Source organism: Balaenoptera acutorostrata, chromosome 18 (genome assembly GCF_949987535.1).
Source record: "Balaenoptera acutorostrata chromosome 18, mBalAcu1.1, whole genome shotgun sequence".
NCBI classification, from domain to species: Eukaryota; Metazoa; Chordata; class Mammalia; order Artiodactyla; family Balaenopteridae; genus Balaenoptera; species Balaenoptera acutorostrata.
This window is the reverse complement of record NC_080081.1, coordinates 73,689,424-73,833,602: the sequence shown is the minus strand read 5'-3', so window position 1 is coordinate 73,833,602 and position 144,179 is coordinate 73,689,424. Positions and strand designations below refer to the sequence as shown.

Below are 144,179 nucleotides of genomic sequence, written 5' to 3'. Positions count from 1 at the left end.
ACAAGAATTAACTCAAAATGAGTGATAAACCTAAATGCGAAACGTAAAACTAGAAAAGGCCTAGAGTTAATCAGAGGGAAAAAAATCTACTCAATATTGAAGGAGGCAAAAGTGTCTTACAAGGGACACAAAAACAAAATTTCATGCAAAAGAAAATTGATAAACTGAACTTTATCAAAATTTAAAATTTACTCTTAGAAAGATATTGTTAAGAAAATGAAAAGATAATGCATAGAATGGAAAATATTTACAATACATAAATCTGATAAAGGGCTGGTATCCAGAATATATAAAGAACTATTATGTCTCAGCAAGAAGACAACCAAGGCAATTTTTTAAATGGGCAAAGATTTGAACAGACATGTCACAAAAGAAATTACATGAATATCTGATAAGCACATGAAAAAGTGGTCAACATCATTAGGCATCAGGAAAGTGCAAATCAAAACCACAATGAGATACTACTACACACCAATTAGAAAGGCTAAGTTTAAAAAGTTGATAATACCAAGTGTTGAGGAAGATGTTGAACTGCTGATAAGAATGTAAAATGGTACAATCACTTTGGAAAACTAAGAGTTTCTTTTTTTTTTAAACCAGAAATTAAAAAAAAAATAAATGTATGTATGTATGTATGTATGTATTTATTTATGGCTGTGTTGGGTCTTCGTTGCTGCGCGCGGGCTTTCTCTACTTGTGGCGAGCGGGGGCTACTCTTCATTGTGGTGCACAGGCTTCTCACTGTGGTGGCTTCTCTTGTTGCAGAGCACGGGCTCTAGGCACGCGGGCTTCACTAGTTGTGGCACGCAGGCTTCAGTAGTTGTAGCTCACGGGCTCTAGAGCACAGGCTCAGTAGCTGTGGCGCACGGGCTTAGTTGCTCCGCGGCCTGTGGGATCTTCCTGGACCAGGGCTCGAACCTGTGTCCCATGCATTGGCAGGCAGATTCTTAACCACTGCGCCACCAAGGAAGTCCAAAACCAGAAATTTTTTTCAAATTTATTTTTATTTATTATTTGGCTGCGTTGGGTCTTCGCTGCTGCGCACGGGCTTTCTCTAGTTGCTGCGAGCGGGGGCTACTCTTCATTGCGGTGCGCGGGCTTCTCATTGTGGTGGTTTCTCTTCTTGCGGCGCACGGTCTTTAGGTGCGAGGGCTTCAGTAGCTGTGGCGCGTGGGCTCACTACTTGTGGCTTGCGGGCTCTAGAGCACAGGCTCACTAGTTGTGGCGCACAGACTTAGTTGCTCCGCGGCATGTGGGATCTTCCGGGACCAGGGATCGAACCCGTGATCCCTGCATTGGCAGGCAGATTCTTAACCACTGCACCACCAGGGAAGTCCTACTAAGAGTTTCTTAAAACGGTAAACATGCAACCCTGTCATTCAACTCCAAGGTATTCACCCAAGAGAAATGAAAACAGGTGTCTACACAAAGACTTCACTGGAATGTTCATAGTAGCTTTATTTGTAATAGCCAAAAACTAGAAACAAACCAAATGCCCAATAACTAATAAATGGATAAACAAGCTGTGAAATATCCATACAGTGGAGCATCAGTTAGTAATAAAAAGGAATAACTACTGATGCAGACAACAACATGGGTGGTTCTCAGAATCATTATGCTGTGTGAAATAAGTCAGATACAGAAAAACCACATACCATATAATTCCGTTTATATAAAACTCTAGAAAATGCAAACTAATCTATAAGTGGCAGAAAGCGTATCAGTCCTTGTCTGGGGGAGGGATGGGATGATGGAATGTCCAGCATCTTGGTTGTGATGGATTCATGGGTACATGTGGCTCTCAAAACTTTTTCAATTGTAGACTTTAAGCAGGTGCAATTTATTGTGTAAAATTCAATAAAGTTGTTATTTAAAAAATCTCCATCTGAATGTTCTTCAGGCCACTCAAACTTCATATTTCTAAAACTGAGCTCATAATCTTCCCCTCCCAAGCCTATTTCTCTCTTTGGTTAATGATCTCTTTCTTGGTTGATGGCCTCATCATCTACCTGGTCAGCTAAGCTAAATAGCTTGGTAACTACCTTCACTCCTCCTTCTTCACACCTTTAAACCTTCTCTAGTTTCTCTCTCTCTCTTTTTAAAAAAATCAGAAGTGTATTTTAAAAATTATGGTAAAACATACACAGCATGAAATTTACCATTTTAACCATTTTTATGTGTACAGTTCAATCGCATTAAGTACATTCACATTGCTGTGCAAGCATCACCACCATCCATCTCCAAAACTTTTTCATTTTCCAAAACTGAACCTCTGTCCCCGTTAAACACTAATTCCTCATTCCCCTCCTCCCCCAACCCCTGGTAACCAGCATTCTACTTTCTGTCTCTATGAATTTGACTACTCTAGGTACTTCATATAAGTGGAGTCAGGCAGTATTTGCCCTTTGGTGATTGCTTTATTTCACTAAGCATAAAGTCTTTAACGTTCTCCATGTTGTAGCATGTGTCAAAACTGCCTTCCTTCTTAAGGCTGCATAATATCTCACTGTATGCATAAACCACATTTTGTTGATCCATTCATCCGTCAATGGATGGCTGGGTCATCTTTGACTCGGAATGCCCACTGCTACTGAAATAATGCTCTGGAGTATTCCAGTGGTCTATTAACTGGCCATCCTTGCCTACTTCTTTCACGTACCTTCTAACCTGCTGCCAGCGTGGTTTTTCTGTCCCTCCACTGCTCAAAGACTTTGTGTACAATTTCACACTAAAATGGGATCATATGTCTAATGCTGTTCTGCAGATTTTTTCCCATTCCACTTTTGACCACCTCTCATTAGCTGAAATTTCTTTATTTTAATCCAGTATATATTTCCTGGTCACGTCCTCCCATTGCTCCTAGTTCTGCCCTTCAGAATAACACTGAATAATAACTACTTTGTTCTTCTACATGGCAGACAACCCTTCAAGTATCTGAAGATAGTCACTGGGTCTCCGTTTTCCAGGCCTTTAGTCATTTCTCGGAGAACAGGGTGGCCCCGGCTATTCTTCTCTGCCTGTGATCCAAGTTGGTCAGTGTCCCCCTAGAAATGGGACGCCTAGGACAGTATCTAGTCCTCTAGATGGAAGGTAGGATTGCCACCTCCTTTCTTCTGCTGCTCTATTACTGTAATGCAGCCTGACATGCCACTAACCTTTTTAGCTCCAAAGCTGATGTATATTAACTTGCAGTAAATTCAAATATTCAGAGGGTTTTTTTTTTTCCAAGTAAATTTTAATGACACCATCGGGCAACTGAAGAAGGGGTGGCCAAAAGAAGGAAGAGGGTGAGAGTTGAAGATAGGAGAGAATTTCTTCCTTGTCAATTCTGCCTATTTATTAAATGTTTACCACTCCTGATAGCAAATGCAGGCCACATCCACACCCACTCCTCCCTTCAGGCCTCCTATCAGTTAGTTACCTACCGAACTCCAGTCCCTAGTAAGTAATCGCCTCTTCGACAATCTGCCTACACGCACAATCTCACACACGGGTCTCCTCCTCGTACCATCAGTTCTATCCCTGATAGCTACTGGGCACTTGTGGCCAGTGATTAGAAGCAGGAAATGTTGGCAATTGCCATAGAACACACATATCCAGGAAATGCATTTATCTTAAAGTTCCTGGCAGTTCAGATGCTGAGCATCAAATAAAAGCCTTATCAAAAAATATGCAGGGAGGGCTTCCCTGGAGGCGCAGTGGTTAAGAATTCGCCTGCCAATGCAGGGGACACGGGTTCGATCCCTGGTCCAGGAAGATCCCACATGCCGCGGAGCAACTAAGCCCGTGAGCCACCACTACTGAAGCCTGCGCACCTAGAGCCCGTGCTCCGCAACAAGAGAAGCCACCGCAATGAGAAGCCCGCGCACCGCAATGAAGAGTAGCCCCCGCTCACCGCAACTAGAGAAAGCCCGCGCGCAGCAACGAAGACCCAACGCAGCCAAAAATAAATAAATAAATAAATAAATATGCAGGGAAATGGACCAAGAAACCAGTCTCTTATCTTGCCTTTTTCCAGGGAGATTCTTCATGAAAGAAATGTTGCATCTTTTTTGTTGGATTTTTAAAGTGAAGTACAATATATTCAATGGGAGAGGAGAAGGACTGCTTTTCCAGGCAATTTCCTTGAAACTTCAAGTCATTTAGGAGGAAAGACAGTTGAACAAATTTTGGTACTTTTTTCTTTTATAGTCAACTTCAGGCTGATGGTTACTTAATAATCCTCCATACCGACATTCCTTCCATCAGATCAAAGACGTCCACCCTCCTAACACACACACTACCAACACTGTCATCATTCTCAGAGCCTCTTAGAAATTCAGAGCTAATATTCCTCCACGTGGGAAAACTATCCCCTCCGTGGCGTTCAGCCTTCTCTCCCTTCCATCCTAGACAGGGACGTTAAGGACCTCGGTCATCCCTTCTTTTTCCAAAATTATCCCCTAGTTCTTTCCATTGGCTCTTTCCTCTCCTCCTTTCAATACAACCAGGACCCTCCAATGTGGAAAACATATTTGTTCAATACCACCGCACCAACCCATCTCTCTTTTTTTCACTCATAGCTGAACATCTCAAATGATTATTCAACATTTATTCCTTCCTTGGATTCACCACTTACTCCGTTTTCATTAACCTGCAAAATTATATCCTCCGAAGGTCAATAGGGACGTTGGGTTGGACAAATTCAATGGTCTTCATTTGGAACTGATCTTCGCATATGCTTTTCCTTATCTCTTTGGGATCCAGCAGGAGTGGGGGAGACTTGAGAGCGGTAATAGATGCTGGGGGTTTGTGGAGGTTGCTGGGATTGGTTTCCCCTGCCAGACTGTCATCACCCACGCTACGCCCTTAGGCACAGCCCTATGGAGAAAAGTTTCTTCGTGTAGGAAAGCAGCAAATTCTTTGCCCTGAAGATGGCGTCAGAAATGACCCCAACCCCTTCCTTTCCCTACTAATTGTAACTGGATGGTAGGTGTGCTTAGGTCTGAGATGGGCCCCGTTGCATCTCTGATCTCCACATTGGGTGGCTCTTCACCTGAAAATCTCTCAGTCGTCCTTTTTCAAGAATTGCAGCTCTCAGCCATCCTTAATTCTTAATTCAGTATCTTCTCCATTTCTTTGTCCTTGTTTCAAACTGTGTTTCTCTGTATCGTTGTCTTTCACTCAGCCTCGTGGTCTGTCCCAACAATGATCTTTCCATTATCACGAGCATCCCCCAAACCACACTCAAAAATCACAATTCCCTCCTCTTGTTCTCACAGAAGCACTAAGTTGAGAAATAAGTCTTAATTAATTGTAGACTCCCTCTTCTTTAAAAACCATAGTTGCTAGTCTTGAACTTCTTACTATCATAAGACCAAAACGGAATCTTGAGAAGTCAATCCTTTAGTTACATCACCTTTACACAATTATGTAATGACTTTATCTGAAGAACTCAGAACTCTGCCCCAAGCCACTGGGGTTTTGGTTAATGTGAACCTGCAGTTCATCTGCCAATCATCCTAGAGTCACCTGAGTACCTTATACCTGGAGAAGCAAGAATGATATTCTAATAAGGGAATTTGATAGCTTAAAGAGCCACAGTTTAAATGTGAAAGTCTCCATCAATACAAAGCTAGGAGCCTTGGTCAAATTCCATGTGTTCAAGTTAAATATACAGATGTGAAGATATCTATGAATATCTCCATTCATTTTAATGATTGAGAAAGAGTTATTAACTTGAGGTTTGAAACCAATTTCAAATGGGTACAGTTTTCTAGTGCAAAGGTTCATCACTTTCATCAGATCCTTAAGGGGTTTGTGGCCTCCAAAAGGTTTAAGAACCTCTGTGTTAGGGGAAAGATTAAAATAAAAGATTAAAATCAAGATATTATTATTTTATGCATTACTAAATGCAGTAAATAAAAACAGCAAATAACTTCCATTTCAGCAAACAGCAAGAAAAAATGTTGAATACTGTAACTAGTCATAACATGATTAGTAACTGTTTGAATGCTAATATAGACAATATTATTCTAGCATTTTAGACACATATCGACAAGTATTTACCTTAATATACACAAAACAAGTTCACCAGGGAGGGGCAAGTTCAAATACAGATTTTAACCTAGATTGAAAACTACCAATAGACTTATTTCCACTATTGTCTAAGAAAAACTTCAATCAGGCAATTTAAAGGCAATACGAATACAAACAAAATCACAATTTAACATAGTTCCTCAGTTACAGCACCTATTTTCTTATACTGGATAAGAAAAATAAATTATTGTACATGCTTTATAACAGACTGATTAATAAAAGATATACTGTGGAAACTCCTTTCATAGGCAATTTCTGCAGCCAAAAATCAAATTCAGAGCCCACATTTTTAAAGCCAGGTCCCATTCAGAGTATTCTAAGAATAGTTCTCAAACTGCTGAAAAGCATCACTTCCATAAATCTATCTTAGAAATGGGTTTTTAAAATTAGCAAGTTTGTGAGAGCCATACACAAACCCATCAAGTTTTCATGCACACTGTTTTTTTACATTTAAAATGTAATTTATTTATTTATCCATTCACTCGACAAATATGTATTGAACCTCTGCTATATGCAGGTACTGATCTAGGTGACACTTACAGCAGTGAACAACACAGACCAAAAATATATAATAACACATAAATATAGCTTCATTATAAAACATTCAGATACAGAAGCATATAGAATAAAAAAATCAAAGTTGTCCTCCTGGAGGCCTGCTCCATCTCAGTTCTTCTTTTGTAATAATTACTATTAGCAGTATTTTCCTCCAGACTTTTTGTTTATTTACCTTAGGAAGGATTTTTAATTAATTAATTAATTAATTTAACATCTTTATTGGAGTATAACTGCTTCACAATGGTGTGTTAGTTTCTGTTGTATAACAAAGTGAATCAGCTATATATATACATATGTCCCCATATCTCTTCCCTCTTGCATCTCCCTCCCTCCCACCCTCCCTTTCACACCCCTCTAGGTGGTCACAAAGCACCGAGCTGATCTCCCTGTGCTATGCGGCTGCTTCCCACTAGCTATCTATTTTACGTTTGGTAGTGTATATATGTCCATGCCACTGTCTCACTTTGTCCCAGCTTACCTAGGAAGGATTTTTAAAACAGCCGTGGGCCAGGGGTCAATCCCTGGTCAGGGAACTAAGGTCCCACATGCCTAGCGGCACGGCCAAAAAAGTAAAAATAAAAATTCACTTGCGTAAAGTGTACAATTCAATGAATTTTAGTATATTTGCAGGTTTGTGCAACCATCATCATAATCTAGGTAAGTGGATTTTAAAATTATAAATATATGTATTATATCTATAATTTATTTTAAAATTCACTTATCTAGATTATGGTGATATACAGATATATGTATATATAACTTTCATTTTTCAGTTAGGACTAAACCTTGAAGACGGTCTCTCAATGTCAGCATAGACAGATTTGCAATTACTTTCTACAAAGAGAGGAATGTGTCGTAGCTCCGTCTCCCTTGTCAGATTCCTTAGAAAAAGGATGCTGAAAGACAGCAATTAGACAGGACTGAATATAGTAACCCTGTTATTTCAACAGACGAAGAGAAGTTAGTTGATTTACAAAATGTCTTGAGTCCAAAAGTGAACTGGGAAAAAAAAAAAGGTATAGAAAATATTTTAAAACACATAAAAAGCTGGCAATTTTGAGTATCTTGAAATAATAACATTAAGAGCTAACAGTTATTTAACCTTTACTACGCGCAAGACACTGTTCTAAAAGCTGAACACACAGTAACTCCTAAGTCCTCACCATTCCATGAAGTATTTTTACTGTTATCATACCCATTTTACAGACGTGGAGACTAAGGCACAAGAGATCAGGTAATCTGTCTACGAAACCAATAAGCTGAAAAGAGGCAGAGTTGGGCTTCACATCCAGGCAGACTGGCTTCGGAGTCCACACTCTTAACTGATTTGATGGAATGCTGGGGAAGCGGGTGAAGGACAGGGAGTGGTTTAGGATAAAAGTCAGACAAAGCAGGTAAAGGGTTTAGCATAGTGGCTGGCTCCTAGTGAGCACACAATAAAAACAAACAAACAAATACAATAAAATAATTATTATATTCTGCGCTTATCTTTTAGGGAGAATGCTCCTCCACTATTAGAACAGTAACATTTCTGTCGCCAGTCTACGGGTTTGTTTAATTAGCTGTCCTCATCTTGAGCTGCTCCCATTCTGCAGGGTGACTGATGCCACTAGGCTTTCTGGGGGAGCCTCCCGGGTGTGAAGCATAGTGCTGCAAAGGTAAAGGAGACTACAGCTGAGCCCAAGGAGCTTGTAGGAGGGAAAACAACAGTCAAGGTGCTGAGGAGCTGGATCCTGCGGCAGCCACCAGTGGAGAAATCAGAATGATTTAGGCACTAAGGAAGGTTCCCAGGAAGGAAACCTTGAGACAAGAGTTGAGAGGTGGGTTGAGTCAGATGTCAAGTAACCTTAAATGCCCCTGAAGAAAATGCAGAGTCGCTAAGAAGGTGGAAAGGAGTGGGGAGGCCTGGAGGGAATACTTAGGAGGCTGAATGTGAATGACTCCGCCCCAGCCGGGGACACACGCTCCACCCAAAACATCTGCTGTTGTTGCCAGTTGGTTCCTTATCTTTTGAGTCATAAACTTACTTGTCTTTGAGTTTCTCAATCACAATGTAGTCTCAACTGAAAATAATCTCAGACTGGTTTTGCATGCTTATTACTGAAGCATCTTTTCAGCGCTGGAGAAGTTTTAGTCCCTTTTTAAAACATCAGAGACCTATGAAAAAGCTGGACAAGAAAGGATTTTAGAGACGCCCAAGGGGGTAATTTAAAAACAAGTATGACAACCAGCAAATCCCTGTCACTTCAAAGTCACAGCCGGAGTGGAAGGAAGAGCTTAGTCTAGGGCAAGGTTTGGGTTAGGTCTACATGCAACTTCCTTACAATCAGGGTTAGCCTTTCAAATTCACAACAGAGATAGCGGAAGGTGCCCTTTCGCAAGTATGCTCAGACAGAAGGAATGGATTCTGATTAAAACCAAGGAGGGAAAATGCCAGCTTAGCACTGTCAACAGGCAGAGCTGGAGGTGAGAGAGGAAGGAGAAATCCAAACCAGCAGTGTTCTCTTAAGACAGTTCCTGCATTTTTTTTTTTTACACTGGTAAATAATATATGTTTATTCACATGAACTGGCAAAAATGAAGTATTATTGTAAATTCACAGTATTTTCAAATACCAACTATTTTATTATATTTATTATATTTCAACTTTTTATTATGGAAAATTGCAAACATGCAAAAGTAGACAGAAGAGTGTGATAAAACCTCATGTACCTACTGTCCAGCTTTAACCATTACCAACACACTGGCTGATCCTGTTTTCATCTGTACTTCATCTTACTGGATTATTTTGAAGCCTTCATTTCATCTGTAATTCCCTCAGCGAGCACAGTCATTTTATAGTCTGTGTGTGTGTTTTGGCTGCGCCGCGTGCCCTTCGGGATCTTATTTCCCCGGGATCCAACCCGCGCCCCCTGCAGTGGTCCTAACCACTGGACCTCCGGGGAAGACCCAATCATTCTCCGGTCCAGCCTGCTTTTCCGATCCTGCCTTTCTCTTCACTCTCTTCCATCCACTCTGGGCAGTAATCTGAAGACAACAAGGAGACCGATTTCAGGAGAGAAGAAAAGTCTCCATAGAAATACCAAACTGGCCCACAGGGAGAGAGTGAAAGCCCCGAATCAGGAAGAGATCAGGAGGCGGACCCAGGCCCTTTCCCACCCCCTTCCCACGTGGGGACGTCGGGGGCCTCTGGGAGCTGGAGTGGGGCCTTTGAATGGCAGAAGCCTTTAAGATCTGCTGACTTTCATTCTGGCTGCTTGACATAGCTTTAGAGGCAGAGGAAGCAGGCACTGCCCGAGGACAGGTAAGATGCATTCCCAGAACCACCCAAGTGTGCTGCTGAGGACACGGTACTGTGACCCGACTGACTGAACCAACCTCTGGTGAAACCCTGTCTGTCCCCAAGCCCTTCTTTACACCAACTTGTGGCCTCATCTACCCTGACACCTTTCCCTCCAACCTTAGGAGGATGTGTCCTTTTTTTTCCTAATAAATTTATTTATTTATTTTGGGCTGCATTGGGTCTTTGTTGCTACGTGCGGGCTTTTCTCTAGTTGTGGCGAGCAGGGCTACTTTTTGATGCAGTGCGCGGGCTTCTCCTTGCAGTGGTTTCTCTTGTTGTGGAGCACAGGCTCTAGGCGCGTGGGCTTCAGCAGTTGTGGCACACGGGCTCAGTAGTTGTGGTTCGCGGGCTCTAGAGCACAGGCTCAGTAGTTGTGGCTCATGGGCTTAGTTGCTCCGCGGCATGTGGGATCTTCTCGGACCAGGGCTCGAACCCGTGTCTCCTTCATTGGCAGGCAGATTCTTAACCATTGCGCCACCAGGAAGCCCAGGATGTGTCCTTTTTGCTCCTGGTCAACGTGTCTCCTTCCACCCTGCGCCCTCCTGCTCCCTCCTCTGCTTTGCCCAGTGGCCATTCTGCCTCTCAACGGGCAAGTCCTCTGCAACACACCCAAATGCCATATATCCGTCCACACGCACTCCGACCGCCCACCTCCGGCCCTCCTCTTGCGGCTGCTCCCCCAGCTCTCCCTTCTTTGAAGCCTCACCATCTTCAGGAAACATTTCTGAACTTGCCACTTTCCCTGCCAAGTCACAGCTCCTGCCGTGCCTGTGCTGACTCACCGGCAGTGTGCGTTTGCACCCTCTCCGTGTGCTCAGTGTACCGCCCGCTGGTGCAGTGTGGGGTGCATCCCTCTCTTCCAGCGGGGCTGAAGCCCCGAGGCCAGAGGCCGAGTCTTTCTACTGCATCCCTGGCTCTCAGGCTGCTCACTCAGAAGGTGCTCAGAAGTGTTTGTGGGAAAACAACGGGGACCCAAAGATGAACAAAACCATCCGTGCTCTCAGAGCAGCTCAGTCTATACAGTGGCCGCCCTCCAAAAGCGAGGGGTCAGAGTGCTTGCCTACTTCCTGTTCTTCAGGAGGCTTCCCCTCACTTTCACGGGAAAACTCCAGATCCTTTGGCACGACCTGCAGGGCCCCTCTGAGCCTCACGACCTCTCAGTCCAAGCTTCTGCTGCTCACTGAGAAGAACGCCACCTCCCACTACAACAGGAACTTCTCCCAGCGCCCTACTGAGTTCTCTCTTGTGGTTCTCTCCCTTGCCGGGGATCTCAACCCTCAATCCAACTGGCCACTTCCTGCTGAGCCTTTCAGACTCAGTTTCAGTGTCAGCACCTGTGGGAAGCGAGCCCTGGCCCTAACCCTGGTGTCTTCTCCACCGGACTGGAAGATTCCTGGGGGCAAGGACTTTTTCTTCAACCATGCATGTGTCCCTAGCCATGAGCACGATGTCTGGCACATATAAACGCCTCAATAAACATTTGATGAATGACTGAATGAGGGGAAAAAGGAGCCGATTCCTTTAATTTCTGCCACTGTAGAAACACAAACTGATTCTTCACGCCAAAGGAAGGCTAGCATCGCAGTTTGAATTTTTAGGCCTTACGAATTAAACTTTCAGGAAACAAGCCCACTGTGCTTTGCTGAGAGTAGATTAAGCAAATTTCTAGCACAAGGTGACCCATCTTTCTCCCCAGTTTAACTTCTGAGACACAGTGACTACTTGCACAGTGGACATACCTACACAGCAATTAACACAAGCCAGAAAACTCAATGACTCACTGAATGTGGCATTGAGCCACTGCTCCCATACCATACTGTATAAACAATTTAAAATTGAGCGTAAATGTGTCCCTTTCTATTCCCAGTCATGTCCTAACCCATGGAGTTAGTTATACTAACATCATCCATAAAAATAAAGATTAACCTATGAAATTTGCTTTTAAACCATAGTTTCACAGAGCTGAAAATGACCAAAACAGTAAACCTTTAAAAAAAAAAAAAAACCTCTTTGTCACCTATTAACATCTTTGTACCCAATCAAAACAGTGCTGCTACACTTAATCTCCTCCAATTTTGCTCTGAAGGTATCCTGGTACCTTTTCTAAAGGTATCTTGGCTTTCCCCCTGTCTTTCATTTTGACAATCAGGGGCTTTCCTGATCAGAACTTGAATTCTTCCTCTCAAATTTCTCTAAATTCCCCCTCCTCCTCACTTTTCAATGGTCAGAATATCTGAAAATATTCTTTGCCCGTTAATCATTCATTAGTTGTGCTTTTAGAAATCACGCTCAACAGCAGCACGGCCATTCTGCTTTCCATTATCTTCCCGCCTCTCGGTTCCGATTAGATGGGTCTTTCATATCTAAAATAGACTTCGGAATCTCATATTCTTAATTTCTATTCAAAGCCCAGATATCAAGACCTATTCCTATTTGGCTCTTGACCTCTGCCTGGGGGAGTGATGATAATGAGAGAGGAATATTAGTGCAAAATTTTGGTCTTCTCTGAGGAATTTGCTAAGCTGTTTGGTTAGAGAAGATGCTGATACTATAGTGATGAAAAATCAGTAATAATATTTTCTTTTCTTTTCGCTGCATCGTGCAGCATGTAAGATCTTTGTTTCTCGACCAGGGATGAACCTCGCCCCCTGCATTGGAAGCACAGAGTCTTAACCACTGGACGGCCAGGGAATTCCCAATAATATTTTCAATTTACGTAATGCTTTGCTGTTTTCCAGGCCCACTCATGCTCATTTGACCTAAGATAATGCTGTGATGTAGATGCTATCTTCTTCATTTCCCACAGAAAGAAACTGAAGCTCTGCATTGTTAAGTGTCTTAACCAAGATCTCTCGGGTCATCTAATCCGCTCTCGGTTTTAACTTTCACCTATAGGCTAATAATTTCCACATCTGTTTCATATCCCAGACCGCTTCCCTGAAAAAGCCAAACTTTTCTGTAAAATTACCTACTTGGCAGCTGCACCCGGGTGTCCACAGGCAGCCTGAGCTCACAGGGTGGAAATCTGGGCAATCAGCATCAGATACTCCACCGTCTCCTGGGCAGGCAATGACACCATCGTCTATGTGGTAGCCCCAGCCAGGAATCTGGAAACCTAGCACCGGTGCCTAGACGGGGCATGTCCTCGACCCTCAGGAAGGATTTCTTGTAGGAGTACTTTGGTGAGTGAATGAGTGAGTGGGGGCAGGGCATCCTATCTCTTCCCTCACCCTCAACCAGAAGATTAATTGCTCATCAAATCCTGCTGTTTCTACATCATAAATCTCTCTCAAATCCTTTCCCTCTTTAGAATCCCCACCTTGCCTCCCTTGCTGGATTGTGTCAGAGCTAAAATGAGATTAATACACATAAAAGTGTTTTGCACAGAATAAACCTCTGGGAGAAAAAAAAAAAAAAAAAAAAGAAAGGATAAATCCCTCTGGAAGCTGTTACTAAACTTACTTGGCCCCAGTTTGCCTATCCCTTTCAAGCTATGATTTTTCTGCCCTCCTGACCTTGCTGTTTTCTCTGCTGTGGCTTCCAGAGGCCCATCGCCCAGTTTGTACCTAAATACCGCTGATCTCCACGCACCAGCTTAGCAGCTCAGCTATGTACCCTTTTATGTTACTTGCTTCTTGATGACAGATAGGCTATGGCAGATAGAAAAGAGGAAAACGTGATCTACTAATTTTCTTCAGTTATATGATTATTGGCAGTGTTTCAGGTATTTTAATTAACGTTGTACTTTGTTGCAGGTGTATGTTTACAAGCACTACACATGTAAAACATTCTGGTTTTCCACGGACACGGGAGAATGTGAGCCTTCAGGCTCTGACGCAAGCGAACACTGGAATCACCCAACCATTCCCTTCGCCCCCTCACGAGCCCAGAGCAAATTCCGGCCAGTTGGGTTTCCCACGGAAGGGGTCCTGGTCAGCCCGGCAGGAGTACAGCCCCTCCTGCAGATGGAAGCACTGCCTTCGGGTGTGTGTGCACGTGTATGAGCGATCAGTCGCGGTGAGCTTGGTTAGCGTGAGGCCACTGCTGAGAAACGGAGCCGCTTCCGCTCCAACCATAATAATGGTCATTCACAAAATAACTCAGATTTCTGAGCCGGACAAAGAGTGTCACGACCACAGCAAAGTGGCCGAGGTAAAGGTGCTCTGGGAAGGCCTTGTGGTAGATAGTCTGCTCACCTTGTGGGCACGGTGCCCATGTCACTCTGTGCTGAGTGCATCATTGGAAAACCACGTTGCTAAATATAACACTATCTCTATCCGGATTCCATTTTCTCTCCAGCTACCCCCATTTTTGGCTCTCTAGGCATTTTTCACTTGTTCTACAGAAGATCCGTTTCACTATTACCTCCTGGTTTTACTCCTGTCTCCCTAGAATCACTGTCTTAGGGAGTCACCCCACACGTAGGTCGTGCACGTGCCCATCACAACACTGCAATGTCCGCACGTGTGTTCGGATGTCTCTACACACTTGGATGTAATACAGATAATTCAACCTTAATTTGGCCAATACTGGGTTTTCCCTCCTTACGGCAGTCAGTGGTACCATCATCCAAACAAGCTAAATCAGACCCAAGAGTCATTCTAAATCTGTCCCTATTCATGTCCTACATCTCATCAGTCAGCAAGTCTCATCTATTCACTGTCCCTTCACATTGTCTGCTTTGCCTCTTACCTCAGGCCCCTGACATCACTCATCTGGGTTGTGATGTGGTCTTCTAACTGGTATCCCTGCTCTCCTCCTGTTCTTCTCAAATATATCCTCCACTTGAATGCTAAAATTATCTTTTTTGGGTATAACTCTGTCCATGTTATTTTCCTGCTTAAAACAACTCAATGGATTCCCTACTTATGGGATAAATCCAAACTGGCCACTACGTCCTGCAAGTCCCTTTATGACGGCACCCCTGGCTTCTCTTCCAGCCCCACCTCTTATCTTTCCCAGTCACCCAGGATCCAGTCGTGCAGAACCACCAGGATACACTAGCAATTTCGGAAGTAGGTCACATGGTTTCATTCTTCCTTGCCTTTGCCCACATCTGGAATTTCTCCTTGTGCGTCCCAACCCTCCACACTCTCCTGGAGAACTATTCATTCTTCAGATCTAGCCCAGGTGTCAGTTCTTCTGAGAAGCCCTTGGTAACCCACTGAAGCAGAGCTGATCGCTCCTTGTTCTGTGAAGCCATTGTACTGTTATTGCATGTTACATACTCTAGGGCAATGATTTATTTTCTCAACCCTCCCTCTTTTTGTGAAGTCCTAAGGGTGGGAATTGTATCTTACTTTTTTTTTAGCAGCAACTAGCAAAGTGCCTGGCACAGCGAACAAAGGTTTGTTACACTGAATAGTGAGGAGGAGTTCACTGGCTTGACACTGCTCCTGGCTCTGCCACTGGCCAGCGCTTTCACCTCTCTAAACTTCTGTTTCCTCAACTGTAAAATGGGAATAACTACAGGATTTTTGTAAAGATTGAATGAGATAATACTGGTAAATAGCACAGCACCTGGGCTTATAAGCCATTGCTTTTTTTTTTTTTTTTTTTTAACAGTTTTTTCTTTTGGCCGCACGTTGAGGCTTGAGGGATCGTAGTTCCCCGACCAGGGATTGAACCCGTGCCCCCTGCAGTGGAAGCTCGGAGTCTTACCCACTGGACCACTAGGGAAGTCCTGTGTCATGATCATTTTATATTTGTTAAATTGCTTAAAACACATTATATTCCAGAAGCAGTGTTTTTTATAAAACATGAAAAGAAGTACTTAAGCAGAGATGCACCTAGAGACACACTGCATATACCTAGGGACTACACTTTAGTTTGAGGACCCCAATCCTACCAATCCAGTTGGTAGGATTATTTTACAAATGAAGGTAATCATCAGAAGAATTTACAGGCAAAATTTCTTTGCATAAATTACCATTACAAAGGAGAATTCTATATAACAAATATTTCCATGTCAATGCAGAAGGTCCTTGGAAACAATGCTTTATTGATTTGTGCCCCCCAAATTATTATTAGAAAAATCTGGCGCATGCTGTGTAGTACATACCCCCTGGAGATTCACAGTACATATTACCATACTAACAACTCAAAGACGTCATGAAGGGAATCTACCTATTTAATTTCTTTCTTTCTTTTTTTTTTCTTGCCACGTGACTTGCAGGATCTTAGTTCCCTGACCAGGAATCAAAGCCCTACAGTGAAAGCGCGGAGTTCTAACCACTGGACCACCAGGGAATTCCCCCGATATTTAATTTTTTTAAATACAGCATTCCCCAGATGTATGTACCACAGAACCTTTGCTTTGAGAAACAACTTGACATCTTGCAGGAACCCCATTTGGGAAATGCTGATCTAAACAAATTTTTCACTTCTCCAGACCAAGTATCAAATCAAAATATTAGTAGAGAAAGAAATATTTCAGAAACCAGAAAAGTATCTTCCCTCTTTCCCTATTGGCTATAGCTAGTTTTCACTATTTTTTTTTCTAGAGTCAATAAATTGGAAAAGTGATTTTTAACAACTATATTAACAAAATACCTATTCAGCAAAATAAATGTGCCAAGGAATTTTCTAGAATAGTTTTAGTGACATCCTATATCTATTTGTGCATTACTGAAGTGGATATATTTCAAAATTAATTGGAACAAGGTGGTTTCTGTCATCAAATACCTTACAATTTAATGCAGACAACCCTTCAGACTGACAAATACCTTAACAAAAGGTATTTTTAGTCAATGTTCATTGCTAAGGAGGAGAGTAGAATAGGTTCAGATTTTTAGGCTAGGATACTTGTGCTTTTAAATACTATACACGCTGAAAGAGATTTAAAGTATAAAATATGAAAATAAATAATTTGAAATAAGAGTTGTGGTGGATTTCCAAAAAGGAGGAATAACCTTAGGATTCTACCCAAATTTTTGCTCCAGTTCAGGGGTTCTCACACTTTAGCAGGCTTCAAAAACTACTGCAAGGCTTCGTCAAGCACAGATTGCTGGACCCCATCCCCAGAGTCCCTGGTCCAGAGGTCTGGGGCGGGGCCCAAGAATCTTCATGTCTAACAAGTTCCCAGTGATACAGATGCTGCAGTCCGGGAAGCCTATTCTGAGAACCACTGAGAATCTAGTTCTTGTACTGACTCCCTTGAAATTCTCACTCAACAAGTCTGGAAAAAGCTTCATAGGTGGTTTCAATGTGTGCCCATCTCAGAGCTCCTTTTTAGCTCTGAAGTCCCATGTTTGGGGATTTGGGTATAGGATATCCTTGTTCTGGCTCTGTACCTAAAATCCTTTGCAGTTCTCTCCACGGGTATTTCAGCACACAAAAGCAAAACCAGAATGCTTGGAGAATAAAGGTGGAAGACAGAAATGTAATTAGTTTTATAGCTGATCAGCAGAATTTACTGGAGGAGATAGTTGGAACACGTAACTACAGATTCTCAGTTGTCTTTGCTCCGACCTCCTTCCAGTAACCTGGAAAACGCAGTTGACCGAGCTGACCAGCAGTGTAATTAGAGGTTGCCCAGAAGTCTGCAACTACCATATACTTCTACATCCATCTTCCTTTTCCTATTTCCCTTCACATTTGTTTAATTGTCTGTGATTTTAAGACTCAATTTAGAATCAGCCATAAAGGTATTCCGGTACAGTGGTCAACAGTCAGATGGATTCAAGTCCTGGCTCTGTCATTTAGTTGCTGAAGGACTCTGGGAGAGTTATTTAATATTTCCTAACCTCAGTTTCTTTTACTATAAAATAGGAAATACTTCGTATCATTGTTGTTAGAAGACAATGAGAAAATGCATGAAAAGCACTTAGCCAGTGCCTGGCACAGAGTAAGGGGGCGATAGATAACCCACAACTCATATTACTAACAAAAACTCTATGAAAGTCCTAGAACAAGTGTCAATTTCAATCTTGAGAATCAAGAATCATATTAAATATTTTCCTTCCCTCCTTCCTTTTCTTTTTTCTTTTTCTTTTCTTTGATGGATGACCAGGTAGGCAGGTCTGGGGCCTGGCCCGACGGGCCTGGACTCACTATAGTATTTTTCACTGAAACAGCCAGAGATGTCACTTTCAACGTAGAAGTTCCTGCCACCCTCATGACCACCTTTATTATTGTTATTTTTTTGGCTGGGCCATGCAGCTTGTGGGATCTTAGTTCCCCTACCAGGGACTGAACCCGGGCCCTTGGCAGTGAGAGTGCAGAGTCCTAACCACCGACCACTGGACCGCCAGTGAATTCCCATGAACTACCTTTAGTAAGTACCAAATATGATCAAGTATAAGGCTTCTGATTCTAAGATGCAGCATTATATTATGTAGCACTTAGGAAGAAAAAAGGCTACCAACTTAACTATGAGACAATGCTTTCTTTTTTTTAAATAAATTTATTTATTATTTATTTTTATTTTTGGCTGTGTTGGGTCTTCGTTGCTGTGCGCGGGCTTTCTCTAGTTGCGACGAGCAGGGGCCCCTCTTCGTTGCGGTGCTTGGGCTTCTCATTGCGGTGGCTTCTCTTGTTGCAGAGCACTGGCTCTAGGCGCACCGGCTTCAGTAGTTTTGTCACTCAGGCTCAGGAGTCGTGGCGCACGGGCTTAGCTGCTCCGTGGCATGTGGGATCTTCCTGGACCAGGGCTCGAACCCATGTCCCCTGCATTGGCAGGCAGATTCTCAACCACTGCACCACCAGGGAAGTCCCAATGCTTTCTTATTTACAATTTTTATTTTATACTTTATGAAGCTGTCTTTTAGACTTAGCTTTTAAAAAATATCTATCATTCTTTTGCATACACAAGAAGGAAAATACAGGCAAAACAAATTGCTTTAAAATATTCCTAAGTTGTCTCCACATTCAGAGCCCCAGTCTTCGGAATCCCTGCTTGACTCAGAGTCCTGTCACTGCCTATTCACTCAATGTCATCCTTTGTACCATCAAGGGCACTGGCCATGCAGCATTTCTTAAGAGAATCCGAAAGTACTGAGAGCTCTTGGGGCTAGATTCTTTGCTTGCCTATTTTTGATTCCTGTTTTAAGAATATTGCCAAGCACATGATGATTTATCATTTCCCCCACTCCCTTTCCCATAAACATTTGGTTCCCAGGGATTAAAAGAGTGCTTCACTCTTCCTTCTGGGATTTTATTGCAAGCAACTGACACCCGTTTTCCAAGTCCGGACACTGGTGTTTTTGATGTTCACGGATATGTAGGCAATGACAACTGTAGCCTGGCCAACAGATTGTGAGAATCCTCATTTACAAGAAGTGTCTTGATTTCATAGATGTTGGTAATAAGTAAGTCAATCAAGCCCTGAATTGATCCTTGCTAGAGTTCAGCTCTGTTTGGTCATTTGCAGAAAACACAGTATTATTATTATTATTATTAAATAAATTTATTTATTTATTTTTGGCTGCATTGGGTCTTTGTTGCTGTGTGCAGGCTTTCTCTAGTTGCGGCTAGCGGGGGCTACTCTTCTTTGCGGTGCGCAGGCTTCTCATTGCGGTGGCTTCTCTTGTTGCGGAGCGTGGGCTCTAGGCATGTGGCTTCAGTAGTTGTGGCATGAGGGCTCAGTAGTTGTGGCATGCGGGCTCTAGACCTCAGGCTCAGTAGTTGTGGCCCATGGGCTTAGTTGCTCTGCGGCATGTGGGATCTTCCCAGACCAGGGCTCGAACCCCTGTCCCCTGCATTGGCAGGCGGATTCTTTACCACTGTGCCACCAGGGAAGCCCAGTAGTATTATTATTAATAGTCTTTGCATTGCACCTATTTTTTCCCCCATAACAGCTTGAGATAAAATTCACATACCATATAATTTATTCATTTAAAGTGCAAAATTCTATGATTTCTAGTGTATTCACAGAGTATAACAATAAATCAATTTTAGAACAACTGCATCACCCCCAAAAGAAGCCCTGGTCTCATTAGCAGCCAGTAACCATTCCTCCCCTCAACTCCCAGCCCTCCTAACAATTAATCTACTTTTCAACTCTACAGATTTGCCTAATCTGGATATTTCAAACAAATGGAATCACAATATACGGTCTTTTGTGATTGGCTTCTTTCACTTAGCGTATGTTTTCAAGGCTCACCATGTTGTAGCGTGAATCAATACTTCATTCCTTTTTATTGTTGAATAATATTCAATTGTATGGAGAGACCATATTTTGTTTATCCACTCATCAGGTGATGGACACTTGGGTTGTTTCCACTTTTTTGGCTCTCATGAATAAAACTGCTATGAACTTTCATGTACAGGTTTTTGTGTAGACGTCATCGGTCTTCATTTCTCTTGGGTATATACCTAGGAATGAAACTTCTGGGTCACATGGTAACTCTAGGTTAAACCATTTGAAGAACTGCCAGACTGTTTTCCAAGGCAGCTGCACCATTTCACAATCCTACCAGCAATATACAAGGTTCCCAATTCCTCCACATCCTTGACATCATTTGTTATTATCTGTCTTTGATTATAGCCATCAATATAGACATAGTGGGTGTGGAATGATATCTTCATTGTCTGGACCGCACTTATTATTTTTTTATATTTTTATTGGAGTATAATTGCTTTACAATGTTGTGTTAGTTTTTGCTGTACAACAAAGTGAATCAGCTATATGTATACATATATCCCCAGATCCCCTCCCTCTTGAGCCTCCCTCCCACCCTCCCTATCCCACCCCTCTGGTCGTCAACAAAGCACCGAGCTGATCTCCCTGTGCTATGCAGCAGCTTCCCACTAGCTTTTACATTTGGTAGTGTATATATGTCAGTGCTACTCTCTCACTTCGTCTCAGCTTCCCCTTCCCCCACTGTGTCCTCAAGTCCGGTCTCTACGTTTGTGTCTATATTCCTGCTCTGCCACTCGGTTCATCAGTACAGTTTTTTTTAGATTCCATATATGTGTGTTAGCATACGGTATTTGTTTTTCCCTTTCTGACTTACCTCACTCTGTATGACAGACTCTAGGTCCATCCACCTCATTACAGGTAACTCAATTTTGTTCCTCTTTTATGGTTGAGTAATATTCCATTGTATATATGTCTCACGTCTTCTTTATCCATTCATCTGTCGATGGACATTTAGGTTGCTTCCATGTCCTGGCTATTGTAAATAGTGCTGCAATGAACATTGTGGTACATGTGTCTTTTTGAATTATGGTTTTACTCAGGGTATATGCCCAGGAGTCGGATTGCTGAGTCATATGGTAGTTCTATTTTCAGTTTTTTAAGGAACCTCCATACTGTTCTCCATAGTGGCTGTATCAATTTACATTCCCACCAACAGTGCAAGAGGGTTCCATTTTCTCCACACCCTCTCCCGCATTTATTGTTTGTAGATTTTTTGATGATGGCCATTCTGACCAGTGTGAGGTGATACCTCATTGTGGTTTTGATTTGCATTTCTCTAATGATTAGTGATGTTGAGCATCCTTTCATGTGTTTGTTGGCCATCTGTATGTCTTCTTTAGAGAAATGTCTATTTAAGTCTTCCACCCATTTTTGGATTGGGTTGTTTGTTTTTCTGATATTGAGCTGCATGAGCTGCTTGTATATTTTGGAGATTAATCCTTTGTCAGTTGCTCATTTGCAAATATTTTCTCCCATTCTGAGGGTTGTCTTTTCATCTTGTTTATGGTTTCCTTTGCTGCGTTGCACTTATTTTTAAAGTACTTTCACTTGCACTTTCTCATTTGATCCTCACAACATGTGTCAACATTCTTTATCCACAATTAAGGAAGCAAACACTGACTGAATCACTGACTTTCTCAAGATAGTTCAGTTTGTGACAGCATATGAACTAACATGCTTGTAGATTCTGAAACCATGGCTCTTCTACCACACCAGGCTAGTCTAACCTCAGCATAGCTATCTGCTACAGAGTAAGGTCAAGAATGATGGCGGATTATAGGTAAGATGCGGAGGGTGGGAGGAGGTTGGTACAGGACGTAGTACTGACACAGCATTTTTGGTGATGTGACGTTGTTACTGGTTTTCACAAGGCAGTAATAGCTAGCGGACCATAAGGACCTGCAACAGCTCGGTAAGATGAGTCTGATTTTGGGAAAAGGCCCAGTTGCAGCTTGGGAAGTATAGAGGCAAAAGAAGTCTACAACTTTCAACAAAGTCTACAGCATTGCCTTCACAGCCTACAGTAAAAGACTGTGCAATCCACATTAGTCTCTTTTTGCCACATCTGTTTTTGAAATTATAACACTAAGGAAGAATAATATTCTAGGTCTGCCTGTTTCACAGTAGGTATAGTAGACAGCAGCCTTGGTTGGTAAGCTAGATTCATTATTTTTGGTGTTCATAAACCGAGAGACCACAAGAATTTTCGCTTATGCGTACATTTTCTATTCATGAACTATCTCCTTTATGTAAAAAAAAAATCAGTCTTTTATGAAATAATCTCCTTGGAGGTTAAGTGCTTCAGCACCGCTCTTTTCTAGTTAAAGAAAATCTGCATGATACTAAAGGCAGAAGGCGTTTAAAAGGAAGCTTTCCTACCTCACTAGTAAAGTCTACTTCCAATCTTTGGACCATGAAACATTACTGGAGTTAAGGAGTGCAGCAGGTTGATTAGCATGTGGTAGTATGTCTACTGAAGCCAAAAATTTTTTTTCAGAATTTTTCAGATGTGTTACATTCTTAGTATAACAACAACAAAATGATGTTATTGATAGGGCCCACTCTCCGAATATGCTGGTGTGTTGAAAAGGATTGGTGTCCTTTGCACATCTGAGACATGCTGGGGTTACCCTGATCATGCTGACAGCAGCTGCTACTTGTAGCACCTGGCACTGCTTTGTTTTTATTTTTTTTTCAATTGGAAGGCAATATATAACAACATTAAATAACTTATATCTAACAACTTTTAATTATTATATTTTGCTTTGAAACCCTTGCCTACACTGTAATTTATAGTTGTCATCAACATGCATATACTATTTTGTATATTCTTTATTAATCTAACATAATATTATAAAACTTTCTACTTTATATTGTATTCATAAATATTTTAGTGGCTGTATAATATTCTGTCATCAAGTGCTAAGCCTTTTCCTATTGTTGGACACGAAGCTGTCTTCTAGGCTGTATCCTTGCACCTAAGGCCTTTTGCTCCTTTTTTTTATTATTTCATTAGGAGTAATTCTCATGGAGGAAAATTTACAGTTACTGAACACCTCTTGTACACCACAGACTTGATGTGAATTATTCATTATTTCTCCAACTCTATGAAATCGTGTTTTTTAAATTCCCATTTGGCAGGCAAGAAATGAAGGTGGAGAGAGGTTGGATAAGAGAATAGTGACACTGGCTCCATCTGTGGGCATTTAACTTATGTGTCTCACATTCCTCATCTATAAAATAGAGAAAATAATAGTGACCACCTCATAGGGCTATTGGGAGACAGCAGCTATAAAGCACTGAAAGTGCTCGGTACATAGTAAGACCTCAATACTCATGAACAGCAAGAACTACTATCACGGTCCCCCTTCCACTGTCACTACTAAGTCACATGTCCTAAGACAAATAACCAGAAGGGGCCTGGCCTATTTGACAGCAAAGCTCATGCTTTCCCCCCACTATACCACATTGCCTTCCTGTGGGAGAGCTAGGTCAAAGAAGACCTTTATTCTCTTGCCATTTCCACAAGTGTTCTAACAGCTTAGAAACACCTGGCACTGTTCCGTCTCAGCCTCTCTGATCACAATCAGCCTGAAGTCTTCGCTCCTATGAGCCACTTGTTTCTTATCTCAGTGTTTTCAACACCTCCTGCTGATGGCCCCTTTCTTTGCATCACGGCCATGCAGGCTCCTGGGCCGGCCAGATCACCAAGGGGGCCGAGGGTCTGCATTCCCAGCAAGCAGCCTGAGTAGTCAGGGTTGGCGGCCAAGAATCCGCACGAGAGCAGGGTCCACGGTGGCCATGGATCAGGGGCGGTGTTCTTCTCCCCGCAGGGAGGTAGGGGAGCAGGCAGGAAGGAGCGGTTACCTCAGAAAGGGAACAGGACCCTGACTCGGGAGACTGGTGCTGGGGCCCAGGACTTAGGCCCACTGGCTCCTGTTCGCCGGAACTTAAGCTTCAGTTCTGAGAGAAACTTCGGGGACAGGGGACGCTGGTCCGAGACAGGAGGATGGACAAAGCCCTTGGCCTCCTCTCACATTGCCCTTCAGCTAATCCAGGAAGGAACTGCTTCCCCTTCCCTCTAGGGGACCCCAGAGGCAGTGTAGCTGGCTGAATAAAGCCTGAACATTAGGCGACAGCTCCCACCACTGAGCCTCTGCTCACCTTTCCCGGGGTCCGCGAGTCTGCGATGGCTCAGGCCGGGACGTGCTTCTATGGGTGAAATATGATTGTCTGTCTTCTAGCTCTTCCTCCCCCGTGGGCTGTCCCCTCCTCAGGGTCAGCATCACCATGTAGCACCCAGAGCTCCCTTAAATACCGATGGACTAGACAGCTCCGATTCATCGTGATAGAAAACGAAACGGGAAAGGAGATGGGCAAGTACCCCTTACTGAGCCGGGACCCGGCGCCAGGGGTCTGCTGTTACGATTTAATGTTCACAACAAGCCTGCAAGGTAGTAGTATCCCACTCACCCGTATGTGGATCAAGACTGAAAAGCAACTTTCCCAAGGTCACGATAGCCAAATATTTGGTGAAGCCAGGGTTCAAAGTCAAACACGTCTAATGATGAAAACCTTGTGTCCTTCCCCTTATATTGGAATGCCTTCCACAGCCCCCAGATCTACACTCTCCCCCTGTCCTACCTCACATATCAAAAATTTTTAAAAAGCAAACCAGGACTTCCCTGGTGGCACAGTGGTTAAGAATCCACCTGCTAATGCAGTGGACACGGGTCCGGGAAGATCCCACATGCCGCGGTGCAACTAAGCCCGTGCGCCACAACTACTGAGACTGCGCTGTAGAGCCCGTGCTCTGCAACAAGAGAAGCCACCGCAATGAGAAGCACGTGCACTGCAACGAAGAGTAGCCCCCGCTTGCCACCAACTAGAGAAAGCCCGCATGCAGCAACGAAGACCCAACGTAGCCAAAAACAATAAATAAATTTATTAAAAAGAAAAAGCAAACCAGGTGTTAATTTCTTAAAAATTTTATTTAAAGTGGAGAAGAACTGTTTACAGAAACTGTCAGGGGACTTATGGACTCTGGTAAAGCTAAATTGAAAAGGAAGACACTTGTATAGCACCTCATCCTCCTGTGATCTTAACAACCTGATCCCAGGCAGGGAACTCGATGTGCTGAAGCACCAGTGACCGGGCAACTTGCTTCCTAGGCTGTTTTCTGCATAAAACTTTGGACTCAGTGCTCCTGTCACTGGCAAAATGTGAATGTGAAATGTCCTTTTTCAGGTAAGAGAGTGAGGTGAGTGATCTTGAGCCACTTACTCTCTTTCACGACCAACCACAAGCTAATTAGGAAAGCCGGAGGGCTGGAGTAAAGGAAATTCGAACCATTTAGAAGGGATAACTTAAGGGGTTCCCAGCCCAGAGCCCTTCCCTTTTTAGGAATATAAGGAAATTAACTACTGTGTTGGGGGAGGGTAAGATCATGTTTACCCACAAAAGTACTAACATATTACCTTCCCTTGCTGGTGACTGAGTTTACATAAACTCATGAGGTAACAGTGGTTGCCAAAGGTTGACCAGAAGCCCTATGCGCAGTCATATACATATTTGAATATGACTTAAAAAAGAAGAGAAACAACGAACTAGTTGTGAATGCAGAGGGTTCAGAAGACATGAACTCTCAAGATGTGAAAAAAGATGAAAACCACTGGTTCTACCTGGAAAGCAGCAGAAGCAGGGAAATTTCCTTGACTGAAGATTGCGTGAGATTGAATCGTTTCTGGAGGAGCTGAGAGGTCAGAAAGAAACATGTTCTTTCACAAGTAGGTATCTCTGGATCGGGAGATGGAGAAACCAGTAAGGACATTCTCAACAGTGAACAAGACGGCGGTGTCTGTTCATTCCTCACCGGGGGCCCCGTCTCTCTATTTGCCCCCACCTAGTGACAGCCTCTGCTCAGGGAGGCATTACCTCTACCAAGGCTACTCGTTCTGAAAGGGGGATATAACGTGTATTGGAACAAACTTTATAGTTCACATATGCTGGGTCACAGATGCCCTATAAACCAATGACAACTAAGGGGGTGAAAGTGACTGAACTATTACCAAAAATCTGGTTGCAAAGGTATCTGAACACTCTTTTTGCAATGGAGGTCTTGCCTACATTTTTCCACATTTACAGAGTTTGGTGACAGAGGTTTGAGACGTTACCGTTTCAAGCAGTGACTCTGAGATGGAGTTTCATGAAATCCCTTAGGCATGTGAGGCACTGTTACGTGATGGATGCGGACTTGATAAACTGGTACTGGCTCCTCCAGATGCTGAACCAATATCATGCCAGATTTCTGTGGGGACAAGTACATAGAGAATAACGGACCAGATTTCCACCGTTTCAAGAAAAGCTGGCCTGGAATGGAGGACGCATTTCAGACAGGTGAGGGGCTCGGGAATGCTGAATCAGCAGCCATACACTTACTGAGTTCTATGCATGGAAATATGCCACCATCCAAACCGTCCCTCACCCCTGCCATAGTTGTCCAAAATGAAGCCATAAATACACTAAACTGCACCATCTTCTCTGTCTACTCTTCCTCAATGCTCTATCTTGGACCACATACCGAAGCATATTAATATGTCCCTACCAGCATTTAACAAGGACTGCAAATTCTAGGCCAGCCTTCCTGTTAGATCTGCAGAAACTGCACAAGATTTCCAAATAGGTGGTGGCAACAAAGAGACGTTCACCTTCACCCAATGAAAGAAATTCAAATTGAACAATGAGATCTGTTGTGTTTTTTTTTTCACATATTAGGTTAACAAAGATTTGAAGATAATAACAATAATAATAATAATAGTTTCAATATAGGTGAAGGTGTGTGTGTAGGGAAAGGAATTCATACATTCACTGCTGGTAGGAGTGTAAATTCATGCACCATGATAATAATTATTATCCAGGTAGATCTATTTTGACCAACATTAATTCCACTTGTAGCAACTTATTCTACAGATCCCCTTACTGAAGTGGGAAAAGGTATATACAAACATATTTCTGCAGCACTGCTAGCCATAGCAAAAATTATATCAGTAGGGGAATAGTGAAATAAATGATACACCTGTGAGGCAGACTATTACACAGCTCTTAAAAAGGGTCTAAGCCTATGATATTTATTGGTATTTATCACATGATCTTATTTGTAAAACAAAAATACACGTTTGCATATGTATAAAAGTTTTGAAGACCATACACGGAACCAGCTCTATCTTTGGAGAATGGAACTTAAGGGCAAGGGTGAGAATGAGGACTTTAAGTTTTTATTTTACAAACTTCAGTATTGTTTGAATATTTAAGATGAGCTTAGATTGCTATTATGGCATAGCCTGTGAGGGGTGCCCTGAGCCCACTGATTAAAGCTAATAATAAAGAAAAAAAGAGAACAGGCCTCGACTATAATAATGAGTCTATCAAGAAATAAAAAGGAACTTCCCTGGTGGTCCAGTGGTAAAGAATCCGCCTTCCAATGCAGGGGACGCGGGTTCGATCTCTGGTCGGGGAGCTAAGATCCTACATGCCTCGGGGCAACTAAGCCCGCGAGCCACAACTCCTGAGCCTGCGCACCTCAACTAGAGAGAGAAAACCCACACGCCACAACTAGAGAGAAGCCCGCACACTGCAATGAAAGATCCTGCATGCCTTGACAAAGACCCAGCATGCCGCAACTAAGACCCGATACAGGCAAAAAATAAATAATAAATAAAAAAATTTTTTTAAAAAAGGTGGGACTTCCCTGGTGGTCCAGTGGTTAAGACTTTGCCTTCCAATCAGGGGGTGTGGGTTCAATCCCTGGTCAGGGAGCTAAGATCCCACATGCCTCACGGCCAAAAAACAACCAAAACATAAAACAGAAGCAATATTGTAACAAATTCAATAAGTACTTTAAAAATGGTCCACATTAAAAAAAATTAAAGGGACTTCCCTGGTGGCGCAGTGGTTAAGACTCTGAGCTCCCAATGCAGGGAGCCCGGGTTCGATCCCTGGTCAGAGAACTAGATCCTACTAAGAGTTCGCATGCCACAACTAAGGAGCCCTCCTGCCACAACTAAGACCTGGCACAACCAAATAAATAAATAAATAATTTAAAAAATAATGCTAAATTAAAAAAATTTTTTTAATTAAAAAAGGTATATTTTTCCCTTGTCAATTGCAATAAATAAATAAATAAATAAAAATAAAAATAAAAAATAAAAAAGGTATATTTTCACACAGAAATCCTAGGCACAATGGTTGTTCCACTGCTACAGGAATGTTTGATTTGAAGATGCAGAACACCCATGCTGAAACTGAATTCTCATAACAACTACCATGAGGGTCTAGCTATGTGCCCAGAATTACTGTGCTAGGTAATACATGCTTGTACATGTATGTATATTCAGCTAAACTTTTTTCTGAATATAAAATTCACACATGCCCACTGTAAAAATAGAAAAATTTACAAAAGAGTAATTTAAACTCCCTCATAATTGTGACTTCCAGAGGTAACTACTATAGCCATCTATATGTGACTACAGCATCTTTTATGCATGTCCAAAAAACTATATATTTTCAAAAATGGGATAATGGTTTTACAACTTTTCTTTCCAAATAATAGTACTGCAAGTATCTTTCCATATCAGTAGATCTAGGTCTATCTCATTCTTCTTAATGGCTGCATAGCATTCCATTCTATTGATACATCATAATTTAAAAACATCAATCACCTATTAGATATTTAAGTGTTTCTAAATTTTTGGTTGATAAGATTGCAGTCAACCATCCACGCATATGAATCTTTACACATATGAGTATTTACATAGATATGCTCCTAGAAGTAGAATATAGCTTGACAGAAGGGGACATACATTCTTTTAAATCCTCATTATAACCTGTGAGATAGGTATGACTTCCTCCCACTTTTACAGAAAAGGCAACTGAGGCTCAGAATGGCTTAACACCTCTGTCAGTAAGTGGCTGAACTAGCTTCAGACGCAGGGCCAGCTGAGTCCGAAACATGTACTCCTTCTACTACACTACATGGACGGGCTCACACTCAGGAGAGAGTGAAGGACTGAACAGAGGTGGGGAGTCCAATACACCTTGGGATACACCTTGGGAGGTCCCGAGCCAGGGGGGGCTGGGATTGGAGCACGAGGAACATCTGTGCTCCCACAGCCTGAAGATCTCACAGTACTGTGGTGTGCTCTGACATGTCTCTATGCCAGGGCTTCCCAGTATTTTAAATCCGTGACAGAACCACAGGGTTTCTTCTGTACCAGTGTCTTTGATTACATAATTCTCAGTAAGAAAAACATTTCACCTTGTGACCCGGCATGCGTGCACGCAATATGCAACTGAAACAGAAGTGTCATGACACAATACTTAACGTTTGCTATATGCAAAGCATTGTGAAATTTTCTCTTTCATTAAAAAAATAATGCTGGTCAAAACCCCCAGTATGAAAACTCTGCACTATATCCTGGACAAGATCATCTTTATTCCCCAGGTGGGTGGGCAGAAAAAACAAAGAAAGTCCATCCAAATCCCTCATTCTGTATTCAGGTTCCTTCATGACCTGCTCCCCTTTCACCTACTCAGTCTCAGCCACTTCTCAAGTCTTCAGTCAAATCACACCCTACGGTCTAGGCCAGGTTCATCCTGCCTCTCATTTTAGCCTCACAGGGCTCACCCTTTAGGGGAAAGCTCTGCTTTCTCTAACCTCTAGGTTATCAATCCAAAGAGTAACATTCCTTAGAAGTCCAGCTGAAGTACAACCTGCCCTGGACATTCTGCCCCACACGGATCTCTTTCTTTTCTATCTCTTAGAACTTAATACCTGAGCCTGTATGTTGTGACACAGATCCTGTCCTGCACTGTCCCATGTGAGAGACCAGGCCTCGTCAATGAGATCGTGTGCATTCTGGTGGCCATGTCTGACTGACAGATTGATTAACGTGATTGATGTGATGCCTCATTCTATCTAGAAAGGATATGGGGTACTTCATGATAACAACTTATCACAGCATAAAAATATAACAGAAATATGAATTAGGAATCTGGACCAGGAAAAACTTAAATAAGAGAAGAAGTTCAAGGCCGAGGCAAGAAAAAAAAGAACATAAACTTTTGGATCATGAAGGTCCACATAAATGTTACAGTTGAACCCTGATTTAGCCTGAAAGCTTCCTGACCATCAAAGGCAAATGGGGATTAAAGACATACATACAGACCAAAGGTACAAAAGAGAGAGCCCAGAAATAAATCCTTGCATAAATGGTCAAATTATATTGAACAAGGGAGCCAAAACTACTTAATGGGGAAAGAACAGTCACTTCAACAAATGGTGTTAGGAAAACAATATCCACATTCAAAAGAATGAAATTGGACCCTTACCTTATGCCATATACAAAAATTAACTCAAAATGGATTAATGTAAGACCTAAAACTATAAAATTCCTAGAGAAGAACACTGGGAAGAGTTTCATAACATTGGACTTCTTGGATATGCCACCAAAAAAAAAAGCACAGGCAAGAAAAGCAAAAAGTATTATCAAACTCATAACTTCTGTACATCAAAGGACACAATCAACAGAGTGAAAAGCCGATCATCTGCAAATCACATATGCAGTAAGGGGTCAATATTCAGAATATATAAGGAACTCCTACAACTCAACAATAAAATTCAAATAACCTGATTTAAAAATGGGCAAAAGACTTAAATAGACATTTCTCCAAAGATAATACACAAACGGCCAACAAGCATATGAAAGGACGCTCAGATGCTCAACATTACTAATCATCAGAGAAATGCAAATCAAAACCACAATGAGGGGCTTCGCTGGTGGCGCAGTGGTTAAGAGTCCGCCTGCTAATGCTGGGGACATGGGTTCAAGCCCTGGTCTGGGACGATCCCACATGCTGCGGAGCAACTAAGCCTGTGCGCCACAACTACTGAGCCTGTGCTCTAGAGTCCGTGAGCCACAACTACTGAGCCCGCATGCTACAACTACTGAAGCCCGTGTGCCTAGAGCTCGTGCTCCACAACAAGAGAAGCCACCGCAATGAGAAGCCCGCACACCACAACGAAGAGTAGCCCCTGCTCGCCGCAACTAGAGAAAGCCTGTGCACAGCAATGAAGACTCAACGCGGCCAAAAAATAAAATTGAAAAAAAAAAAAAGAATCAGCCATCCTGAATTCCTGACTCACAGATACTGTAACAGATAATAAAATGAAATTGGGGCAGCCACTATGGAGAACAGCATGGAGGTTCCTTAAAAAACTAAAAATAGAATTATCATATGATCCAGCAATCCTACTCCTGGGCATATATGTGGAAAAGATAAAACAAACAAACAAAAAAACCCCACAATGAGATATCACCTCCCACCTGTTAGGATGATTATGATCCCCTCTCCCCCACCAAAAGAAAAAAGAACCGCTCCCACCCCTCCACAAAAAAAAACTGCAAAATAACAAGTGTTGATGAGGATGTGGAGAAACTGGAACCCTTGTGCACAGTTGGTGAGAATGTAAAATGGTGCGGTCACCATGGAAAACATGTGGCCCAGCAATCCCACTTCTGGGTATACATCCAAAAGAATTGAAAGCAGTATCTCAAATTTCCATAAACAAAATGTGATATATCTATACAATGGAAGATTATTCAGCCTTAAAAAGGGAGGTATTCTGACACATACTACAACATGGATAAACCTTGAGGACATCATGCTAAATGAAATAAGTCAGTCACAAAAAGACAAATACTGTATAATTCCACTTATCTAAAATATAATAAGGTATCTAAAATAGTCAAAATCATAGAAACAGAAAGTAGAATGGTGGCTGCTAGGGGCTGGGGCAGGGGGAAATGGGCAGTTGTTGTTTACACAGAGATCACAAAGTTTCAGTTCTGCAAGATGATAAAGTTCTGAAGATCCACTGCAGAGCGACGTGAACATACTTAACACTACTTAAATTGTACACTTAAACGTGGTTAAGACGGCAAATTCGGTTATGCATATTTTACCACAATTGAAAAAAGAAAGGTAAAACGTGAGACATGGTCAGTTACATAATTTTCTTATCAGATAGAATCATACACTTTCTCAGGGATATAAGATTTTTCCTAATACCAAATTCTAAAAGAATCATAATTCCCTTCCCATCTGGTCTATAGCTGCGATTACCCATAGTAAAAACAGCTGCAGTTACCTCCTTAGCTGAGGAATTTGCTGTCATTTGTCTCCAACCCTTTGTGAAACCTTTCTACTCTTCTTTGCGTTTCCTTATCCTTCCCCGCCCCCCACCCCGGCTTGGCAGTGTATTCATCCTTTCCTTGGCCCTAGGACCAGTGACATTCACCCCTGCATTCAACCTGGGTTCCCTCTCCCTGTACCTCCAGGCAAGGTGCCCAAGTCTGGGGCCCTACTTGCATGAGGGGGTAGATTTCACAAAAATGACAGAGAAAACAATGTTCTAGACCACTTTCCTACAGCAATTATATATATAATTTATTTCTTATAATGCCCTTTAATTAAAGCCAAGGGCAGAATATCAAAATGCAAATCAGCAGTGAGGATAATTCTTTAGTGGGCCAAAATAATATGCAAAGATTTGTGTTTTAAAGTCCCTCTTCTCTAAAGAGAACACTTCTTTTAAGCCCTGAGATACTCTCTCCTTCTGTGCCATCTCTGTACATTTTACTGAGTTCTTGCATTGCAGCTATCTGTTTGTATCATTTTGTTTTTCCTTTTACACTGTGAGCTCCATGAAGGCAAGAAATGTATCTTATTCATCTCTGTATCTCTAATATTAAGTAAATAAAAGGGTACGTTTAATGTTGGCTGTGCTCTTTATATAAAAATGTGTTAATTTTATTATAGGCTACACCATTGAGTCATGCTGTACACTCATTAAGCGTAGACATTAATCAATGTGAAAAATAACAGATACACCTATAAAATACATTTTAAAAGTAATAGTGGAGATGCTTACACCTAAAAAAAAATGACACCAGAAAAGGCCACTTAAAATCAATTCACATGAATGGGGGTTAAATTTTGGAATAAAACTTTCAGAGAAAAAAGGTTTAATTAATGAAACTAAATATTATGAAAATGTTTATTTCATTTTATGTTGATCAAAATTTAGGTTTAATTTCAAAAACATGCCAGTTCTTAGAATAACAAAGTGAATAAATTACTGACTTTTGGGGGTGTATTTTTCTGATAAAATGCTTGCTAGCACAATACAGCACGCTTTTTAAATTTTTGGCTGTGTTGGGTCTTCGTTGCTGCGCGCATGCTTTCTCTAGTTGCGGTGAGCAGGGTCTACTCTTCGTTGCAGTGCGTGGGCTTCTCATTGCGGTGGCTTCTCTTGTTGCTGGACCACGGGCTCTAGGCGTGCGGCTTCAGTAGTTGCAGCACACAGGCTCCGTAGCTGCAGCACATGGGCTCAGTAGTTGTGGCATGTGGGCTCTAGAGTGCAGGCCCAGTAGTTGTGGCACACGGGCTTAGTTGCTCAGCGGCTTGTGGGATCTTAGTTCCCCGACCAGGGATCGAGCCCGCGTCCCCTGCATTGGAAGGTGGATTCTTTACCACTGGACCACCAGGGAAGTCCCCGCTAAACATTCTTAGTGAAGGTTTAATAATTATGTATGGTGGCAAAACCTAGTGAACCTAATATAGGGCAAGGTTATATATATATATATATGTTTAAATATTTATTTATTTTGGTTGCGCCGGGTCTTAGTTACGGCATGCGGGATGTTTTAGTTGCGGCCTGCATACAGGATCTAGTTCCCCGACCAGGGATCCAACCCAGGCCCTCTGCATTGGGGGCACACAGTCTTACCCACTGGACCACCAGGGAAGTCCCATAGGGCAAGGTTATTTTCATCTGACTAAATATGTGTCCTTTACCCACAGCTTGAAGCAGAGCAATCCAGCTGAGCCCATCCTATATAAGTTAGACCTTGGTCAACCTTAAGACTTGTGAGTATGAGAATAAATACATGGTGACATAAACCACTGTGTTTGGGGTGATTTGTTGCAAGACATTATTATTGCAATAGCTGTCTAATACCATGGGATAAGGGTCTTTACAAACAGGGCTCTAGCATTTAGAAAAATAAATAAAGGCACCTATGTTTAGGAGAAAGTAAAAATTCTCACTCTACAATGGAAAGCCCTTTCTCATCATTTGTTGTATTTCATCTAAAGGCGTTTTCCTAACAGAACTTGAGACGGGAACGCCATAATATTTCAGGGTTCTAAATCGTGACATAGGCACCTGTCATGGGAAACTGTGACATCACGAATATTTTTTTCTTTCCACTAAGAAGGATATTTTATTAATAAGCAGTGACTAGTGTGCAAATTACATGAAGATCTGTGTGCCTCTTTCCCCAAAGATAAATTATATGCATTGTAACAAAATAGAGAGTATGTACTGTTTGCAAAATTCTTATGAGAGAAGTCCTTCTTTGCCCAGAATTATGCTTGCTTGCTGCTCAGTGTTTCCACCGGGTTATGATAAGATGTCACTCAGGACCTGGAGTTGTTGCCCCAGGGGACGTATAAAAGAGTCAGAACATCTCTCCCAGGGAAGCAGCTGCCCACAGAGCTGTGCTGTGAATTGTGGACTAACTCCTCAAGGTCCCTAAGGCTAAATGAACCACTGTTTTGGAAGTGCTGACCTTGGGCAGCAAAGGCCATTGTGCAGAGAGCTGGAAGCGGTCACTATTAAGTGTCCCTAATAGTAAATAAAGGGGACAGTGTGAGCCCTTTTGGCTGCTTTCTCTTTTGGTATCCCGAAATTTTCATTTTATTGAAATCAGAAGAACTGGAGAAAGCTCTGGCCAGACTGGGGCAGTACCCTTGTATTTGGCGGATCCCAAAACAACACTTCAGGAATACGTACTAATTTGTAAAGCATGTGAGCTTAGATGATTTTACAAGTTAATATTCATATTTACTAGAAAGACTCTAAATGGAATATGTGTGTATACTATTTAAAAATCTCATGTTTTCTTTAAAATACTAAACTGCAACTGATTACAAAGAAAAGGGTTAATACTAGTCCTGTTATGACTATAGGGACCTGTGATCCTTTTGGGAAGTCATGCATGTTCATTCGTCCGTATGTTCATTCATATATGTAAAAAACCACAGAGCTCTGACCTTGAGCTAAGCACGATGTTAACTGCTAGGGACACAAGGGGGGTGGCTTTCACAGGGCTTATGTAAAGTCTAAGGAGGATAGTAAACAATTATAAGCTATTATAACAAGTGTAATACGTCTGTGGCTGAGTGGGATGAGAGCACACGGTTTCCCTAATAGGATGGGGGAGGGATGTCAAGGCCAGAAAATCTAAATTAAATCCTGGCATCTTTCGTGTTTCCTTGGCTTAGGGAGCCTCTTTCTGTAACTACCTATCATTTACTTGTCTTCTTTGTTCAGCTCACCACCCACCAAAGGAATTGCTCCCATCCTAGGGATCCTTTGATGACACACCCAGGCCACGTCTTCTTTTGCCAGAGTACCTGCAATGTCTAGGTGTGCCCGGCTTCAGTACCATATTTATTCTGTCACTGCTTCTCAAGCACAGGCATTACTCCTGAGAAGAAATTTTATATTGCAAGTTCATGTTATATGAAATATGTTTATAACTTTGCAAGTTCTGTAAATGCACATTTCATGTATTAAGTTTACTAAGAAGCAGAAATACCTGTACTTTTAAAACTGAGACAATAAACTAGTTGGTGGAAGACAAGTAATTCTAGACACATCTGATAGATTTTAAAAAGTGCAAGTACTTTAAGTGGCACTACCCTGGCATGTGCTCATTGTAGATTGCATGTAAAACAGTCCAACAGGTGTTAGGAGACAGATGTTTGCCAAATGCTTAGCCCCCAGGGAGAAAACATTAACAAAATATAGAGCCTATTTCCCCTGATATCAGCAACTGAAGAAGGCATTTTACTATCCACTTTCATGATTTCTAAAAACAATTTCAAAAATTTATTGAATACTCACTATATGCCAAGCAGTACCAGATATGGTGATAAAAGATAAATAAACCCTTGATGTATAAACCCATCTCCTTAATTTATCAGTCATGGCTAAAGAAGTTGTAGAACTAATTTCATCCGTCTCACGTCTTGCTTTTTCCTTTGGGTTTAAAAGACTCATCGAACGGAACTGAACCAAGTCAGCTTTCTTACGAACTTACTGAAACTGATTGCCAAGTCCTGGTGATTCTTCTGCCCTATACAGTCTCAAAGTTGGCTTCTCCCCTTTATCTTTGGCACCATTTTCCTTCAGGCCTACAGAATTTGTCATCTGAACTACTATAATTTCTTATGAACTAATCTTTCTGCCATGATTTTGCCTGTTTCTAATCCATTCTCGTTAAACTGCTGCTAATGTGATCACCTAAAACACAGAAGGTGTGTGGAATCCTTCAGTGTCACCCTGATGCCCTCGGGATACAGCCCAGGCACTCCTGCACAGCTCACAGCTTCTCTCGCCTCACCTCCGTCATTCCCCTCCCATAAGCATTCCACGTTCCAGTCACACCTAATTACTAGCAATTCTTGAAAAGCCCCAAGTTTCCTCCTGCCTTGGAGTCTGTGTCAGTCTCATCCTAGATTGCTCCCCCCACCCTCACATTCTCCCAGCCCCTGCCCATGACCCCCAATTAATTAACTTTTCCCTCCAATTTTTTTATTTTGGAAAATTTCACAAAGTTTAGTACAATAAACACCTACATATCCTTCACCTACATTCATCACTTGTTAACATTTTGCCACATTTGTGTTCCTTTGTTCATTTGTTTCCCATGCATGTTTACTTTTGCCAAATCATTTGAAAGTCAGTTGCAGACATTAGGACACTTTACTCTTAAATTGTTCAGCATGTATCTCCAAAAAATAGGGCATTCTCTTACATAACCACAACACAATGATCACACTCAGGAAATTTAACATTAAAATACTAAAATTTAATTGGAATACACAGTCAATATTCAAATTTCTCACAATTCCCCAACTGGCTGACTATTATTTATCACTCAAGACTAAGCTTGAATCAATTATACGGCAACAAAAATTTAAAAAAAAGATAAAGCTTTAGAAAAAGGACATGCCTTTCTAACACACACACAATGCGTCAGGTGTCTCTCTTCCTTATTTTTACTACACTTTTCATACTTCTATGGAAGCACTTCCCACACTATCACATTGTCTATTTCCTTTTTTGTAGTATCTGAAACTCAACTAGACTCATTTCAACTTCTCTTGCACTTCGTAAGTACCTGGCGTTCGTTGTTGACTGAATGGATGAATGAATGGTGACATTCGAGATGTTCATTCCACTCTCTCATCATAACTGGTCAATGTGTCTCACAGCCTCTGCGCACCACTCACGTCTCCTCAATTTCACCTCTTATTTCAAAAGCTGCCACTGGTGCCCAGTCCTGTATAGGCTTCTACCAGCCTTGTAAGCAGATGCGACCTGACAGCACCTCGCTTTGAGCCTGTGCTGTGAACTCCCCTTTCTGGCCCCAGGGTTACACTGGTGTGGGGACAAAGGACTCCAATGGGAACCACTTGGCCTTCAATCTGGCACGCACAATATGGAAACAGGGCGGTGAAGGTCTCTAGGGCCACCTCTGACCATTGAGAGACAGGAGCTCAAGGAAAAATGCTTCTCCCACTTCTGACCCCAAGGTGGCCGATTCTCAGATACATTCTGTAAGGTTCCTCAAATGCTCCCACAGGAACAAGTAGCAGATATTCACATGGTTGCCAATTTGAAGAGGATCAACAGATGGGCTTTCTCTCCTTGCTGGGGTCATTCCCCTGTCTCTCACAGCCTGTTCCCTGGGGTCACATTCTCAAACGAGCTGCCTGCAACCAAGTCTTCGGGACAGTCTCTGCTTTCAGGAGAGCCCAGACTGACACGGTGTGGTAAAGGGACAAGAACACAGGTTTGGGAGTCAGACAGACTTGAATTTGAATCCCAATTTGGTCATTCACTAGCTATGATCTTGAGCTGGTAATTGAACTTCTCTCAGTCTCACTTTCTTCAGTTTATAATGAGGATAATAATACTTTGCAGGATTATGATAATTAGAAATTAAAAATTCCTTCCCGGGAATTCCCTGGCAGTCCAGTGGTTAGGACTCCGTGCTTCCACTGCAGGCAGCACAGGTTCAACCCCTGGTCAGGGAACTAAGATCCTGTATGCTGCGTGGCGTGGCCAAAAAAAAAAAATTCCTTCCCTTCCTCATATATGATGTGTGTGTACATGTACATAGATTCCTAGAGTAATACTTGAACATAATAAACCATGTTGGGTGTCTGTCCAGCCTAGGAACCATCTTCCTCCTTTCCATTTCCCTTAAAACTTACCACCTCTCGCCCTCAGATCCTTGGGAGTGGGCTCATGTGCTCACATGTCTACTAGGAAACTTTGTGATCCTCCCCCTCTAGCCATAGCTAATTGGTCTGTGAGTAGATTCTTTATCTTAGGAAATTGAACTTTAGAAAAAAAAAATAGTTAACCTCTCACATGGCTTTAGCTATAAAATATAAATTCCGGGTCTGTGGATTGGTCATACTCTGCCACGTGGATGAAGACACACAAAAACCTAGCCCACAGAAAGCAGTAAATATGAAGTGTAGTACTTCATTATGGTATTTCATGAAGCAGCAGAGACAAGGGACAGAGAGGACGGAGAAAGAACTTCCTGGAGTCTTGATGGCTCCTAATACCAGCGTCCATCCCCTTCTTGAGGCCCAGCTGCATTCTTCTACCTACATCCCTTTTTTCACATTGGCTACTTTTAGTTAGTCATTTTTATTAGCAACCAAAGTTCTAACTAATGCACTGAATACACTAGTACCCTGAAAAAACAATGTATACAATTATTTTAAAAAATAACCATCCTAAATTTAGGAAAAGACAAACCACATTTCACAGTACAATGTAACATAGTAAATCTAAATTCCTGGAAGAAATTCTCAATCCGTAGATGAGAAATTTAAGAAAACTAGTATAGCATTAATATCTCACAGGAATATGTTGTCTTATTTCTACCTAAGATTTTCAAAGCCTTGGGACCTCAGAAGCAGTCTTGATCAAAACCTCTGTTCATTACCATAATCTCCATAATCAAACCAGAACGTATAAGGATTATTATGCTTGAAATATTAATCTGTATCTCACAAAATACTCCAGGTTGCTTATACACTTAGTGGGAAATGAGAATTACTGAGAAGAAAAATTTTACCTTCTCAACAGGAGAAGTGTCAGAAGGTTGCAAAGACCTCAGAAAAAGCAGCTTTTGGAAACACTGCCACACTCCTCAAAAACCAGGAGACACCAGCAAGTCATCAAAGACAGAATTAGTTGCAACAATTTATCGAATCCTTAAGACAGTGAAATTAATTTATTTACACAACAAATTAAAAACAAATTATGTCTTATGCTAATATTTTTTAACATCATAGCTTTTTATGATTTTATGTAAATATTTTAAATGTGCACAGTATGGAAGAGTAAAAATTGTATAATGTGATTTTATAGACTAATAAAATTTGCATTGAATTCCACATTTTTCAGGGTTACCTTTTCCCATGGGTTCATCTTTATTTTTATATAAGCAGTGTTCTAATGGAAATAAGTCCCCCAATCCTAGTAAAAAAAATCCTTTGGTTGCTGCACATCAATCTAAATAAAGTAATCTCTAAGAATTTAATTCTAAACATAATCATAGCGATCTTCAACACAAGTTCTGCGGCTAAAAAGATAATGCCTAGTCTGTATTATTTTGTGCTGTTATTTTTTATGTGTGTATGTGTCTGGAGGGCAAAGATCTGCTTATATCTCTTGTATGTGTCCAATGCCTAGTTTTGTCTATAGCTGCCCTCCAATAAATGTTGATCAAAGAATCCTAGATTTATAGATTCACCTTGGAATTACAAGGGCTTTGGAGGTCATCTAGCCCAATTCTCTACCATCCTACTTCATGAAAAGCCAGTCTTTGCAAAAACATGTCCAGAGAAAAGAATGCCTCTACGCCAAGATAAACAATTTCATTAACCATGACAAAGCTAATTGCTACATAATTATTTCTTAAACTGAGTCAAACTTCACCTCTTTTTAGTTTTTCACCCATTGGTTCTAGTTCCAACCTAGGGAATTTTGTAGAATAGTTATGGAAAGAACAGGGGACACTGGGGTGAGTTAGACAAGAAAAAGAGTTAATCCTTCGTACTGAGAGACGGACTTGAAACTCAGGTCTATCAATTTGGTATGTGTTGAAGAGGTCACTGAGCCTGGAATACTGTTACACCAGTGTCCCAGAGGTTCCTGTGCCTGACTCCCTTCTCTTTTCACACGTCTGGCATATTCTGTGTATGCCTGAGAAGGATGCATACTAAAATTGTAATGACATATATACCTAAATTAGCATCATACAACCTCCCCAAATCGAGCCTATGCAAAAGCTATTAAAAAAAAAGGATAATGGAAGGAACAAGGATTTGAGCTACTGCTGCTTGCCTTTCCCTTGGAGCCTTCCCAGGCAAATATGGAGCAGAAAGCTTTTCTTGTCAATTCTGACTTGTGGCAATCTGGAAACTTAACCCTTGCTACCTTGATTGCCTGACTATATTTTTCAATGGGAAAAGTAAAAAGAGATAAAATATTCTAGATACTCTGTTATCTATAATATGATGCGATTCAGATTATGTTCACTTGGCAAAAGTGAACAGTGCTGAATTTTAAGAACTAGTGTCTATATCTTGCATCTCATTGTTAGCCAAAATTGTGGAGTTTAAAACCATTTGCTCACCAAGATGTCAGCAGGAAAATACAAAAGAGATAACTGAAATGAACACATAATTCACATAAAAAAATAAACTTTTTTTTAAGATGAAAAAATGTTCAACCTTGCTAGCTTTACAGAAACATAAATCAAAACAGCTGAGCTTTCAGCAATAATACTAGTTCTCAGTGAAACACTAAGTCTATCTCTAGCGGCCATGGGCTATGAAATCTTCCTTCCTCCAAAGACATTCTGACAGATACAATCAAGTCTTAGTGTCCCACATATACTACTCCCAATGTTAAACTTGTTTTAGCTTGGCTGCTATACCAAATTACCACAGACTGGGTGGCTTAGACAGCAAACATTTATTTTTCATGATTCTGGAGACTGAAAGTCCAAGATCAGGATGTCAGCACGATAAATTTCTGGTGAAAGCCCTCTCCCTGGTTACAGATGGCCATCTTGTATCCTCACAAGGTGAAGAGCAGGGAAAGAGGAAGCAAGCTCTCTCTTCTCAAAAGGGCACTAATCCCATTAATGAGGGCTCCACCTCCTGACCTAATTACCTCCCAGAGGCCCTACCACCTAATACTATCACATTAAGTAAGATTCAACATTTTTTAAAAAATAATTCAATTCTTTAGGGGACTTCAGAACTGGGTTTTTTTTTCTTTTTTAATATTTATTTATTTTCCTTATTTTTTGGCTGCGTTGGGTCTTAGTTGTGGCACACAGGATCTTCGTTGAGGAACGTGGGATCTTTCCTTACGGCACACGGGCTTCTCTCTAGTTGTGAAGCACAGGTTCCAGAGCGCGTGGGCTCTGTAGTTTGCGGCAGGCAGGCTCTCTCATTGAGGCACACGAGCTCAATAGTTGTGGCGTGCCAGGCTTAGTTGCCCCACGGCATGTGGGATGTTAGTTCCCCGACCAGGGATCGAACCTGTGTCCCCTATATTGGAAGGCGGATTCTTTACCACTGGACCACCAGGGAAATCCCAAGTACGATTTAATGTTAAGATTTCAACATATGAATTTTGGGCGGGACACAAACATTTAGTCCATCGCAGAACTACAGGCGTTTTCTTTTCTGTATCCCCTAGAGCAATGGTTCTCAAAGCGTTATCCTGGACCAGCCTCACTGGTATCACTTGGGAATTTGTCAGAAATGCAAATTCTTGGGCTCCACCTCAGACCTACTTACTGAATCAGAAACTGGCAGTGGGGCACAGCAGTGGATTTTAATAAGCCTCCAGGTGAGTCTGCTACACTGTTAAAGACCACTACTGCAGACTGGATTATGTCCTTAAGGGCAGGGACCAAAACTTGTTGAAAGTTGAAACTGTGGCACATGGTTCATTGTTGAATACATAAATAACCTACCAATTTCCCCAGAAAACTCCGAATCTATGTAAAATTATTTTTTAAAATTAAAATTACCTTTTGAGTACTTCACTAGAAATAGGTGAATCTGTTTCTGGCATCTCTCGTAGATGCAGTCACTAAATTGTTACATTTCCATTCTTCCTTAGATTAGGATTTCTCACCTTGGGTACTACTGGCATTTTGGACCAGATCATTCTTTGTCGTGGGGGTCTGTCTCTTGCACTGTGTGATGTTCAGCACCATCCTTGGCCTCTGCTCACTAGATGCCAGTAGCACCCACCCAATCATGAGAATCAAAAATGTCCCCCACACATTATCAGACGTACCCAGGGGTTGAGGACAAAATCATTCCCTGTTGAGAACCACTGACTTAGATCGTTCCTTACCAACGGAGATGAGGCGCCTGCCTCGCTCCAGGGCTGGTCGCTTTCTGTGCCTTTAGGATGGTTAGGGAAGCACACCATGGCCCGGGGGCTGGGGGGTGAGTGGGGGGACGACACTGCTTTCTCACTGTGACGACTGTCATTTACAAAACAATGGACGATTTTACAGGTTAAAGCCCCAATCCCAGTCAGATTGCCAGAGCTTCAATGCTGATTTTCAATGCTTCCTCCAGGAGCAAATCCAAATAATTGGTCCAAATTCTGAAATGATGGGGGTGAGACTCAAAGCAGCTGTGTAGTCCGCCTGCACCTCTTCAACAACATGACACGTCAGAGAGGAGAGCTCATAGGTGTGTTTGTGGTAGGCTGCCTACTCTAACACATGACATCTAAATTTAGATTGCTACACGTGGGGAACCCGACTTTGAAGAAAGTGAATGGGATTCCGTTTCAGAAAGATGGGCGCCTGGAATGCTGTGAAGCCCTGCTGCTGCCTGCTCAAGTAAGGCAAAGTTGAGCTGAGAAATTTACAGAACGTCCCCAAGCCCGAGACTCCACATAACTACTAATAGGAGGCTGAGAAGGAGACTGTGCATAAAAAGGCTAAAAATACCTCCATTTGGAAACAGCAGATTGTGAAAGCGTATGTGACTGACAGTTATTAAATAATTAAGGGCATGACTAAGATGTATATGCATTCATTCACCAAAGTTTCATATTGAAGAAGGAAGGCAGTACGGTCTGATGGATGACTCCTATTTATGCTTAAGACCTCAGGTGCCCTAAGACTAGATCAGGCCCCTAACACATGCTCTCACAGCACGGTACCAGAATTCGAAATGATTTATAGTTATTTGTGCGATTATGTGATTGTCTCTCCTTCTTTGTACCCTGGAAACTCCACGAGGGCAGGGATTATATTCCACTCATCACTGTAGCTCCAGCGTGTAGCTCAAGAAATATTCGTTGAGTGAGTAAATGAAGAAAGTGGGGCTCCCAAAGAAGCTGCAAAGGAAAAAGCTAGAAAGATGGGAGAAGTACTAGGACAAAGTAGGATCCTGTAAATCGAAGGAGAGAAAAGTTCCAAGGAGGGCGATCAGCAGTGTCTAATATCACAAAGGCACAATGAAAGATAAAAGACAGCACACTGTCTATTGGTTCTGGCAAACATGAAGGTTGTTGGCAAGTTAGCAACAGCTATTTTATCAGCTTTGGGAAGAGAAGTTAATTGTAGTGGGCTGAGGAATCCAACAGGCATCAGGAAGTGGGGATAGCCGATTACCGGCCACTCTTTCAAGAAACTTGAATCTGAAGGGAGGCAGAGCTAGATCCATGACTAGAAGAACATGTGGAGCCAAGGGACCGGATTTTCCAAAGAGTATAAGAGTGTAACATTGGGTGAAACTACTTGAGATAAAAGCCAATATCAACAAGGAAGTTAGTTAGAATTCATTCCTGAAAAGCTGGGACGGGATCGGATTAGGCTTAAAGAGGTAGAAGCACATTTCTTCCCCTAAGACAGAAAATGAGGAAGATTGGGTGGGTTCTCACGGAAGTAAATTTCTAAGTGTTACGGAGGAGGCTCAGAAAATTCTAGCATCATGCCCTCATTCTCTGCTCCCCACCCCCCTTTTTTAATGTAAAGCAGGTGGCAAAGTCAACTGCAAAGAGAGAAGGTAGTGGTTAACAAGATGAAAGGATTTGGAAAGTGATAAAAATTTGGAATAACTACTTAGACCAGCAGAGGCTGGAGTTCATACATCAGAATTGGCTTCAGGTCACAGTTATATATGTAGCGCAAGAGACAAGAGAGCAAGGTATTGGAAGAAATGAAAGATCAGTACACCTAAAGCTAGTGTGAGGTGGGAAGCATCGAGAGAAGTGGGTAGGAGCCAGAAAATGACTGGATTTATAGTTCACCCTGAATTCAAATAATTGAAGTGCTTAAGTAGGAAAGTGACAGATTTAAGAAGACTAAGAAATATTTGAGAAAAAAAAAAAAAAAAGAAGAAAACCAAGGCATTCTGGAACCAGGGAAGCCAAGAGAAGAGAGTATTTCACAAAGGTGGGAACGGCCAACAACTTCCTTGTCTGGAGCTCCGAACGAGGAGGTGACTCTATCCAATGGTATTAAATCATGGAGGTAGCTGAGATTACCCAGTCTGCATGTGTCAAATGAGAAGAGAAGGACCAGAAGTTTCTTAATGTTCCAGACATTAAGTGGGGCAGTGGTGGGAATACATGAAAGGCTTCAAAGGAGACTGGGCAACTGTCCCGACAGTGGACTCAGGGAAGCTGAAGGAAGATGTTTCCAGAAGGAATAATGAATCAGTAACAGTGAGATGGCTGCCAAATATGGGTGACAAGGAAATCTCTGAGGACCCTGTTGAGAGTGAAGTCAGTGAAGCTGCAGGAAAGAAGACAGATTACACTGGGTCGGAGAGTGAGAAGAGAGTGAGAACTGTGTGTGTGTGCAAACAGAGCACAGACCACTCTTCCAAGACCTTTAAGTGCAGTTAAGAAAGAAAGGGGAGGGACTTCCCTGGTGGTGCAGTGATTAAGAATCCGCCTGACAATACAGGGGACACAGGTTCGAGCCCTGGTCCGTGAGGATCCCACACGCTGCGGAGCAACTAAGCCTGTGTGCCACAACTACTGAGCCTGCGCTCTAGAGCCCGCGAGCCACAGCTACTGAAGCCCATGTGCCTAAAGTCCGTGTTCCGCAACAAGAGAAGCCACCGCGATGAGAAGCCCAGGCGACGCTCGCCACAACTAGAGGAAGCCCACGTGCAGCAACGAAGACCCAACGCAGCCAAAAATAAAAATTAATTAATTTTTTAAAAAAAGAAAAAAAAAAAAAAAAGAAAGGGGAGTAGCTGGAAAGCAGCCTGTGGCTGAGGAAGATTTTTTTTTATTAGACAGGAGATACTTAAGCATGTTTAAATGTTGGTGGGATGGACTCACAGACCTGAAGAGAAAACTCATTCTTGGAGACGGTGGGGTCAGGATTTGGCCAACACATTTAAAGAGGATAGAACTGCCCCTGGGTTGGCTGGAGTAGGTGCTGCTACTACGATGGCAGGGGCTTGACCTTGATGACAGGGAGCAAATCAAGGAGAAAATCTCTGCTTTCCTCTGTTAGTATGTAAACTAGAGGATTCCAAAAGGGTTATGGTTAAGAAGGTTTATAGAAGGCAAAAGATCATGAGATTATCTCCAGAAAAGGAAAGGAAGCAGATTAAGTGTTAATGACTGCATGTCAGAGTTAGACCTGGGGTGGATATTCTAGTTTGGAGTCAGCCTCCAGAGCACAATGCATAAGGCTCCACATAGCAGTGAGAGCAGGAAGTCTCCTAGCCTTGCATTCTGAGGGCAACTCCTCAAACAAATTTTACTAGAACAAGGAAGATTTGCTTCAAGGTCAAAATGGATTCCTGCATTTACAGAAGCATCTAGCAGTTCTCTTGTTTAAAGAATAGGGGGGGGCTTCCCTGGTGGCGCAGTGGTTGAGAATCTGCCTGCCAATGCAGGGCACGCGGGTTCGAGCCCTGGTCTGGGAAGATCCCACATGCCGCGGAGCAACTGGGCCCGTGAGCCACAATTACTGAGCCTGCGCGTCTGGAGCCTGTGCTCCGCAACAAGAGAGGCCGCGATAGTGAGAGGCCCGCGCACCGCGATGAAGAGTGGCCCCCGCTTGCCACAACTAAAGAAAGCCCTCGCACAGAAACCAAAGCCATACATACATACATACATACATAAATAAAAAGAATGTAAGCAGACAAGAATAGCATTAAAAAAAAAAAAAAAATAGGGGAAAATTCCCACAAACTTAATGTCTGACAGGGTGTCCCCTACACTGCCTGGCCAATATTAATAATATCGCCTGGCTATTAATAATACAGCATTTTCATTCATTGGGTACATTATAGCCATGTGCTTCAAAGCCTAGTAGCTATTTTTCTGCAAATCTACATTTAGGTTGATTCTAGTCAAAAGTAACCTGAGACCTTCACGTTAGAGATGTCTTTAAAACAAGTGTAGGGACTTCCCTGGTGGCGCAGTGGATAAGACTCTGTGCTCCCAATGCAGGGGGGCCCCGGTTCGATCCCTGGTCAGGGAACTAGATTTCACATGCATGCCACAACTAAGAGTTCACATGCCACAACTAAGAAGCTGGCAAGCTGCAACTAAGGAGCCAGCTGCCGCAACTAAGACCCCGTACAACCAAATAAATAAATAAATAGTTAAAAAAACAAGTGCACATGGGAGAAATGTATTAATCAACTGAGGATAAAGACAGTTCACTGCGAACCGAGACATAGCTTAAGGATTTTATGTATCCAGTTCATTTATTAACAACTTGTTTAAGCTTTATTAGCTGGTTTTCGACTCTATAACTGCGTTCTTCCTTAATTTACAGGGCAATAAAAATTAAAATAGTAACTGGAAAACCTATTTTGCTTTTCAATAAAGAGTTTATTTTAATAACTTCAGGGGCATTGTGCCCAAAACGTTTTAGCTGTGGAAATAAAAATTCACATTTTTTAGAATCAATTTTATTGAAGTGATAGATTCTTGAAGGAAATGTATCCAAATGATCAGGGATAGCACATGCTTAAGATACCGACCACTGCCCTGTGCTTGCAAAGATCTGTTTTTCTTCAATTCCAAGGATTGTTGGTAGTAAATTTCAGTAAGTTTATGATAACTAAAAGTAATCATTTCTACCCTACAGAAAGGTTCTTCTGAGATTTTTCAAGTGTGGTCAGTAGTGGCAATATTCCAGAAGTCATATTTAAAGAATATCCGTAGGTATACTCAGCAGTTTTTCAAATATGTACTTTTAATATTCGTGATAGCAATTTATCAAATTGTCCTGATGGTATAAACAACTGTTCTCTATGATGCCTAACGATGACAGAAACTGGAGGCAGAAATAGAAGTTGAATGCCTAAATCTGTAATCCAGAACTCAGCATAGATCACTCAGCAGCAGCAGCAGTTGTAGCAATTCTACTGCAAACTGAGTTAATAAGCTCTGACACTTTGGTTAACTAAGGGATAAAATACCATGGTCTCTGAATGGAGCAAGTTAAAACGAACGATGATAGCTGTAATAAATGGAGTACATAGTTCTTGCTGAGCACTGTGGTATCTCCTTTACATAGATTATCTTTCATACTCATATTGTTAACCCCACTTTAGAGATGAGAAAACTGTGGCTCAGGAAGATTATGTGAATTACATAAAAATCACAAAGTAAGTGACAGAGTCTGGGACTTGAATCCAAGTATGACTGGGTTCATATTAAGCTTCCTTTTCTGATTTTATAGTCAATAAACTCACCTGTGGCCCTTTAAAATATTATTTGGCCCTGTGACCTACACAGGCAAGCCGTCGTTTATAAACAACCCACGTCTAAATGCCCTCTCCCCCACTGCCCACTTTCACTGTTGGGGCTCCTGTACACGGCCGTGGGAAATGCTATACGCTTAAGAGGTTTTAAATCTGAGGGTTTAAGAAAGGAAGAAACAGAAAAGCAGGCACAGCCGAGGGGAGGAGCTTCCCAGGGACAGCTCTCATGTTTATAGGTAACCTGCAGGGCCAAAAATATGTACCCCCAAGCCGCCTGAATATTTCCTTTCACTTCATAATACTGCCTGGAATTCTGCCAAATTAGGACTTTATTAGGGCATCATCTCAATTTTTAATGCACACGCAAATCACCTGGGGATCTTGTGAAAATTCGGAATCTGATTCGGGGGGTCAGGAGATGGGCCTAAGGAGGCTGCGCTTTGAACACGCTCACAGGTGATGCTGATGCTGGGTCTCAGACCACAGTTCGAGTAGCAAAGATGTAGAAAATGTTTGATTTACATTCTCTGGCCGCCTACCATGGCTTCTCACTTGGGGTAAATCTCCTTCGTGCATCATAGTGGGAGGGATGAGTTGAAAATCAGCACATTAGAACGAGTACCTCACTCTCCTGTATCCTGACAATTAGGTGTGGGCATGTGGCCTGGGTCTAGCCAACCAGAAACTTCTTTCCAGGGCCGTGATTCTTGAGGCCACGTTGCAAAGATGCAAGGACAGTTTAGAAATAATTCCCAGCACGAGTGGCATTGAGAGCTCAGTGGCAGTGGTGCCAGGGGCAGTGTCCTGTTCAGACTGTTCCCTGGCTTGCCCGCCTAACTCTGTTTAGTCATTTCCTGAACACTGTGGAGAGTCTGCCAGTTACAAGGGCCTGGACACTGCCTTCAGCCCATAGGAGGGAAGCTGGGCAGCTATTTGATACAACACATCCCTACTTTCCTTGGGTCAAACTGAAGATTGAGGGGAGAAGCTCAAGTTCTTGATATTCTGAAATTCAAAAATCAGCATTTTGATAAACACTGCACTATAGCAGGAGTCATCGGACTTTTTCTGTAAAGGGCCAGAGAGTAAATGTTTTAGGGATTCTCAGCCACAAATGGTCTCTATTGCAAATATTCAATTCTGCCATTGGAGGGCATAATTAGCCATGGACAATATATAAACAAATGAGCTGTGTGCCAATAAAACTTTATTTGTTTTAAAATAAATTTCTGAATTTCATATACTTTTCATGTGTCATGAAATATTATTTTTCTTTTGATTTTTGTCCATTTAAAAAGGTAACCACCATTTTTTTTAAACTATTATTTCCCCCACTGAATTGTCTGGCCCTTAACATGTGTTTTTATTTATCTATTTTTTAAAACAAATTTACTTATATATTTTTTATTTATTTTTGGCTGCGTTGGGTCTTTGTTGCTGTGCGCAGGCTTTCTCTAGTTGCGGCGAGCGGGGGCTGCTCTTCGTTGCGGTGCGTGGGATTCTCATTGAGGTGGCTTCTCTTGTTGCGGAGCACGGGCTCTAGGCATGCAGGCTTCAGCAGTTGCGGCACACAGCTTGTGGGCTCTAGAGCGCAGGCTCGGTAGTTGTGACGCATGGGTTTAGTTGCTCCGCGGCATGTGGGATCTTCCCGGACCAGGGATCGAACCCGTGATCCCTGCATTGGCAGGCAGATTCTTAACCACTGCACCACCAGGGAAGTCCCATAACCACCATTTTTTTAACCTGCAGGCCATATAAAAACAGGCAGGGAGCTGGGTTTTGCCCACAGGCCATAGTTTGCTGCCCACTGTTTAGAAGCAGTAATACCCTGATCCGATTTATATCAACAAATTTTTCTCCTTGAAACTGTGCATTTATTTCTTTTTACCAAGAAAACAAGAAGTTATCCTGAAAAATTAAGTTCATACCTATTCAATCCAGCATTTAGGTGATATCGTTTACTTTCTCAATATTTTGATCTTTATGGAAATCAATAAGAGCAACTTAAAAGGTGAGCAGTGATACACTAAGTAGTTGGCTGATTAAACATCTCCTAAATAAGCACTCTAATAGGAACCACAGACACAAAAAGGAATAATGTAGTAATTAACTTTGAGGATGTCTTGGTCTAGGTAGAGATCTGATGACCTAATGAGTTGATTTTAAAAATTTGTGCAATGCTCTTTTTCTGGGCAGCTTGCTATGCATGTTCGTAGGAAATTTTATCACATGCCGTTACAACCCTCTCCCAGCCTGGGTCTTTTTGAACTAACCATCATTTTAGGTAGAACTACTAGGATCAAACTGTATGTCTCAGGTAAAGGGCCCTGATATTAACAATGTCCTTTTTCCAGTCACAAGTCACACTACTGTGGTGAATAAAATTAGGTGATTTCCTTTATCTTTCCTTACTCAGCCCTTGCAGCCAATTTCCAGTGCTCCATTCAGACCAAAACCAAAAATGTCAAGAATATTAATCCCCTCCACTTATTTACTTGTTAACCAAATTTTCAATTACACACCCCTGAGGCATGGTAAATTCCTGCTGAAAAGGGGTGATGGTGGTGAAGTGATTGAAGGTGTTAATAAGTACTATGACCTATGGCTATCTTCCTCAGCTGGTGCTTCTTAGAACATTCCACCATGGCTCTCAAGCCCAAACCACAGGCATGCACTTCCAGCACCACTGCTTGTTCTTTACCCAAAGAAGAGTTAATAGGCTTCAGAAATTAGACAGCATTGACATACTTGGAAAAGAAAGGAAAACTGGACAAATCCCAAAGCAGTTCACTGCAGCTGAAGGTGAAGACTTGCCAGTTGGGCAGAGGTTTAATTGTACCTAGAAAACTAATCTTCCATGGTCCCCGTGGCCACACTGGCAGCGAGGCTCTAGTATTCCCACTCTGTGGGATCTTCAGGAAGTATGGTTTTCCTTTCCCAGTTCATCTTCCCATTCTCCTGAGTCTGGTTCTCTTACACAGTACACAGTGGTTGAATGGTGGTTCTCCAAAAAGATATATCCACGTCCTAATCCTGGAACTTGTGAATGTGACCTTATTTGGCAAAATGGTCTTTGAAGATATAATTAAATTAGAAACCTTGAATGAGATCATCCTGGATTTAGAGTGGGCCCTAAATCCAATGACAGGTATCCTTATAAGAGAGAGGCAGAGGGAGATTTGAGATAGACACAGAGGGAAGGCCATATGAAAGATAGGAAGAGATTGGAGTGATGCAGCTACAAGCCAAGGAATGCTGGCAACCCTGGAAGCCAGGAGAGATGCATGGGACAGTTTTTCCCTCAGAGCCACCAGAAGGAACCAACCCTGCTGATACCTTGGTTTTGGACTTCTGACATCCAGGACTGAAGAATAAACTTCTGTTGTTTTAAGACACCAAGTTTGTGGGTCATTTGTTTTGCCAGCATTAGGAAACTAATTCACAGTATAAAAAAGTAAAAATGGTTCATCCTAGGACACAGCCAAGCTTTAAGTAGCAAAGAGGTTGATAAAGGTCTGTAGTTCAGTATTCAGCAAAACAGGCATGTGCCTATGGTTACAGGAGGGCTGGGATTAGCTCTTTTAAAATAAAGCCTTTTCCACCGGCTGCACTGTATTCCTAATTTCATATTTAGAGATTATTTCCTTATCCCCTGTTAAAAAAGTGAATTTTTTTGAGAAAAGTCACACATTACCTTATAAGTTAAATCCATCAGTCTAGTTCCTTTTTCATTTTTAGCTATTTATTCAACAGTATGCACTTCTATATGCTTGGTAGTACACTAAGCACCTTAAATGCACTACCTTGTTTAACCTCTACAGAATTGTGAGGAAGGCACTATTCCTATTTTACAGATGAGGAAATGGAGAAAACAATGCCATTAAGGGTCTCACTTGTCTGAGATGATATATTTATTGTGGCAGAGCCAGGCTATGAGCTACTCTGAGTCTGGTTCCCAAAGCCTCTGTTATTAACTACTATAATGCTTTTCCTATATTGCCTTCAGAGTATGGTTTGATGGATAAAGAGCAGAAAGCACAGGTCACAAGATAGGAAAGGAATGTGGAGGGAGGAGGAGAAGATAAAAAACATAAAAACTAAGGTTTTAAGACACCAAAACCAAACCTATATACCTAGAACTTGAATCAGTTCTTGTGTTAATGAGGCCAAAGGTCATGCATTTCACCTCTGCATGTTTTATCCTTGCTCAAGTCTAGAGAAAGCTTAGATTGTCTAAGCAGAGTCTGTAGCCATCCATGGTTCTCTAACAACCTGCCAAAAATTTTAAAATTCATGGACTTAATTAAAAGGAATATGAATAAAGCAGAACGGATGATTATAAACCCAGTGCATTCCCTGATGATGGGTGTTTGTCCCACCCCCCCCCCCACCCCATTCATATGTTGAAGCCCTAATCCCCAACATGAGATCTGGAGGTGGGGCCTTTGGGAGGTAATTGGGTCATGAGGGTGGAGCCGTCATGAATGGGATTAGTGCCCTTACAAGAAAGACACAGGAGAGGCGATCTCTCTCTCCCTGCCATGTGAGGATACAGCAAAACGGCAGTCTATAAACCAGGAAGAAGGCCTCCACCATAACCTGACTATGCTGGCACCCTGATCTCAGACTTCCAGCCGCCAGAACTGTGAGGAATAAATGTTTGTTGTTTAAGCCAATGGTAATTTATTATAGCAGCCTGAGCAGACCAAGACAATGGGTCAGCAGCATTTTCTTTGTGTGTGAAGGAAAGCACTCTGGTCTTGATGACTCATAAGCAGGGAGAGTAGGAGTGAAAAAGAAATTTGAGGCACTGCATAGAAACTACCCTTCTGCTTAAACAAGTACACTAATAAAGCAAGCAACAAATGATTCAGTTCTCATTCTTTGAAAAAAATCACTCGTGAATTTCTAGATGTTAGTGAGAACTTTTAAGTGTTGCAAAACTGCTTTAGTGCATAATTGGGTTCTCATTTCACTCTTGGTCTAAGGTAACTTTCTCACTTTGAACTTCTGCATTTTATTTTATCATCAGTTTTCAGAAAGCAATTTCAGTAAGTGCTTAACTTAATTTACATCCACATAATGACACATGGGGCTCTACTAACATATCCTTCATGTAATTGGGCCTCCATAAATCTTGATCTTTCTACATGGTATACTTCTGATTTTGTGTGCAGCTTTCTCGTTCAAGCACTATATTAAAATGCTCTGCTTCCTACACTTGTAGAGACAATGAGAATAAAAGCAGTTTTGGCTACTTCATATCTAAGGAAGTTCATTTCCTGATTATTAAAAGCTTTTTGTTAAATGCCCATCGTTTTGTGCAACTGTGCTAGGTACTCTACCAAGACACATCAAATAGGTAAGCCCCGTGCTCCACAGAGATAGTTCACATTTTCTGGAGGAGTTCTATTTCATACAATGCCCTCTTCTTAAATAAAGGCAATTTGCATTTTCATATCCTCATAAGATTTTTCAAATAAATTAATTCCCAAAAAATAGTATCATAGGTCCTTTAAAAATTCTTGTTCAAAAGTCAGCTTCACAAATGTGTGTATTCATTATAAATTATGTTTTCATAAAGTCAAATGTAAAAGAGCAAGAATAGCTGGAAGGTGGTACAAAAATCTTATTCTGACTAGAAATGCAAGTCATAAGGAAATTTTTGACATATATAGACATTTTATTCTGTATTGTTTTACTTTGGTTATGGTAGGGAAGCACTTTTACAGGATTAGCAAAAAATGACTAAGTTATTTTAAAGATAACTAAGCTCAAGAATGAAATTCCACTTTTAATAGATGGCATAGTCTTGTGGTTTTGAAGCCACAAACAGATTAATGAAAAGCATTTAAATCTATTCAAGTCTGGAGAAAACTGGGATTGTCTAAGCAGAGACTGGAAACAGTTTAAGATTAGTAAGAAAAATTAATAAATTTGAGTATTTTACAAGTATTACTTTGTATATTTTTTATATTATAGTATTAGTAGTTAATATTTACATCCACCCATTTTAGTGAGTTATATATATATATTTAAAAATTAATGGAAAACGGATATATTGGCTCTCAGTAAATTTAGTGTACCATAAGTCTAGCTGTGTGGACCGTGAGACTACACTTGAGACTGCTTCTGTATTGATATGTACCTGGATAGCAGGTATTACTTTGGAGGAAAGAAAATGGCTTCAGGCCTAGTTCTGCGGGCTTATGAGGTTGCGAGTAAGCATGACTTCATTCAAAGAACTGACTTTGAGTTAAAACTTAAAGGATAAATGTGATGTCACCAGGTATGAAATGATTCCAGGACTTTTCATGAGTATTAGGGGTAAGTGGTGTTAATACTCCAATTAGGAAGTACCTTTCTTTCCTCATACACGTCAGCAACAGACTGCAAGGACATATCAGAGATATGCAGAGTGTGTATCTTGGTCTTTGGAGACCAGACCGTTCAGTTACATTTTGTAACGGCATAAGAATTTAATTTTGAAGGCAATTCGAAATGCGAATTCTCCACCTTATTGATAGAAATTGGACTATTTATTATAAAAACTTAAAAATTAAGTAAAATATATAATTAGCATTATACTAGCACAGGCAAATTTAGAATTCAAGACTTCACAATCATGGTTAAGATTATTGTAATGCAACTCTGTTAATTAACTAAAATTTCCTTTAACTCACATATCTGTCTTTTATTTCTCAAAATAAAAGTATTTTTCTAGTATTTCACCAGAAAATGATATCAGAAGAGTAAATCTTGTATCAAAGAACTTTGCTAATTCTTAGTAACTCTGGCATAAGGTTTAAGGAGAAACAGAATGAAATTTTCATAAACTTCTGCTTTCCTTAACTCCTAAGACCACTCTAGAGAATAAGTATTTATAGATATTACTTTAAAATTTGGATTGAAAGAGACCAGGATTATATGTCATGGATTTTATCAAAACTTAAACAGTTTCATTAGAAAAGCACAGAGGCCTCCCACATTCGTGGTTTAATTTCACAATTATCTAGATATCTATCAACAAAACTCTAAGTAGTTGTTAACTACATATGTCAAGGTCTGACAGTTTCACTTTCAGTTTTCAGAATATCTACTGTTTCAGTGGTGTAAGAACATCATTAGAATCTCTATAAAATAATTAGTTATAATTGTACCTTCCATTAAATTCAGTGCTAGAGAAATCTAGAAGACATAATTCACTATGGAATTTGACTAAATTCTTCTGGGGGGTTCTGAATTTCAAATGAAGGCATCTTTGCAAGTCAGACTGAACTCCTCATTACTCTGTGATGCAGGCTCCTCCAAATGGCAGCAGAAATGTATTACTGTCTAGAAATTCTAGAGTGGTGCTAAAGTTTATGGTTCCGTAGAGATAAGGACAAATTAAAAGAAATATATTCTTAGAAGAATAGTATTATTTAAAATAAAAATGCTGTCATGACTACTTACCAGGATAGCTTCTCTAGAATACTAAGTTCTTTGCGATTTTCAGTACATTATTTAGATATTAGAATTGTATTTTTTCAATGTGCAAAAAATAAGTGAATTGTTTCAAAATATGACATTTTTGCCTATTATTCAACAAAATTAAAATATGTAATTAGTAGGTAGACGTGCTCAAATACAAATGTTTGATAAGCTTTGATTATGAACAAAGTATGTCGATTATAAAAAAACTCAACTATTCAAAACTTCATGCAACTATAGTGACCAAATTAATACTGGAGGGGAAAGAAAGGTAGTCAAGTGATTCTAGCATTTTCCATAAGGAAGGATCCAAGGGTGAATGGTAAAGTCACTAACCATGTTCAAGACTATCAGACATGTGGGTCTGGGACAGATGGGTGGAAGAGGAAAATAAATGAATACACCAATGGACACCGTGGATTTGAGATGCCCAAGATGCCAGTGGGATATTCTTCAAAGTTCAACTCATAAGTCACTTCCCCTATGAAACCTTGCCAAACACTCCCACCTCCAAATGGAATCAGTTCCTCTTCTGGGATCACACAGCACTTTGTATTTTGATAATATCATAACTATATTTTGTTCGTAGGTATTCGTATGATTGCACTATTTAATAGTTATTTGCCTTCATATTTCTTCTGTGGCACCAATCATCTTTATCAGAGCTGTTTACAAGTTCTTCCCCAATCTCACCACTTGAAGGTCCATCTTACTCATTTTTGTATTCCTAATGCCAACACAGTGAGCATCTACACATGGACGATGCTCAGTAAACAATTGCTAAATGAATCCTCTTATGATAATAGCACAATGTTAATACAACTCCCAGCCAAAATTTCTTCTTAATGTCTTACTTAACAGAATGCATTCATTTAATAAACATTTACTGAATATTAATTTCCATGAACCATGCTAGCATGGGAATATTAATATGAATATGATAAGCTTCCCATTCTCCTGAAAGTTTTGACTAGTGCAGCATTATGGATCAAACTTTTCATTAAATGCCTTCAGTGGTAAGATTTCATATTTGTGGGGCTTCCCTGGTGGCACAGTGGTTAAGAATCCACCTGCCAATGCAGGAGACACGGGTTCGAGCCCTGGTCCGGGAAGATCCCACCTGCCGCGGAACAGCTAAGCCCATGCACCACAATTACTGAGCCTGCGCGCTAGAGCCTGTGAGCCACAACTACTGAGCCCGCGTGCCAGAACTACTGAAGCCCGTGTGCCCTAGAGTCCGTGCTCAGCAACAAGAGAAGCCACCGCAATGAAAGGCCTACGCACCGCAACAAAGAGTAGCTCCCGCTCTCCACAACTAGAGAAAGCCTGCGCGCAGCAACGAAGACCCAACACAGCCATAACTAACTAACTAACTAAATAAATAAATAAAATTTCATATTTGGAATAACACATACCATGGGCCGTGCCAAGATTCTGATCCCTCTGAAGCTATGCTTTGCCTATTTCACAATTTTGCTGAGGGTTCTCCTGATGCAGAAACTTACCCTACTGTATCAAACACAAACATTCTTTTTATGATGCAAACTGCAGGCTATCTAGTCCTTTTATATGATGCTTACATAATCCCAGCTTGGTTTATTTTCCACATAATGTGCTCTTTGTAATTTGCATATACCATATAAAAATTCTGTTAATGGCCTAGTACCAAAGCTGTGTCTGCTGGTGAATCAGTTATTTTCTGTACAATTCTACCTTATTTGATATGTTAAAATCTACCAAAAATATAAATACAGAGTATCTTTATGGTATGTATATACTTATTATTTTAAATGTTAGCTTACACAGTTTCAAACTACAGAGTTATAAAATGGGAAAAATAGTTTTTTTATTGTGTTACTAAGTCAAATTCATGCTTGCTTAGCTGGTAAAAAATAAGAAAGCAATTAATACACAAGCCAAGATGGTGGCTAAACTTGCTTCAGTATTGTTTGTTTTTAAAATATTGAAAGGGATAAATACAAACCAAAGGCAGCTCATATTTTCAATGTTAAGTACTGATGAGGACATACCGGCACTATTGACCCCACTGACACCATTAAAATACTTGTGAGTCTAAAGGTTTACATGACATTATTGGTACCTGAAACAGATTCTGTATGTCTTACAGAGGGACTGGATCCAGTTCATTAATATTAATACAACCTACAAACCTGAAGTGCTTAGCATAGTGCTCTATTTATAGTTAAGACTCAATATGTACTTCATTAACTGAATTACAAGACAAATGGTCTCTCTGTTACCAACAGAAATTTTCACTTAGGGGAGTCCATGAGCTGAAGGCAACTGTGAAATCCTGTAAAAGAGCGAGCTACTCCTCTCCAAAAGTAATGAAGTCTGACAGTTTGAAGCCTATAATAAGATACTGACTTAACGCTAATTTTCTAATAATACGGTATTGCTAAATTCCTAATATGGGGTTAGTCATTGATAGGAAAAACATAAAAAGGAGTCACATGTATAAATGTGTGCCCAGGGCCTAACACGTGACCCTGACAATGTGCCATTTCCATTCTAAATAGAGAAAAAACAGAATCCTTGTCTCTAAGCCCTAGTCAATTTTCTTATCATCATTCAAGGTCAACATGATTAGTCTCTCCTTTCGAGTTTTAGACATTTTATGTACTACTTCTTCCTTTACCCAAATGCATACAATAATAAAACTCTGATGCTTCTTTCTCCACTTTATTTAGTGTAGTTTTTTTACAACCTAGACCCAATTTTCAAACCCCACAAATAGATTCAGTCTGATATACTGTAAAAAGCACTGGATTGAAGTCAAGAGGCTTGGGAGACCTAAACTCTAGTTCCTCCTGTACCATGAAAGAGACAAATCCCTAGGCTTTGCAAGGCTTCAGCTTCCTTGTTTACAGAATAAGGGGACTGGAAAATCATCTCTCTGGTCCTATTAGGCAATAAAATGCGATGATTCTGCGACTGTTTCCTTTTCTCACCTAAGAATACAAATCTGACACACAAGAGGCTAAAGAATTTGAGTGTTAAGGATTCCCTATTGCTTGAAATACTCTCTTCCTTTGGATTCAGGGATAGAAATCTCCTGTTTCTTGTATCTCCCTTTGCTGTTCGTCTGCTTACCTCATAAGTACTTTTCCATTTTTGGCAGTACTACCTCTGTTCACTCCACATTATTTCTCTAGGTGATTTTACCCAAACTGTGGCTTCAACTACCATCAGATGCTGATGCCTCTCCTCATATCAGTATTGCCAACCACCTCCCGGATGCTTCCCAGGTGCTTCTGATTTACTATAATCCCAACGGAACTGTCATTTCCCCCAACTAATTTGCTTTTTCTGTATCCTTTGTGAGAAACCTGAGAGTCATCCTAAACTCTCCCTTCCCCCTTGCTTTCCACATCAGATCAGTCACCAACGTGTGCTGATTTTATCTCCTAAATATTTTCTGGAATTGTTGTTATGGCTTGAGTATTTGTGCCTCCCCCCGCACCCCATTCATACGTTGAAACCCTGACTCCCAGTGTGAATGTATTTGGCCAAGGGATGCCTCTAAGGAAGTAATAAGGTTAAATGAGGTCATAAGGGTGGGGCCTGACTCGACAGGGTTAGTGTCCTTAAAAGAGACATCAGAGAGCTTGTTCTCTCCACGTGCACACACAGAGGAAAGGCTAAGTGAAGGCACAGCAAAAAGGCAGCCATCTACAAGCTGGAATGAGAGCCCTCTCAGAACCCAAACCTGACAGCATCAAGAGCTTGTACTTCTAAGCTCCAGAGCTGTGAGAAGATAAATTTCTGTTGTTAGGCCACTCAGTCTACGCTATTGTGTTATGGCGGCCCGAGCAGACTTCTCTCCATCTGCTACCATTACCCCAGGGCAGGTCATCATAATCTCTTCCCTATAGTCTGGCCACTCGCTCATCTACCCAGCACCATATCACTGTGGGTTAGAGTCAGATCACTGGGATTGAGTCCTTGCTCTGCCCCTGACTGTGTAAACTTGAGCAAGTTACTTAATCTGTGTCAGTAATTTCCCTGTAAAATGAGACTATTAACAACAGGGTTGCTTCAACAAGGTGATACATGTAAAATGCTTACAAACAGTGCTTGGCATATGACATGCATTCAATGAAAGTTAGCTGTTATTATCCTCCACATTATCAAAATAAGCCACCTCAACCACAAAGTTGCCCATGTCAGTCCACAGGCTCCCCACCAGTGACAGGATAAAGTCTAGGCTCCTTAGCATGACTTACGGGCTCCATACAAACCTGCAAGTTCCACTACAAGAACTCGTGTGAACCTTTCACTCCTACTCTGGGCTCATTCGTATCATTCCTCATCCACACTGTGCTCCAGCAGTACTAAACTCCAGGTAGCTCCCCGCAGGTTCTTTAATTCTCAGGACTGCTTTCCTCTGCCCTCTGCCTGTAATGCCCCTTCTCTCATCTTTGCTCTTTTCATACTTTATGCAAGTCTTTGTCATAACACTTGACCATTATAATACAGAACTGATCTATTTGTTGTCTTTGTTTCCCATTAGACGGAAAACTCAAGATCAGAGACCAGTTCTTATTCTTTTTTTGTATCACAGTATTTAATAACCTGACATACAGTTAACATTTAATAAATGTCTGATAAACTGAACTGTGGAATTCGGACCATGTTTTCCATACTTAGCACTGCTATCTTAGTTCAACCTTTTATTTCTCATTTGAAGCAATGCAAAGAATTTCCTGTCTCTAATATCTCTTTTATCCTTACCACCCCTTAAAGAGCCGACATAACTGTCCTCCTAAAACACAAATATCTTACCTTACATATCAAAACCTCTGGGCTTCTCACTACATAAGAACAAAATCTAATCTCTTTAACAAGGAACGCAGGTCTTTCAGTCTACCTCTCTGCCTTATTTATCTTTACGCTCCTGAACTCTTGCTACACTGAACTTCTTACTGCTGCTGGAACAAGTTCCACCCTTTCATACTTCCTGCCTGTGCATACAGGTCCCTTTGCCAAGAATGCCCTTCTCTCTTACACCTGGAAAATTCACATTCATTCTATATAACCTAATTTTCATAAGTCACCTCCTGTACTAAGCCCTTCTTGGATTTCTGCTGGGAGAATTAGTTGCTTGCTCCTCTCTGTTCCCATAGTACATTTTTTATTCTGATATTATAATACTTACTAAACGTTATTATAACTTTGTCTGTCTTACCCATTTGAGTTCAAGGGCATGGACTGAATCATACTCATCTTTGTATATCTTGGGACCTAGAACTGCATCTGATGTACAGTAAGCACTCAATATGTACAAACACTTAAAAATAAATTAATGAACAGAATGGCTAGAAAAAATGAGATGAACCTCTCAAATGGCTTACTGAATATCATACTGTCATACTGAGAATACATACCGAGTAAAATCACATTAGATCACTATTTTTCAAACTGTAGTTCATGATCCATTATGAAAAGAATTCAAATAATTGAAAACCTCAGAGGGCATCACATACAGTAGGGGTGGGTACTAGTTCACACAATTTTGTTTCAGTTGCACGTATGTATGTGTGTTTGTGTACTAGTTGAAATGTAAAATGCTTTTGCCACTGTGGAGTGTGGTTTTAAAAATCAGCTTGGAAAACACTGCGTGTGATCATTTCTTAGTTTAGTATAACTTATTATTTTTTTAATGACCTCAACTATAATATAATGCCCATGACAGAGTTTGGGCAACATTCAGTGAGCTGTGAAAATATGTTAGGCAGACTGGGTTCATAGCATAGCTCACAGTGATACCTTATAAAACTTTCCCTAAACAAATCTACTGTATCTATTTAATTCAATTATGACCTTTTACATATTTCAATGTTATATATGGCAGTATAAAAAGAGATATTTCAGTAATCTTGTTAAAATCCTTAGATATCACAGGATATTTGGAATCACCTTGGGTTCATGTTTGGACATTAGTTTTGGCTTGTTTTATTTATCAGTTCATCCACTGATTCAAGTTAACTGAATCCGTAAGAGAGTAATTTACAAACAATATCAATTTATTGATTTATAATAGGAGATACTAATTCAGCCACAAAGATTTATTAAGTATCTTCTCCATGCCAGGGAGTGAGCTATATATGCAAGAAAGCAGATGCCAATTGTTTATATTAGGCATCTTTTCCTAGTAGAAGGATACTCTCAGGAGACATTGCTTAGCACTACACCTTGCACCTAACAGACATTAACAACTATTAGTTGAATAAAATTAGAGGCTAGAATGACATCCAGAGGCAAGAAAGAGGGTAAAGCTGGAGAGACAATAATAGGTTTTTATCTATTTCCCATTTTTTCCATTACCACTGGTCATCATAATTGAGACACCCTTTCCCTAGAAGCCACTGGCTACATAAAGACATTCTTCCTCTTCCGCATTTCTACTGTAGATGATGCAGACTTACAGCCGTGTGTCTACCTGCTTTTTACAAAAAAAAATTTTTTTAAACAAACGCGAGAGGATCAAATCCAAAAACTGAATCTTACAATTTAGATTACTTAGAGGAGTGGATATATGGTGGCTCCTTCTAATCATATTCCATAAATAGCACAGCCCAGCTTTGATGAGAGCTGAACAGTTAACAAGTTTGTCCTTCAAAGGCCTAGAGAAGGGTTTAGCAAACAATGGCTCATGGGCCAAATCTTGCCTGCTATTTTTGTAAAGTTTTATTAGAACACAGCCATTCCCACTCATTTTTGTATTGCCAATGACTATTTTCACACTACAAGAGCAGAGTTGGGTAGTTATGGCCCACAAAGACTAAAATATTTATAACCTAACCCTGTATTAGTCAGCTTGGGCCGCTATAACAAAATACTACCGTAAACTGGATGGCTTATAAACAACAGAAAATTTACTTCTCACAGTTCTGGAGGCTGGAAGTCTAAGATCAGGGTGCCAGCCCAGCTGGGCTCTGGTGAGAGCCCTCTTCCCTGCTGCAGACTGCTGACTTCTTGCTGTATCCTCACGCGGTGGAGAGCAGAGAGAGGGAGCAAGCTCTCTTTGACCCTTACAAGGACACTAATCCCATTCATGAGAGCTCGACCCTCATAACCTCATCTAATCCTAATTACTTTCCAAAGGCCCTACCTCCTAATTACATCATGTGCGGGTAGGGTTTCAACATATGGATTTGGGGGATACAAACATTCAGTCCATAACAGATCCTTTACAGATAGTTTGCTGATGCTTAGAGAGTACAAGTACTCTATGTCGCTGATTAAGAGCATAACTACATGTATTAGAAACCAGACAAGCAGGTGATAAGGTTAATAATCTATAATGGAAATTGAGGTTCCTAATCAGGACTTCTGCTTTGATATAAGGCCACCTTAACTCAACGAGGAGGGAGACACCAGTAGGCAAAGTAAGAATTTTCTGCAGGAAGAAGTTCTGAGTTCATTTCAACAAGTGAACAAGTGCTCAGTTATGTATTTAACCTGTTAACCATGTTTCTATAGGTGATTCTCCCTGGCAAAGACTGCTTTTTTCAATAAGCCCCAGGACCTTCTGGGAAGGTAGGGGAGATGGGAAAAAAAGTGTCTCAGGACTTTCTGAAGGGAGCGTTTTATGATTTTCAACAGAATTACCATATCATGCCAGAACAAATCGGAATCAAAGCTGGAGCCAACAGCAAGAAGGTAGAGTAAAACAAGACATGAGTAAGAGAAGTAGGGTAGTTTAGAATTATGGAGTTTGATGCAGTATGTTTCAAAAAAATTGTTTGAAAAATACATTATTTTTTAAGTAGAAAGAAAATTAATTTTATGGTACCATTTAGGTGGTGAAAAAAACACACAAACCAAAATGGGAAGAAGTGATGGAGAATTACTATCCAAGAAGGAAGGGAAGTAACTGCTTAAATCAATCTGTATATCTGTTATCTAACACGGCACCATATCAGGATAGGTACTTACAAATGTTCCTGCCGAATATGATGATTCTCTTTTCCTTACACCCCATGTCCAATCCACCCTGAATCTACCCATTCCCCACCATCTCCACTGTTAAAACATAGTCTGAATTGTCGCAATGTCTCACTTGGACTGCAGACGCCTCATGTTCCTCACAGCATTCAGATTGATCTTCCTAAGCACAAATCTAATCATGTTCCTTCCCTGATTAAAAGCTTTCAATGGATTCCTATTAAGGAAAAAACCCAAATCCAAGTTCCTTACCCTCCTAGTCAATAAAACTAATAATCCCAAATAACTCTCTGAACATTTCCTACCATTCTATTCCTAGATGACTCCAGATTCCAGTCACACTAGCCTTACCTTCCCGCTGCTAGCCAAATATAATCTTGCCTCAAGATGTTGACACTTGCTCTTTTCTCTGACTATAACCTCCTGCACCCATTATTCAGTCTTTTTTAAAAAAATATTTCTTATTCATTTATTTTGGCTGCGCCGGGTCTTAGTTGCAGCATGCGGGATCTTTTTTTTAGTTGCAGCACGCACACTTCTTAGTTGCGGCATTCGAACTCTTAGTTGCAGCATGCATGCGGGATCTAGTTCCCTGACCAGGGATTGAACCTGGGCCCCCTGCATTGGGAGCACAGAGTCCTACCCACTGGACCACCAGGGACATCCCCCTTTATTCAGTCTTAATTCAAGGTTACCTCAAAGAGGCTTTTCTTGACCACCCAGCAAAAGTAGTTATCGCAGTCACACTCTAGTACATTTTCCTCACAGTACTTGCTAACACTATGCTAAGTACTAAGTAGCACTATACTAGGTACTTAGCACTTACTACTATACTAAGTAGTATGTGCTTGTTGTCTTCCCCCACCTCCTAAAATGTAAGCATTCCTTGAGGGCAGACACCATTTCACTCCTGTATCACTGGTACCTAGGACAGTGCCTGGAACATAGCAGTGCTTAATAAAATTTTGTTTATTGACTAGCTACAAAACATTCTACTTAGATCATCTCATTTTCTCAGCAAAACACATATGCTTTGAAATGTAATTAATCAAATGTTGTTATTTTGCAGGTATTTTCCAATTATTTAAATAAAATATTTACTATTTTGATCAACCAGAGGCATTACATTGGAAAGTGTTTTAGCAACTGGATAGCCTCAAAAATGCTTACATTAATACCAAGTTTGCAATGATGGAAACATCTGATATGTGCACTGTCCAGTAAGGTAACTACTTGTCACATGTGGCTACTGAGTACTTTATATGTGGCCACTGCAGCAAGAACTAGATTTTTAATTTCATTTTAGTGACTTTAAAGTTAAATATAAATGGCTACATGCAAGTACTGGCTATCAGACCACACAGTGCAACTCTAACTGTGAAAGATGTGAGCAAGGATATGACAGACTGTTAAGTGTTGTTAGAAGATGAAATGCAAGGTGGACTGAGGCAGAAGCCATATTACAAAGAAACCCATTTTAAGGTTGAATAATATAAAATTTCCGATATTCAACCAGTTTTGATTTTAAAAAGGCAATTTTATATACTATGTTGTGCTATGAAATTTATAAGATTTTGTATTCTGCTAAGCTCTGTGCAAAGCAACAGGGATTTTAAAATTTAAGACAACCTAGTCAATTCTAAATCATTATTAACAGTATAAATAAGAAATAACCTCTACGTAATCTACATTCCATTTATCATCAGATTCAGAGCTTACCTTATGTTTCACAATACTGTCCTACTGTAGGCAGCCGAACAACTAAGGTCGTTTGAAAGATCAATATTTATACACTAAAGTTAACTGCATTTAAGCTGCACAGGTGAAAAGCATCTGTGCTCTTTTCCTCTCAATTTTAAGAGAAGACAAATTGTCAAAATTAGCTTATTTGAATGTCATATCAGAGAATTATTTTGATTAAAATACATACTTATCAATAAAATATTTCTCTTTGGTCAGTATTTACCAACATAGGAGCAAGGACATATATACAGTGACTTGAAAAAAAAATCTTTCCCAATCTTATATTAGATTTTCGGATCTTCTTGAATTCCTTTCTGTTCTCTAGGTGCCTTTTAAAATCTCATTTCTAACAATATAAAATCATAGTTCCTTTGCTTTAGCCTGGTATTTGGTTACTGTATTAACAAAATATAATCCAGAATTTAGAATAGATATTACATTTTCTTTATTTCTATATTGAGAATTACATGAAAATATCAATCATTCATGTAATATAATTTTAGTTAAAGAACATTGTTCTTTATTGTAGAAGACAATAGTACAACCATATCCATTCCCCTATGTTATATTTGGGAAAAAAAGAAATGATCTTTAGTGGTACTCTTATTAGAAATTATCCCAGTTTCCGGGCTTCCCTGGTGGCGCAGTGGTTGAGAATCTGCCTGCCAATGCAGGGGACACGGGTTCGAGCCCTGGTCTGGGAGGACCCCACATGCCGCGGAGCAACTGGGCCCATGAGCCACAATTGCTGAGCCTGCGTGTCTGGAGCCTGTGCTCCGCAACAAGAGAGGCCGCGATAGTGAGAGGCCTGCGCACCGCGATGAAGAGTGGCCCCCGCTTGCCACAACTGGAGAAAGCCCTCCCACAGAAACGAAGGCCCAACACAGCCATAAATAAATAAACAAAAAAGAAAAAAAAAGAGAAATTATCCCAGTTTCAGCATATTAGCATTTTATTTCCAAGTTTATATTACAGTATTTTAGGCAGCCATGTATAATGACATTTCCCTACACCAGAATCACAAAGTTGAGTGGCTGAGAATACACTAGTCTTCAGATGAAATGAACTGCCTAGGACACTGCCACATGGAAAGAGTCAGGAACAAAGCCATAACTATGACCACAACATCAGAAGATTCAAAGTTGTTTTATCTTCAGCTTTTAAGAACATTTTCACCTTAAAATAAAAGTTTTAAGCCTTTACCTGTGATACTGTTGGGAATGATGCATACAAAAATAGATATACAATTAAAACTTTAGTGCTATTATTTTTTAAAAAAATGAATTCCTAGGCATTTTATATAGTACAAAACAACTGCAACAATTCAAGATTTTAAGCATTAAAAGAAATAAACTCTTATCCCCCAGTCTCTTAAAGGGATTACCTGCACTAAATTATTGAACTTGATCTAGTCATTTTTAATACATCACAATAGGTAAAAATGCCAAACAACAGCAAGATAAGTTTTTCTAGCAGGTGGATGCGACTCTTACAGAACAACAGGAGTTTCCTTTTGGGCAGAAAAGAGCATTTAGGCTTTCCCACTCCAGTGTGCTTACAACCATTCCCAGGCAGAGGCTCCTCCTGACCTCTGTGGCATGTCGGCCTCTGTGATTGTCTTTTAATAGACAGCAGGGCACACAAAGTCTGTTATATTCTTCTTTGTATTCCCAGGATCCACTCCAGTGTCTGGCAGATAATAAGAATTTAATAATGTTTGTTAAATAAATTTAGCAATAGTTGGAAGAAAATCCTTTGTTTCCACAGAAAGATACCACTGGCTTTCTGGGGAGGCAAGTTCATGATGAAGCTAGATGAAACCACCTAAGGTCACCCCAATGCCAAGACACTGATTGACTTTTAAAAATCCAGTTGTTGAGTCAATCAATACTGTTTACAGGAACATGAAAGATAGAAAACTCTCTTATTCTAAACATTTTCTAAGATTCTACAACATGTTTTGGTTTTCCATTTCAGCTTCTAATAATTCCTTTGAACTAAGTTTGACTTAAATGTTGCTTTAAACTGATCCTTTGAATGGAATACTGTTTTCTCACTTTAGAAAATTTAAAAGGATACTGAATCTAATTCACAAGGAAACACCAGACACACCCAAAATGAGGAGCATTCTTCTAAAAAAGGGGAGGAAGAACAGAATGTTCTTCCAGAATGTCAATGCCATAAAAGACAAAGTCTATGGAAATGTTACAGGTTTAAAGAGACTAAAGGTACACAACTAAATGCATAACCCCATACTCAATCCTGTACTGGGAAGGGGCAAAATGGCATAAAGGACATTACTGAATCAATTGACAAAAGTGGAATACCAACAGTAAAGTATCAATGTTAAACTTACTGAAGTTTGTTAACTGTACTTCTCAGGAATTACACACTTAAGAATTTAGGAATATAGGGCTATGATGTAGGTAAGCTACCCTTGAATGATTTAGAAAAGATACAGTGTGTGTAGATACATGCATGTATGTATCTACAAACACATGCTCTGAGAGAGAGCGAGCACACAGGAGTATAAATGATAAAGCAAATGAGACAAAAAACCTTAATAGACAAATCTAGGTAAAAGGTATATAGGTATTCTTCTTGTTTTTTTCAACTTACCAACTTACAAGTTCTGAAATTACTTTCAAATGAATAAAAACAGGTAATCAAAAAAGGACATTCTTTTTTCTCAGTAAATTCTTTAAGGGTGGCCAACTCCAACTGTTCTTCCTGGTTCTGCTGTGAGTCTTTTCCCCAAATTGTTTAGACACTTGTTAAAATGTTAATTCTCATATAAATAATTGTTTGTGTTTTATTTACATTGTTCAAACACTCTAACTCCTTCTGCATTTACTTTCAAATAAAATAGCAGAGGTAATTTACAACCTTTCCAAACAGAAGCAATAGCTGCAACCCAGTTGTTCTAGGCTTTATATAAGTTAATCATATACAATAAAAAATATTTTCAGTGCACTGTAATAACCTCTGCAAGGCCTACAAAAGTGAGCTTAAGACCCAAACTCTGCCCTTCAGTAGATAAAAATCTAGCGGGAGATAAAGATATAAACTATGATCTGAAAAAAGGGGCAGAATCAACAAAGGTGGTATTTCTATTGTTGCATAACATATTTCCCCCAAACTTGGTAGCCTAAAACTATAAACATTTATTATTTCACAAAGTCTCTGTGGCCAAGAATCCAGGAGGGCTTATAGCTGGCTCAGCTGCAGACAGGAGGTGGGCTGAGCCTCCAGTCCTTCTAGGGCGTGACTAGGGCTGCAAGATCAACTGCCCAGGTGGCTCACTCACATGCCAGGCAAGTGCGTGCCGGCTGTCGGGAGGAGGCCTGAGTTCCGCATCACGTGGGCTTCTCCACAGGGCTGCTCTAGTGCACGCATGACATGGCAGCTGGCCTCCCTGACAGCGAGTGATTCAAGAGAGCACGATGGAAGCCACAACGTCTTTTATGACCTAGCCTCAGAAGTCACACGCTGTCATTTCCACAATATCCTACTGGTTACACAGGTCAATCCTACTTAGTACAGGACGGGACTTCACAAGGGCATGAATAACAAGGGGCAGGAATCACCAGGGGCCATCTTGGAAGCTGACTACCACAAAAGATAGAAAATACCAAGGAGTACCAAGAAGGTGCAAATAACTCCATTCCTTGGGCTGCCAGTGATAAAAAAAAAATATTAGGTCATCTCTGGGGTATAACCTTTTAAATTTAGTTCTTCACTCAGAAAGTAAGCCAGTAATTGTAACAGAGAATACAACAGCCTGGCAACGTTCCTCCCTCTTTTAACCACGCATACACTAGAATGTATCCAAAGAGAGCTTCACAGTTTTTTATAATCAGATACTGGGGCCCCACGACTTACACTCGTATGTACTACTTCAGGTGGGCACGTAAGTCTCAGTCCGTACAGAGGTGTGCCGTACACTCTTTCATATGAAGTGAAGTGTAGAATTGCCCCTAACCAGTAAGTAACTCAAACGCAAGAGAGTCTTATCACATTCACAGAATTACAGAATCCTTGAATTACAAGGGATTTTAGAAAACCTCATCCCTTCTTTTGAAGAAGCAGGAATGAAAACTTTAGGCAACACAGATCCAGACCAATGCACATCCCCACAATGTTCCAACAACCACTACCTAGTGTATACTCAACACGTATGCTTAAATTCTCTCTAGCGACAACAGACCTTCAGCAAATTCTTTCTCAGCTAAATGTACTAAGACGGTTTCAACCCAAAATAATGCATGATGTGCTTGTTTTTCTAATGGAAATGAGGGAGTAATTCTGATCCACTTATAATTTATTGTTCTTCTGTGATTAGTGGAAGGCACATAAAAGATGACTGGAATAATGCAGCCAGCATAAACAAGTACTGTACTTGATATGAACCTCATTACTCTATAATCAATTGTGTATTATGGCATAAAGCATGTAGGTGAACAACTACTGGACCAGTCAGAGGACCTTCATTTTTATATCAGTTCCGCTCCTACATAGCTGTAGGGCGTGAATGACTTCTTTATACTTTCTTGGCCTCTGTGTTATTTGTAAAACAAAGGCTTGGGTTGAATTGTGTCCTCTAAAAAGATTCACAGTACCTGTGAATAAAACCTTATTTGGAAATTGAATCTCAGCAGTTGATAAATTAAGATGAAGTCATTTAGGGTGTGACTGTGTCCATATGAAAGGGGGAAATTTGGACACAGAGACAGAAATGCACACAGGGAAAATGCCATGTGAACATGAAAACAGAATTTGGGGTGATAACGTCTATAAGCCAAGGAACACCAAAGTCTGCAGGTGAACAACCAAAAGCCAGGAAAAAGCATGGAACAGATTCTTCCTGACAGTCCTCACAGTGACCCAACCATGTGACACCTTGATCTTGGACTTCTAGCCACCAGAACTGTGACACAATCAATTTCCGTTGTTTAAGCCATCTGGTTTTTGGTACTTTGTTACAGCACCCCTAGCAAACTAATACAGAAGAGACGATCTCTTAACATTCCAGAAGGTCTAAAATTGAGTAATTCTATGAAATACTACAAATGTTCAGGAAGATTTCTCATATTCAACTGTTTACAGTATACCACCAGTCTTTCAACAGAAAACAGAAAAGATCCTCTGTAACTATATGCAAGGGATGGCAAACTTCTACAGAGTCAGATAGTAAATATTTTAGGCTTTGTAGGACATATAAGATCTCTGTCACATACTTATTTTTTAAAAACTCTTTAAAAATGTAAAAATCACTTAGTTCAAGGGACATACAAAAACAGGCAGGCCTCAGTCCACATTTGACCCACGGGGAAAGTCTGCTCACCCACGATGTGCAGGGCTAACAAGCCTCTTTTTCCTTGGGTTCCTTTTCCTCATAGTTCCAAGCCCAGGGAAACTATTTCACATTCTTTTCACAACTAGATGGAAGATATTTTACACTAGACAAGGCATGCTTCCAAAGTTCTTAGAGCTAGCTGTCCCTTCTTGACTATTATAACTATTACACTGTAATAGTCCAGAGCTAGCAGCTTTCCCCATTTCTCCTTCAGTTACTCTCCATTAAGGAGGCATGCACATGCAAATTACTTGTGACTGTCAACTACACACTCTCAGAAGCACTAGTACCCCCATGCTATTTCCAGGGACATTCCCCAAGAATACCCCAAGGATATGCTGCTTTCACATCTCACAAAATGATTAACATCTAGAGGTTTAAACAGTTAAGGTACTTTTCATAATCACCAGGTACCGTGGATCTGATAGCAGGGCTAAGTATATAGAAAGCAAGACAAAGGCCAGAGACTTAAAGTTTCAAGGTGATGCCACAGGCTATTACTGTTGCTTTTCCTTCTCTTTTTCTAAATTGGGCCACTGCTGTTTTCTCACTAAAGGAGCTGGTTTCTGTAAAGTGAATAACGAAGTACCTAGCATAAAATAGGTGCTCCATAAATGTTAAGGCCCTCTCTCCTTGTGTTTTACAAAGTGAAGATAGAAAAACAAGATGGATGATTTTCCTGTTGCTTAGGAAAAATAACTAAAGCTTGTTTAGAGAATATACCTGAAAATGCAAGGTGAAAGAAGCCAGCTTTCTGGTATGCATGAGTGTTGGAATGGCTCAGGGTGATGTAGGGTCAGGTGAAAAGGATTGAGAAGTGGAAGGAAAAGGGGCTACTATGGCCACAGTGGTAAAATAAAGGAAGATACTTCTAACCTGATTTATTTCAAATACCACATCATATAACTTAATTGATTACTTATTAAGAAAAGATTCCTATAACCCATTCCTGATTTGTTCTCCTATAACAAAAATTTTCGGTTTTGAAAAAACAACAAATATTAAACAGCATCTATAAGGGTGGAAAATGGGCCCTGTATTAGCTTGCTTGGGCTGCCATAACAGAATACCAAAGACTGAGTGGTTTACACATCAGTGATTTATTTCCTCACAGTCTGAAGCTGGAAGTCCAAGACTAAGGTGTTACCAGGTTGGTTTCTTCTGAGGCTTTTCTCCTTGGTTTACAGATGGTTGTTTTCTCACTGGGTCCTCATGTGGTCTTCCCTCTGTACATGGTACATCTGTGTCCTGATCTCCTCCTCTTGTAAGAACACCAGTCATAATGGGCTAGGACCCACCCTAAAGATTTCATTTTAACTTAATCACGCCTTTAAAGAACTTATCTCCACATACAGTCATATTCTCAGGTACTGAAGGTTAAAGCTTCAACGTATGAATTTTGGCGGGGGGGGGGGGGGAGGGCACAATTCAGCCCATAACAGGCCCAAACTTTAATTTGTCAGCACTGTAGTTTGCATTTATAGTACAATGACTGCATCTCTATTTATCTACATGTCACATAAGCAAATGAAGTAATATAGTATGATGACCTCAATTTATTAAAAAGCATCTCTTTTTCCTATAGAAACCCAAACCTATAAATTGCACACAAAGCGTGGTGATTTACTTGATAATGTGCCAGGACTGGCTCACGGTAGTAGGTGGGCCACAAGGAGCACGAAAGTTCCCTTTCCTAATCACTGCTTCCTCACTGGCTTGCCATAAAACCTAAAATTCTTCTATTCTATTCCTTCACTGGCATTTTGTTTCCTCTGAAAATGTAATATATTAAGTGATCATTAGCCACTAACACCTTAGGGTAGAACAACTAAGATCACAGTCTTAAAATAACTAATTCCATCATAATGGAATTTTCTTTATTATTGCTCTGCTATTGGAATGTTAAAGACAGTCTTCTTTAATAATAATTCTAGTATAGGTCATTCAAGTTTTTTTTAAGATAAAGACAAATATCATGTATAAAAACATTTCCTCAATAAAGAAACCTGAGAAGAGTAAGAGGAAGGTGATGAATTAACATTTTTGAGTACCTGCTCTGCATCATGTACTCTGCTATGTACTTTAGAAAGCAAATAATTCAATCTTAAAAATAATTCTATATAGTAGTATTAACCCCATTTACAGATGAGGAAACGGGCTCAGATAAATTAATATCACAGAGTTTGCTGATAGGTAAGGAGAGATTAAAACCCATGTCTGGTTCTGTGGCTTGCCTGTTGGGTACCTGCGGTCAAACTACTAGTACTGAGCTCCAGTTTCCTCATTTTAAGAAATGAAGGTAATAATGGTACCCTACTTTTTATAGCACTATTATGAAGTTTAAATGAGTAATGTGCATACACAATAGTGTGGTGGAAGGCAGTAGTAGTGATGTGCAGCTTCTGAGACTAGGCCTAAAAACCTTGTCGCCTTTTGCTCTTGCCCTCTTGGAACACTCCTGCTGCCCTGTTAAAAAGTCCAAGGGAGACTATGAATGAGGAGAGATGGCTTGGAGACAGAGAGGCAGGCCCAGCTGACATGCAGCATCCTGGCCTCAGACCCTTCAGCCCCAGGCCAGCTGCCAACTCACAGCAGCTGCATGAGTGGACCCAGGTGAGACCAACAGAACTTGACAGTCACCTACAGAATTAGCAGAAATTATAAATCATTTTTAAAGCCACAGAGTACAGCAGATGCTAGGGATACTGCTAAGCATCCTACAATGCACAGGACAGCCCACTCCCCGCCAAAAGAATTATGGTCCCAAATGTCAATAGCGCTGAGGTTGAGAAACTCTGTTATAATGTGTCATACAATGGTGGCAAGGATTAAGACAGTAATGGGGAGAGGTGGAGAAGTGCTTAGATTCTGGATATATTTTTAAATATTTTAAAAGTAGAGCTGACTGTATTTGCTGAGGGGTTAAATGTATAGTACAAGGGAAAAGGATTCCTATCAAAGATGACACCAAGGTTTCTCATCTGAGCAATTAGAAGAATGAAGTGCTTCATACTGAGATGAGAAAGGATGTGGGAGTAGCAGGTAGGGAACAAGTGCTTTGTTTTTATTTGGGAGTGAGAAGTAACTGATGGAATTCAAGCATTCGGTTTTGGACATACTAAATTTGAAATATCTATCTACTTGGCGCCAAGTGAATAAATACATCAGGTAGGCAAATGGATATGAGTCTGAAGTTCAGGGGCAAGGTTGGGGCTAGAGAAAACTTGGGACTCTTAGCATCTGTATAGTATTTAAAGCTACAGAACAGGTTAATATTATTTAGAGAGCAAATGCAAACTGAGAAGAGCTCTGAGCTCTGAGGCATTCCGATGTTTAAAGAGGAGGAGCCAGTAAAAGATACTAAGAAGATGAAGAAGACAACTTGAGGTAGGAGGAGGAGAGAAGAGAATGATCAACTGTGTCAAATGCTGCTCAGATGTCAAAAGGAAAATGAGGACTAAGAAATGACCACCAAATCTGGCAACATGGATGCCAACACTGATGTGGAAATGAACAGCTTTGGGGACATAGGAATGAAAATCTGACTCGCCTGCACTCAAAAGAGTTAATAGTAGAGGAAGGTAGAGATAGTAGCTATAAACAGTGATCCACTCTCTCGAGGCCTTTGTAAAGCTGAGTAAAGAAACAATAACATCTGGAGGGGATATTTTTTCTTCCAACTTCTTGTTTTACATATGCACACATACAGAAAAGTTTACAGTATGACAACACCCCTTATATCCACCCCAGAGATTCAAATTTTAACACTATCATATTAGTTTTTCCTGTATATACATATACACATATATACACACACACATTTCTGAATATTGAAGATAACTTCACCTCTACATATACTTCAGATATACCTTCTTTAAAAAAGGCCTTTCTCCTGCATAACCGTGATAACCATTAACACACCCAGGAAAATAAAAACTATATTCCCAAATATATTCTATAGCTAGGCATACTCAAATTCTCCCAATGTGTTTTACAGCAGTTTTGTTTTTCTTTTTTTCAAACCAGGATTTAATCCAAGTCCATGCATTGCATTTGGTTATCAGGTTTCTTTGCTCTCTCTCAATGACTTTTTAAAAAGACCTGTTTTATAAAATGGATTGGATTGGTTCTTTGTTATGACATTTAACTTGTTCTTCTATCCTGTAAGGGAAGTTTTTGAGGGTAGTAAATACATTTATTATTCCTGGCACAATATCCTAAAATTAACATTTCCCAATTTTCTGATATCTCTCTGCAAAGCCCTTCAGTTTCAGAAAATTCTCAATTTACCCCAAGATTTTTTAAAAAATTTAACTGCCACCTATTAGTTCTGAAGACTCAACTGAGCAACTTTCAGGGCTCATACACTCTGTATTCAGAACAAATATACTACCATCTTTCATTTACTATAAGAATTCAAGGGAGATTTCATCTTAAAGCTAATCAGTACCCAAACCATACAACATTTCATTGATTAACCACAACAAATTACATTTAGAAAGTAAAATGAATTATCTGGAATTTCTTTCCTGATTAGCAAAATAGTGCCTCCTAATACTTGAGGGTGAAAGCTGCTGTCAAATATGCCTACATGACTGGAAATTATAACAGCCAGATGAGTTCACTGGGCTGCTGCTGTTATGTTCTGTATGCCCTTCTGTCTATGTAGTAAATAGCTTAAATACAGATGAAAAATTTGATTATACTCATATTTGGGCTTCTATAACTGGTCATTCATATATAAATTCTTTAAACAACTTAATGAACATTCTTTAAGCAACTTAAAATGCAAATCGACCCAACAATTTTTACAGCTAGAGTTCCAAGGAACATTTAGGTGTTGTCAATTTATCTTAAAACATTTTCTGCCATAATCTTCAAATTACTGTCTTTTCCACAGTGTTGGAAAACATTAAAAAGAGAATGTTTTATACAAATGAATTTTATACTCTTTAATTCAATGAACATTTCCAGTTCCCTCTAACTTGCATTGCTATTTTTTTATCTTACAAAACCTGAAATTATTTAGCATGTTATATGAGATCTAAATTAGGACGAAATAAGTGAGTTCATCTCATATGATGAAATAAATGAGTAAAATAAAATGGTTAATGATTTTTGGTTAATGATTTTTAATGCCTTTGCACTGGAATCTGAATCAAACCACCGGTGTTTGCTTAGAGTGACGGCGACTCCTCTGGGCCCATGGACCACCTCAGGGAGGTAAATGCCCTTCACTAGCTGTCCAGTCCACCTCTCCCTGATTATGACTGCAAAAAACCCTCCCTTGAATAAATCAGAAGCTGGGAATCAGACTTTAAGAAGCACCTTCCCTAAGATCAGAATTATTAATTCATATAAAAATCAAAACTGTAGCTATTATTACCTTATAATAAGTCAGCCTGTAGGTCACTTGAACTTTCACAGACTATCTGGAAGACCATAATCATACTACGTAAACTTTAGATTTAGACGCAGAGCTAGACGAGAGGGAGGGACCAACCAGCAGCGGAAAATCATCCTCTCAATTTATTCTCCAGCTAGGAAATTATACAGTAATATATACAAAAATACAGTTATTTCACAGAACTACCTTAATACTTTAACAATTTTAATGGGATATTAAACATTACTGAATTACTTGCTCTCATATGAAGCAACGTGAGGTAACAAAATCAAACTAATGCTATATATTTGTGGTAGCCGCCTACAAGATGGGCTCCAGTGGGCCCTGCCTCCCGGTACTTACAGCCTGGGTACATCCCTCCCACATTATATCAGGGTGGATCTGTACAACAGAGCGATGGTGTGTCACTTCTAAGGCTATATTATAAAAGACACTGGGGCTTCTGCCACTCTCTCAGACACTTGCTCCGGGGGAAAGCCAGCTGTCATGCTGTGAGGACACTCAAGCAGCCTTCAGATGAATGCAACCACAGGAGACCCTGAATTGGAACCACTCAGCTAACCGCTCCCAGTTTCCTGACCATCAAAAACTATGTGAAATAATAAATGTTTGTCTTTTAAGCTGTTTTGGGGAAATTTCTTACAAAGCAAAGGATAATATAATAATATATACTAATTTGACTGGTTGAAGTTATAACTCTGTAACTACTCATTTAGGTATTAAAAATCACAGCATGCTGATGCAATGTAAGGTAGTGAAAAAATCCACTAACAAATACCTACTGAGTACCACTGAGGGCAAAAAAGCTCTCTCATACTCCACATGCAACTTCCTTAGGGTAACAGTCACGGCTGACCTCTAACCTCTCATTAACTCCTCCCTAGGTAGGAGGGAGTAACTGGTCTGATGACAAGTTTGAGAGAAGGAATTCTGAGGCTCAGCTACTTCTCCTCTCCTTTCCATTTCGCATTTGTCTGACCGAAGAGAGCCATTTGTTCTGGTCTGCTCTGTCACACAGTAAACATAGTGGGACAAGCTTTACTCCTGTAGACATTGAAACCTTAGGTTTAAGTCTGCGTGATTCTGGAGCGCAACACTAGGAAGCTCACTGTTGCTGCAAACCTCAGCCACATTTTCCAAACAACTTTTTCGGTAATTAAACTTAATTTGGGCGGACTTTAGGGGGGCTCACGCCAAGGAGTACTTCCCACAACTTCTGCTGCCCGTGTCCTTGTCCCCACGGTGAGCCTCAGCCGCCCCTGCCTCTGCAGGAGACCCTCCAACACTAGCAGGTCTCAGCATCAGAGGAGCCCAGGAGGAGGACCCTCCCGATCCCCACCTAATGAGACTGGACAATATGCTTTTGGCAGAAGGGGTTTCAGGTCCTGAGAAAGGCATGTAATGAACTCACTACACACGTGATGAACCTCCTCCAAGAGCAGAGTAGAACACGTCCCATTTCCCCAAAAGACACGGAAAGAATGGTAGGCATCATCCATCGAAAATTCAGTTCCATTCAGATGCAGCTCAAACAAAGCACTTGTGAAGCAGTTATGATTTTAACATCAAGGTTCCTTGATGCCAGGCGAAAAAGGCGTAACTTCGGTAAACAGGCCACAGAAATCTTGAATGAATACTTTTACTCACACCTCAGCAACCCCTACCACAGTGAAGAAGCCAAAGAGGAGCTGGCCAAGAAATGCAGCATCACAGTGTCACAGGTATCCAACTGGTCTGGCAACAAACGAATCAGGTACAAGAAGAATATCGGCAAGTTTCAGGAAGAAGCCAATCTCTACGCTGCAAAGACAGCCGTGACAGCTGCACACGCAGTGGCCGCAGCCGTGCAGAACCACCAGACCAACTCGCCCACCACGCCAAATTCTGGTGGATACCCTCCGTCATGTTATCAATCAGATGGGAGGCTACAGTGATGGCCTTGGAGGAAACTCACTGTACAGTCCACGTAACGTAAACGCTAATGGAGGCTGGCAGGACGCAAGCACTCCATCTTCTGTGACTTCTCCTACAGAAGGCCCAGGACGTGTGCACTCTGATACCTCTAACTCATCTCTGGCAACACTCTTCCCTGAGCTGACACGCCTTGATAAGTGCACTCAGAGCAACAGGAGGAGAAGGAAAGCGTTTCTGTAGCCCACCGTCTACAGCTTTACTGTAAAACCTTGTGTTACTAGAGAACTTGGTAAATCTGTTTCTTAAGGAATCATAATCATTTGTATTTATACTTAAAAACACACACTGTTAAAAAAGCACTTTATCCAATTAGGCCAAGATTTAACATTGCTGACAGTCCTATAGCTATTTTATTATAATTTATTACCAATATTTTACATTAACGGTTTCTCACTTGCCAATTACTTGGCCTTAAGGGTAAAAAGTAAAATATATGCTAAACCTCAGTCGCTAAAGCAGATACAAAGACTCACCTCACCTAAATTGAACTTCTTGCATATTTCCATTGCAGACTTTGTCCTTCTTTCATATCACTAATGGAGCTGGAATACAGGAGCTGTTTGGCTACCTGTTAATGATGGTTGTGTTTCAGAATCTTCCTCGTCACACTTGGGTTTCGATCTCTTATGTTATAATTAGATCAGAGACCGGTAGCATCTTTTCGCTCTCTGAAAGCACCAGTGCCCAGAGTCTGCTCGGTAATTAAATTATGGATCCAGATTGTTTTGAGAACTTAAGATACTTGCTGCTGATACAGGTGACCACGAGATCCGTCTGGGGTTTTATGGCGTGCACTGGGTGCTGCACAGACTTGTCAAGGTTTGCTACGTCCTCTGGGCATTCACAAAGGCCCTGCTCTCTGGAGTGTTGTACACAGTGTAGCAAAAGAGTATTTATACATCTCACCAACCAAAACACAGCTTTATTACCTCATGCGAACTGATACAAACCAACAGAATTTCAACATGTTCTGTAGCTTAAGAGTGCTCACTTACTACCTCTGAACAATACTCAGGCTGTAGTTTGTCTCTTTCTTATCTTTTTGCATCTTGTAATTAACTCTTTGCTTCCCTTCATAAAATGTAATGTACATTGTAATCTTTTAAAAGAAAAATCAGGGTTGCATTTGCAACTTTAAAAAAACTGAGAGTGGAAACATTGGGTCTTAACACAGGATCAGTAAAACTGTTGTAAATAAAAATAAATAAATAAATAAATAAAATAAACTTACATTTGAATCTTCATCTATCTGACTTCTGTGTCCTATTTCTAAACTGGATCCAAACTTCAGTAGGGAAAAGAAAAAAAAGGGGGGGCAACTTATCAACCTTTAAACTAAGTACAAAGTACTATACGGGTATTTTGTGCCCTTGTGGAGTTTATGGCTTATTTGGGTATAAACTAGAACACCTGAAAGGTTACATAATAATATAAGAATTACCTAACAAATATAACCTATAAGAAGCACATAATTACTACCAAATATGTGAGAAATTATGATCACCTTTGAGAATCAGAAAATCTGAAGGAGAAAGGTAAAAACACAGATGCTGTGACCTCCCCCATGCCAAACCCATAAAATCAGGAATGGGACCCAAGCAACTGCATTTTTAATAAGTTCTCAATACAATGCTGACCCATACCAATCTATCAATAAGAACCCAAGATATACAAAGCAAGTGCAATGACTCTGGAAAAAAGGAGCATGCTATGACGTAGCAAAGGAAAGATTATAGCAAACAAAACTTGAAGCAAACTTTAAATTATATGCACAAAAGTTCTCCACGGGTTCATGGCCAAGAGGCCAAGAGGCACATGAAAAGATGCTCAACATCACTAATTAACAGAGAAATGCAAATCAAAACTACAATGAAGTATCACCTCACACTGGTCAGAATGGGCATCATCAGAAAATCTACAAACAACAAATGCTGGAGAGGGTGTGGAGAAAAGGGAACCCTCTTGCACTGCTGGTGGGAATGTAAATTGATACAGCCACTATGGAGAACAGAATGGAGGTTCCTTTAAAAACTAAAAACAGAACTACCATACGACCCAGCAATTCCACTACTGGGCATATACCCTGAGAAAACCATAATTCAAAAAGAGACATGTACCACAATGTTCACTGCAGCACTATTTACAATAGCCAGGACATGGAAGCAACCTAAGTGTCCATCAACAGATGAATGGATAAAGAACATGTGGCACATATATACAGTGGAATATTACTCAGCCATAAAAAGAAATGAAATTGAGTTCTTTGTAGTGAGGTGGATGGATCTAGAGTCTGTCATACAGAGTGAAGTCAGTCAGAAAGAGAAAAACAAATACCATATGCTAACATATATATGGAATCTAAAAAAAAAAAAAAAGGGTTCTGAAGAACCTAGGGGCAGGAATGAAGACACGGATGTAGAGAATGGACTTGAGGACATGGGGAGGGGGAAGGGTAAGCTGGGATGAAGTGAGAGAGTGGCATGGACATATATACACTACCAAATGTAAAATAGATAGCTAGTGGGAAACAGCTGCATAGCACAGGGAGATCAGCTCGGTGCTTTGTAACCACCTAGAGGGGTGGGATAGGGAGGGTGGGAGGGAGACGCAAGAGGGAGGGGATATGGGGATATATGTATACATATAGCTGATTCACTTTGTTATACAGCAGAAACTAACACAACAATGTAAAGCAATTATACTCCAATAAAGATGTTAAAAAAAAAAAAACTAAGAAACATGGCAAAAAAACCAAAACCAAAACGAAAAATAAATAAATAAATATGCAAATGCCTAGCACAAGTGTACTGCCAAAAATATTAATATAGGTTCACATTCCTTAACCAAAACCCAGGGGCTGAATGCGTTTTAGAAATAAGAAATTTCGGGGCTTCCCTGGTGGCGCAGCGGTTGAGAATCTGCCTGCTAATGCAGGGGACACGGGTTCGCGCCCTGGTATGGGAAGATCCCACATGCCGCGGAGCAACTAGGCCCGTGAGCCACAACTACTGAGCCTGCGCGTCTGGAGCCTGGGCTCCGCAACAAGAGAGGCCGCAATAGTGAGAGGCCCGCGCACCGCGATGAAGAGTAGCCCCCGCTTGCCACAACTACAGGAAACCCTAGCACAGAAACGAAGACCCAACATAGTAATGAATCAATCAATAAATAAATCTTTAAAAAAAAAAAAAAAAAAAAAAAAAAAAAAAAAAAAAAAAAAAAAAAAAAAAAAGAAATAAGAAATTTCGGGAATTAAAGAATGTCACAAGGCACACAAACCATTATGTAACACCTCATATACCAGTGGCCAAGAGCAGCACCCCATAATCAAACATATTAATATTTCTTCAGCAAAACATATGCGATAAATACAGAATATATGTAACTTTTACATTAGTTCAGGTTGTAGTTTGCTACCAAATGAATTTTGTCTCCAAGCTTAAAACGTTTCTGGTTTCAAAGCCTTCTGAATGTTGGAATTAGATACGAGACTACAGACTGTACTCACAACGGTGCTGCTAGAAAATATGGTTAGTCACTTTGACGTTCATCTTTTTGATGAGCCCGGAACAAGCAGTTATAGCAGGCAGCTTTTATATCCCATGTTTGGGCAGACTTGTTTTGTTATTAAGGAATCCAATCTAGCAGAGGGGGGCAAAAGCTGAAAATGTGAGAAGAGGAAAAAAAAAATCCTAATTGTACAACACTGTATTCCTATTGGGGCTGCTTATTATTAATTTATAAAAAACTCCATTTGATTAAATCATGTTCGTTTTTTAAATGAAAATAGGTAAATAAAACTTCTCCTGACAGGAGTTTTATACATTGCTAACAAGGGTATGGAGGCAATGAGCTTGAATCCTACTGGAAGGTAACTGCACTCTTGAGGACCAATGTTCATAGAAAGAGGCATTCCAAATATATTGGTGAGAAATAAGCAGAAATGTACACAAATTTTCTCACCTTCGGACCATTACTCTAATACAAACGAAAGGGGAGTTTTCTAGTCAACCTCTCCTTATTGACGTCTACATTAGTATCCTTCCTTTAATCGTATAAACTCTTTTATGCCTTTTTCTACTTTTTACAAGAGGAAAAGTTCTGGAATCAAAACACAGCACACACTAAAATCCATTCTTTTCTTTCCACAACTCAAGCCCCACCTCCATTTTGTTTCTGTTACTATTAAAGAATTTCTCCCGGCAAAAAATCAAATTTGCACTAAAAGACTATAAATCAACTTTGCAGACAACAACGACTGATATGATTCAGTTTGGGCATGTTGACTTTCAATCTTAAAATTTTAGCGACATTTTAACTGAATCAATTATTTGTTCAATGTATGACGTTTTCAGCAAGTGTTCATTACAAAAAAGTGTATTCCATTCTAAAAATGGAAATACCAGGGGTGAAAAAGAAAAACCTTCTGAATTACCGCTACTGTTTCAGGAAGAAACACTTACTACATCCTCGCATTTTCATCATAACTCATTAAAATAAAAGAAAATCTAATTAGCTAGATCTGACAACCAATACAACGGCACGTTAGGTATCTAGTACAACCACAGAAAAGGTAAACAAACACCAACCAGCCTATTTTTCAGTTTTCTGGAGAAAAACAAAACAAACTCTGTTGGATTCTTGGCCATTTGCATTCAGAAGAACCGAAAACTAAAATTCCTTCTCACTGAAGAATTTCTTGGTACACGGGACTTCCTTCTCTATACCATCCTATCAAAATTATCAGCATTATTCCAGAATATAATTAGTTTGAGACCACTTTAAAGAAAAAAAGCCACAGTCCAAAATGCCCATGGTGATTATTCTGTAAAGAAATGGTCAGAAACTACACATTGTTAATCCAGGACACAACTCAATCGAGCGAAGGACGTCTGGAATATGCTGCCCCCAAGATTCAGAACGCAGACTCAGAAATAGCACGCGCGGTCACGATGTCCCTTAAACCACATGACCTTCCTACGAAAGCAGAGCCTTAAACTTAGAAACTCCATGAGAACTCCCCCCTCCTCTGAAGTTAAAACAAGGCAGGGCAGCTGAAATGAGCGCAGCAGGGACACGTCGGCCACTGCCTAGTAAGAATGGGTCCTGGAGAGCAAAGTTCCTGTGCTCGGGTACTCCCCTTACCGTTAGAAGATCTGGGAGGGAGGAAAGGAGGAGAAACACCCAGAATCCTGGTGGAAAAGCCCCTGGCCTCGCAGATGGGGTTTAGGGAGACAGGGAGGGGCAGCTCCGTGTGTGGTGACCCTTTGTGAACACGCTCTGTGGCAGCTCGGCTCTCACCGAAGCTTTAGGAGAGCGCACTATGGGGGCCTCGCGCGGCCCGCCGTCGCGGTGACCTCGGCGCTGCAAGGAGGCGCCGGCCCAGAGCCTCCATCGCACCCTCCGCCGGCTGGGGAGCCCTTCCCTCCTCGCCCGCCCACCCACCCACCCAAGTCACTCAAGGGCGCGTCGCCTTCCGACCCGGGCTCGCGCGGCCAGAGCGCAACGAGACGCGTTCCCGTTTTTTTCCTCAGCGTAATCCCTCCGCTGCCGACCGCGCACTAGTTTTAATCACGCCCCACCCCCTGGCCGCCGGCGTCACCTCCGCCACTCGAGCGCTTTCCAGCAGCTTCCAGAAATGTCGCCACCCCAAACCCAGCCACTCACATATGGCGGGCTCTGCAGCCACCGGCCCCGCCCCTAGTCGTCGCCGCAGCTGAAACTGCGACTGCGGCAGCCGGGCGGACAGCCACGCCTCTCTGCGGCGGCCTGACGGAAGTGCTCCCGTCCTCGCCTTCCCCTCCACGCTTACGTCCTTTCAGGTCCCGCGCGGGGCAGGAAGGGGAACCCTTTAGCCGCGGACTCAAACCGGAAGCTGCTTTTCTAGCTGAGGGGCCGGTGGGGGAGGGGCAGGCTGAGGGGAACGTGGGTTGAACGTTGCTCTGTGGTGTGGAGCTCGAGCTGGAACAGGAGTTCGGAGCGATCCGGCGCGAAGAAGGGGCGGACCCGCGGCAGGTAAGGGAGAAGACGGAGTAGTTTCCCTCAGCTCCTGAAATAGGGCAGGGGGACACAGCTGGGGTGATCTATGGGACGGTTGCTCGCTGAAAGGAGGGGCTAGGCTGGGAGGGGGAAAGGATGGGAGTAGGTTCAGGTGGGAAGACTTGGTGGTGAAGGTATTAGAATGGAGTCACAGATTCATTCGTTTGAACTCAGAGAGGTAAATGCTGAAGAGAAACCAGAGTTTCCCCCGCCCCCGCTTTCCCAAGGAGCGTGGAGACGGGGAGAATTAACGGAACCCTGCTCCTCCTCGGTTTCCAAGGTTGGGTTTTGCAAGTGACGTGTCTTAGTCTGTGATTCTGGACGGCTGGGTTGGGTACCAGACAGGGCTGGGCGCCGAAAGCCGATCCCGTTCCTCGGTCTCAAGTCTGCTGTGGCCTTACCTTTGACAGTTCGCGTGCCCACTTGGTCTTGGAGGGAAGGCTCAAACGGGTATAAGGCCTTCTTCGAACAGCTGGTTCTCTGGGTTTCCCCATTTTGCACATGGGGCTGTGAATTAAGCTTAATTGCTTCTTTCGCTATCCCCAGAGCCAACTTCACACTTTGGTTGTGCTGTAACTGGGTCCCTACTGGGTTAGTAATTGACATTCGGGCTTTTGGAGCATCAGTGGATCACAGAAGTAATGAGAAGGGGGGGCATCATGAAAAAGATGCGGAAGTTGAAGTGAAGTAGAGGAGGGTAAGGCTGGAAAACCAGTGGTCTCATAGTACAGTGAGCTTTAGGTCATAGCACTACCTTTAGGTCATACTGAGCTGTTTGGACTTTCCTGTAATCAGACTGGAGTCAGTAGAGGATTTTAAGTTGAGCAGCGACAGACTCAGACTTGTTTTATAGAAGCATCACTTTGGCATGATACTGAGTGGGAATGGGATAGAAAGAGAGGTGGGGATTTGAGATGCTTCCAAAGAACTGTCCGTAGGATTTGATGACTTTCACTAAGTAAAGAAGAGGGAAGTGAAAGAGTAGAGAACCACTCAAATTTTTCTTTTTCTTTTTTGTGCGCGTCGTGTGACATGCGGTATCTTAGTTCCCCAGTTCCCCAAACATGGATGGAACCCGTGCCCCCTGCATTGGGAGGACGGAGTCTTAACCATTGGACCGCCAGGGAAGTCCCGAGAACCACTCAGATGTTCTAGTTTGTGTGTTTGTAAGGATGGAGGTGCCAAAATCTAGGTGAGATACAAGCAAGAGGAGCAGGAACAGGTAATTTTGAAGGGAGGACAATGAAGGCAGTCATTTAGAAACAAATTAAGTTGTAAGAATCACCCCAGGGTTTTGTACATAGGACCCAGTAAATTGTATTTGGAAGACCTGAATAGCCTACCTTTGGTATTTTTTTAAGTGAATTTTCTTTTGGATGTTCTGCATGTTAAGGATTTCAACCACCAACCTGCCTGTTTTTCCCATTGAAACGTTGGGTGATAGGATCAGGAGAGCAGATTTGAAGGCTCCTCATGTTTTACTTATAGCAGAGAGAGAGAGAGAGAACCAGCTGGAAAAGTTTTCTTCACCCCTCAGGTGGATGGAAATTTTCATCAAAAAAAATTTGTTCAAGATACATAGCTTACCAACTTCCCTTTTGAGAATACTGCATAATGATCCAAGCTATGCTGCATATTTTCTGCATAAAGTATAAAATAGCACCAAATAGTGGTTGAAATTTACTATATGTCAGGTGCTAAGCATTTTATGTGTATTATCACATTTAATTCTTAGAACAAACTAACTTCACAAATAAATTTCTGAACCTAAAGTTCATGCTTTTATCCACTCTGGAACCAGAAGTTTGACACTTTATTATATAGTTCCCTTTTGTGAGTAGATTGTAAATAGAACCAGCCAAAGTTAAGAAATTAGTATTGTCTGTGAGGAGCTTAAAAAGTTATCACTACACTTGTTTTTACCCTTTTGGCAGTGGTTCTCAATGGGGTGATTTCTGCCCCTCCCCCTGGGAGCAGGGAGGAGGGAGGGACATTTGGCCATGTCTAGAGACATGGTCACAACTGAGGGGTGGGTGCTGTTGGCAACTAGCACACAGCAGTCATCGATGCTGCTGAACATCCTCTTAACACACAGGGCAGCCCTCACAACAAAAGAATTATCTGGTCCAAAATGTCTATAATCCTGTGGTTGAGAAACCCTGCTTATGGGTATTTCTTTAGGAATAGCATATTGAGATCCACTGATACTTTTTTCTTTTTGCATATTTGAATTTTATTTTATTTATTTTGTATACAGCAGGTTCTTGTTATCTATTTTATATCTATTAGTGTATGCATGTCAATGCCAATCTCCCAGGTCATCCCACCACCACCACCCCCACCACTTTCCCCCCTTGGTGTCCATACAGTTTGTTCTCTACATCTGTGTCTCTATTTCTACCCTGCAAACCAGTTCATCTGTACCATTTTTCTAGGTTCCACATATATGCGTTAATATACGATATTTGTTTTTCTCTTTCTGACTTCACCATGTATGACAGTCTCTAGGTCCATCCACATCTCTACAAATGACCCAATTTCGTTCCTTTTGATTCCTGAGTAATATTCCATTGTATATATGTACCACATCTTCTTTATCCATTCGTCTGTCGATGGGCGTTTAGGTTGCTTCCATGACCTGGCTGTTGTAAATAGTGCTGCAGTGAACATTGGGGTGCATGTGTCTTTGAATTATGGTTTTCTCAGGGTATATGCCCAGTAGTCGGATTGCTAGGTCATATGGTAGTTCTATTTTTAGTTTTTTAAGGAACCTCCATTACTGTTCTCCATAGTGGCTGTATCATTTTACATTCCCACCAACACTGCAAGAGGGTTCCCTTTTCTCCACACCCTCTCCAGCATTTGTTGTTTGTAGATTTTCTGATGATGCCCATTCTAACTGGTGTGAGGTGATACCTCATTGTAGTTTTGATTTGCATTTCTCTAATGGTTAGTGATGTTGAGCATCCTTTCATGTGTTTGTTGGCAATCTGTATATCTTCTTTGGAGAAATGTCTATTTAGGTCTTCTGCCCATTTTTGGATTGGGTTTGTTTTTTTGATATTGAGCTGCATGAGCTGCTTGTAAATTTTGGAGATTAATCCTTTGTCAGTTGCTTCAAAATATATGCAAATATTTTCTCCCATTCTGAGGGTTGTCTTTTCGTCTTGCTTATGGTTTCTTTTGCTGTGCAAAAGCTTTTAAGTTTCATTAGGTCCCATTTGTTTATTTTTGTTTTTATTTACATTTCTCTAGGAAGTGGGTCAAAAAGGATCTTGCTGTGATTTATGTCATAGTGTTCTGCCTATGTTTTCCTCTTAAGAGTTTTATACTGTCTGCTCTTACATTTAGGTCTCGAATCCATTTTGAGTTTATTTTTGTGTATGGTGTTAGGGAGTGTTCTAATTTCATTCTTTCACATGTAGCTGTCCAGTTTTCCCAGCACTACTTACTGAAGAGGCTCTCTTTTCTCCATTGTATATCCTTGCCTCCTTTGTCATAGATTAGTTGACCATAGGTGCGTGGATTTGTCTCTGGGCTTTCTATCCTGTTCCATTGATCTATATTTCTGTTTTTGTGCCAGTACCATATTGTCTTGATTACTGTAGCTTTTTAGTAGAGTCTGAAGTCAGGGAGTCTGATTCCTCCAGCTCCGTTTTTTTCCCTCAAGACTGCTTTGGCTATTCGGGGTCTTTTGTGTTTCCATACAAACTTTAAGTTTTTTTGTTCTAGTTCTGTAAAAAATGCCACTGGTAATTTGACAGGGATTGCATTGAATCTGTAGATTGCTTTGGGTAGTATAGTCATTTTCACAAGGTTGATTCTTCCAATCCAAGAACATGATATGTCTCTCCATCTGTTTGTGTCATCTTTGATTTCTTTCATCTGTGTCTTATAGTTTTCTGAGTACAGGTCTTTTATCTCCTTAGGTAGGTTTATTCCTAGGTACTTTATTCTTTTTGTTGCAGTGGTGAATGGGATTGTTTCCTTAATTTCTCTTTCTGATCTTTTGTTGTTAGTGTATAGGAATGCAAGAGATTTCTGTGCATTAATTTTTGTATCCTGCAACTTTACCAAATTCATTGATTAGCTCTAGTAGTTTTCTGGTGGCAGTTTTAGGATTCTCTACGTATAGTATCATGTCATCTGCAAACAGTGACTGTTTTACTTCTTCTTTTCCAATTTGTGTTCCTTTTATTTCTTTTTCTTCTCTGATTGCCATGGCTAGGACTTTCAAAACTATGTTGAATAATAGTGGTGAGAGTGGACATCCTTGTCTTGTTCCTGATTTTAGAGGAAATACTTCCAGTTTTTCACCCTTGAGAATGTTGTTTGCTGTGAGTTTGTCATATATGGCCTTTATTATGTTGAGGTAGGTTCCCTCTCTGCCAACTTTCTGGAGAGTTTTTATCATAAATGGGTGTTGAATTTCGTCAGAAGCTTTTGCTGCATCTATTGAGATGATCATATGGTTTTTATTCTTCAATTTGTTAATATGGTGTATCACATTGATTGATTTGCGTATATTGAAGAATCCTTGCATCCCTGGGATAAATCCCACTTCATCGTGGTGTATAATCCTTTTTTTTTTTTTTTTTTTTTTAAATTATTTATTTTTTTATTTTTGGCTGTGTCGGGTCTTCGTCTCTGTGTGAGGGTTTCCTCTAGTTGTGGCGAGCGGGGGCCACTCTTCATCGCGGTGCGCAGGCCTCTCACTGTTGCGGCCTCTCTTGTTGCGGAGCACAGGCTCCAGACGCGCAGGCTCAGTAATTGTGGCTCACGGGCCCAGTTGCTCCGGGGCATGTGGGATCTTCCCGGACCGGGGCACGAACCCGTGTCCCCTGCATTAGCAGGCAGACTCTCAACCACTGCGCCACCAGGGAAGCCTATAATCCTTTTAATGTGTTGTTGGATTCTGTTTGCTACTATTTTCTTGAGGATTTTTGCATCTATATTCATCAGTGATGTTGGTCTATAATTTTCCTTTTTTGTAGAATCTTTGTCTGGTTTTGGTATCAGGGTGGTGGTGGCCTCATAGAATGAGTTTGGGAGTGTTCCTTCCTCTGCAATTTTGTGGAAGAGTTTGAGAAGGATGGGTGTTAGCTCTTCTCTAAATGTTTGATGGAATTCACCTGTGAAGCCATCTGGTCCTGGACTTTTGGTTGTTGGAAGATTGTTAATCACAGTTTCAATTTCTTTAGTTGTTATTGGTCTGTTCATATTTTCTGTTTCTTCCTGGTTCAGTCTTAGAAGGTTATACCTTTCTAAGAATTTGTCCATTTCTTCCAGGTTGTCCATTTTATTGGCATAGAGTTGATTGTAGTAGTCTCTTATGATGCTTTGTATTTCTGGGGTGTCTGTTGTAACTTCTCCTTTTTCTTTCTGATTTTATTGATTTGAGTCCTTTCCCTCTTTTTGTTCATGAGTCTGGCTAAAGGTTTATCAGTTTTGTTTATCCTTTCAAAGAACCAGCTTTTAGTTTTATTGGTCTTTGCTATTGTTTTCTTTGTTTCTATTTCATTTATTTCTGCTCTCATCTTTATGATTTCTTTCCTTCTACTAACTTTGGGTTTTGTTTGTTCTTCTTTCTCTAGTTCCTTTAGGTGTAAGGTTAGATTGTTTATTTGAGATTTTTCTGTTTCTTGAGGTAGGCTTGTAGTGCTATAAACTTCCCTCTTAGAACTGCTTTTGCTGCATCCATAGGTTTTGGATCGTCATGTTTCATTGTAATTTGTCTTTAGGTATTTTTTGATTTCCTCTTTGATTTCTTCAGTGATCTCTTGGTTATTTGGTAATGTATTGTTTAGCCTCTATGTGTTTGTGTTTTTTACGTTTTTTTCCCTGTAATTGATTTCTAATCTCATAGCGTTGTGGTCGGAAAAGATGCTTGATATGATTTCAATTTTCTTAAATTTACTGAGGCTTGATTTGTGACCCAAGATGTGATCTATCCTGGAGAATGTTCTGTGTGCACTTGAGAAGAAAGTGTAATCTGCTGCTTTTGGATGGAATGTCCTATAAATATCAATTAAATCTATCTGGTCTACTGTGTCATTTAAAGCTTGTGTTTTCTTATTAATTTTCTGTCTGGATGATCTGTCCATTAGTGTGAGGTGTTAAAGTCCCCCACTATTATTGTGTTACTGTTGATTTCCTCTTTTATAGCTGTTAGCAGTTGCCTTATGCATTGAGGTGCTCCTGTGTTGGGTGCATAAACATTTGTAATTGTTACATCTTCTTTTTGGATTGATCCCTTGAGCATTATGTAGTGTTCTTTCTTGTCTCTAGTAACATTCTTTATTTCAAAGTCTATTTTATCTGATATGAGTATTGCTACTCCAGCTTTCTTTTGATTTTCAGTTGCATGGAATATCTTTTTCCATCCCCTCACATTCAGTCTATATGTGTCCCTCGGTCTGAAGTGGGTCCCTTGTAGACAGCTTATAGATGGGTCTTGTTTTTGTATCCATTCAGCAAGCCTGTGTCTTTTGGTTGGAGCATTTAATCCATTCACGTTTAAGGTAATTATCGATATGTATGTTCCTATGACCATTTTCTTAATTGTTTTGTGTTTGTTTTTGTAGGTCCTTTTCTTCTCTTGTGTTTCCTACTTAGAGAAGTTCCTTTAGCATTTGTTGTGGAGTTGGTTTGGTGGTGCTGAATTCTCTTAGCTTTTGCTTGTCTGTAAAGCTTTTGATTTCTCTGTCGAATCTGAATGAGATCCTTGCCGGGTAGAGTAATCTTGGTTGTAGGTTCTTCCCTTTCATCACTTTAAATATATCGTGCCACTTCCTTCTGACTTGTAGAATTTCTGCTGAGAAATCAACTGTTAACCTTATGGGAGTTCCCTTGTATGTTATTTGTCGTTTTTCCCTTGTTGCTTTCGATAATTTTTTTTTGTCTTTAATTTTTGCAAATTTGATTACTATGTGTCTCGGCGTGTTTCTCCTTGGGCTTATCCTGCCTGGGACTCTCTGCGCTTCCTGGACTTTGGTGGCTATTTCCTTTACCATGTTAGGGAAGTTTTTGAGTATAATCTCTTCAAATATTTTCTTGGGTCCTTTCTCTCTATCTCCTTCTGGGACCCTTATAATGCAAATGTTGTTGTGGTTAATGTTGTCCCAGAGGTCTCTTAGGCTGTCTTCATTTCTTTTCATTCTTTTTCCTTATTCTGTTCTGCAGCAGTTAATTCCACCATTCTGTCTCCCAGGTCACTTATCCGTTCTTCTGCCTCAGTTATTCTGTTACTGATTCCTTCCTAGTGTATTTTTCATTTCAGTTATTGTATTGTTCATCTCTGTTTGTTTGTTCTTTGATTCTTCTAGGTGTTTGTTCTTTAATTCTTCTAGGTCTTTGCTAAACATTTCTTGCACCTTCTCGATCTTTGCCTCCATTCTTTTTCCGAGGTCCTGGATCATCTTCGCTATCATTGTTCAATTTCTTTTTCTGGAAGGTTGCCTATCTCCACTTCATTTAGTTGTTTTTCTGGGGTTTTGTCTTGTTCCTTCTTCTGGTACAAAGTCCTCTCCCTTTTCATTTTGTCTGTCTTTCTGTGAATGTGGTTTTCCTTCCACAGGCTGCAGAATTGTAGTTCTTCTTGCTTCTGCTGTCTGCCCTCTGGTGGATGAGGCTATCCTCCACTGATACTTTTCTAAAAAGCATTTTTATTTTTGAAATTATTCCTTGGCTTGAATGGTGTGTAAAGTTTATACAGCGGGAAACAATAGCATAACTAGTTTTTAAAGTGAATCTGTGAGCCCCAGTTTCCTAGGAAGTGGTTGTCATAGAATCATGGATTCTTAGATTTGGGAAATATTTTGCTTGAAAGTGTTTTACAACATCCCTGTGAAGTGGTGATTCACTCTGCTTAAAGTTCTCCTTTATCTTGTTTTCCTTGTATTTTAAATCCATATCTAAACCACTGTTAACAATTACTTTTCCCTTACACTGAGCTCCAGTTTCATAATTTCAGCTTTACTAAATGTGATTCTACTCCATGGGTCTACACTCAAAACATTGTACGATTGACAGTGTTTATATTTTTGTTCTGTTACAGATTATTTACTTTAATGTAAAATAGTATTTTGTTGGCAGCTTTTATTTAAAAAGTGGCACTGTTCTCAGTTGGTGATGTATTCTTGGCAGTTGAAAGCAATAGGAATGTATGGGGTTCTTTTGTCCTTGTTAAGTAATGGCACAATGGATCTGTGTTTTATTTAAATATTTTCTTGGTATAATGCTTACAGATTTGTTTCAAGTTGTGCGTAGACTAAAACCTTAGGTTTTCAAGGTCTCGTTAATATATTTAAGTAATAGCTATCTCTATTACAAGTTTTGATAAATTTGCTTACAAATGAGTCTACTGTGAAGACTGGTCCTATTGCCAGTTTTTGCCCTCTCTCCACAAATTTGCTAGATCTTTAAATAAATTTAGGTATTTTGTTTTCACTTCAAGATTACAATTTCAGAATATGTTTAACATAAGATATATAGTTCTCAAAATATACTTAATATACATACATCTTATAAAAATTGTCTATTAACTTTTTTTTTTCCAGGGTTCATTGAAAAATCCTTAGTGATATTGACATGTTTCAAGTGACATAAATTAGCCAATGACTCGGAATGATGGATTCCCCGAAGATTGGAAATGGTTTGCCAGTGATTGGACCAGGGACTGATATAGGGATATCTTCACTCCACATGGTGGGGTATTTGGGAAAAGTTAGTGAACTTATTTTTTGCCTCAGTGCAAAGTTGGTTTTTTCTCTCCTATTTTTAAGACTTAAATTTGGTTTTAATTTTACCAGTTAATTTTTTAAAAATTGTATCTTCCACGGAAATCTTACAGTAATGGCGAAAGATTGTTCTCTGTTTACCTCTCTATGTTTTATTGATATGTAAAAGTAGAAATAAAACATAGACCGTATAGTTTACTATTTGAAAATGTTGAACGTATTTACAGTGACAGTTGACGTTACTTTTTGTCTTGCAGATAAAACTGATGCTATTTTTAACACTTAATTTAATATTTAAAACTAGAATATATTCTTTCTGGAACAATAGCTGTATTAAAGCCTATATGCATTTCTTTTATTTGCCATTTTTAAGATATCTTGCCAGGACACTTCTAGGTAAAAATTGTACATTTTTTTTCTGTTTACTTTTCCATTTAACTTTTTGTAATTTGATACAATCTAGGAATGTCTATATTTTAATTTACTTTTTTTCTCTTTTAGAATTATGATTCAGCTAAAGTACCGTCAGATGGGTATTGCCCTGCTTGTAGGACGAAGGGAAAGTTAAAAACCTTAAAGACTTACCGAATTAGTTTCCAAGAATCTGTCTTTTTGTGTGAGGATCTGCAGGTAAAGTATTAATCTTAGATGGTATTGAAGTTTTCGCCTTTTGCTTTTTTCTTCAGTGTTTAAATTTGTACTCATTTTGTAGTTTTTAGACTGTATGTTTTTAATATGTAGATAGTCTCTAGATCTGTCTGGTATGTAATTTTAAATATTTTGTTTTATTTTGCCACTTGATTTCCTGAGTTATTACATGAAGATGTTTGTTTTTATTGTCATTAGACTTGTGAGAAGAGAGAATATATTTCAAGATTTTTTTTTTTAAACCTTGTGGGGGTCCTTTTAGCTGTTGTTATTCTCATGTGTTGGTTTATTAACTTTGGGACTTATTGAAAAGTTTATTAATCTCTAAATATTATGTACTTAAGGGTCTAAATATCTTAGAATTGTAGTAATTTGTACCCACTGGTACAACTTTTTACACAGGAGCTCATTAAATTCCATAATACTCTATATTTTACTGTACTTGACAACTTATGAAACTGTCATATACATACTTAATTCTCAAAACTTTGCAAGGTAGGTATTCCCATGTTGTGAATAAGAAAACAGATGCAGAGTGTTTAGGAACACAACATCTTCATAAAGCAGCAGAGCAGTGATTGGAATACAGTCTTCTAATTTCAGATATGTATTATTCCAGGTAAACTAGCAGTTCATCAGAATCACTTGGAATGCTTTTTAAAAATTTCTGAGTCTCACCTAGGTGCTTATTAAATAGAGTAGGCCCAGAATTCTGTAGTTTTATAACTTTTATGAACTGTCTGATGATCAGCCAGTTTTGGAAAATACTAGACTATATTATACTGTTGGTGATAGATACTTTTGTTGGGTAACACTTAAAGAAAATTTCAGGTATTCTTACAAATAGAAATAAATTATTTTTTTGCATTTATGCAATAAATATTTATTTGTGTGTCACCATGTTGGCACTGTTCCAGATGCTAGGATACAGTGAATAAAACAAAAATTTCTTGCTCTCAACAAGGCTGTATTCTAGATTGGGAAAGAAAATAAAAAAGGAAAGCATACTTTTTTGTGTGAGGTAATGAAAAGTGCTGTGGAGAAAAATAAAGCCACAGGGACTGGAGTATCAGAGAGTGGGTAGTTTGCAATTTTAAAAAAAGTGTAGGAGGAAACTCTTCGTTGAGAAAGTGACATTTGAGCAAAGATCTGAAAGAGATGAACAAGTCCTGTGGATACCTGAGGAGTGAGCCTTCCAGGTGGGGAGAGTAGCAGATACAGGGTCCTGAGAGAGGGGAGGTTGCCTGTCCCTGTTTGTGCTACTGCAGGGAAACCAGCAGAGCTGGATCGGAGTGAGTGAAGCAGCATAAGGGATGATGGGATGGATCCAGTAAAGCCTTGTAGGCCATTTGCTGGCTTTTACTATGAAATAAAGAACCATAGTAGGGATTTTGGCAGAGGAGTGACATGATCTGATTTTCATGTTGAAAAAAATGTGATGGGCAAGATCTGAAGCAGGGAAATGGTTGGAAGGCAGTTGTAGTATTCCAGGGAGAACAAGTAGCGGCCAGGTTGATGAGGCATGGTTGAATTCTATATGTATTTTGATAGTTAAAAGGATATGCTGAAAGAGTGGGGTATGTGGTAGGAAAGGGAGGAATCAAGGATGATCCCCAGATATTTGGCTTGAATAATTGGAAGGATGGAGCTGCCGGTTGCTGAACTGAGAAAGACTTTGGGAAGAGGGAAATCTGGGGGAAAGATCAGGAGATCAGGAGCAATCAAGCTTGAGGCATCTATCTAATAACTGGGTTAATGGAGTAAACAGTTGGATCTATGTGTCTAGTGTTAGGTGGAGAGTATAAGATTGGATATATACATTTGGGGGTCATCAGCAAACTTACATGAACTTACATGGTTCAGTAAGTAATTGAACCATGAGGCTGGGTGAGTTTACCAAGAGTGTGGATAAAGAGCTGCAAAACTGAGCCCTGGAACACTGCAGCATTAAAAAGTTTGGGAGGTGAAGTGGAACCAGCAAAGAAGTGAGAGACATGGAGAGTGAGGTAGGCGTAATCTCAGGAAGGAAAGTATATTGTCCTGGATGTCAAGTGAAAAAATATTTAATGAAGGAAGGAGTGATTTACTGTCAATTCCAGTGAGAACTCAAGGTGACTGAGGACTCACCTCACCAATGACTGGAGTGTCATGGGGGTCCTTGCAGGCCTTGATTAGAGTAGTTTTGGTAAAGTAGTAGTGGTAAAAGCCTGATTGGAGTGAGTGATGGAAAATGGGAGAGGAAGAATTGAGAAATATAGACGTGAGGTAGTACCTGGAGGGAAAAGTTTTACTTTTGTTTGTTTTTAAGTTGGGAAAAATAACAGCATGTTTGTATGCTGGTTATATCCAGTAGAGAGGGAAAAATAGAAGAAAGTGTCACAGAATTGCTGGAGGGATATCCCTAGAGCAAATAACAGGCTCTATTGCACAAGGGGAGGGCTTGACTTTAGGAGACTTGACAGCTCAGCTCATCTGTAACACCAGACTCTACAGAGTTTACTAATTAACTAGCTCAGAATAAAGTTGTAGAATTGTGAGCACTGGAAAGAGAGAAAAATAAAACTTACTGATTCTAGAAGAAAATTACTTTTTTCCCTCTTCTGAACAATACGTAATATTTCAGTAGAGTTATTTAACCAAGGACTACCAGAATAGAGAAGTCTCTGTTCTCAGAACAGTGGTTTTAACTATTACGGTTAGATGTGTTTTTTGCATTTTTAGTTTTTGAAGCATTCTTTTTTTTTTTTTTTTAATTGAACCATCTTTTCCCCTTTATTTATTTATTTATTTATTTATTTATTTATTTATTATTATGTGGCTGTGTTGGGTCTTCGTTTCCGTGCGAGGGCTTTCTTTAGTTGCGGCAAGTGGGGGCCACTCTTCATCGCGGTGCGCAGGCCTCTCACTATCGCGGCCTCTCTTGTTGCGGAGCACAGGCTCCAGACGTGCAGGCTCAGTAGTTGTGGCTCATGGGCCCAGTTGCTCCACGGCATGTGGGATCTTCCCAGACCAGGGCTTGAACCCATGTCCCCTGCATTAGCAGGCAGATTCTCAACCACTGCGCCACCAGGGAAGCCCCTGAAGCATTCTTTTTTAAGCAATGAGGAAAAAAAAAATAACCGAGAGTTTCAAGTATATACTTTGCAAATGTAAAAAAAGAACTTTAGAGTAATTAATTATTGATCTAGGTTTTAGAAAATGTTCTAATCATCAGTAAGAGCCCAGTGTATTTTATGAAGTACATTGGTTTACACCAGGAGTCAGCAAACTCTTTGTATTACCCACTGGCTAAGAGTGATTTTTGTTGTTGTTGTTGTTTTTAATTAAGTAGGGGTGCTGGTGGGATGTGCACACCATGATTTTGACTCTGCTTGAGAATGGTAAAGGTTTTTAAAAAATTTTTTGCCTTTAAAAAAAAAGTAAAAATTTCTTTAATTGTTAAAAAAAAACATAAAATTTACCATCTTAACCATTTTTAAGTGTACAGTTCAGGAGTGTTTGCTATATTCACACTGTTGTACAACATATCTCTAGAACCTTTTCATCTTGCGAAACTGAAATTCTGTACCCATTGAATAACAACTTCTCCCTGTAGCCCTGGCAACTACCATTTTACTTTGTCTCTATGAATTTGACTACTCTAGGTACCTCATAAAAGTGGAATCATACAGTTTTTGTCTTTTTGTGATTTTACTTAGCATAATGTCCTCAAGGTTTATCCATATTGTCGCATATGACAGGATTTCCCTTTTTAAGGCTGAATAATAGTCTATTGTATGTATTTACCACGTTTTCTTTATCCATTTGTTTGTCCATGGACATTTGGTTTGCTTCTACCTCTTGGCTATTGTGAATAATGCTGCAGTGAATATGGGTGTGCAAATATCTCTTTGAGGTTTTGTTTTCAATTTTTTTGGATGTCTCTGAATACAAAATTACTGCTATTGATTTTTAAAGTGTTCTCTGTCTTCTGACATGTGGTAGGACTAAGGAAATAATCTCAAGGTATAAAGTTGAGGGTCAAGTTGTTAGTTGATGGTGACCGCACAGCTAGTTGGTAACAGAAAAATCAAGAACTTGTCCTGTTAAACTAGAGAATTTCGAAGTAAGTACAATATTATGCATATAGTGTTCGCTTGTATAGAAAATGCTATACTTTATTTATTTATTTATTTTTTAAAGTTTATCCCTTCATTTTGGAAGGCCTTTTTTTAAAAATTATTTATTTATTTATTTATTTATTTATGGCTGTGTTGGGTCTTTGTTTCTGTGCGAGGGCTTTCTCTAGTTGCGGCAAGTGGGGGCCACTCTTCATCGCGGTGCGTGGGCCTCTCATTATCGCGGCCTCTCTTGTTGCAGAGCACAGGCTCCAGACGCGCAGGCTCAGTAATTGTGGCTCACAGGCCTAGTTGCTCCGCAGCATGTGGGATCCTCCCAGACCAGGGCTCGAACCCGTGTCCCATGCATTGGCAGGCAGATTCTCAACCACTGTGCCACCAGGGAAGCCCAGAAAATGCTATACTTTAAATGAGAGCCTTTCAGTTAGTTGTTGCTGTGAAGTGAACCATCTCAAAACTTAGTCACTAAAGGAACTTAATGGCTTCACTTATGATTCTGTGGGTTGACAAGGCAGTTCTTACACTTCACATACTGTTGGCTGGGACAACTAAAATGTACACATGGCAGGCTGTGGATGCTAGCTGCCAGCGGGGAACTCAACTCAGGTAGTCAGGCAGGATCTCAGTTCTTTTCCGTGAGGGTCTCTTGGTGAGGCTAATTGGGATCCTGACAGTGTGATGGCTGGGACTAAGAAAGATTGTTCAGAAAGAGGGCTCCAAGAGGGCAAGCCCAGTAAGCCAGTGCTTATGAAGCATGTGCATCCTGGTTGCTAATGTCCCATTAAAGCTAGTCACGTGGCCAAGCCTGAGGCTGTGTGGCAGGGGGCTGACTGTACAGGGGCATGAGTATCTGGAGGTATAGTTCTTTAGTTCACTGGAGGCCACCAAGGGAGCAATCTACCGTACTTGTGTAGAAGAAAGCATATTTTAAATGAGGGCACACGGTACGTAGATTTCTTGCATTTGTCTTGTAAAATATTTCACTAGTTTTCAAACTTAGGGAAAATTCATTGATTATTTTAGTGATTTGTTTACTCTTGATATTTGCCTGAAATTGTGTTCATGCATGGTGAAGTTATTAAAATTCAGCCAGTTTGATTCTTAGACCCAATATGGGTGTAAAATTGATATGCTGATGTGCTCTCAGATTAATACTCAGTTTCAAAACTGAGAAACAGTACAGATTACTCTGCGACTTTTTTGGTTTGAAAATACTTTTCTAGTTTTTAATGCTATGCAGTGTACCTGTCTTAAAAAGAATAATACACTCATAAAATGTTGGAATTTTTAATTAACTCAACATTAGATTCTTTATTAAAGCAAAATTATGTATGTTTTCCTTGCTAGCTTACTCTAGAGTAACTCAGATTAAACCCTTGATTGTTCAAATTAACTAGGAAAAATAACTCTTTTGGGGATGAAACTTTTGATTAAATAGCTGTTTATCCCTGGTTCCTTCAAATTTAGATTGATAATATTATATACCCTCTCATGTCAAATTAATGCTAAAATTTTATACGTATTTTTCATGATATAGAATCTGTGAAGTTAAAGCTTGAGCTTATTTGAATTTTTAGTTTTTGTTATTTTTTTCTTTCTAGTGTATCTATCCCTTGGGCTCTAAATCACTTAATAACTTAATTACTCCTGATTTGGAAGATTGTCACACTCCAAATAAGCCTCAAAAAAGAAAGATCGTGGAAACCAACTATAAAGATTCACCTCTTGTAGCAAATTCCAAAAAGACTAAAAATCATAGTGGTATTGATGGTGAACAAGTTTTGAACAGTAAACATAATGAAGAAGAGTACGATGAAACCTCATCAGACTTACCTGGTTTACTACACGGTGGTCAACAGAATCCAATTAGGACAACTGATTCCTTGGAGCAGAATGAGATTTTGGAAGCTGATATTGTTGACACGGCTGCTGAAGAAGATTCTACTATGGTTGATGTTTCTGGAACTGGAGGGACTTCCCCTCAAAATGAAGGATGCACATCTGAACTGGAAATGCCGTTGGAGAGCAAGCATACCTCATTTTGCCAGACTTCATGTGTCCAATGGAAAAACGCACATGCTCTCTGTTGGTTAGACTGTATCCTGTCAGCACTGGTGCACTTGGAAGGGCTGAAAAACACTGTGACTGACCTGCGCTCTACAGAGGAGTCTGTGTTTGGTCGGTTGTTCACTAGGTATAATCAAGCCAATGAGTTTCTGCACACCAGTCAGTTGGATGGAGTTAAAGGTTAGTAATAACATTTTATTTCTCTTTAATTTTTGAAGAGGTTAATGTTGAACGTTGTCTCATAGCACGCGAAAAGATGCCATCAGTAGCTTTTGTTTTACGTAGAACCTCGGAGCAAGGAGCACAGGGACGGAGTCTGTCGTGAAGCTTGAGTGAACACCAGTTGTGTTATCACGACTGTCCAAAAGGCAGTCTTTTTCAAAAACTAAGAGTAAAGAATAAAGAGGCTATGGTTGTATCTTAGCTGTCAGGGTAATGGTGGTCAACATAGAGTCCATCAAAGTACAACTTTAAGTTTTTGAGTTGCCGTAAAGCAGAATAAAGAAGTAAATACAAACCATCCATAATCGCACAACTCCCCAAAAATCTCTCTTCACAGTGAGGGCTATATTTTTATTTTCTATAAAATAGGATACCCAGGAACCCACCTCCAACCCAAGATAAATTAAAATATTTCCAGTGACTTACATCTACCTATGTGTTCCTCCACATCCCATCATCTACCTCCCCCAAAGGTAATCATTATCCTGAAATGTGTTATATCGTTTCTTGTTTTTTAATAGTTTTTCCTACATGTATATGGCTAAGCAATATATTGCCTAATTTAATGTTTTGAACTTTATAAAAAAAGACATACTGTACAGTATTTCTTCTGGGACTTCTTTTTCTTTTTATAAAGATTTATCTATGCTGCTGCTTGTATCTGTGTTTCATTGATTTTTGTTGCTATATAATATTTCCAGTTCGTAAGTATATCAGTTTGTAAGTACATAAGTGTATTTATTCATCTGTCATTGGGTTGTTTTTTGCAATTGTAAATACTGTTGCTGTGACTAGTCTTAGGCAAGTCTCCTGGGGCACAAGAGTTTTTCTTCGATATACCATAGGATAGGCTCTGAGTTCAGATTTACTAGATAATGGCTAATCGTTTTCCAAAGTGGTTGTACCAGTCTACTCCCATTAGCAATGTAGAAGAGATCTGCCTAATCCATATTTCCTCCCTTGCTTATTTTCACACGTGGTGATTTTTGCAATTTGAATGATATAAAATGGTTTGTGGTCTTGATTTGCTTTTCCCAGATTTTAGAGAGGTTGGACAGCTCTTCGTATGTAGGTTGACCCCCTGTTCCCTCTGTGAAGCCTGTTTGTGTCTTATCATTGTCTGTTGTATTGTCATGTTCTTATTGATTTGTGTGAGTTTTCATATGTCTTTGTTGCTATATTTATTCAGACAGGTTACTGAATCTCCCAGTTTGTATCTCATGTTTCTACTTTTTTAAAGATATCTTTTGATGACAGAAATTGTTAATCTTTCCTATTATAGCTAGTAATGTCTGTGGTTTTAAAAAGAAATGTTTCCTTTCTCCAAGATCAGAAAGTCGTTTACCTCTATTTTCACTGAGAAGTCACAGAGCTTTGCTTTTTACATTGAAATTCTTAGTTCAACTGGAGGTAATTGTGTCTGGTACGTGGTAACGGTTCATTTTTTTCCATTGCGTAGCCTGTTTTTCTAGCTCCACCTTTTTCCTCAATTGATCTGCCATGCCCCCTTTGTCATATAACAATCTGTATGTGTGCAGCTGTTCCTTAACTCTGTTTTGTTTTCTTGGTCACTTTATCTGTCCCTGCACCAATACCACACTATTTTAATTATTAGGGCATTTTAGGTCTTCCTATCCTCATCTTTATTCAACTTGGCTTTGATCATGCAATCTTTTATATAGATCTTATACATTGTTTCCCCATTGTTGACTATTTTTTTGTCTCTGTACCAATGCCATACTCTTTAATTATTATGGCTTTTGGGGTTTTGGTATCTGGTAGGTGGAGAATCCTAACCTTTATGCAGTTTGACTTCGGTTGTGCAACATTTTACTTTATTAGTATACTCTTATACATTGTTTCCCCATTGTTAACCATTCAGGCTACTTACCATTTTTTTTTGCTACTATGTGTAAATACCATGGCAGATATCCGTGTATCCTTTGAATCTATTGCTGATTATACCCTAGAAGGGATGTTAAAATATTTATATAAAAAGTAGCCCCCCCCCCCGCCCCCGCCCCCGCCCCGCTCGCTGCAACAAGAGAAAGCCCAGGCGCAGCAACAAAGACCCAACACAGCCAAAAGTAAATAAATAAAATAAGTAAATTTATATTAAAAAAAGTAGGGGATCCCCCTGGGGGTCCTTTAAAAAAAAAAGTCTTTCTAAATGGCTTTCCGGAAGGGTTATACCAACATAATAATCCATTTTCATATGTAGAAATAAACATCCCAGAACACTCTAATCACCTTTGTGTAGAAACGTTTAAAAAGCTGTAATTTTTTTAGATAAAAAATATTTTGTTTCAGTTTGAGTTTCTTTGAGATTGAATTTTTTTGCAGTTTTTAAAATTCAGTTTCTCACAAGCATATTTGCTTTTGCCTTTTCTCTTTATTCCTGTTTTCTATAATTATAGAAACCCCAGTACTGAGTTGGTGACAGTTGTTTGTTGTAGAAGAACATACCTCATTCAAATTTTGACTTGAATATTAAATAAATATTAACTTTTAATTTTAATATTATATTAATTTTTTACAAGATAATTGTAGTTTTTACAATATAGTTGTAATTACATTTGTTCAAGCTACTTTACTTTGGATTGTAAGTTTTCTCTTTTCTTCAGTGTGGTCAAATAACAAAAATTCTGGTTAATGCTTACTTCATATTACAGAAGACTCCGGATGTTTTCATAGTGAGACATATAAGCAGGATGTGATCAGGCTATATGAATTATTTATTCGTAAGAGATTTTAGTGAAAAGATCTATTTGTAGCTTAAGAGTAACTAGAGTCAGATGCATATGGCGGCTTTTATTCAAAATAATTTTCTTATTAATCTTAGGTAGTTTTCTGCCAGAGTAATTCCATCTTGAGGACTTTTACCCTAAAGAAATGATTAAAAACATGGACAGGTGTGTGCCCAAAGATGTTTAACATGATAGTATTTATAACAGTAAAAAAAGAAACAAATGTCCAGCAATAGGGAATGGCTAATAAAACTATGGTTCAGTCAGAGTGTAATTACTAGCCTGCAAATTTTTTAATGAAGCAGATTTGTGTAAATAAAAAAGCAGAATGTAGAATTGTGTGAAATGTGATGATGTCATTGAAGACCCTTTAAAAGACATAGGAGGAGGAAAACATACCAAATCTTAGTTTGGGAAATAATCATGACTTTATTAAGACTCCTTATAAATTTATCTGCTCCTGTGATCTAGTTAAGTTCAGTAAAAGTTATACAGAGAGGATTAAATGATTAGATTTTGTCTCTAGCATAAGTAATAATTTCATGAAAAGAGAGAGCTTCAGCTGTTTCAGTGATGGGCAAAATAATCTGAAAGTGTGGCTCTTTAGCTAGGCCTGTCTGTGATTATTTGGATGAGAAAGACTTGCACTGAGATTTTACTCAGGCAGAATGATGTTGAGGCAGGCAGTCAGTACTAATGATATTGTGCTGTTAACACATATTGAGGGAATATATGGTATACCACAGAGAGAGGAAGAAGAATTAAGGAATTTTGTATTTTCCATTTTTGTCTCTATAAAATTTGTTGACTCTGGTAAACTTTCATTTTGGTAATGTCTTAATTGTCTGTAGAAAGAAATAGGTTGATGAGAAATTGATAATGTTCTGTATTTTATTATCAGATGGAGATTGTAAAAAACTTCCTTCTGAAATATTTGCAAAGATAGAGACCTGTCTGAATGAAGTCAGAGATGATATTTTTATTAGGCTTCAGCCTCAGCTTAGGTGTACATTGGGTAAGTAATTTATGGAATTTAACTGTATTACTCATCTACCATAAAGACATACTTATATCAAAAGGAAATATAATACTGTTTTATTACTTGGGATGATCAGATTCTTGGAATCTGATCATTTAATCACTGGTTAAATCATTCGTGGATGGAGGTGTTCTATATAAATATGCAGGCATGTGTTCCACCCCTTCAGCGTGGATGCAGTTCTCAGAACCAGCTGAATACTCACGGAGTGCACCATTGGTTGCTTTCCCAATACTGTCCCCCAGTAGACTACTGCAGCGTTTTCAACCTTGACTGACTGTGCATTAAAAAAGCACCTAGGAAATTTAAAAGTAAATAACTAGTGCTGGGGGCCCATTATATAAGAATCTCAGGATGGAGTTCAAGTATCAGTAATTTTTAGAAGCCTCCATGTGATTCTTATGGACGGATGGGGTTGAGAATCTCTGGTCTACACCAACCATAGTAATTCTGTTTCCCCTGCCAGTGATTGGTTTAGGAATGGACATATGGAACAATTTTAGCCAGTGGAATATGAGGAGATATATACTGATGACCTTCTGGGAAAGTTTTCTTACTTTTAAAAAGGGCATAAGAATGAGACCTGCTTTGTCCTCTATGAATTGTCTTTTGGCCTCTGGGAGCAGAGTGGAACAGGGGCGCTAGAGTCTCCAGGTCTTTATAAATTTTTTTTTTGTATTGCAAAAAGGAGCTGGTAGTAATTTTTTTTTTTGAGGGGGTGCCTTTTGTTTTATTTCTCTTTATGTTTTATTTCTCTTTATCTTTTTTTTTTTTTTTCCTGCCACACGGCTTGTGGAATCTTAGTTCCCCAACCAGGGATTGAACCCAGGGCCCCAGCAATGAAAGAGCTGAATCCTAACCGCTGGACCGCCAGGGAATTACCATATTTCTCTTTATCCCTTTTTTTTTTTTAAGTCTATTTTTTAAAATATTTATTTATTTATTTTATTTTTGGCCGTGTTGGATCTTCGTTGCTGCACATGGGCTTTCTCTAGTTGCAGCGAGCGGGGGCTACTCTTTGTTGCTGTGCGCGGGCTTCCCATTGAGGTGGCTTCTCTTGTTGCAGAGCTCGGGCTCTAGGCTTGCGGGCTTCAGTAGTTGTGGCACGTGGGCTTCAGTAGTTGTGGCTCGCAGGCTCAGTAGTTGTGGTGCACAGGCTTAGTTGCTCCGCGGCACGTGGGATCTTCCCGGACCAGGGCTCGAACCCTGCATTGGTAGGCATATTCCCAACCACTGCGCCACCAGGGAAGTCCCTCTCTTTATCCTTGTATTAACTCTTCTATTAATATTGTGTTGTAGTAGCTGAGTATATGATACTCCTATTAGTATAATACTCCTGTTAAATTATGTAAAATATCAATGCCTTCAAGTTTTTCTCTCAACAAGTGTCATTTATTTCATCAGACCCAGATAGTGTATCTGGAAGCAGTGTCTTTTTTGCATGGTTGTATCCCCTATTTCTTTGTCCCACAGTTCTGTCCCCTAGTTTTACTATTTTGTTTTTCATGAACTCCTACATATATAAGTTTACTCTGTTCTTATAAACTGATTTTCCGTATGCCAGATCTTTGGCATTGCCTCCTCTAGGACTAAAGGGCTATTCTAATTCATCATAAGGTGGGATCTCAGATGGGATGAATATTCTTTTATTCTTTTTATCAAAGTATGATTTACATATAGTAAAATCCTTTTCAAATGTATACAGTTGTGTTACCATTTCCACAATCAAAATATAGAACAGTTCTATCACCATGAAAATGTTCCCCTGGCTCCTTTGTGGTCAGCCCCTTTCCTTACCCCCAATCACTGATCTGTTGGGTGGATACTCATTTCAAAGGAGCCTTTTTCATAAGATCGCCAGAGTGTAGACTGAGGGGCTCCCGTGTTGCATTTTGCAGGTATCATATCCCTCCTAGAGTGACCTGAGACGTTTTATTCAGGTTCCCTACTCCACTTCCCAATTGAATTAAAGAGTGGTTTCTTCCCCAGTCTGAATCATCACTCTTCTTATCCCTGCTAATTGTATTTACAAGGTGGCGTCTTGCTCCATTGCCACCTTGGGTCTGGATTTCTGTGTAACAGAGAAGGTATTTGTAAATTTTGTGCACTCATAGCAATTGGGCAAGCATACAGCTCTTCCAATACAGTAGAATCCTCTCATTTGTGTTTGTACTACTCAGCAGTGAGAGGTGCTACATTAGAGGCTAAGATCTTACTAATGAAATCTTTGTTTCAGGGAGCACTTTAGAGTCTTACAACATATGTGTCCTCATTCTGAATATTAACGTGTATTTTAAAGTACTAAAGAAAGAGAAGTAGAATCTGTATTGACCCGGAGTGTTCGTTAAATTTTTAAGATCAGCCAGCCACTTCCTTATTTTGATTATTGTTTTTAAAAAACACATTGTAAACTGTCCTCTCTGCTCTCCCTCCCCACAGTTTAAGAAATATAACATTACAAATACAGCTGAAGCCCTTTTTGTACTCTTCCCCAATTCTTCCTTACCTCCCCACAAAGGTAACTACTATCTTCAATTTGGTGTTTTCTTTCCCTCTAATGTGTATATTTCTTTCTTTTTTTAAAAAAGAAAAAAGCTGATATTGTTATGGTTTCTACTTATTTATGTAAGTGTAAAGAGTAATTTAGTCTTTGAGTGTGGTGTACCAGTGTAAGGATAGACAGACCACTAGAACAGCATAGAAAGTCCAGATCAGAACCCTCCCCGTCTGGTTACTTCGTAACCATGATGGAGGTACTGATGCAGGTAGGTGGGGAAAGAAAAGGCCATCCAGGAAACGGTGCTTGGGACAGTAGGTTCCTGATACAGGGGGAAAATTAGATCCCTACTTCACACCATAATTAGAAAGAAACTTCAGCATATTTAAAAGCCTAAACATGAAAAGCAGAGTTTTAAAACTTTGGAAGAAAATATAGGTGAGTATTTTACCACTCAGTGGGGAAGAATTTCCTAAATAAGATACATAAAAGAGGAGATTGGTGGCTGTGATTACATTAAAGTTTAAAACCTCTGGGCAAAGATAGAACAAAGAAATAATACCCAGGATATCTTGCAAAGAACTCCTGTACATCAGTTTAAAAAAAAAAAAAAGACAAAAACTGATAGAAAAATGGCCAGAAGACATTCATGAGAAATTAACAGAAGAGGAAACTTGAATAGCTAGACAACAAGAAGTCACTGAAAGGTTTGCATCCTGGTAATAAATGAAGGTACTTTAGGGAAATATGCAAACTAGGTACAGATGGTCCCCATCTTTCAATGGTCTGACTTTTGATTTTTTGAGTTTACAATGATGTTAAAGAGATAAATGCATTCAATAGAAACTGCACTTTGAATTTTTAATTTTGATCTTTTCCTGGGTTAGTGGTAAGTGGTATGATACTCACTTGTGATGCTGGACAGTGGCAGTGAGCTGCAGCTCCCAGCCAGCCATGCAGTCATGGGGTAAACAACCGATACACTTACAACCATGCTGGACCCAGACCACCGTTCTGTTTTTCATTTTCATTATAGTATTCAATAAATTATATGAGATATTCAATACTTTATTTTAAAATAGGCTTTGTATTCAATGATTTTGCCCAACTGTAGTCTAATGTTAAGTTTTCTGAGCACATTGAAGTTAGGCTGGGTTAAGCTGTGATATTCAGTAGGTTAGGTGTATTAAATGCATTTTCGACTTAATGATATTTTCAGCTTACAGTATAAAGGTTTATTGGGACCTAACCCTATCATAAGATGAGGAAGATCTGTAGTTGGGTAGGAGTTGGGGATAAGGTACTAGAGGCAAAGAAACCACTTAACTAGGGCTTCCCTGGTGGTGCAGTGGTTAAGAAGCCGCCTGCCAATGCAGGGAACACGGGTTCGAGCCCTGGTCCGGGAAGATCCCACATGCCACGGAGCAACTAAGGCCGTGCGCCACAACTGCTGAGCCTGTGCTCTAGAGCCCGCGAGCCACAACTACTGAGCCTGTGTGCGACAACTACTGAAGCCCGTGAGCCTAGAGCCTGTGCTTCGCAACAAGAGAAGCCACCACAATGAGAGGCCCACGCACCGCAATGAAGAGTAGCCCCCGCTCGCCGCAACTAGAGAAAGCCCGAGCGCAGCAACGAAGATCCAATGCAGCCATAAGAAAGAAACAAACAAACCACTTAACTAATTTAGACTGGAGGTTCTAAAAATTAGAATTAGGCATTGGCATTAAATGTTCTCTAATAGGATGCTTTATACCCATAAAACTTACAATCAAAGGAAAAATAATTAAGATCAATTTAGGAGCTATGTAAATTATCTAAAATGATCTGTAATCATGTAACTTATTTAACTGTGTTTTGAGCTCTTTCATGATATTTTGATTCATTGAAAACTTCATGTATTTTTAGACCTAAAGATTCTATGTTGTCATTATGAAATATAAATTATTTACTTTTTCACTTAATATTTAGTTACAATAGAGTAAGCATTTAAAGGCTGATAACTAATTACAAACTCATGCTATACTATGCACTGTTTATGCATATGATGTTGCATATGTTCATTTTTAGGAGATTGATTTGTATTTATTTCTGTTTATAAAAAATATTTTAGTTTTATGTTTTTTGTACAAAAATAGCTGTGGGACTATACCACAAAGGTGACTATTAAGATAGCCTTTGTGACCACCGATATTTATAGAGTGTGCTTAGGCAATAAAACCCACTGTTCTGCCTTTTGGTCCTGCCAAGGTGACTCCTCCTGGCTGTGTTCCAGGCAACTGTAGTTCCAGGCCAGGGGGAGAACTGAACCACAGAAGTGAGACTGTCCCAGGGGAGGGAGAGGAGAGAAGGACTCAGGTTCTTTCTCAGGCCAAATCAGTGAGGCAGCATCTAAGCTCCCTGGAAGATAGGAAGGCGAGAAACCAATTGGAGGATGAATGTAAGAGGAGAATATAAATCCTCCTACTTGCTTGCTGGTCTCTAAATTGGAAAACAGAATCCACAGTTGGGTTTTTGTTTTAATGACAACAAAATTCAGATCTTCTTTAGCCTTAAAGTTGTTGAAGTTTAATTTTAATTGTTAAAAGATTAAGAAGAGTAGTAGGTAAGGAGTCTGGAGATTTGAATCTGGTCCTCTAAGCCTGGTTTGTCATGCCCTCACCACGTGTAGAACAAGAGAGTCAGAATAGAGATGGCTTTTTAATGGTTTTGTCCAGCTCTGAAATTATTATCATACAGTGTTTCACCAGTCATATTACTTTTAGTATCTGTACCAAACAAACCTGTACATATTTTTGCTTTGTTTTTATAATACTCTAAGGCTGTTATAGTTCTGAGGATATTTTTTCCCAGAGAAAGCCTGAAAAGATCTGAGGAGACAGTATGAGCCTTTTCTATCTTTTGTCTTAAGAAGTTTTCATAAGTGTCCACCAAGACGAATGAAAGATACTGAGTGTTAATTAAATCTTTATGATGGACATTTTTAGAAAATGCTTTGAAAACTTCCCTTGCCCAACTGTGAATAACTTACTCTGTCATACATACATATTCACATATATTCACACTGTGAATATAGTGAGAAAAGACAACAATTTGTAATTTTGGTTTATCTTTTTTCAGTTAATTAAGAGCAATAATTTTTTTTTTCTTCTTCAAGGTGATATGGAAAGCCCTGTGTTTGCATTTCCCCTGCTCTTAAAGACAGAACCCCACGTTGAGAACCTCTTCACATATTCTTTTTCTTGGAATTTTGAATGTTCACACTGTGGACACAAATATCAAAACAGGTTAGTTTTTCTATTTTTTAAAATGGATTCATTCTATTGAAAATGGCTCCAAGTAATAAAATTTGAAGAAAACTTGCTTCCACTTGTAGCACTGCTCTCTCTACCCTTGATAAAATTTCCCACCATATATTGAAGTTTCTCCACCATTAAGGTTAACAGGAAAATTTTGAGCCTCAGAAATTGCAATTTGCTTGCTTCTTCATACTAGAAGAGTACAAAAAAAATGGTTTGATAGATTACTAGAAGGAATTTTCTTAAGAATTTCTTTAGTGGGAAGTGGGGACAAATGGGAACGTAGCATGTTCCCCTGTACTCCCCTCCCCTCTGGATTCCCTGCTGAGTAAGAATACCTCTTAGAATTCTTTGAAAAACTATGTGTGTTTTGTTTACTCCAATATTAGGGACTAGGGCTTTTGTTTGCTTGTTTTTAGCATCATGGAAACTTGATTTTAGGCTCCCAGAGTCTGGTAGCAGTCCTCAGAGGTAACTTATGCTTTCCCATTCCTTCCCTTAGTCCCATGAAAGACCAGCCATCACCAGAATCCTTCCACACGTGAGCTGTCTCAGCCATACTTTCTACTTCCCTGATGCCTCTAGGTGAGGATTAGAGGGATCATGATTGTTGTACATGACCCTGAGATTGGTACTTGGAAGGAAACATGGAGAAGAAAGAAGCTGCAAATTTATTTTGCCTCCATACACCTACCACATAAATAAGGAGAGAAATTAGGTTTTAGAAGAGGAGTCAGGGAGAGAAAGTTCATCAGGCATGCTACCCTCACTTTGTCCATATATGAGAAAGTCTCTGGCTGGCTGGCCTTTCCTCTTTTCTGAAAGTCAACTATTAGTAAACTAGAAAATTTGGAGTCTCTCCAAGTTATTAAATAAAACTATAAGAGAAAAGTATTACTTTAGATATTCATTATCTTAATTGAGATTACTTTTAGGTATTTAGGGATCAGTTGAGGAAAGTTGGGACTGAGAGAACACTCTAGGGAATCCAAGCTACAGAACCAGGAAACATTTGTTTTTTCACCAGTTAGCTCGAAAGTACTAGAACAGAGTAAGAATTAGCATTTCACTTATACCTAGGACTTAAATAATGTTGTGTAAGTGAGTATGAGAACAAATACCTGCTTCTGGGTCTTCTGTCATTAATTTCTATAAATTATCTGACTTTCTCCTCATTTGACAATGTGAAAACTGAAGCTTTAAAGGGGTTAGATTGATGCCCAAGGTGACACGCTAGTAAGTGGCAAAATTCAGGTTTAGGTTTTCTGTTCTCTAAGACTTTCCTGCTCACTGTGGTATACTGCCTAATCACCACCTGGATTTTAAATAATATAAATAACATAAACAAGCCTGATGATTAAAATCAGCTTCATTATAGCTTTTCCAAAATCCCCATCTCAGTTGTTTGACAGCTTTTCATTGAGCATATCCTATGTGCCAGGAACTCAACAGAAGTAATCTTTATTCTGGCCAAATTCAGACCAGTTAGTTAGAGAAATAACATATGAACATAATAGAGGACCAGTGACTTAGTCGTTATTTTGATCTGTTGGCTTTGAATACAAGGTGATAAGTGCATTTTGGAGCTGTATAGAAAAAACTCTGAGAGCTCAAGGCACAGAAGCCACCAACCACTTGGGTTTGCCATTGGTTTTTTTTTTTTTTAAGTTCTTTGTTCTAAAAGTAAAAGGAGTTATAGAGGAAAAGCTAAAATGAAGTGGCATTTTACTAAAACTATTTTCACTTAATCTGGTGGAAGAATACCCAGCAAACTCATTCATTTTTGTGCTGCTGTTTTTAGTGCCAGTTGAACAACTTTTACTTAATTTAGAAGATATGTTCTGGAGGCAGTTAAAAACATGGTCTTTGGAGTTGGACTCCCTGAATTCCTATCTCAAGTCTGTCATTTATCATCTGATGTATTTCACTTTCCTCATCTGTAAAATGGGGCTAAGAATAGTACCTGCCACTTTCCTCATCTGTAAAATGGGCATAAGAATAGTACCTGCCGGGCTTCCCTGGTGGCGCAGTGGTTGAGAATCTGCCTGCTAATGCAGGGGACACGGGTTCGAGCCCTGGTCTGGGAAGATCCCACATGCCACGGAGCAGCTGGGCCCGTGAGCCACAATTGCTGAGCCTGCGCGTCTGGAGCCTGTGCCCCGCAACGGGAGGGGCCGCGATAGAGAAAGGCCCGCGCACCGTGATGAAGAGCGGTCCCCGCACCGCGATGAAGAGTGGCCCCCGCTTGCCGCAACTGGAGAAAGCCCTCGCACGAACCGAAGACCCAACACAGCCAAAAATAAATAAATAAATAAATAAATAAATAAAAAAAAAAAAAAAAAAAGAATAGTACCTGCCACTTCGATTTGTTTGGTACATGAGTGCTTAGCACAGTGACTTGTACATAGTAAGTGCTCAGAAATGTTAGATGTCATGTGGAGCATTAACCCTTATTTGCTGAGACAAACTCCCTTTTATTAACTAAAAAATAGGAGCCTTTACTTAACGTTTATCTTTGAGAACTAAGAATTTAGCAGAAATATAGTCAGTGTATTTGTTGATACCTCTGTGGCTTTGCTTTTAAAATGTTAGCTTCCCTGATCTATGTCTAATGGCCTGTGCTTATCTCACTTATGATTTACCAGTATTTGTTACTGTTTAGAGAAGAAGGTGGTGTCTCCTTGATAATAAATAATTGCTCTTTTAAAGATAATACTAAAGCGAATCTAGTTGAGGTACAGTGTGCATCTGTAAAGATCATCTTTTTAGATGCCTATTGCTATCAAGTATTCAGGCTAAAGTGCAAATTTAGGACTTGTATAAACTGTGAAAACCATATTCTTTCACAGCTGATATTCTTATACTTTAAGGATCACGATAATTAAGTTGTCTCTATTCCTGATTGTATATATTTGTAAATGCCCCTTTTTGTTTTAGGTTGTCAATAACGGATAGCCAGATTGTGAATTTTTTGAGTAAGGGATGAGCTCTTAATAAATTTGAAAGCCTTAGAACAGTGGTTCTCAACTAGGGGCTAATTTTGTCCCATGGGACATTTGGCAATGTCTGGAGATAACTAGTTGCTACAGCTGGAGGCTGTTACTGGCATCTCGTGGGTAGAGGCCAGGGATGAGGCCACACATCCAGCAATGCACAGTACTGTGCCCCACAGCAAAGAATAACCCAGCGCAAAATAGCAATGGTATTGCTCTTGAGAAACTCTGCCTTAACATTTTCTTCATCTCATAGCTGAAAAACTATAGGTAATTAATGTGGAGAGTTCTTACGAGAGCTTTACTAGAGTAGGGTTCGAGAGGAACATTGATATATTGATTTGAGGAAATAGGAAAGTATGAATAAACAAATAAAGGAAAGTACCTTTTTATTTTAGATGTTGATTGAGTTAACATAAATGAATTTAACTTAATCAAAGTTGTGTCTTCTTTTTTTATAGATGTATGAAGAATCTGGTCACCTTTACAAACGTCATCCCTGAGTGGCACCCAGTTAATGCTGCCCATTTTGGTCCATGTAACAATTGCAACAATAAGTCACAGATAAGAAAAATGGTCTTAGAAAAGTGAGTTTAAATTGCCCTACTATTTTTAGAACAAAATGAAGGTGGATTTACTTTTTTTTTTTAATGTGTAGACTTGAAAGTGATGACTACAACCTACTTTCAGAAGTTTGAGTTAACGTATGTTTGTGAATTGCCAAAATGCTTCTCTCTGTCAGGAACTCTGGCCAATAAGCAAGCTGTTCAGGCGACATACCACTGCAGAGCTGACTTAGGGTGATTGTCTGACCCCACTGTCCTACTGTCTTACCTTCTTTTGCCTTTTTTCTCTCTTTAAGGGTATTAAAGTTCCATTTTTCTCACCTCTGCCAAGTGCCTGGAGTCATTAGAATTCTGGGATGTCCTTAATCTAATTTCAAGAACTAAGATGATTCAAAGATGAGCCATAGGCTCATCTGTCTGAATTTCCATCTTCTTCCAGACCTCGGCCTGCTAATTCTTCATCCTTCTGTAAGCTTTCTGCTGCCCTTGACCAGATGTATCTTTTTTATATTTTGCCGGCTCTTCTATTTTTTCCTCAGTGGGAGGACTGATCAGAGTTATCTTTTCCAGTGTTATCAGAAGCCCCATATCTTTAAAAACTCACAGGTAAATTCCATTTTAGGCAGTTTGTCTCTCTTTTGTTAATACACTCACACACATACCTCCTCTTTAACCTTTGCTTTCAGTTGCCCTTATCTCTACATAAAAGAAACGTTTTGAGGTTTAATTTGATGTAATAAAGAACCAGTGACATTAACCTTTTCTTAACCTTTGTCTGATGCCCTTGGATGTGCCAAGAAACCCCTCAGAATCTCTCCTAAAGGGTTATTATCATCCAGGTAATAAATTCTCAGTTAATCTAATAGTGCCAAGACTTAAAAGGAAAAAAGAGCAGTGCCACTCCTACCCCGTCTCCAGGCATCTGCTTTTTAAACCTTTAAGGTAGTATTTACTTTGAGATTTCAAAACAGTGTACTTATTCCACCTTTATATAGTCTTCTTTTATAGTAGTTGAGGACTAAGGGCTCTTACACCAACACCTGGGCCCCATCTCTATTTAACCTCTCCCTGTCCTTCCAATATGATTACATTTTTGGTTAAATCAGTGCTTCAGTACTTATTGTTTGTTATGAATATGCATATATTCCCTCTCCAGCCAAGCAGGATACGTGGTTATGTTTCATTTCTTTTATAACTCTTTATTTTTCCTGGAATTATTAATGGCCTGTGTTTTCACTTGCTTTGTTATATATACATTGTGATTTTTCCCCCAAATTCTTCAAATACCCGTTAATAAATTTTCTAAACACTCAAATGCTTCACAGTTTTTTAAGTTCTCCTTCCCCTTTTTTTCTGGAAACCTCTCTTCTGGCTGCCTTTTATCCTTCTGCTCCAGGGTTCTAATCTACACTGGTTCCTCCCTGGGCCTGCTGCATGGGAGTCTTCTTTATACACACTTGTGGTCACTATCTCAGTATTCAGCCCAGGGCCTTACCCCTACCTTCTTCAACATCTGTTGCCTATCAATATTGAGTCTTCAGGGGTTCTTTGGGGGCATATAAGCTCTTCTCATCAGTATCCCCACTCTGTAGCATTTATTTCATCACTTCATTCATTCTGCTAAGTTACCATTTTTCTGTTTGCTTTTTGTCTTCTGAGTATTTATTGTCTTCTCCTTTGCTCATGTCTCCTTTCCGTTTTTTTGTCCTTTTGGTTTATTACCTTTTTTTGTCCTTTACTGTCATTTGATAGCATTTGATTGGGGAGACAGTGGAGATACCTTTAACCAAAAGTCCATAGGCTGTCTGGGGTCCAAGCTTTGAGATTTAAGTCTTGAGGGAATCTCCCCCCCCGACTTTTATTTTTTTGACTGTGCTGCATGGCTTGTGGGATCTTAGTTCCCCAGCCAGGGATTGAACCCGCACCCTCGGCAGTGAAAGCACAGAGTCCTAACCACTGGACCGCCAGGGAATTCCCAGGGAATCCTTTTTTTTTGAAGTGCTTTCCTTAGTGATGAGGTAGAAGGGCAGCAGGATTGGAAGTCATCCTGCCCTGGATCATTGGATCACTTGAGGCTTCTTGGTATATATAATTATAACAGTTTATAGTGCTTTTTCTCAAGCCCTAGCATTGAAGATAAACTCACTACTATTTTGTTTAATCTGTTAATTTGTTGCATTGCAACATATAATTTTTAATTATACAGATATGTTGCTTTACTTACATTAAAGATTCATGCTCTGATCTGAAAATGTATCCAGACAGTGTTTCAATGGGAAATGTGTTTAGAGTTCTAATGAATGGGCCAATTTATAAGCAGAATTTATAATTTGGACATTTACTGTATTCAAAAGTAAATTGAAAAATTTGAAAAAATTGAAAATTGAAAAATATGTAAAATTTCACTTAAATTTTAAATGACAAGGTCTTTATAAAGTCCCTGGTAATTTTTTTACTTTGAAATTTGTGTAACTTGATTGTCGGTATCTAATGGAATTTAGAAGCAAATTTAATATAGCTTTTAGGGATAACTTAAAAGTAATTAGGTCCATCATGATATCGTGCATAACTCAATCTTATAGCATTCTAAAAACTAATAGTGTTCCCTGAACACCTTGTCTCAGGTAATCCCCATCTCTATATGTTCCCATTGGGAAAAGAGTCCATTGATAAATCTAGTGGGTCCAAATCTGTTACTTTTCTTTAAGTAAATTTGAATAAATTGTTTAGGAATTATATCCAGAGCATGATGACATGGACTTAGAATGTGATTTAATTTTACTTCACAAACTCTTGAAATGAACCTCTCATTACTGCCACGATCTCCTTTAGGAATCTGGTCATACACTATCCTGGATTGTCATTTGAAAAGCTTACTTACTTAAAGGTTTAACAATGATCTGTTTTTTAAACAACTATTTCTAAAAGATAGGGGAGTAGGGAGAATTGAAATAAGACATTTCTGCTCTGTGCTTATAGAGAGAGCTTTGTTAAACTGTCTAATACAATGATTTTCAGACTTTTTAAAAACATAAATAAACTACACTCTCCCCTACAAATTTTGGATGGAATACTGATATAAAAAATAGTTAAAATTATGTTTCTTAATTTAAGTCTTCATTGTTTAGCAGGAAATGTTTCATTATTTGTGAGATCCTTGAACCACCTTCAGAAAACACAGTTTGTAAACCTTTGTTGAACAGTTGAGTTTTTTTTTTTTGGCCACACAGCATGTGAGATCCTTGTTCCCCAACTAGGGATTGAACCCACACCCCCTGCAGTGGAAGCATGGAGTCTTAACCAGTGGACAGCCAGGGAATTCCTGAGCAGTTGAATTTTTTTCTAAAGATATATTTTCTTTTTTACAATTAACATGAATGAATTCTAATTCTTTGAATTGCACCTAATTTTACTCATATTTTTCATTTTTTGTCATATTGCAAATTCAAACAATGGTATAATAGATCTAAAATGTAATGAGGTTTAAAAATTACATTTGCAGATTGTTTTCTGCCTAAAGCCTACATTATTACAGTTCAGAAGTACATATGTGCACATTGTTAAATATGCTTTTTCTAAAATATGAATGATTATATTACATTAGTTGGGATGAAAATCAAAAACTTGTACTCCAGGCCATTAGCACAAGACTGGCTACTTTTTGTGGAGCTGACTCAGTGTGGCCTGCTGACTTGCATAGCAGGGCAGCTAGCACAGTTCCCTTGTGCTTGCTTTCTCTCTTTCCTATTTTTTCTTCTCTTCCTGAGGGTAGATCCTTACAATAGGAGTAGTTGAATCTCATGTTAGGGAGATGAGTACAAATGGATCGTAGCTTGAAATCTCTTGTGACTCTTGGTTCCAGTTCTGTTAACCTGCCCCATCCAGTTTTTTATGGTTGAGTCAGAACCTGACTTGCTCTCTTCAGCTCTGAGCACTATCTTTGACACTCAAGGTACTGTGGGTAGGAAGAAGTGTGAGAACAAAATCTATTATTGCCAAGCTAGAGGTAAACTTCAACCCTCACCTGAGAGGCTGGAAGTGAGACAAGCTGGAATTATGGGTAGGAAAATACCATGACTTTTAGGGTTTAGGAGACGTAGAAAGGAAAATAAACTAGAAAAGGAGGAGGCATATGCTTTATTTTGTTGACTCCAAGAAGCCAACGTTTCTAAGTTGTACTGTTTTAAAATTATGCCATTAAGAAATAAATGCTGCCTATTTAACCTTTTCCACGCGTAAACTCACATAGAAACTAGTAAGATTGTGTAGTCTAGGGATCAAAAAGAGAATGTTTTAGTAGCTAGCCTCAGAAAATATATTGAAAAGGTAACATTTGCGGCCAAAAGAACTAAATATTAATACTTGAAGAGGCCTAAAGCCTGCCTATCCAGCTGTGAGAGTAAATCTCTGGTTTTACTGTGGATCACTGATTCAAAGACACAGTTTCACCTTTTAACATGTTTGAAATGGGAATACATCTAAAAGTCGATGGCGTGGTATAGTTTAATTGGCAGTCTTCTTTCATAATGGTACATTTTATATAATCAGTGGCATCTCAGATCAATGTGTGGCAAAAAACAATGGGAGTTTAGTGTTATGGACAGTTTTGCAGGACTTCTTATTTATCGGTACTTAAGTTTTAAAGACTTGATTATTCTCTAACAGAAAGATTGACAAGGGATAATTTACAAATTATCTCTCGTCAGTTTGAATAATCTGCATTTTGGACATTGATTCAAGTTTATTTCAGCTGAATAAATTTTGGTAAGCTAAGGAAGTTTTGACAGCTGTTTAAATATTGGGAAGAGGTATTCAACATTTTTTGTAAATCCTGAGAGCTTTGTTAAATTTAGTTATTTGAGGCCTATTTTGGGTTCTATTTTCTGGTTTGTCATGTTACTGTAATAATAAAATGTATTTTTGAAATTATGGATGTCTTGAAGTTTATAGTAGATCAACCATCATGTTATATTTTCTTCTCTACTTCCTCACAAATAAACTTTTTGTAAGTAGAAATTTTAGTTTCATGGGTCTCTCTACTTCCTGAGAAAACTGAGAGAAATAGGCCAAAGTATTAGCATCTTGGGGTTTTTTAAATGTTTGTTTGAATATCTTAGGTTTGTTACTTTGTTTCACATATCACCTGTCCCATCTAACAAAGGCAATTAATTTGGGCACTTGATGCCAAAGAGAATTCTCAAAGGTCTGGATTTTTTTCTTTTGATTCTGCGAAGTAGTTTCCGAGAGATCTTCTTTAAGCCAAAGCAGCATCGCGGCTCACAGAGCAATTTTTGTTTAATGGTCTGTGTTAGAGCCTTATTGCATGATGGCTTCCAACTGTCAGTGATACCATTCTGAGAAGGGTTTACTGTTACATTCTTCTTAGAGTGAGTTCTCCATTTCTAATTAAGGCACACATCTGGAGGTTCTCAAGAAAAATCAGTGCAGTTGGCCTTGAAAATGTTATGTGTGACTTACTCGCTTCAGACCATCTTTTGTATAACCAGACACATGGTATTACATTTGTTTGACTTCTCTTACCTTTCTCTCCCACAGAGTATCTCTCATATTCATGTTGCACTTTGTGGAAGGCCTACCGCATAATGACTTGCAGCACTATTCATTTCATTCTGAAGGCTGTCTTTATCAAATAACTTCTGTAATTCAGTACCAAGCAAATAATCATTTTATAACGTGGATTTTAGATGCTGATGGTAAGTGTTTAAACGTTTTTCTTTTATGATAATAGGCATGGAGACTAAACTGTAGTTTGTTCTTTTAAGACAGACTTTGCCTTGGCTCTTTTTTCTCTCTTCTTGTCCTTGCCTGTTACTATTCTTCCCCTCTCCTCTATTCCGTCACTATGCTTTAGAATCACTCCTAACTTTTAACTTTGCTTATTTATATTAGCATATTTATGGGTATACACATGCATATGCATATTTCTTTTTTAGACAGATTGAGGTGATATACTACTGTTGGTTTACAGTTTGCTATTTTTCACTTAATGCCTTTGCTTTCATTTTTTTTTATTATATGAGTAATACATGTTCAGTATAAAAAATGGTGGCAATTTTGAGTTTTTAGATCTATAACCTTGTATTTCTTTTAAAAAGAAAGTACATTGTTCTGGAGGTTTTTTAGTTGAGAACAAAAATAAAATAAGTTTTGCTGAGTTTGCAATTGTTAGTAATATAAATAAAAGTAAACATCTATTTCTAAGACTCTTAGACATTACAGACTTTGTAACCTTCTCTCACTGTGAAGTAGAATATCTGAAATCCATAGTTTGCTAATAGCTACAGTCAAGGTAAAGCCTTTATTTAACTAATTAAACTTTTCAATACAAGGTTAACTACTACAGCTCATGAATTTTGCTTTTTCCCTTCTGTGTACTTAATGTGGTTTATTATTGAGTTTGTTTCCCCTCACGATGTTCACTTTGTCTTACACAAGATAACCCAGTCTCCTTAAAGTGTTATATCAGTTCATTGATAAGGGGTCACTTTGATTTTGTTCTATTTTTCCACTTACTATTGTTAGGAAATTTTTCATATTTGATATTTTCTTCCTGGGGATAGTTTGGTTAGATGACACAATAACGTGTTTATAAAAGCGCTTTGCAAATTGAAACTCATGTTATAAATATAGTTATTACCTTAAAGTTTTACCCTACTTCAGAATTTGGGGTGGGGAAGTGGTTCTCAATAACATAAAAACACTTTGAAAAAATTTATTTTACTTTTTTATTGCATTCTAGAGAAAGAAAAGTCTGCTTCAGGTAGAAGAGGTTAGATGGTTTCCAACTTTGACAGCATATAAAAATTGTATGGTTAGCTTATAAAAAACATCCTGGCTCTCTCCTAGACCAGTGAATCAGTCTCTGAGAATTCAGCCCAAATATTAATCAGATGATTCTAATGTGTATGTGTGGTGGAGAACCACTGATCTAGGCAAAGAAAGTATTCTCAAAGTTTTAATGGGTATAGGATAAAAAGTGGTGGGTTCAGATAGTTTATAAGGGTGTATCCACATAAACTTAACAGATGGTTTTGTTTGGGATATTTTGGTGTGTAGAGAGGCATTAACCTCTTTCCCTTCATCCATCATCTCATTGCTACTTGACAAATGACAAAACAGGAACTCAGAAATAAAATAAGAGCAGACACCTAAAAACCTAAGCTGCTTTTTCTAACCCCAAAAAGAAATAAAATAAGAATTGAATTAAGTGTTGGTACTTGAGGTAACAAGCTTCATTTATCTTGAAAATTTATAATATTATGAAAAACTTAATCTATTTTCTAATATTGTTAGATATATTAGGTGATACTGTACTGTATTCTAAGTTCCAGAAGTTAAAGATACTTCTGTCTTGATTTTTGTGGGCATTTTAGAAAAGAGTAAACATTACCTCAATTTTTCAGATTTCTGGATGTTAGTGTATAACTTTTGTTATCCGAATACGGACTTTTAACATTTGGCAGAGAAAAATGGTGACATAAGGATAAGGCCATGTTTTCAAGCATTTTCCTTTGGTGGATATCCAGTGATACAGCAGTTAAAAAGGCCAGAAGAAAGTTAACCCAGGATGGTGGTTTTTTTGAATGTCTAACATCTTTCACTTTCATTCCCCATCCCCCAGGAAGTTGGCTGGAATGTGATGACTTAAAAGGCCCATGTTCTGAAAGGCATGAGAAATTTCAAGTTCCTGCTTCAGAGATACATATTGTTATCTGGGAAAGAAAAACATCCCAAATGACAGATAAAGCACCTGCCTGCTGCCCACTTAAAAAGACTTATGATCAACACGCTTTCGGAGATGAGAATCAAGTATCTCCAGCATTGTGTTCTGTAGGTGGTGCTGCCTCAGCTGAAATGTCCTCAGGAACTCACCCCACAAATGTGTCAGTTGCTCCTAATACTCTTTCACAGGATGAAGCCGTAACTTTTGAACATCATTTATTTCCAGGTCTGAAAGGTTTGGTCGACAAGAATATTTCACCTTTGACATTTGAAGAAATACAGGTTAACTCTGAAGGTTTTTTATTAGAAAATAAACCTGTGGCAGAAAATGCAGGGGTTGTCAAAACACATACTTTGCAATCGCAAGAGTCACTAATGGCTTCTTTAGTATCGGCTCCATGCAAGGACAAGCTTACCCAAGACCAGTTTGTGGATTTAAGCTTTTCATCTCAACTTGTAAATACAAATGTGCCATCAGTACAGCTGAGTACAGAAGATACTGTAGTTACTCAGCCTGTGAATGATATTCGTGCTACTGACCTTACACAGAGAGGAAAGTCAGTAGAAACTGAGGGTACAGTTGCCCTAGAGAAGGATGCTCCATCAAAACAATTTCTTTTACCAAAAACTGAGAAATTAAAACCAGAACGACATGTTACATCTCAGGTGTCTGATTTGAAGGAAAAAGAAACTGCAGCATCTTCTCAAACCGTAACAGCTAAGCCGTCACAGAATCCATCTCTGAAAGAAAATCAGAAAAAACCATTTGTGGGAAGTTGGGTTAAAGGCTTATTAAGCAAGGGTGTTTCTTTTATGCCGTTTGGTGTTTCAGCTCATAATAGAAACACTGTGACTGACTTGCAGCCTTCAGTTAAGGGGGCAAGTAATTTTGGTGGCTTTAAAACTAAAGGTACAAAACAAAAGGGTAACTGGGCATCCAGGGAAGCTCATAGGTGTGCAAGTAAGCCTCCTCCAGTTAGTAATCCTGCACCAAGCCATCCATCACCGGTTAGCACAGCTTCTCCTCTCCCTGCTAATGGTAACGGTGATTTGGAAGTTTTGAAGAAATGTGAAAACACCTCATATGGAGCTCACCTCAACCACAGTTCTCATGGAAATGAAAATGGTGTTTCTTCAGCAAACCATGGAGACTCAGTTGAGGGTCAGATTCATAAACTTCGTCTAAAACTTCTTAAAAAACTTAAGGCAAAAAAGAAGAAATTAGCTGCTCTTATGTCTTCCCCCCAAAATGGAACACTTCCAAGTGAAAATTTAGAACGTATGTCCCATTGTGGCTCTCCAAATGATTGTGAATCAATAGAAGACTTGTTAAAAGAACTACAACATCAAATTGATATTGCCGATAGTAAATCTGGATGCACCACAGCTCCTAGTGTTTCCGCGTACAGTAGTCAAACTCATGAAGAAATTTTAGCAGAATTACTGTCCCCTACAACTGTTGTTTCAACAGAGCTCTCAGAAAATGAGGAGGCTGACTTTAGGTACTTAGAAATGGGAGATAATCATATGCCAGCACCAGTACCTAGTGAGTTAAACAATATTCCCCAAGACATACATCTGAGACAGGACCATAATTACTGCAGCCCCACCAAGAAAAATCAATGCAAAGTTCAGCCAGACTCACTCACAAATAATGCCTATGTTACAACATTGAACTCGGAAAATCCCATGAAGACTGATATTTTTGATGAGTTTTTTTCTACTTCAGCGTTAAATTCTTTAGCAAGTGACACATTAGACTTCACTCATTTTGATGACTATCTGTTTGAGAATTGTTGAATGCTTGTTAACTCTTTTTAGTTTAATATTTATTATTAATCATGGAAAAATTTACTATGTTTTTAGGTAGTGTTTACACACTGGCCTTGTCATGAACAAAACGTAAGCTACTGAAGGTTTTACCTTTGGTTATGCCCACAAAGCATATGATCTGTTTCACAAATTAAATGATGAAGAATTTGTCCTCCTTGTTGGCTTCATTTTGTGTTTGTAGGAGAATGAGGATTTCAAAATGTTAAAAATGAAAAGTAGTTTATAGTTTCTGGTAGTTTGTGCAGTTGGGTACGTTAAATTTCTACATTTTAAATTTTAGTTATGTTGGTTCAGGCAGAACACTAGTTGATACAAACTTAAGTCATTGTATATGATACATGAACACGTGACTGTTTTGCTAATGGTTTTGTGGTCTTACATAAGAGCCTAAGCCTGTGTCTTCTACCAGTAGAGTGGTGTAGAATGTAACCTCCCCTCATACAACTTGTTTCCTCTTTCTCTCTTTACAAAAGATGGCAGGAAACTTGTTACTAGAACTTTATATAATGTTAGGTGATCAAAAAAATGATCTGTAACAGGAAAAAGTAACCTATTTTTGTGTTGATGTGCTAAGAGTTTACATTGTAAGTATCATCTTTCTCCCCCAAGACATTTATTTCTGTAACCAAAGTGGGACACCATCTAAGTTATATTTTGGGAGAAATAGCCAGTGCATGTAAGGCTTGCCTATGTTGGATTCTACTATAAATGAAACATTAATTCATTTAAACCTCAACGTTCCTATGAGCAAGGTACTCATCACTTTTAACAGACAAGGAAACAGCACAGAACTAGTAAGTTGTAGAGCTGGGACTGAGTATAGAGTGGTTACTACAGTGCTTGAACTTAATATATTTTCTACCTCTAGCTTCATTTAAAGTTTGGGTGCCCAAACAGCACCACTGCTATAGTGGTTTTAGTTAGTAGCAGAGTTACTAAGGTTTGAAGGTGGCAGTCTTGGGGGAGAATACTTTGTTAGGGACTCAGTACTGCAAAAATGATTTGTCAAAATTACTCCCAAACCTCCCCCTCCCTTTTTTTCTGATTGCAAAAGTAAAAAGTCATGTTTATTGTAAGGAAAAACTGGGAAAATACAGGAAAACACCAAGAAGATTTCGGAGCATTCATCTTAACACTTAGTGGTAATAACTACTGCAAACATTTTCATATTTTTATACATTTAGACTTTAAGAAATAAATATGAGATTCTGTTGTACCTATTTGTTAATGATCTGTGTTAATGTTTAAAGAGCATTTTTCCATCTTAGTTTTTGACAACTTTTGGATAGCTATATAATGTTACATTGTGTGTATTACCATTGTTTCACCAATTTACATTTTGAGGTGATTTGTATTGTTTTGTTATTGTTAATTATCCTTATTGATAAAAATTTTCACAGATTCAGGTTTTATTTTCTGGGAGTGGAATTTCTGGGTCAAAGAATATGCACGTTTTTATAGTCTTTTAATGATTGTTTGCATGGCTTTGCTGAACCCTCACCAACACCAGGTAGTAGCATTGAAGGGGAAAAAACCTTGGCTGGTTTTGGTTACATTTCCATGATTATTAGTGAGGTTGAATATTTTCTGTAACTTTATTGGCCAGTTGAGTTTCTTTGAGGAATTGCTTATCCATCCTTGTTATTAATTATTCATTCAACTATTTCTAGATTACTGCTGAGTGCCAAGCACTGTTGTAAACCTCAGATATAAGGCAATAAAACTAAATAAATAAAAGGAAATTCTTGCCTTTTAGTAATTTGCCTTCTAAACAAGGAGCTAAATATATAATGTTGGGTGGTAATAGGGGATACATACGGTTGACTCCTGTTATTTGCGGTACTTCTGTTGTATCAAGTCACCACAAACACTGAATTAGCAAATGCTGGACCACTGCTCCTGGGGGAATACAGTTAGGTTCCTGTGAGCCTCTGGTCACAACATTTTTGTCACCTGATCAACAAATGTTGTTTTTTGTGGGTTTCTGTTTAAAGACACCTTATGTAATATATATTGTTGATTTATTAATATCGAACACAAGGTCACCAGCGCTGTAACTCCTGCCTGAATGGAACTCATCCCACGCATGTTTTTTTCCATGAGGCACGTCACACCTTTCTTGCACTTTGGAATACTAGACAGCACTTGAGCACCACACTTGGGGGCCATTTTAAACAAGTGAAATAACCAACAAAAAGGACAAAAAGTGTCCATAAGACATTTGGTCCATGCCAATGGTCCTTGAAATCTGGTCCTACCCAAAATGTCCATGAGCATATTTGGTCCACGCCAAATGATCCGTACCAAATAGCAAGAGCCTTGATATTTGGCAGGGACCAAATGTACTGCAAGGGTTTCAGATTTTTCACTGCTGTGTACATGTCCATAAATGACCACAAGAGCACTGCAAGTATTGATTTTTAGGGTTACAAATAAATTTTGGCAAGTAGGCAAATTCACAAATAATAGACTCTTCAAATAATGACAATTGACTAATGTCAGGTGGCACTAAATGCTATGGAGAAAAGTGGGAGAATGATGGGAGGACCAGTTTAGACTGAGTGGACTTGGAAGGTTGCTTGGAGGGACGTGACATTTGAGCAGGTACTTCAGTGAAGTTAGGGACTTGGCCACGTGACTGGACGAAGGGCATTCCAGGAAGAGCAAAAGTCCTGAGGAGCGAGGGTGCTTGGCATGATTGAGAACAGGGAAGAGGCCAGCGTGCTTGAGTAGAGTGAGGCAAGGGAAGGAGAATTATAACAGGAGATCAGAGAGGGTGGCAGAAGCCAGATCACGTATGGCTTTGTGGAGCATAGTAAAGACCTTGTCTATGCTTGAGAAAAACGGGAAGCCACTGGACGGTTCAGGCAAGGGAATAAGACGGTCTAGTTTTTACAGGATCACTGAAGCGTGGAGAATGCAGTTGGTCAGAAATAGAAGTGCTAGTCTATAACAGTCTCAGTTAAGACAGGGTGACCCGCTGTGGAGGTGGTAAACAGCTGGATCACTTGCCTTTCCAAGGCAGAGCGAACAGGTCGTGTTGATGGTTGAAGGTGGGCTAGAAAGAGGAGGCAAAGATAAATCTCAGATTCTGTTGCCTGAACAAATGGGTTGCGCTATTTACTGAGATGGGACAGACTTGGGAGGGAGAACATTTAAAGGAAAGAATTTATTAATTCAGTTTTGGATGCGTTAAGCATAAGATCTCTATTAGACTTCCAAGTGGAGATAATTTAATAGGAAAGTGGATCTGCAGTGTTGGGCCTCAGGAGAGGGCGCCGCTGGAGATACTCTTTTAGGAATTACGAATGCATGGATCCTATTTAATGCCATGATATAGGATGGGGCCATTTAGGGAGTTAAAACAGCTCTGGGGAACAAAAGGGGCAGTTAGGAGGAAAACCAGATGAGTGGTGTCCTGGAAATCAGGGGAAGATCTATCAGATCTGCTGCTGATTTGTCGGGTGCTGCTGGGAAGTAGAGAAATAGGACTGAGACTTGACATTGGCTTTGGTAACAGGGATGTACATCCTTGGTAACTTAGCCAGGACGGTTCAGTGGAGCTGTGAGAATACAATTTATTAGAGTTTTGTTTCTTCCAGTTTTACTGAGATATAATTGACATACCGCACTATATAAGTTTAAGGTGTACAGCATAATGGTTTGAGTTACATATATTGTGAAATGATTACTGCGGTAAGTTTAGTTATCTTAGTGTTTTCCTGGGTACCGCAAATGCAAACAACACAAAATGGACTAGCTTTTCCAAACTCAGAATCTGGGGCCAAAGACAGTGATCCGTGTCCATATGTGTTATGGCAGGGGAGGCAGGGGAGGCAGGGGAGGAAGGGGAGGCAGGGGAGGCAGGGGAGGCAGGGGAGGAAGGGGAGGCAGGGGAGGCAGGGGAGGAAGGGGAGGCAGGGGAGGAAGGGGAGGAAGGGGAGGCAGGGGAGGAAGGGGAGGCAGGGGAGGAAGGGGAGGCAGGGGAGGCAGGGGAGGAACGGCGGAATCGAGCTGGCAGATTAGAGGGAGCATCCCAAAGGGGTGACCTTAAACTAATGACCTTTTCTGAGCCGTTTCCAGAGGCATCTCCTCCTGTGGGCGCTCCTGCCGCAGGTAAAGAGCCCCATACAGTTGGTGGTTCTGAAACAGGCCTGTTCAGTGAGCTTATCTGTGACTGTCTTTCTGGCCCTGCTTTGCTTTTCACCTCCAGGAGCTCCTCACCCCTTTCTCCCCACCCGTGTTCCCTCAGGAAGCCACAGAAGAGGCAAAGGTGGCTGACAGGCACTACAGGATGCTTCTGAGTAAAGCAGACCCACAAAAGGCGCTTATTAACTTCTGCAAGACAGCAAAGTGCCAAAGCGACGATAAATCTGGTACTGGAGAAGTTTAATCAGGAGATTAAATGTAACCACAGAAGCAAGAGGTCATCAGGAGAAAAGGAGCTCCTATGAAATACTTCAAATCTCAAAATGAAAATGCATTTTCTGTTTAGTTATTGCAGGCACTTAATAGCTTGATCAAGCACCCTTCTTGCCAGCTTTCTCGTTACTATAACCTTCCCACTGAGTTTGGAGGCAGAGATGATATAAATATGCTGAGAAGTTCAAGTGTGTCTACCACTCACCTGATATTTAAAACTCCCCCAGCCCCAAGGCAACGTAAACGGGGCCTGTTCAGCAGGATGTCAAGATGTTTGTGTTGTAAACTGGAGTCCCACTGATATGGACCTTGTGGTTACTGTAAAGCATCCCTGTGCTTGGTAATTAATAGGGAAATTCAATATTTAAAACTTCAGTTCTATATTTAGTTCTTATCCATCGCAGATTTTCACCTCTGTAGTAGTAGTATAGTGAATTCCAATTATCAAGCCAGCCTATGTTCTTATACAAGTGAATATATTGGATAATTAAGTATAAATAAACTATCATTATGCTCACACATGCATATAATAATCTAAGATCTACTTCGCAGTTTATTACTAAGGTAGTTGAAGATCTCCTTATTTTAAGGTGTATTTGATTTACTTGTTCAGGAATAACTAGTTTGAGTCATCTTTGACAGACAATAATTTTTGGTTTGTTTTTACTAAAAAAAAAAAAAAAAGGCTCAATTCCTATGAGGGGGTGACTAAAATATGATAGTTTGCTGGGTGTCATTAAAGTAACTCCCAAGGAAAGAAATACAAATTGGTATCTGGTGATGGTGTAAATCCCTATAGAAGGGACCCTGGAAGGATCACTATATTCAAGCCCTTCACAGCTAGTACCTCCAGTAGCTCCAGACTGTAACAATAAAGCATTAAATGTTAAAACCTCCAGGCAGTTTTTTTAGTCTCAAGTCCTTTATTACTAATTTTACATATGTAATTAATTGCTCAGCAAAAAAAAAAAAAGAAAAGAAAAGAAAAGAAATTGGCTACTGGCTTCTCTTTGCGACTTGTCAATACTATTAGACTCTTCTAGTTCTTTGTGTTACCTTAAAATCTTCAGTTTAGTAATTTTTCCATACCTAAACACTTTGGATTTGACATGCTTTATGACCTTTATCAATAATTAGAATACAAATCCAATAAATAAAATACAAAGCCGGGCCTTCAAAATCTGGGGGCCAAGAACTCTACACCAGAGGCTCTGTGACTCTCTTGGACACTGTAAATAAGATTTTCTCTGTGAATGTGTACATTCTGGGGAGAGGGTCCTTAGCTTCCCATTCACATTTTCATAGGGCTCTGTGGACCCCTAAGTAGTCTCTTGGGAAGTTTATCTTAAATAAATGAAGTTTAACTTAAAATGAAGATTGTTTCTGAGACTAGGTTCTAGATGAACTCCATGGTGGAGAACAGGCCACAAGTTAGGAAAGCTAAGAGTATGGACAATTTATAATTTTTCTAATTTCAAGGTTTCTTTAAGACCCCTCCAAAGTCCCACATCAAGCAATGGTATCACCATTTTCTGGGTCTCCCAGGCTCTAAATGCGGGCTTCACCCTCAAACTTCCCTCCTGTTTCAATCCCTAAATCTTGACCAGGCTTCCCTTGAATTAATCCATGGCTCCTTTCCTTTACCCATCTTAGCCCAGAGCGTCACTGCGTCTCCTTTGAAATATAATTGCATCTAAACTGTCTTCTGCTCTCTTATTTCTTATTGACATTGTTGCCAACCCAACCACCTAAAATAGATTTCATTCTGTCCTGAAACAGAAACCTTTAATAGTGACTCTCTTACTCTACAGGGTAAAGTGCAGCCTCTTCTCTCTCCCTTTTTTTTTTTTTTTAACTTTTTATTTTATATTGGAGTAGAGCCGATTCACAATGTTGTGATAGTCTCAGGTGCACAGCAAAGCGACTCAGCCATACATATACATGTATCCATTCTCCCCCAGACTCCCCTCCCATCCAGGCTGCCACATAATATTGAGCAGAGTTCCCTGTGCTATACAGTAGGTCCTTGTTGGTTATCCTTTTTAAATATAGCAGTGTGTACATGTCACTCCCAAACTCCGTAACTATCCCTTCCCTCCACCCTTCCCCCCGGTAACCGTATGTTCATTCTCTAAGTCTGTGAGTTCATTTCTGTTTTGTAAATACATTCATTTGTATCATTTCTTTTAGATTCTGCATATAAGCGATATTATACGATATTTCTCTTCCTCTGACTTACTTCACTCAGTATGACAGTCTCTAGGTCCATCCATGTTACTGCAAATGGCATTATTTCATTCTTCTTTATGACTAATATTCCACTGTATATATGTGCCACATCTTCTTTACTCATTCCTCTGTCAATGGACACTTAGGTTGCTTCCATGTCTTGGCTATTGCAAACAGTGCTGCAATGAACGTTGGGGTGCATGTATCCTTTTGGACCATGTTTTTTTCTGGGTACATGCCCAGGAGTGGGATTGCAGGGTCATATGGTAGCTCTGTTTTTAGTTTTTTAAGGAACCTCCATACTGTTCTTGGACAGCCTCTTCTCTTGGTCTTCAGGGCCCTTCCACAAGCTAAGAACGTTTTCACTGCTCACTATTTAAGTACACTTTGTCCATCACCCCCATCATGCCCTCATCTTGTCCTGAAATTTCCCCAGCCTTAGATACCCCTCCTCTGCCTCTGGCCTGTCCAGATCTTTCAGGGTCATTTCAAATCCTCCATGAAGACACCATCCAGCCCATCTAAGTTGACTTCCTCCTTCAAGGCCTGGGAACATTTTTCTGTGTTTCTCATGCTGACCCTTCATCATATGCATTTTTATCTGACTGTCGGTCTCTGTTAACCACATACACCGAGAAAGCAGGGATTGCTCTGGTCCTGAGCGTCTGCCATGGGACAGGCCTGTGCTGGATGAACGGAGACATGGTTCCTACTCTGAAGAGGTCATATTCCTGTGCAGGGGACAAGTAACTCCCTGGTTTCAGGGTACTGTGATGCATGCGTGGAGGATGGACCTCTAAATCAGATGGAGGCAGTGTCAGGGGAGGCTTCCTGAGGGGGTAGCTCCTCAGCAGATGTTACCCAGGTAAGCAGAATGGGGGAGGGGGGAGGGGCACATCGGGGTGTAGGGACAGGTGTCTGGCCGGAAAGGGGGTGTAAGTCAGCCTGGGCCATTCAAGGAACTCCTGGTAAGTGCTTATAACCTCTAAAAGGTCTCATGCGGAAACTGGGCAGGAGACACAGCTGCGGATCATGAAAGCCCTTGTGCGCTAAACTCAAGAATTTGAACTGTGTCCTGAAGGAAATCCTTTGGACCCTAAATTGATCATTAATAACAGAAAATGGTCTCTTCCCTCAAGGAGCTTATAACCTAGTGTAAACATACTCAGCTTCAAGGTGGAAGGACATGCTAAGTCCCCATCACTTCAGTAATAGCAAATATTACATCTTCTTCATCTTGAAATGTGAGACTCAATTTCAACAGTGTATAAATGATCTTATGACATAATTCCACTGCCACCCCCTCCCCGTTTCTCATTTCCACTGTAAGCTATCCTTTTTTTAAATTGAAGTATAGTTGATTTACAATGTTGTCTTAATTACTGCTGTACAGCAGTGATTCAGTTATACATATATATATATATATATATATTCTTTTTTTTATATGTTTTTAAAAATATTCTTTTCCATTATGGTTTATCATAGGATATTGAATATAGTTCTCTGTGTCACTGTAAGCTATCCTTAAGTGTAGGTGGCAAGTTTGGAATTTTGAGAAGCATGAGAAAGGCCCCTACCCAAGAATATTTTTTCGGGGTGGCTATCTGTCATTCTGTCTGGAATTCCACCATAAGTGCAATATTGTGTCTCCTTCCTGAGGGGTCCTAACGAGACAGTAGAGGATATTTTATTATCAACCATAATTTGATAAATAATTGTCAGCCAGCATTTGCCAAGGCATTCCCTAGGAGACACCCTAGTGAGACAGTCAACTATTCCTTCTTCTAGGTCTCAAAATTCTATCCCTGATAAGAACATCCCAGAGAAAAAGCACCTACCACATGACCTCAATCTTGGCAGAAATGAATTACATCTTCATGTTATCATATTATCATGTGGTTCTCCATCTTTATAGAAACTCGTATGTATACAGTGATATACATGTCAATTATTTCTCAATAAAATCAGAAAAAAAGAAAGTCATATGCAAATCATCTGCTTGAAAAATATTTGTGTCTTCTGTGAGACGAGTTGAAAATACGTCATTTGAGACCTTTTAACAGGAACCCATACAATTTCTGCTTGAGTTTAATTTCAGAAAAAAATCTGCCGGCAATCTAAAGAAAACGTTAAGGCCTGTGCCTAGATTCAAGTCCTTGATCCAAAAGCTGTAACACAGCTTAATTCAGCAAATAGTTTCTTGGTATAACTGTGCCTCCACACACTTTGACTTTGAGATGTCTCCTCTTGCATTTTTGCATCTGCATTTGCTCCTCAAATCCTTTTGGCCGCAGATATGGCAAAATTGAATAACTACATTTGCTTTTTGGTGGTATCAGATTTTCTGAGAGAAACCAATGGTATTTATTGATTCACCTGTCAATGGGCAATTGAGTGTTTTTTGTTTGTTTGTTTGTTTGTTTTTGCCATTACAATGTCTGCTGTTGATGAACAATGTTGGGCAGGTCTCCTGAAGCATATATGCACATTTCCCCCGGATATTCGGTAGGACTAGAATTAGCAATCCACGGGCTCCCAGTTCAGCAGCAGTGTCGCTCTTGGACTCACTGCGTTGGGCACCGAATACTCTTTAGAGGACGTTGTCTTCCTCTGTCCTAGAAACGTGGCAGTGTCGTACTCCTATTTGATTAAAAATCTCGGAGTTGTAGTTTTAAAATGAATCCCCGTACAGGAAAACAAGCCCTGTCGTCCCTGGGTGGGCTCGAACCACCAACCTTTCGGTTAACAGCCGAACGCGCTAACCGATTGCGCCACAGAGACCCGGCTGCGGAGGTGGCGCTGCGGTGTGTACAGATTTCCGCGGACGCGGCGGCTCTCTCGCCGCCCTGGGCGTAGCCGCGCTGGCACCTCGGAGGAGCGCGCCGAGGAGGCGGCGGGAGGAGCCGGGCTGCGGGCGGAGGCTCGGGCGGAGCCGCGGGGCTTGTCGGGGCCGGAGCGCGTCGCGCGGGCCCCGCCCCCGACGTGAGAGCCGGCCCCGCCCCCGGCTCCGGGGGCCCGTGGGGGACCCTCCCCGGGGGACCCTCTCCTGCCCCGTGCGCGCTGGAGCGGTTGTCCCGGGCGGCCGCGCGCAGTGACAGTGAGCGTGACGACGACCCGGCCGACTGGGTGCCCGGCCGCGGAAGCTGGAAGGGGTGAGGTGGCGCGTGCTCTCCTGCCGGACCGCACGCGCTCGAGCTGTGCGAGAAGCCCAGAGGGCTGTGCGGCCTGGAGGCTGGGGCCACATGCCGGAGCCCCCCAGCTTCAGGGCAGTGGTTCTCAGCCTTTGCGTGGTTGTGTTTTTGCCCCTCTCCCTCTCCTTTGGATATTTCCCCCCCTAATCACCAACCCCCACCATAAAATTTTGATACCATAGATACACCGCGTATGTGTGAATTTGCCCTTTGCACTTCTGTGCTTGGTGCATAGAAAGAATAAGATTTTTTCACCTCTAAGAGACAATTTTTGCCCCCTTGGCGAGGACAGGGCCAGCGTTGAGAATGCCTGGTTTGGGACATCAGAAGAGCCTTATGGAGGGAGTGGCAGTTAAGATATGCCTTTAAGTTTGAAATGGCCTCTGCAGGCTCTCCCCGCTCCGCGTTCCCTGACTTCTGCACTGAGGCCTTTGCGATCTGGGATGACCCGTCTGCCCAAAGGTGGGGAGTGGGAGCCTTAGCTTTGTGCCACACCCTTAGAACTTCCTGGCTTTCATTTTACTTTTGCGAAGCCAGATCTCTTGAGCTCCTTTGGGATCGCTCCCCTTGTCTTCTCCGCCCACAGAATAGGAAATTCACCCCAGCTCTCCACGTGCTAAATCCAGTCCGGTGTGTTTCCTGTTACCGTTCAATTTACCTGTGAGGGACCCTCCTCCAACTCCTACTTCTTCTCCTCCTTCCCTCACCCCTTCCTCTCCCCTTCCTCCTAGTTCTTTTCTCATCATTTTAACCGGTTGTGTTTTTTTTTAAGCGCACAGTTCAGTGGCATTAAGTACATTCACATTGCTGTGCAGCCGTCACCACCATCCATCTCCAAAACGTTTTCATCATCCCAAACTGAAACTCTGCACCCATTAAACATTACTTCCTCCTTTCCACATCCACCCCATCCCCCCGACCTGGCAACCACCATTCTACTTTCTGTCTCTATGAACTTGACTACTCTCGGGATCTCATGTAGTGAATTTGTACAGTACTTGTCCTATCTTGTTTCACTTAGCATGTCTTCAGAGTTCGTCCACATTGTTGCATGTGTCAGAATTTCATCCCTTTTGAAGGCTGAGTCATATTCCATTGTGTGTATGCACCACGTTTTCTTTACCCCTTTATCAGTTGATGGACACTTGGGTTGCTTCCACATTTTGGTAACTGTGAATAATGCTGCAGTGAATATGGATGTGTAAATATCTCTTTGAGACCTTACTCTCAGTTCTTTTGGGTACATATCCAGAAATACAACTGATGAATCATATGGTAATTCTGTTTTTAATTTTTCATACCATTTTCCACAGCAGCTGCACCGTTTCACGTTCCCACCAACAGTGCGCAAAGGTTTCTATTTCTCCACATCCTGCCAACACTTGCTATTTTCTTTCCCTCTTCCTTTCTTCCTTCTTTACTTCTGTCCTTCCTCCCTCCCTCCCTTCTCTTTCTCTCTTCTTTCCTTCCTTCCCTCTTCCTCCCTTCCTCCCTCCCTCCCTCCCCCTTCTTTCCTCCCTCCCTCCCTCCCTCCCCTTCTTCCTTCCTTCCTTCCTTCCTTCCTTCCTTCCTTCCTTCCTTCCTTCCTTCCTTCCTTCTTGTCTGTAATAGCCATCCTGATGCGTGTGAAGTGTTACCTCATTATGGTTTTGATTTGCATTTCCCTAGTGATTACTGATATTGAGCATATTTTTTGAATTTTCTTTTGGATCTGGGTTCTCCGACCCTTCTTCTACTTGCTTCCTCCTAGCAAGAGCCAGCTCTGCTTCACTGAGGAGAAAGCTGAGAGTGATGGAGGCCAGCTTCTGATAAAGCTCTTCTGAAAGAGCTAAGTGGAGCTGCAGAGTTGAGCCAGTGCCGTGCAAGGAGAGGGGATGAAGGAGGAATCTTCTGAGTAGGACTATCTAGAGATCCTGTTGTCAGGAGGTTCTTGCCCATCTGTGCTGGGCAACTTTTGGAGTCAGTTATGTTTAATCTGGTTCTATGGAGTTATTTATGCATGTGGTGCTTATGAGTGGCCAACAGGTGAAGAAGGAATTGATGACCTCCACCTTGGAATTACTGGAACAGATAAGGTTTTCCAAACTGCACCTTTAAAAGTTAGCTTAAACTTATACTAATTTAATGGAATTTTTCATTTGCATTTTCAGTTTCTTCTTAAGGATTGTGGGAAATTCTTTTTTTTTTTTTTTTTTGGCCACGTGGACTGCAGGATTTTAGTTCCCCAATCAAGGATCGAACCCGTGCCCCCTGCAGTGGAAGGGCAGAGTCCTAACCACTAGACTGCCAGGGAATTCCCAGGATTGTGGGAAATTCTAATTTAAGTGTTTAAATGATGACCTCTCTCTCTCTCTTTCTCTTTCTTCTTGTGATTCCTCGTAAAAACACAGTGATATCTTTCAGATGTATAAGAAATAGAACCTTATCTTTCTATCACTCCATTCAACTTCTGTTTTGATTTCCTGTTCTGCTGCTGCCCCAAACGCAATCTCTGTCAATTCAGGATTCCCTCTGTCCCCTTCCCTGGAGTTGTTTCCAAGTGCTGAAGCTTTGGAGGGTGGCCACTCATCTGGTCCTTGAGTCACATGTGCACACAGTTTGCTGAAGAGGTAGTTTTGCTCCTATTGCAGGTCCTATTCCTCTCCCCACTGAGAGAAAGGAATCTCTTGTGAAATTGGCTGTTGCATCCATCATTCCATAAAGTCATTCCTGGTGCAGTCTTCTCTACTTATGGGACCTGTTACGGACTGAATGTTCGTATCCCGTCAAAATTCACATGTTGAAATCTGTTCGCCAATGTGGTGGTGTTTGGAGGTGGGGCCTTTGGGAGGTATTTCGGTAGGGATGTCAAGGGCATGGGATTAGTGCCCTTTTAAGAAGAGGCTGGAGAGCTAGCTCCATCTCTTTCCTCCATATTAGGACAGAACATGAGGTCAGCAGTCTGCAACGCGCAAGAGGCACTCACCGAAGCCTGACCCTGCTGGCACCCTGATGTTGGACTTCCAGCCTCCAGAACTGTGCGAAATAAATTTCTGTTATCTATGAGTCACCCAGTTTATGGTACTTTGGTATAGTAGCCTGAGGTAAGACCCCAAACTTCCCTCTTCTCATCAACCCCACCTGGATGCCCCCATTTCTCCAGCCCCAGATCGTGAGGTATACAAGTGGTTGCAAAAAAGATTATTTTTTAATAAACTTATTTATTTATTATTTATTTATTTTTGGCTGCGTTGGGTCTTCGTTGCTGCTCGCGGGCTTTCTCTAGTTGCAGCGAGCGGGGGCTACTCTTCATTGCGGTGCGTGGGCTTCTCATTGTGGTGGCTTCTCTTGTTGCAGAGCACGGGCTCTAGGCGGGCAGGCTTCAGTAGTTGTGGCACACGGGCTCAGTTGCTCTGTGGCATGTGGGATCTTCCCGGACCAGGGCTCGAACCTCTGTCCCCTGCATTGGCAGGCAGATTCTTAATCACTGTGCCACCAGGAAAGTCCGGCTGTAAAATTTTAAGAGGCACCTGTGTGGAAGGGAGAAAAGGAAATAACCACTGAGTGTGCTTGAGTCCCAGCTGAAAGTCTAAGGGTGTCTTTTTCGTCATACTTGTTTGAAAATATTATCAGATTTTCTCTGTTAGGCTGAGCTCTGGGGTCTCTCTTGCTCCATATTCATGTGGGTACAATGCTTTTCTGAAGGGAAGATGGCATTAATGGGCCAATTATGTTTAAGTAATTATAGGTCCTTCTCAATTATAGGTCATTCCAGGAACTAGATGATTGTGTCCACTGAAATGACACCCTCAACTAGAAGCTCCGACTAAAATGTAGGCCCTCCAGGGACAGAGATTTTAGTCAGCTTTGCTCCCTGCTGAATCCCCAGCACCTACCACAGTGCTCAGCACATAGCAGGCACTCAGTAACTCCATGCTGAATAGATGAGTAAAGTAAAACAGAAACCATAAAGGAAACTGGGAAAAAATAAAATGTGATGGAAAAATTAAATTCCTAATATATAAAGTGCATTTATCAATTAATATGGAAAAATACCTCTTTACAACTCAACTAAAAAAAAATCAGACAAACAAAACCGGGGACATGAACAGAAGATTCCCAAAAGAAGAAATACCCACGACCACTATAATCATAAAAGTTTAACCTCACGAGTTATCAAAATCAAAATGAAATGAAGTAAAAAGTTTCCTCTTCTCAGATAGCAAAGAAGAAAAAGAGATACTACTAAAATTCTATCAATGGCATAGTTACAGGCCACTGTCACACAGGACTGATGAGGGTAAACTTGGCCTGTTATTTCTGGATAGCAGTTTGGTAACATGAACATTGAATGATGTTCATTCTAGAAATTCGACGTTAGAAATCTATTCTAAGAAAGGGACCAGGGATGTGGCCCAAGTTTTAAGTATATCATCACAGTATTATTTATAATACTGATAAATAGGAAACAACTTAAATATCCAGCAACAGGGGAAAATGATAAATTGTGGTATATTTAGAAAATAGAGTATTAAAATATAGACATCAAGAATAATATTTTAAAACATATGGTCAGGGTAAAAGTGTTAAGTAAAAAAAGGTAGGCTACAGAACACTATAATTCTAAAAATAGTATTTTCAGAAAATATTTGACAACAGGGTTATGATGAAATGTTAAGTTAACAGGTCAGATGGGGAACTGGGTCATCACGATAACTCCTAGCTGCATCTTCTTTCTGTGTGTCCCATGTTATTACGCACTTTATACATAACGTCTCATTTAAGCCCATAACAAGCCTGTGGGGCAGATACTATCAATATTACTCTTATTCTAATTTTGCAGGTGGGGGAATGGGAGCAGAGAGCGAGCATCTGTTCAGGTTACAGAGCTTGTGAGTGTAGGGCCGGGCTCCACACCTAGAGTCAGGCTCCAGCAGCTACGCTTGTAACCTTGACCCACACAGCCTCTCACATTGCATACATGGTATGAGCACAAATTGTGTGTGTGTGTGTGTGTGTGTGTACACATGAGTAGTGCTTATGGTTATCTCTGAGTGATTATAATTTTCTTCCTTCCCCCTTTCCACTAGTTTCTCAAGCATCTGCAGCAAGCTGTCTTTTAAGGGGCCAGCAATGAAAGGCAGCAGAAGCAGTTTCCCTAAATTGCAGATAGAGGGTGGTAGGTGGTTAGTCTCCGCCGATCTTCTCTGTCTGGGGGCAGAGGAGTGCCAGTTTGTGAGGTGGTAACTCAGGGCAGTCCCGTGTCTGCGCACATGGGTCTCTGTCAAGCATGGTATACCCGTCACGCTGGTCTCCCTTCTTCAACTCTTTTACCCGTCTGAGAAAAGGTGTCTGAGGGACACGGAGACCACTCCTGAGGGGAATTTTACAATGTGCGACTCTTCAGTAATAAATGTGCTTTCATTTAAGAACTGGTATCTGGGCTTCCCTGGTGGCGCAGTGGTTGGGAGTCCGCCTGCCATTGCAGGGGAGGCGGGTTCGAGCCCTGGTCCGGGAAGATCCCACGTGCCGCGGAGCAACTAAGCCCGTGCGCCACAACTACTGAGCCTGCGCTCTAGAGCCGGCGAGCCACAGCTGCTGGGCCCTTGAGCCACAACTGCTGAAGCCCACGCGCCTGGAGCCTGTGCTCCACAGCAAGAGAGGCCACCGCAGTGAGAGGCCCGCGCACCGCAATGAAGAGTAGCCCACACTTGCCTCAACTTGAGAAAGCCTCTGCACAGCAGCGAGGACCCAACACAGCCAAAAATAAATAAATAAAATAAATAAATTAAAAAAAAAAAGAACTGGTATCTGAGATTTTAGGTGACTTTTATTTTTTTTAAATTTATTTATTTATTTATTTAATTTTTGGTTGCGTTGGGTCTTCGTTGCTGCACACGGGTTTTCTCTAGTTGTGGCGAGCGGGGGCTACTCTTCGTTGCGGTGCGCGGATTCCTCGTTGCGGTGGCTTCTCTCGTTGCGGAGCAGGGGCTCTAGGTGCACAGGCTTCGGTAGTTGCAGCACACGGGCTCAGTAGCTGTAGCTCGCGGGCTCTAGAGCACAGGTTCAGTAGTTGTGGTGCACAGGCTTAGTTGCTCTGTGGCACGTGGGATCTTCCTGGGCCAGGGCTCGAACCTGTGTCCCCTGCATTGGCAGGTGGATTCTTAACCACTGAGCCACCAGGGAAACCCCATGATTGCGTTTTTGAAGAAAGAAGTTCTACAACTCTCCTTACATAATAGATGCTCAATAAAATTTTTGATGCTGTAGGCTGTTCTAGGTGCTCTGTTCTATTGCTGTAGCCCTCAATAACAAGGCTTACTTTCTGCTTTCTAATCTAAATATTGCTATATTTAAAAATCCTGTTTCTCAACTGAATCTTTTGTGAAGAATAATAGTTATTCTCGCTGGTGTGTTACAAAAGGCATGCTTCACCTTGGCCTCATTAGGACAAATGGTAGCGCCCCCTTTTACATTTAAGTCCAATTTTGCAATAAAAAATTGCTTATATGAGCATGGGGCTTATACAAAATAAAAATTGGATTTGTGTAATTTTCTGGAGACCAACAAACTAGAAATAATTCATTTATTCAGCAAATATTTACTGAATCATTACTCTGTTCCCCAAAGAAGACAGAACAATGTCCCCGGGGTAAGAAATGATTTCATAAACACAACCTAATAAGTGTAAACGTGAAATAAAGGGTTGATGTATTTGATTATATTTAAAATGTAGTAAAACTTATTAAACGAATAAGCAAAAAATAAATTTAAAAGACAAAACCATTGACTGAGTGAAGAATTTGCAATGCACGTAGCCAGCAAAGCCTTAGTATCCAGAATTCATAAAGAATGCCTACCAATTAGCAGAAGACAAACAACAAAACAGAAAAACAGGCAAAACATTAATGGAGAGGAAATCCATATTGTCAATAAACTCATGAGAAGACACTAAACTCTTCTAATAATCTGGGAAACATAGAATCATAATGAGATGTTATTTCACACCCAGCAGATTGGCAGAATTGAGGAAGCCTGACAAACTCAGTTGGTGTGGGTTGGAGCATTTGGCACTCACTTTCATCTGCTATGGATGGAAATCAGGACACGTGCCCTGGAGAACGATTTGTCAGTATCCTGGTGACATTGGAGAGACTCATTCCCTCCAATGCATGGGTTTCACCTTGAGATATACATAGACAAGTATATGTACGAGATGATTCGATCCAGTATTGTTCACAGTAGTAAAATATTTTATTTTTATTTAAATATTTTTATAAGTCCTAGGAGTACAGCATTACAGTTCAACATCTATGTACACTTCAGAGTGATAACAGGACAAGTCTAGTTACCATCATCGCCATGCACTTGGTCCCCTTCAACCATTTTCCCACCCCATAACCCCTTTCCCCCCTGGCAACCCCAGATCTGTTCTCTATCTATGAGTTTATTTTATTTTATTTCATTTGTTCATTTTTTTTTAGATTCTACATATGAGTGGAATCCACATATGAGAAATTATAAGGTATTTATCTTCTCTGACTTATTTCACTTAGTATTATGCCATCAAGGTCCATCTGTATTATCACAAATGGCAGGATTTCTTTTTTTTGGCCGAGTAGTATTCCACTGTATTGTGTATGTGTGTGTATGTGTGTGTGTGCGTGTGTGTATACACACATATATATGTATATATATATATATCAAATCTTCTTTATCCATTCGTCCATCAATGGACACTTAGGTTGTTTCCATAACTTGGCTATTGTGAATAATGCAGTAATGAACATAGGGGTGCATGTATCTTTTCAAATCAGTGTTTTTGTGTTCTTTGAATAAATACTCAGAAGTGGAATATCTGGATCACATGGTAGTTCTATTTTTATTTTTTTGAGAAATCTCCATAGTGTTTTCCATAGTGGCTGCACCAATTTACATTCCCACCAACAGTGCACGAGGATTCCCTTTTCTCCACATCCTCTCCAGCATTTGTTATTCCTTGCCTTTTTGATAACAGTTATTCTAACAGGTGTGAGGTGATATCTCACTGTGGTTTTGATTTACACTTCCCTGATAATTAGCGATGTTGAACATCTTTTCATGTGCCTGTTGGCCATCTGTATGCCTGCTTTGGAAAAATGTCTATTCAGACCCTCTGTCCATTTTTCAATTGGGTTGTTTGTTTTTTGTTGTTGTTGAGTTGTCATAATAGTGAAGCATTTGAAATGACTCAACTTCATCAAAAGGATGGTGGATAAATAAACATGGTAAAAAAATAAAATAAAATAAACATGGTATATTTAAACATTGCAATACTATATAGCAGTTCTAATAATGAATTGGGTCTTTATTTACCAGTGTGTATAAATTTTCAAATGTGATGTTGCACGAAGGATAGGTACAGTACGTTACCATTTCTATAAAAGTAGTCAATAGACAAAGCAATGCTATGTATTATTTATGGATACATGTACATGCGGTCATAATATGAAACATGCATAGGAATGATAAAAACCAAATGCAGGGAAGCAGATACCTCTGAAGAGGGAAACAGGAGAGTAGGGTCATGGAGACAGAAGGCTCTCCCATTGTCTGCCACCCTTTGTTCCTGGAAAAAAACTGAAGGAGGTGTAGTGAAATCTTAGGATTTGATAGTGTTCCAGGGTGGATACACAGATTTTTGTTATTTTTTTTTACTGTGGAAAAAAACACATAAAAAATTTACCATCTGAACCATTTCTAAGTATACAGTTCAGTAGTGTTAAGTATATTCGCATTGTTGTGTGAAGAGCTCCAGAACTTTTTCATCTTGCAAAACAGAAACTCTATAGACATTAAACAACAAGTCTTTATCCCCCGTCCTCCCAGCCCCTGGCAACCACCACTCTGCTTTCTGTTTATATGAGTTTGCTTCCGATTCTTCATATGAGTGGAATCATAACAGTATTTGTCCTTCTGTGACTGGCTTATTTCACTTAGCATAATGTCCTCAAGATTCATCCATGTTGTAGCATATGTCAGAATTTCCTTCTTTTTTAAGGCTGCGTTATATGTATATAATATGTATGTATGTATGTACATGTGAATATATATCTGTCTAGACCACATTTTCTTTATCCATTCATCTGTCAATGGATATTTGGGTCGCTTCCACCTCTTGGTCGTTGTGAATAATGCTGCAATGAATAATTTGCAATACGTGTGTAAATATCTCTTTGAGATCCTGCTTTGGATTCTTTTGGATATATACCCAGGAGTGGGATTGCTGGGTATACAGTAATTTTATTTTTAATTTTTTGTGGAAGCTCCGTACTGTTTTCCATAATGGCTCTGCCATTTTACATTCCCTCCAACAACGCACAAGGGTTCCAATTTCTTTACATCTCGGCAAATACTTGTTATCTTTTGTTCTTTTGATAGTGACCATCCTAATGAGTGTGAGGTAATACCTCACTGGGATTTTTATTTGCATTTCTCTGATAATTAATGATGTTGAGCATCTTTTCAGATGCATTTTGGCCATTTGTGTATCTCCTTGGGAGAACTGTCTCTTCAAGTCCTTTGCCCCCTTTTTAAATGTGTTACTTTTTTGGTTGTTGTTGTTGAGTTGTACGAGTTCCTTATAAATTCTGGATGTTAACCCTTTATCAGATATATGATTTGCAAATATTTTCTCCCGTTCTGTAGGTTGTTATTATTTTAACTGAGTTTTGTGTTTGAAATATTTCATAACAATATTTTAAAAGGCAGGCGAGAATTCCTTATCAAAACCACCGAAGACACAGTTGTTGCAGATATAATGCCTTATTCTAATTCTGTCTTTCTTTCTTGGGAGTTTCATGGTTGACTTGATCATACAAGTTGAGAGTTTGTATGAGTTTGTATGTAAATGGGAAGATTTAAAATACTATAAGATGTAAATTTTCTTAAAATTAATCCATACATCATTCAGTGCTATTCCAGGAGGATTTAGGGGAAATCTCTAAGTGTAGTATAATATATATACACGTACATATTTGTGTATTTGTACAAGAAGATCTTGAAAGAGACACACTAAACCATTTAATAGCTACATTTGGGGAGTGGGGATGCATCAAGGTTTCGACCGTTGCCAAGAGTCCAGGAAGGGCCATGATTTGTGCTGAGCATTGCTCTCTGGTAATGGAAGAGAGTTCCTCAGGCGAGTGGGTGAAACTGGCTTGATGCTGGATGCTGACGTCTCACTGGGGCCTGTTGCTCTAGCCCGGGTTTGCATTCTTTGGGAAACAATCTGCTACAAGGCTCTCTCATTTGGGGGAAGTGCAAGTTCCCAGACGTTTGCCTCTCTTGGTTGGGGCCTCTCGAGTTAAATGATAAAATTGAGGTGATGGTTTAAGTGATACATACGAGGAACGTGGCAGAAAATGCTGAGGGTTGAGAGCTTACTTTGGGTGGGGAGGAGGGAGGAGTGAAGAGGAGGAGTTCCGGGGACGAGAAGGAGATTGAGTGGGAGATACAACAGCGTGAGTGGGGAGGACCTGTGTGCTCAGTGGGCTGGGGCTTTATGTGGGGCTTACAAGGGATCCAACGAAGAGTCCCAAGCATGACAGTGAGCTAAAGAAAATAGCATTTTAACATCTTTCATTTTGCAGTGAATGGTTTACAGTTTCCAAGGCCTTTTAACATACATTTCTTATAACAGCCATGCGAAAGCAATGAGGCAAAAAAAAGTCAGTGCCCATTATGTGAATTTAACTGTAATGATAGAATGTAGGGCTCGCCTGCCAGTATTGTAATGGCCCAGTATTTTTTCAGACTGTATTTGGGGCACTAGCTTACAGGCAACAAAGCACAGTGGTTAAGGTTGTATCCTTGCTAGCAGGCTATTCAAATTCTATCACCACTCACTACCCTGGGCACCAGGGCATGTTTCTTTACTTCTCTGCCTTAGTTTTCTCATCTGTAAAATGGGGATGATGATAAAAAAAAACACCTAGACCTTAGAATTGTTATGAGAATTAAAAGAAATAGGCAAGTAAAACTCTCAGCAGAGTCCTGGCATCCAGTAAGCATCAATAAGTGTTTGCTCTTATTGTTACAATTACTTGAAGTGGTCCCATCTTATAGCATCTTCTGGACACTTTCTGACCAGGTAGCTCCTGTCTCCTAGTAACTGACAAACACTGCTGAGTCTTAATAAGCAGGTGTTTGATGCCTATGTTGTGACTGAATTTCCAAACCTCATTACTCGAGACACAATTCTCCTATTTGATTTTTTCCATTTATTTTTTTAACATCTTTATTGGAGTATAATTGCTTTACAGTGTTGTGTTAGTTTCTGCTGTATAACAAAGTGAATCAGCTATACATATACATATATCCCCATATCCCCTCCCTCTTGCATCTCCCTCCCACCCTCCCTATCCCACCCCTCTCAGTGGTCACATCCATTTATTTTTGTTACAGTAGTGCATGTGCGTGGCGACAGAGCAAATAATACAGAGCAGATTATAGTGGAAAGTAATGGTCTCCCACCTTTCCTTCCCCACCATGAATTCACAGCTCAGAGACAATGTTCTTTCTCCCTTTCTCCCTCCCTCCCTTTCTTTCTTTTTTTTTTTAAAAAACAGTTTCTTTATTCACCTCTGCTTCTGGTTACCCTGATAACTCAAGACTGTATATGTGTTATCACCTGTATTGACCTATTTAGAAGGCTTTGACTTTAACTTTTAACATTTCAATATGAAGATTTACTTTGCATTGCCCCAGTCCATCATCCTCTTCCCAGTATTAATGTTCATATTTGTGGTAGGCAGGCTTTTAAAATTTATAAGCACTCTT

At 40.1% G+C, this 144,179-nt stretch overlaps 1 protein-coding gene, 2 non-coding genes and 1 pseudogene across 6 annotated transcripts; 2 read left to right on the top strand and 2 right to left on the bottom strand.

Annotated features, from left to right (window-relative positions):
• Positions 1-44,958: 44,958 nt before the first annotated feature.
• On the top strand, positions 44,959-78,175 carry LOC130705602 (pre-B-cell leukemia transcription factor 3-like; annotated as a pseudogene).
• On the bottom strand, positions 64,104-64,176 carry TRNAG-CCC (transfer RNA glycine (anticodon CCC)). Its single transcript has one exon. It is a non-coding gene; the product is annotated as a tRNA-Gly (tRNA).
• Positions 78,176-83,892: 5,717 nt separating the features above from the next.
• Positions 83,893-123,939, top strand: USPL1 (ubiquitin specific peptidase like 1). 4 transcript variants are annotated; one of them, XM_007164163.2, is made up of 9 exons: positions 83,893-84,007; positions 92,590-92,755; positions 93,271-93,399; positions 99,137-99,782; positions 103,473-103,586; positions 109,262-109,391; positions 112,858-112,983; positions 118,519-118,676; positions 120,605-123,939. In XM_007164163.2, exons 2-9 carry the CDS (start codon positions 92,657-92,659, stop codon positions 122,503-122,505), a joined length of 3,303 nt encoding a protein of 1,100 aa, XP_007164225.2. In that variant the 5' UTR covers positions 83,893-84,007; positions 92,590-92,656; the 3' UTR covers positions 122,506-123,939. The 4 variants fall into 4 exon arrangements, with proteins under 4 accessions (XP_007164225.2, XP_007164226.2, XP_057389132.1 ...); XM_007164164.2 differs by lacking the exon at positions 83,893-84,007 and adding an exon at positions 84,967-85,253; XM_057533148.1 differs by lacking the exon at positions 83,893-84,007 and adding an exon at positions 84,968-85,253 and having other exon boundaries at positions 92,590-92,737.
• Positions 123,940-131,896: 7,957 nt separating this feature from the next.
• TRNAN-GUU (transfer RNA asparagine (anticodon GUU)) lies at positions 131,897-131,970 on the bottom strand. Its single transcript has one exon. It is a non-coding gene; the product is annotated as a tRNA-Asn (tRNA).
• Positions 131,971-144,179: the final 12,209 nt, after the last annotated feature.

Bases quoted from the DNA above. Each gene is read 5' to 3' on its own strand.
- USPL1 (XM_007164163.2), top strand. From the start codon at position 92,657: ATGATGGATTCCCCGAAGATTGGAAATGGTTTGCCAGTGATTGGACCA. The intron at 99,783-103,472 runs GTTAGTAATAAC...TTTTATTATCAG, and splicing joins TCAGTTGGATGGAGTTAAAG to ATGGAGATTGTAAAAAACTT. The intron at 118,677-120,604 runs GTAAGTGTTTAA...CCCATCCCCCAG, and splicing joins GTGGATTTTAGATGCTGATG to GAAGTTGGCTGGAATGTGAT.